The sequence below is a fragment of the Pelmatolapia mariae genome, linkage group LG1, assembly GCF_036321145.2.
Source record: "Pelmatolapia mariae isolate MD_Pm_ZW linkage group LG1, Pm_UMD_F_2, whole genome shotgun sequence".
Classification (NCBI taxonomy): Eukaryota; Metazoa; Chordata; class Actinopteri; order Cichliformes; family Cichlidae; genus Pelmatolapia; species Pelmatolapia mariae.
Window position 1 is genome coordinate 1,040,361 of NC_086227.1, and position 143,668 is coordinate 1,184,028.

At 44.2% G+C, this 143,668-nt stretch overlaps 5 protein-coding genes across 11 annotated transcripts; 2 read left to right on the plus strand and 3 right to left on the minus strand.

Moving 5' to 3' along the window:
• Positions 1-3,486: 3,486 nt before the first annotated feature.
• cdkn2aip (CDKN2A interacting protein) lies at positions 3,487-7,983 on the minus strand. The gene is made up of 4 exons (XM_063469637.1): positions 7,801-7,983; positions 7,162-7,411; positions 6,951-7,075; positions 3,487-5,671 (listed from the first exon to the last, which is right to left on the minus strand). Exons 2-4 carry the CDS (start codon positions 7,407-7,409, stop codon positions 5,082-5,084), a joined length of 963 nt encoding a protein of 320 aa, XP_063325707.1. The 5' UTR covers positions 7,410-7,411; positions 7,801-7,983; the 3' UTR covers positions 3,487-5,081.
• Positions 7,984-8,062: 79 nt separating this feature from the next.
• Positions 8,063-17,531, plus strand: tubgcp4 (tubulin gamma complex component 4). The gene is made up of 18 exons (XM_063469626.1): positions 8,063-8,259; positions 10,891-11,019; positions 11,114-11,236; positions 11,310-11,363; positions 11,443-11,499; positions 11,788-11,867; positions 12,896-13,097; positions 13,174-13,339; positions 13,431-13,555; positions 13,657-13,707; positions 13,791-13,896; positions 14,195-14,302; positions 15,231-15,375; positions 15,467-15,644; positions 15,984-16,118; positions 16,192-16,308; positions 16,392-16,531; positions 16,645-17,531. Exons 1-18 carry the CDS (start codon positions 8,182-8,184, stop codon positions 16,649-16,651), a joined length of 2,001 nt encoding a protein of 666 aa, XP_063325696.1. The 5' UTR covers positions 8,063-8,181; the 3' UTR covers positions 16,652-17,531.
• Positions 17,524-37,448, minus strand: tp53bp1 (tumor protein p53 binding protein, 1). Of its 3 annotated transcripts, none has more exons than XM_063469606.1 (28): positions 36,938-37,448; positions 36,242-36,320; positions 36,072-36,156; positions 35,924-35,991; positions 35,720-35,827; positions 34,310-34,364; positions 34,070-34,224; positions 32,947-33,073; positions 32,768-32,862; positions 32,498-32,685; positions 29,653-30,739; positions 29,329-29,445; positions 29,058-29,249; positions 28,916-28,982; positions 27,460-27,549; positions 26,319-26,577; positions 26,150-26,218; positions 25,908-26,060; positions 25,244-25,464; positions 24,779-24,949; positions 23,814-24,211; positions 23,465-23,656; positions 21,656-21,835; positions 20,754-20,942; positions 19,454-19,548; positions 19,047-19,243; positions 17,951-18,087; positions 17,524-17,857 (listed from the first exon to the last, which is right to left on the minus strand). In XM_063469606.1, exons 1-28 carry the CDS (start codon positions 37,115-37,117, stop codon positions 17,658-17,660), a joined length of 5,154 nt encoding a protein of 1,717 aa, XP_063325676.1. In that variant the 5' UTR covers positions 37,118-37,448; the 3' UTR covers positions 17,524-17,657. The 3 variants fall into 3 exon arrangements, with proteins under 3 accessions (XP_063325676.1, XP_063325667.1, XP_063325683.1); XM_063469597.1 differs by having other exon boundaries at positions 27,460-27,552; XM_063469613.1 differs by lacking the exon at positions 24,779-24,949 and having other exon boundaries at positions 27,460-27,552.
• An 8,715-nt stretch (positions 37,449-46,163) lies between these two features.
• Positions 46,164-106,405, plus strand: map1aa (microtubule-associated protein 1Aa). Of its 2 annotated transcripts, XM_063469649.1 has the most exons (7): positions 46,164-46,403; positions 47,111-47,212; positions 92,617-92,699; positions 94,203-94,343; positions 94,462-101,368; positions 101,456-101,682; positions 103,487-106,405. In XM_063469649.1, exons 1-7 carry the CDS (start codon positions 46,175-46,177, stop codon positions 103,640-103,642), a joined length of 7,845 nt encoding a protein of 2,614 aa, XP_063325719.1. In that variant the 5' UTR covers positions 46,164-46,174; the 3' UTR covers positions 103,643-106,405. The 2 variants fall into 2 exon arrangements, with proteins under 2 accessions (XP_063325719.1, XP_063325728.1); XM_063469658.1 differs by lacking the exons at positions 46,164-46,403; positions 47,111-47,212 and adding an exon at positions 65,614-65,636.
• Positions 106,406-110,541: 4,136 nt separating this feature from the next.
• Positions 110,542-138,243, minus strand: ppip5k1a (diphosphoinositol pentakisphosphate kinase 1a). Of its 4 annotated transcripts, XM_063469690.1 has the most exons (31): positions 138,100-138,243; positions 137,333-137,528; positions 137,004-137,094; positions 136,790-136,875; positions 135,720-135,874; positions 133,266-133,367; positions 132,758-132,919; positions 132,547-132,668; positions 132,364-132,465; positions 131,647-131,733; positions 131,493-131,568; positions 131,290-131,399; positions 130,311-130,396; positions 130,096-130,221; positions 129,343-129,464; positions 129,009-129,191; positions 127,828-127,969; positions 127,487-127,710; positions 126,861-126,988; positions 126,656-126,770; positions 126,445-126,552; positions 125,710-125,838; positions 125,482-125,622; positions 125,118-125,211; positions 123,275-123,400; positions 121,234-121,296; positions 117,550-117,609; positions 116,748-116,927; positions 115,272-115,409; positions 115,057-115,170; positions 110,542-114,014 (listed from the first exon to the last, which is right to left on the minus strand). In XM_063469690.1, the coding sequence occupies exons 1-31, from the start codon at positions 138,241-138,243 to the stop codon at positions 113,392-113,394; spliced, it is 4,335 nt and encodes a 1,444-aa protein (XP_063325760.1). In that variant the 3' UTR covers positions 110,542-113,391. The 4 variants fall into 4 exon arrangements, with proteins under 4 accessions (XP_063325760.1, XP_063325740.1, XP_063325747.1 ...); XM_063469670.1 differs by lacking the exons at positions 116,748-116,927; positions 117,550-117,609; XM_063469677.1 differs by lacking the exons at positions 116,748-116,927; positions 117,550-117,609; positions 121,234-121,296.
• Between the last annotated feature and the right edge of the window lie 5,425 nt (positions 138,244-143,668).

Consider the following 143,668-nt stretch of genomic DNA (forward strand, 5'->3'; position numbering starts at 1 on the left):
CTTATTAAGCCTTCTTCTGATTGGCAAACAGCACATGGGTGGAGTTTCTGTTCTCGCAGACAAGGGAAGCAATCTTAAAATGATCATATTAGAGACATACACGCTCTCTGACATCATACAGAGCCAAAATTAGAAAAAAAAAGTCTGAAACAGTGTTTTAGAGAGGCTGGAGGCTAAGGTTATGGATCACGGGGATTACCTTCACGTACACTGAGCTAATTATGGTAACTGATGATGTTTAATATGAGCATCCAACTTTGTGACAGTCATACATATATATGAGCCCCAAAATGTTGCTGGAAACATTCCTCTGAGAGTTTGGTCCATACTGACATGACAGCAATGCACAGCTGCTGAAAGATTTGTTAGCTGCACGTGTGTAATATGAATGTCCCATTGCACCACATCGCAAAGCTGCTCTGTGACCTGCTGGCTGTGGAGGCCGTTGGAGTGATCATGTTCAAGAAGCCAGTTTGAGATGATCTGAGTTTTGTGCGATGGTGTGTTATCCTGCTGGAAGCAGCCAGCCATGGTCAGCAGGTAGGCTGTGGTGTTTCAGCAGTGCTCAGTTGGTACTAACGGACCCTTTGATGTTGTGCATTCAGAGATGGTCCTCTGCACACCTTGGTTGTAACGAGTGGTTATTTGAGCTGTTGTTTCCATTATATCAGCTCAGGGTAAATGGTAAATAACTGTTTCTTATATAGTGCTGTTCTACTGGAGAACTCACAGCTCTTTACATACTCAGTTACATTCATTTAAGCCCTTTTTTTCTAAACCTTTCTGTCTAACATTCACAGTCTGATGGATGCATTGGAGAGTAACTCAGGGTTCAGTATCAACCTCCTGACTCGAGCCACACACAGCATTTTCATCCAGAGAACCTCCACTCAGGCATCGTATGCATGCTCAGTTTGAACTTCAGCAGGTCATCTTGAGCATGTCTATATCTCTAAATGTTCTTTTATTTTACTTCGACTTCCTTGGTAACTTCTCAACCTCAACTTCATGACTAGTTGCTATCAAATTGCTCCCCTCTCTCTCCCAACACACTCAAAAACTTACCTCACTCCACTCATGGATGCTGGCCACTGTGGAGAGCTGACAGACCACAATAACTCTGTCTTTACAATGAGAAGTCACACTATTTAACTCCAACAGCAACAACAGGGAAACATGTTGCTGTCAGAACAGCAGCAGTTATTCTCCGTTCCCAAAGAGCTTTAGTCAAAGAAGGTAATGCAACACTGTTTTTTAAGTTTTGCAGAGGTCTGCTTTGTTCCAGGCTCCTGCAGGACCCATCGCTGCAGCGTTCTCTCTGTGCAGCCCCGCCTGCTGCTGCTGCTCATTGTGGATGTGTGCTTTCTTTCTCCTGTATCCACCAGCATGTTCTCATTGTCAGGGAGTAAAATACTTTCTGTCAAAGCTGCTGTTGTCCCAAAAATACACAACTGAGAATGATGGAAAAACATATACAGAGTGCAAACAGAGTGATCTTTATCCTGAGCTCATTTCACTGTTCTCCACTGCTTTTAACCACAGAGGATGTACAAAGTCAACGGTGCTGAAGTGCTCCAGCCAGCGTACCACATTAACCCCTGACGTGTTCTACTAAGTTTGAGCGCTCTGTTGTTGCCGTCCCTTTGGGCACAGTCTACCTGAGTTGGAGCATCCGGCGTGAAAAATCTGCCAAAGCAAACATGCATAGCTGCCTGCTGCGGTGACCCTGTGTGAATAAATGAGCAGCTGAAAATAGCTTGCTGCGTGCATTGACTTGAATTGTTTGTTTTGGTTAAATGAAAATAGTTACTTGGAGTTATCCTTAAAGATATTCAGTAACAGTTTGTCCCGTGTTAATGTTTGTAGAAAAGGAAAACAGAGTTTTGGGCTTGTGGTGTCTGAGTTGCCAGCACTGCGACTGGGCTGGTGGTAGCTTCACTTCCTGGTTTGGCAGCACTTGCACCATGTTTTTGTATGCTGACAGAAATATATTTGAGGTTGTATCAGGTTGTACACTTTCAGTGCATTGCAGCTCAGTGGGTATTTTGCAGAGAATGCCAGAACTGGTATGTGCCACGCTCATGGAGTCTGTCTTAGTTTGGTCAGAAATATGCACACGAGAAGTCCACTGGAGGTCCTCTTGTATGGCTCTTACATTTATCCTCACTCCAAGGAGCAGATACCAGCTACTGCACAGCTGAGCCCCGTCTGTGGCCCTGTTCGGCTCTTTTTGTGTCCGATCCTTTCTCCGTTGCACTCTGGCAAGAGTGGGACCCGACACACAGCAAACCTCCATGTAACGCTGGAGGTGCTTGAATACATGTGAAACATGAACAGGTTGTAGAAGCAAAACTAGACAAGAATTAGTCAGTGAGGAGAGAGTGACGATCTGTGGCCACCACCTGAAAACGAGCCAGATTTTCTTTTAGAAAATAAAAGATGACGTGCTTTAACCTCCTAGGACCTGTCGTCCACATATGTGGACATCACATTTTGGGTTGTCTAGACCACAATACAAAATTGTGCTCTACAATGGCCTGATATCCACTAACGAGGACGTTATACCAACACTGTTCTATCGAAAATTAAAATAAATGTCCTCATATGTGGATCTCATTTTTCTCAGACACAAAAATCAGGTTAAAAAAAAAAAAATCTGGTAATTCTTTGTTTTTACATTCATCAGGTCCCAATCAGCCCAAATAGCAAAGAGAAATTAAAAATGCCATGAAAGAGTCTTAGGAGGTTAAATATTTTTAGCAAGTTTAATAACCCTTCCTCTTGGACACTATTCTTAAACTGACAGTGATGTAAACGTGTTTCGATGCATGAAATAGTTCAAACACTGCTGCCCTCTAGTGGAGAATCCTGGGACCGACTGTAAAATGAACCAAATTAAAGTTGTACAGAAGATTCATTGATGCACTTTGAATCCAGTAATGTGCATTTTTGTATTTGGTTTTTTATGTTTATACAGAAACAAATATTTAGTCCAATAAGGCGGAGCTTTTTGAATAGGCCATGCAAATGTGACGCGCCCATTTGCCACTGATCATTTTCCTGTTTCGACCATAAACCCGAGCGGATCGTGGCCTGTGTCCAGTGGAAAATAAATAAGAGCCCAGTCATGTGAATGCAGTCCACTCAGCTGTGTCGAAGAGGCCCGAAGCCTGCTTACATAAACAATAAGTTAATTTCAGCTGTGGGAGGAGGTCGAGCATGAATGTCACTCAAATCACTGACGGCTCCTCAGCCGCCATCGCGTTACGATCTCTAATGAGCCACTGAGTCAGGAAGTGCAGCTGTGGATGAACTTGAGCTAATTAACATTAACGAGAAGAAATACGTGACCCAAGTCAGCTCATGGAGTCCAGATTTCTGTTCAGAAATCCTCAAAGTGAAATGAGATCATTAGGTTTAAGAGAGCGTAACGATCGCCCCTCGAGCTCTGGTGCTCACACATAACACACTTAGCTTAGTTTCAATTTGGTTTATTTAAAAATTATATAGAAACAGGAGCACTGATGTAAACGTACATGGAACAGTATAGATACTCACACTTTAACGCAACCCTGTTCAATTTCAACCGAGACTGCAAGAAAGAAACAAACACGTTACGGCAGCACGTTACCCTCAAACACATCAGAAACACACACGTGTGTCCAAACGCACAGTCTTCATATTAACAACCAAATACTTCAAACTTTCTCTTTTTTAACATCAACTTATTAATAATAATATCAAAGAAAAGCAGTAGCGTTTACAGTCAAACAGGTACTGTAGTTGGCAGAGTCAGTTTCTGTCTGAATAATAATAATAATAATAAAAAAAAAAAAAAAAAAAAACAGGCTTCAGTTAAGTCTGTGTGGACATGTTTTTAAATCACTTTAGCCTGGGATGCCAGTTCCATGAAGAACTGGAAACCAGTAACCATGACTGTAACCAGGATTTCAGAAGTTTATCTGAACTAAGACATAATCAACGCAATGTTTCTCCAAGCTAAAAATTAAGAATAATGTGATCAATTCAATAAGGTGCAGCCCTGCTCTCCTAATATGATATCACATATACTGTTACAGTGGGCGACGCTCATATTAACAATAAAACCAGTGTTTAGAAAAACCAGGGAATGTGCAAGAAACACCGTGTGAGCCAAAAGCTGCCAGTTTTTCTCCTCTTGGCTCTGTATGACATCAGCGAGAGCAGGCGTGGCTCACAGCACACCGATCATTCTGCTGTTCATGACAGGCAGCCAATTAGAATACAGCTGACTGAGAGGGAAAGGAGCTGAATCAGCTGTTTCAGACAGGGGGAGGGGCTGAAAACAAGTAAGAATGATTGTGACTCATGTTACAGAATCTAAATACAGAGATGGGAATGAGCATGAGAGGCCCCCCTCTTTAAGTGCAGCTCACGACAGAATAACAATGTCATTGCAACCCTTCACGAGTACAATTAAAGGAAAAGACTGACATTTATCACTGAAACAAGAAAAAACTAAATGTGGACTGGTGCGCCACAGTCTGATGTTTTTTTAATATTCTCAGTAAGGAACATCATGTTTAGAAGAGAATCGTTACCCTGACAGGTTATTGAAGCTGTTATTGTTGAGACCGTGTGACTCACTTTGCTTTTAAGTTGTGAGTTGGAACCTAAAAAACAAAAACACAATCCCTACCAATCAAATAAAACCTCATGTATGTTACACTCATGAAATCAGCAGATAAAAAGCTGGGACACAGGAAGGGGGGACGAGCTACTGGCCAAACTGCTTAAACAGTCACAAACGGTGTAATATTGCAGTTTTGCTCATTGATGGCTGCTTTTAACCAGTGCCACAGGCTCCCACTCCACACACTTTGGTTCGCTGTTTGCGGTCTTTACAACTCAGATAAAGGCTGAAAATATCAGGTACCAGGTAAGATTATTTAGAAACGAAGGTATTGTGTGAAATGCACCATGACAGTTAATGCTCCAAGTTACCTAATATTCTCTGGGATTAGCTACGATGGTCAGCTGCATAGCAGTCTGGTCCCAACACAAGCGCGAACGCCTTCAGTAGCTCCGCCCAGTCAAAACTTCTACGATGAACCGTCTTCCAGCTGCTCGTCCTGAAAAGGGTAGCTGAGAGCAGGAGGAAAGCCCTGACTGCGGGGCTGTTCGTCCAACAGCATCAGATCATCCACGTCTTTCCCTTTGTACCTCCGCCGACAGATCTTTACAGTGACTTTCCGCCCCTGAAATACTTTAAGGGCTTCTTTGGAAGCCATGGCTCTGGCAGCGGCCTCGTCGCGCCCGTATCCTGTGCCCATGAAAACAGTCTGACAGCGAATTTCACACACGTGGCCTTCCTTCTGTGTGCGTCCTGCGGGGAGGCCCGTGATGTCCTTAAGTGGCACAAACACGCACGTCAGGGTTTGCTTGCACGACTCCACGCAGCTGCGAAGGATTTCAAAATGGTCCAAGTTGGGCCCAAAGCCCCCGGCCGACACTAGCTTCCACGCCACAGCCTTGTACAGGCGGTTGAAGAAGGGCTGGTGCTCTGCTGGAGCCTGTGGAGGTGGTCCCAGCTTCTGACTCGCAGGCCGCGCCGCCGTCCTGAGCGCAGGTCTGCTGTCGAGCTCATTAGGCCCGGCCTTGGCTCTTTTCACGCAGCTGTCATCCTCAAGCTCTGCAAAAGATGACATAGCAGGCAGGAAAACGTTCACTGCACAGGGATCTGCATTTAATGAGGAAACAGAGCCTCCGGTGTGGGTGTGGAGAAAACCCTGTGCGTAGGTCATCACACTGAAACCTCACAGCAACAGAACAGCAGTGAATGGATTTGTTGTAACAAGCTACAGAAAACTGTCAAATCTATTCTTAGATTGAAGTCACATCACTTGTAAAGGCCATCCAAGGTAACCTTAAGCTGTTATCATGGGGAATGAAACTAATGTAAATGTTGCTCTGTGTTCATATATGTCCGTGGTCACACGTCCGAGTGACAGGATCTCTTTTGCTTCTTAGCACGCTTGACGAGGTTTATGCATTATTAGCAAGCAGTGTTTGTTTTTTGCACTTAAACACCCTGCAGCCCGTTGGTGGCAGATCCTGCTCTGTGTGTGGCTTAGTCACAAACACACAACAGTCACAGTCCAGATTTAAAGTATTACAGCTTTACTGCTGTTTGCATTCACAGCCGCTATCATGGATTGTTGAGTCAGGCTTGGTCGGGCTGCTCCAACTTTCTGAGTTGGGAATCTGACCTGAGGCGATGTTCCAGTGGAAATTCAGAGCGGGAAGTCATTAATAGTATTTGAATCCAATGCAATCACAATGCACGATAAGCATTGTTAACAGGGCTTTTAAATAATATACACAACTACAGCCAAATCAACGTGGCTGTAGAATATTATCTTTGCGGGCTGTTTTTGATGACATCATCTGTACAGGTGTGTTAATGTCACCTGTCACCACTGGTTTTCTATGTATGTATCACCCTGAATATTCCACAGAAGGTAGAAGTATGAGACTGCAGGCCAAACACTCAGCTTTGCAATTATTTGCATTATATTTCAATTATAATTTGGGCTCCTAATGATTAGGTAATCTGCATAAAACAAATATTCTTCTGCATTCATTTGTTTTGTCTGGTGTTATACATCGAGTGTCCCCATTTCTCTACAGGGCCAAAACTCAGCTCGATCCCTGAGGATGGATGGAACCTGTGGCCAACAGGAAGTAAATATTATACCAAGGTTACAAAAGGCGACCTTTCAGAAGGATCATTAACAGCTGCCTTCTAAGTGCAACAAATGCATGATTGTGTCTTGCATTAATGAGTAGCCGAAATCAATTAATTATGATTTTCTGTCGTTACCAAGCAGCAGCAGAAAAACCTGGACCCCATTAAATAACAGGTAGTTTTAACCTGTGAAGATGAAATGTTAAACATGTGCACTGCTTACCAGCTGATGCGCTCCTCTTTCCTCTGGCCGTGAATTCATCTTTTGTTGTTTTGTGAACAGGAGGATCTTGGACTTTTATCCCTTCTCCCATCTCTTTGATCTTGTCCATTACAGCCTGTGGATAGCTGAGGGATTTAAAAGGTAACAATGAACTCTTATTTTAGCGGAGAGCATCCACAGCTTGTCATTCTGCTTCATCAGCGTGTCCTACCTACAGCCCAGGAAAACGTGATTAGCCCAGACCATGGACAAAGAGAGCAGCCTGTCCAGGCTGCTGCTGGAGACTCCTGGCTTCACTGTCGGGAAAGCCTCCATGTTCCTAAGGATGAACTCTCTCCGAGCGACCCACTGCTTGTTGCTTTCACAGTAGCTTCTGAATGTTTCCACCCATTGGGCCAGCTGCGGATTCTGGCCCAGGTACTCTGCAACCACGTCCTCTCCGCCACTCTCCCCCGCCATCCCTGCATTCAGACACGGTTTTACGGTTAGAAGAACAACAGAAAACTAGCAGCAGCTTATTTATTTGTTAGCGGTTAGCAGTGCTAGCGTGAATCACGCCACTTAAACTCAACAAGATGACGTAAAATGGCGGTGGCCCTACTAGTTTTAAACCTGCTGACTTGCCCGAGAGCAGCCTAACGTTTGTTGTGTCAACTAGTAAATATACCAGAGTGGACCCAACAAACCGACTCCACGAACTAACGTTAGGACAAACGGCTAGTGGAATAACATTAGCTACAGCAGAAGACACGCTAACAGCAAAAACACAGACATAAACGAGAGTAACGGGATTGCCGTTGCTTGCACAGGAAATATAAAGTTAGTATTTTATACAGTAACTACGACATACCAAGCGCTCTCCGTTGCGATGCGTTTCAGCTAGTTACATGACCGAATGATGACGCCAGACTCGCGACGATATCTTAGTGCACAGGAAAAAAAACTACAATTCCCATGAGCTGGCTTGTGTTTACGCATATCACAGAGCTCATTGAAGCACGCTTGGAGTTGCTAAAGGCTCTTGTCGATTTTAAAAACAAATAACATCGCAAGCCTGACTCTTCCACTACCGAGGAGTGCTGTCTCCTGCTCCGGCAGCACTCTTCCCGTGATGCTTTTCGCGCTCACGTAACAAATCTGCGACGGCTCCGGCGGCGGCGGTTTGTTTTGGTGGCTGAATGGGAATCTCTCCGCTACATTTTGAATTTTAGACACTTTAAGTTTAATTGACATGATTCACGAGCTCTTACTGGCGCTGAGCGGATACCCGGGGACGATTTTTACATGGAACAAACGAACGGGTTTACAGGTAACACGGAAACACTGCAGTTCTCTGATACGATAACTTCACTCAGATGTTAGCTAATATATAGCTAAATTATTAGCTTTGGTAGCACTATATTAAGGATATACATTTTTGCTAGGATAGTTTATTGAACGAGACAATTGGCAGGTTTAAATACTGCAAGATGAAACGTCACTCACCTGCCTCTTTATTAGGTACCCCTGTTCGTTTACGCAAGTATCAGCCAATCACATTACTGCAAATCGATGCATTTTGGCATGTAAACATATTCAAGAGGACCTGCTGAATGTCTGTGAAGGTTCTCAGTCATCCAGGTCATCGCAGTCTAAGGAGCTTGGAAAGAAAAGCGTCTGGACTTCTTTAAGTTGCTTGAAGACGTTTCACCTCTCTTCAGAAAAGCTTCTTCAGTTCTAAGGTCAAATGGTGGAGAGTCCTAGATTTAAGCCCTGTGGGAGTGTCCTCCAAGAGGGACAAAGGACCCCCTGGTGATCCTCTACCTAATCACGCGAGCCAAGGTCACAATCAGCCAGGGTTTCGGGTGAGCTCATTGCGAAACCTGGCCCCACCCTATCATGTGATTTCCTGAGGTCAGCTGGTCCAGGGTGTGAGTGGGCATTAACCCTGGAGAACCCATGGGGTCAAATTTGACCCCATGGGTTCTCCAGGGTTAAGGTGTCTGGGAAAGATCTCAAAACTGGATTATAGATGGCAGACAGTTGGTGTCGTAAGCCCCGCCCTCTGTTCAAAGATGGTCGCTCACAGTGGACATAGATGGCCTCTTTCACTCCTCTTTCAAACCATCTGTCTTCTCTGTCCAAAATATGAACATTGGCGGCCTCGAAAGAGTGACCTTTGACCTTTAGATGCAGATGAACAGCCGAGTCTTGTCCTGTGGAGGTGGCTCTTCTATGTTGTGCCATGCGTTTATGAAGTGGCTGTTTGGTCTCTCCAATGTAGAGGTCTGGCATCATACACTACATTATTAAATTTGTGTTTTGGAGTTTTGTCTTTGGGATGAACCAGTTTGTGTCTGAGTGTGTTGCTGGGTCTGAAGTAATCTGGGATGTTGTACTTGGAGAAAACTCTCCTGAGTTTCTCTGATGCACCGGCTACATAGGGGATGACAATGTTGTTGCGTCTGTCTTTCTTATCCTCCCTCGCTGGTGTCTGATCTTCTTTTCTCTGCATCTTTGCTGACTTGATAGAAGCCCAGTTAGGATAACCGCGTTTCGCCATTTTACAATGCTGTGATTGCAGCCATTCCCCAACTCTCTGTGAATGGTACTCATGGTTATTGATCAGTGGTTGTTGATCAATGGTCATGAGAATTTGCATAGTCATGATGAAGGAACTGACCTCCCAGCCCATTGTTCCTTCAGTGGGCTGGTTTCAGTCATTATGCAAATGTACTGTTTATAAGATTGAAACCTGCAGTCAGCTGAGACTGAAGACGTCACCTGGATGATGACCAAATGTTTCTCCCACAAAACGCTACGTCCAGATGAACAGAATCAACTTTTGGAGATTCATATATAGATCCATATTATCAGAGTACCTGGGGTCTGTGATAAGAAAAACCCAGGTAGTGAGTTGTGGCTGAAATATTCAGTGTATAATTCATTTATTAGACAAGTTTCAAAGATAATCATTAGGGGTAACACAGGGAGGCAACTGCTCCCAGTCACAGTGTTTAGCCAGGCTGCATGTGTGCCTGACTGTATTGGGAATGCATGCAAACATCATGCAAACTGCACACAGGTCTGATGTGACGGTGCCAGGCTGTGCAGCATTCTGCTGCCCTCATTACAAAAACACAGCATCCAGTAAATAATCGAATACTAGCAACTCTGTAGTGAACACTTTCAGCCACTTCAGGAAACGGGAACAACGCACCAGTTGCAGATTATGTCGTGATGTCATCTTCACTGCACATGTAAGACCTGTGCACATACAGTGTGCTGGGTCACAACTACTGAACGTTTTCACTGCAGACATGTGAAATGGTTAAAATAGTGCAAGTAATGATGTCATGGCTCAGTTCTGTTAAAAAGAAGTACGGTACATTGATTTTGCTTGTTTGTCATTGTTCATATGTAATGTTGGGGTAGTGCACACTTCTATGAAATATGGTCAGAGAATGTATAATGTATGTACAGGCAACCCGTGGGAACTACAAGCTCAGAACAGCAGGAATGATGGTAACAGTAAAACACACCATGAAAATGCATCACACGTCAGAACTAGCAAGAGACATACATAAAATGAAGTATCAGTGTTATATTTTATGTTAAATGTTTATATATTTATCAACACTTTATTTTTTAAGATTGCTTTGTTGTCTGTTACTATGACAACGCCCTGCAATAAATAAAGTTTCTCTGATTCTGATTCAACTTTATTTCGAGAGGCAGCGGCGTGTTGTCTGTCCAAACATATGTTACATATAAAGTCATTTAAAGGACAAAGGAGAAGCGATTTACTGATTTAGCCTCGTCTGGATGAAACTGTTGCGTTTTACAATATTAATAGTGACTAAAGTGCGGTCAGAAGAAAGGAGGTGCGTTGGTGTAATCCATCATTCTAACTTTTATGTATTTCTTACGCACAGATAACTTGTTTTTACATCACCTTCAGGTGTCCCAGGACCTGCCCTTCCTTCACCCCAGTGAGACCAGTGTCCTCAACAGACTCTGTAAACTGGGCTCAGACTATATACGCTTTACAGAGTTTATAGAACAACACACGGGACATGTTCATCCACAAGTGAGTCCTAAAACATTTATACGTGATGATTTTTTCTTTTTGACTGCGTCTTAGACACAGTCTCATTGTTCAGTAATACGTCCCTGCTGTGCAGGAGCATCACAGCAGCCAGCCCAGCCAGACCGGGCTTCATGGGATCTACCTGCGGGCTTTCTGCACGGGGCTGGACTCCATGCTGCAGCCCTACAGGCAGGCCCTGCTGGACCTCGAACAGGAGGTAAAGTCAGGAAAGAGCCAAGAACGGCACAGCGTGTGAGACGATGCTCATTTCACTCTCTTGTTTGTTTCAGTTCCTCGGAGATCCACATCTGACGATATCCCACGTTAACTACAAGCTTGATCAGGTAAAGACTTGCCTAAAAAACACATGAAGATTTTCTTCTTAACTAAAATCTAATGCTGACTTGGTTTGTGTTTGTTTAGTTCCAGTTGCTGTTTCCATCTGTGATGGTGGTGGTCGAGACGATAAAGTCACAGAAGGTAAAGCAGAGATACATCATTACTGAGTGAAGGAGAGACAGCAGCACTGCTCCAGCATCTGTTGTTCGCTGAAAGTCAAAGAAATGAATACTCTTCTCTCTCTGTTTAGTAATGTAGCTTAGCAGCATGTTTCCTATGGTACGGTCCATAATAGAATTGATAAACGTGTTGTTATCGTCATGAAAATGGACCTTCAGATGAGCGCTTGGTCACCATACAGTGAGATGCTCTGTAATGCATCAGGAGGGTCTGGCGTGTTGTAACTACCTCGTGTGTCTGCTGAATTAGATCCACGGCTGCCAGATCCTGGAGACGGTGTACAAGCACAGCTGTGGGGGGCTACCTCCGGTACGCATGGCCTTGGAAAAGTAAGTCTATGTTTATCACAGTTTTAGCGTTGTCGTAATAATACATACATTATCCTGCCACAGAGACTGTAAGTAACCCTGTGTGGGTGTTTCCTTCCTTCACTGATGTGGATTTGACACTTCATGTGCTAAACATAAACTCATTTATCCCAGCGAGCTCTTCAAATGCATTTATGCTCTTTCCTCGTGACCTCGACCCGTGTTTTGATTGCTTATTCATGTGAGAGTTTGTCACCGCTCCAAACTACAAAGGACAAAGCACGTGAACTTCATTAACCTGTGGACTGTTTTTAATGCCTAGTTTTCATTGTGGTGTTGATTGTGTTATGGTGCCACGCTTTGAAGGGTTTTCCACAGTGAGTTCAGTACTTCCTCTGATAATCGTTCGTTTTGAAGGTTCACTTCATGTGTGCAACAGCAGAGCTGATGTTAAAGACAGATTCAAGTTCCTGAAAGCTGAAGCAGAAGAGCTTTGGATCACCTTCATAAACACTTCACTGGTTACTTTGTGGTCTCAATCACCAGCTTCAGGTTTGTTTAGCAGGATTCTGTGAATCATGTCCTCACGTACACTAAACATGTTACACTTTAAGGCGTGGCTGCTGTCTGCACATTCCTCTTTTTCTCAGTCAAATTTAGTTTTATTTATATAGCACCAACGCCTCAGGTGCTTTATACTGTAAGGTAGAGATGCTACAACAATACAAACTCCAGCAATCATATGACCCCCTGTGAGCAAGCACTGTGGCGACAGTGGGAAAGAAAAACTCCCTTTTAACAGGAAGAAACCTGCAGCAGAACCAAAGACACACAGAGATGAACACTAACACACAGCGTGTGGATAGAACTGGACGTGGTGCAGTTGTCCATTGCTGCTGTTTCTAAAATAACTTTTTGTGGATGTGCTTCACATATATGGTGCATTGTCTTGCATGACAGCACGTGCCATAGAATCAGTAGGATGTTTATACTTTCTTATCATTGAACACTGATATCAGCTATCCTTTTGTGTTCTTTTGAATGTGCAGGATTTTGGCCGTGTGCCACGGTGTGATGTACAAGCAGCTGGCAGCTTGGATGCTGCACGGGCTGCTGCTGGACCAAAGCGAGGAGTTTTTTGTGAAGCAGGGTCCCAGTGCTGGAGGAGCTGCTGCCAACCAAGAGGAGGAAGAAGAAGACCTGGGACTCGGAGGCTTGAGCGGGAAGCAGCTCCGAGAATTACAGGACCTGGTGAGTGGCACGCACAGACGTGCGTCCAGCGCTGAACGCCGAGTGTCTTTTAATGTCGGTGTGTGCTGTTGTGCAGAGGCTCATCGAGGAGGAGAACATGCTGGCTCCATCTCTGCAGCAGTTCTCCCTGCGCACAGAGATGCTGCCTTCTTACATCCCCATCCGAGTGGCCGAGAAAATCCTCTTTGTGGGAGAATCTGTCCAGATGTTTGAAAACCACAACCACAGCCCATCCAGAGCTGGTACTGGGAGCTTCTGTTGTAACCTATTGGAGTGGGACCTCTTCTTTTTGTGTGTCTGGAACAACCCAACCTGTTTCCTTTGTATTTTCAGGCTCTATACTGAAACACCAGGAAGACATGTTTGCTGCTGAGCTGCATCGACTCAAACAGCAGACGCTTTTCAGCCTGGTGGATTTTGAGAATTTGATCGATCGCATAAGGAGCACAGTGGCAGAGGTGAGCTCATCAGGGACAGCATCATTTTTAGCATTAAAGAAGGAAAACCAGCGAGCTGCTTTTACAAAGTAAAGCCCTCATGCTGTCTTACTGATTTGCAGCACCTCTGGACACTAATGGTGGAAGAGGCAGATCTGCTTGAGCAGCTCAAGGTTTGTCCTCATCGCCCTTGGTTCTGCATCATAAATCAGCGTGAAATGAAGCGTGCTGATGTTTGTGTTTTCTTTGTTCCCAGATCATTAAGGACTTCTACCTCCTGGGTCGCGGAGAGCTCTACCAGGTTTTTATTGACCTGGCGCAGCACATGCTGAAGACTCCTCCGACGGCTGTCACCGAGCACGGTAAATATTCTCAAACAGCTTCCCCTCTCTGCTTATTTGTTCATAGGTAAGTTACACAGTTAAACACAGTATGCAGCTGTTTGTCATGATGTGTTCACGTGCATTCGTGCCGTGCTGCATGCCAAAAAAAAAAGAAAAATCTTAATAATAAAACAAAACATTTGCAAGAAACAGACACATGTAGAGACTTGAAATGTGTGCAGGTTCTGTGTCTCTGCTCATAAAGCAGCATTAAGGTAAAAGCACACTCAAGGTCAAAGCTCTTGCAGCTTCATATCATGTGATTTCTTTTGCACAGATGTAAACGTAGCCTTCCAGCAGGCAGCTCATAAGGTGCTGCTGGACGATGACAACCTCCTGCCTCTGCTGCACCTCACCGTGGACTACCAGGGCAAAGACGGCAAAGGTGGGCTCACTGAGTCACAGTGCAACCCCACTCCTGATGTCGTAAAACTCAGCCTGTGGCGGGTGGCGCCCTCTGCTGGCCTAAACTGTTTTTTCCACATGAAGCCTTCATGCTTTGTCATCAGGTTAAAGCCGTATGTCTACAGCTGCATCATCTGTCCAGTGTTTTATTACAGTTAATACAAAGAATTTATACTGTTACACAGCTACTGCTGTGTTTACTGATCAGATGTCAGATACCCTTTGGTGTACAGGACAACGTGGATATTTTGGCCTATTTTTGAAGTCATAGCAGAATAAACAGAAACATGGATCACAGAGTGAATGAAACACAGAAGTACAAAGTTCTCGTTTCACTGAAGGTTAGATATCCCAGCTGTTGGGGCTAAAACACTCCCACAAAGGGAAAACCAGCATCCTGCCCTGCAGATGCATTTCAGATACAACATTCTTATTGTTGTGATTGAGGCCAGTGTGAAGACGAAGTTTGGAGAACTTTGATTAAAATAGGTTCTTTTTAGATACCTACATTCAAACTGGAACTGTCAACATGTCATATTTATCATTAATCACAGTCATCCCTAAATGTAAGTTCATATAGGCTGAGAGAGAGAGAGCTGTTAGTCATCCCAGTATAAAAGCATGTAAAAGGAACAATTACAGTCATTTATTTTATTTTAAATATCAGTCAGTGTTAAGAGACTGTTAACAGGACTAATTTACATAAAAACAAGTCTGAAAGGTATGTATTTATTTATGAAGCACTTAAATCAAACGCTACATATCAGATGTGCGTTTCGCCACACCACAAACTGCAGACTTCAGGTTTTAAATCCTCCCCCACACACACTCTTACAGACAGTATTCAGCTGGTGTACTTATACCTGTTATCTCGAGCTGATGGTTGGTTACTGTGCCTGCTTTCTCAGATGCGTCACTCCCCAGAGAAGGAGCCACTCCTCCACAAGACACTTCCCCTCGCGAGGTTCCTCCCACAGGCTGGGCAGCCCTCGGTCTCACCTACAAGGTCCAGTGGCCGCTGCACATCCTCTTCACTCCTGCTGTGCTGGAGAAGTGCGTGTTTGCACCCCTTACTGCAGCTTTGATGTGTTTAGTCCCAGTGCATCCAGTCACCGTCCTCTCCTCCTCGTGTGTGTGTGGTCAGGTACAATGTTGTGTTCAGGTACCTGCTGAGCGTGCGGCGGGTGCAGTCACAGCTGCAGCACTGCTGGGCTCTGCAGATGCAGAGGAAACACCTGAAGTCCAGCCAGACGGACGCTGTGAAGTGGAGGCTACGCAACCACATGGCCTTCTTGATCGACAACTTGCAGTATTATTTGCAGGTAACAATGCAGCCGAGAATTTTAAACTACCAGCGCACAAGATTATCATTTAATGACCTTTGCACGAGGTTTTAGGTGCCATCAAAGACTTTCCAGCTCAGGGTCTGAGAGATTTAACCAGCTCTCCCATATCCTACTTAAAAATTGACTGGTGGCTAAATTAAATGATATTTCCAAGTCTGATGCAATCAGTCTCCAACTCAAGTAGAAATCTTTACCTCGTTCGATCATCAGTGTCTAATGACGGCTCGTCTGTGGACGCCGATGTTAAAAACCATCATAGGAATAATAATTCAAGGAAAAAAGAATCACGTGCTGTTTGAATGATTTAAACTGCAGGTGGATGTGCTGGAGTCTCAGTTCTCTCAGCTGCTTCAGCAGATCAACTCCACCAGAGACTTCGAGAGCATCCGACTGGCCCACGATCATTTCCTCAGTAACCTGCTGGCCCAGTCCTTCATCCTCCTGAAGCCGGTATGAGACACACAGCTGCTACATTTCACCCTCCTTACCTGAGGCCGCTCTGCTCACCTACTCTCACCTTCAGGTGTTTCACTGCCTCAACGAGATCCTCGAGCTGTGCCATAACTTCTGCTCTCTGGTCAGTCAGACTGTGGTTTCACTGGATGACAGGGGAACCGCTCAGCTCGATCTGCTAGTCAAGGTAGCGAATACACACCTTTTTTTCCCTCTGTTGGACACTGTAAAGAGATTTTTTTTTGTAATGCCAACTCTGTCAAATTTCAGGGCTTCAGACGCCAGTCATCCCTCCTGTTCAAAATTCTGTCGAGCGTTAGGAACCATCAGATAAACTCTGATCTGGCTCAGCTGTTGCTGCGACTGGACTACAACAAATACTACACCCAAGCTGGAGGCACACTGGGCAGGTAGGACCAGTGTGATCGTCATCTATAGCACATGTCCAGGTGCAGAAAATTCAACACAGACGGTCATCATGTACCACGGTCAATCTAAAATATATACTTCCTGCTTTTTTCAGTATTTAAGAAGAGCGCACAGGAAGTTATTTAACCTGCAGAAGAGACTCCCATCAGTGTTCTCCACCGGCTTCACCCAATCTTTGACTTTGAACAACCAAATTACAATGATCACTTTCACTGTAGTAATACTGAACTGAGCAGATAGTTTGGGTTTCTTTTACATGCAGAGATGATCAAACTGCTCTCAAGTTAACATGAGAAGCAAGAAAAACAAACGTCGCTGTTTTTGTAGAGCTCACTACATCAAAAAAGACATTTACATGTAAGAGAAAGTCTTGAGTGGATCTAGTTCAGTGTGGCCCAAACAACCAAAGGAAAAGTCAGTTTGTTCCCTTTGTCGTTGAGAACAGTCTTTGTTTGATAAAACTGTAGAATTGATGTAAAAGATGAGATTGTGACATCACCTGGTTTCTGGATTTGAAATCACCACATATCATATGTATCATATATCTGAGCGAGCAAGGTCATATTTGTGAAAGCAGTAGGTAGCCCTGAACAGACGGGTAAAAAACCAAGTGCACAGCTTTTTAAACCATCAGATCTCTGTAAATGCGTGTAGCCATGGCGACACTTTGCTATGCATCTATTCTAATTGACAGATTGGCAACTGCCAGTGTAGGATGCTAATCTTTATGTTTAGCTTGGCCTAAAGCACAGACATGGATTCAATGTGCAGCCTGTCATCAAACTACGCTGGATCTTTTTACAATATATTCAGTTTTGGTGCTGTGCTCGTTATACCATCATGGAGGCAGAGCTCACAGAAGCACTGCTGGATGTAATATGGGCGAATCCTCCCTTTGACTCTTGTATAAACTGTAAATATTAATGGCTTGTTGCGTGTACCATTTTGTGTGGAGAAAATAAACATCAATGCATTAAAATGAAACAAGGGTCACAATTTATTATCTCATAAAAACGGACAGGATCAAGTTATATACAGCAGAAGCATGCAACAGAACTAACGCTCAACATTTAGCTTGGTCAAAGGCATTTTGCACGTGGGGTCAGATTATGAGGACGAGGAGGACGAGGAATAGTCGTGGCAAAACTGAGGCTTGCAATCAAAAGCCAGGCGCTCCCCGCAGATGAGACTCTGGATGAGCCACTCCGGAGACACCAGCGGGATTTCCTGTGATGTTGCGCTTTTCTCGAGCAGCGGCGGACAGGCGTGGTCTGTCACCACGAGGTCATACTTGCCAGCAGGAATGTCTAAGGATGGAACGGGAAAGTGAACGGATTAAAGTTTCAGCACAGCAGCGAGACAGGGTGCATTGTTTGGACATCACTGTGTGGATCCTGTACCAGAGTTGTCTTTGTCTGCTTGGAACTGCCGGACGGAGGAGCCTCCACCCATGGTAATCAGCTGGGCCCAGACTTCCACCGGCTTCTCAAACACCAGAAGGGCCCGCAGGCCTTTGAAGGGACTGCAGCGAGGATGCCTGAGAGACAAACAGAAAAGATCAGAAAGAACAAAGGCTCTGTGACTTGTAAACAAGAACACTTTGGTTTATTCCACACGGAAATATCTTAAAGTACCATCATAACACAATGTCACAGCAGATGACATCACTTAAGGACTGACATCACTGAATCAGCTGGGATTCTTACACCTCTGACCTCGTGAGGACGAGGAACAGTCAGGAGAAACCAGGATTTTATCAGCACGTTTTTACACTGGTTTCCATTCTGAAGTAACATCCACCTGTTACATTGTAGCAGACGAGACTTTTCCCCACAGCAGGACAGGCTAATGTGCTGAAATCTGCCACTTTACTGCTCACAAGGAAAGACGTTTATTAGAAGAGCAGGGATCAGCCATGTGATCCGTTTCATTTATTATACAAACAGGTCAAATGACGAGGTGGGTGGAGCTTGATTTTGCCTTTGAGTGTCATTCCAATAAAGATGGTCGTTTGACTTCTACACTGGTGTTAATTTGGACCAAGTCTGAATGCAAACTGCACTGCTGGCTTCATCAGTAAACTTACTACATGCAGCATTTGGTGCCCACACTCGTGTTCTTTGGGATGGCTGTAGCTCAGGCGGTAGAGCATCATCTACTGATCGGAAGGTTGGTGGTTCAATTCCTGGCTTCCCCTAGTCTGAATGCCAAATATCCTTGGGCAAGATACTAGTACATGCATCGGAGTATGAATGTGTGTGTGAATGTTAGTTAGAAAGCACTTAGAAAATGTGTGTGAATGCACAAGTTGTGTAAAGTGCTCAGAAGAGTAGAAAAAGCACTATATAAGAATTTGGTTGTTTGTTGACTTTCATGTTCCCCCAATAAAAACAAATCTTTTGATGTGATGTGCAGGAGATGTGCTACATTTCATATGGAACCTTTATTTTTGCACCGTACCGATAAATAAATCCCAAACATAAAGCATCCTCTCACCACTCCACTATGGCATCGTCCAGCCCCACGCCGGCAGGCAGCAGGTAGTTCCTGTAGTTGAGCAGTTTGTTTTCTTTGCAGCAGTCTCTCACCCATATGTGCGACACACACGGCACGCCGCTGGCTAAACACAGCAGGTACTTCCTGGTACGGCAGTGCTGGTCTGCGATGAGCAGGCTCTGGTAAGCTGCCTTACACTGAAAAGGGAATCGAACACACACTCATTTACTGCACTGCTTCAGACTTTAGGTGATGTTTGTTACCACGGAGAAGACAAAGTGCACATGACCAGCCACTAATATTGCTTTGGTGAATACAGCCTGGAGCTGGACAGATTTATGGCACATATGTGTAACATAAACATATCTGTGCGATCACAGGCACATGCTAGGGTTTTCATTACTTACCTGTTCTTCATTGAAGTTTGGTAGGATGAAGCCTCCGCCCGCCTGCAGCTGGGTTTCTGTGTATGACTTGTTATACGGACCCGTCTGCACATAATCTGAAGAGAAAAGCATGAAAGGAGGCAGGAAGGGCTTCAATAATTGTAATTAGGGCTGGGTCCAGTGTGTAGTTAGCCAACTACACATACTCTCATGTTTCCAGTGGTGAATGTTCATGTTAAACAGTCAGTTTCACATAATGAGATGAGTCTGTGCAAAACGCTCAGGATGCTCTGAACACCCAGTTTCAGAGTGTTTTTCTCAGAGTGGATAATTATGTCCCCCTCATCTGTCTGTGAGGCAGCTAAGCAGAAGAAAGCTGCATAGAGCTGCAGCCAGAGGATGAACTGAGGAGCTGCACCGAGGTCACCAGAGCACGAGGATTACTTTCAGCTGTGAACCATGTAAACCACAATCAGCCCCCTTTAATATCCCCAGATGCACCTGGCTGCACATTATATGTCATTGTTAGTTCATTGTAGCTTATTCGTGGTTGTTTTGATGTTCCAATACTTTTTGGAAATACACAAAAACATTACTTTGGGTCCATGTTTGGTGTGTTAGCTACCATGAACATTTCTGCAAACCGTGGAGAAAGCAGTTTGTGCAGGTCATCACACTTTTTCTGATAATGTGGAGTCCTGTTCAGTTCAACAGTATTTATATTGCACCAAATGACGACAACAGGCGTCTCAATTTTCTTTATATTGTAAGATAAAGACCCCACAAAATTAGAGAGAAAACCCAAACTATCAGACACTTGGCGACAGTGGGAAGGAAGAACCCTCCACCTGCGGGTGAGGGGCACCAGCACCACATAGTGGGAAAGAGGTAATTATGGCCCAGAAATCAGCACCACAAAATGACGGGCTAAACTGGACCCAGTGGTGCTACTGGAAGAAGTTTTACTCGCTGTAGTTGAAACCGTGATTCTCCCACATTGGGAACGAGCCCAATAAGCAAGTTTATGCACCAAATGCTTCTCTAACATGTGGAAACATAGTGTTATTAAATGCATGACCACTGGGGGAAAAGCAGTAAGAGTGAGTGTTCATGTTCATCTGTCCAAGCACATGTATGTGATGATATCACTGCTTCATCAACGAGTGAGCAACACTGCTGCCTTCAACAGAAAACCCTGTCGACAGCTACGTTTGGGCTTCCAGACAAATCTTTATGCAACATTAGTGTTTCTGTGACATAACTGAAGGCTCAACTCTGGGCTTTGTCAAAATCAAATCTGGAGGTACTGAATCTGTCTCACCCTCCTCATCCTCGCTCGTGAACTTGTTGGTCAGGCGGTCGGTCTCAGACGAGGCGGTCAACATGAAAGCGAAGCCCATAAAGAGGGACGTGTTCTGGGGCAGCGGACCGTGAGAGTCTTCCACGTCCCCCGACTGACCCGGGACATCGGTGCCACTGCCCGAGGTATTGCACACACCGACCCGCTGAGCTGAGGACGCAAACACACGCAGGTTAAAGACAGGGAACAGTGCTACACTTTCTTTAAAGGACGAGTTCACCCAAAGCCACAATAAAACAGTTTCTCACTTATTCTAACCACGGAGATAGTTTCTGATGTATTGTTGTGACGTGTGGAGGAGTTCCTGCCCAGAGAATAAAGCAGCAGCATCGTTCCTGACAGCACGGGAAATAACACACCCACGGTGGGCTCAGAGAAACTGTTCCTGTGATTTGGCTGAACTGGTCTTCCCCACGTCAAACAGAACAGCTGTGCTCACATAATGCACCCGTGAAATCCACTTCCCTTCCCCTCCACCCGTGAACAACACCACGCTAAAACTGCGGGTAGGTTATTCATTACCGAGTCCGTCTCAGCAGCAGAGGACGCACACAGGCCGCAGACACAGGTCTTCATTATGCTCAGTACAAAAATGGCAAATTACTGATTTCACATGAACAACAACGTGAATCAAGTCTGCATCAGGATGAATAAAACAGTCTATAACACACAATCATTAAAAGTCATCTTAAAACTGTTAAAAATCAGCTGCTAATCATCAACAGTCCATTAAAACCAGTTTGCATCGTGTTTAAAATCACAACTTTAAAATTCAAAGCTAACTGCAATACCATAAATATATGACATTAACCCCAACAACACACACACACACAGCCATGGTCACGGCGAGTCGGTCTTCGTACCAGCTCTGGTCCCCGCCCCCCTGCGCCCTCTCTTGGCCGGCCCCTGGTTGTCCTCTGAGGCCATCAGCTTCCTCTTGCTGGAGGTTCCCGGGGAGCGAGGGCTGCTGGAGGAGCTGCGGTTGGGAGTGTTCTGACCTCCAGGGGTTCCTCTGCGTCTCCTCTTCCCCTCAACCAAGTTATCTGAGGACAATAATAAATATCAGCAAACTGAAGGGAACATACAACTGGGAGCAAGAGCTCGACACAGTAGTCCAGTATGTACACTGCATATATTAGGTTTAAACACTGGTCTCACTATAGGTCTCAGTGTATCTGAAGAGCTGGACGACGGCTGTCTGCTGATGATGCTTTGGGCACTAATATGAGCTGTAAGATGACACAGATAGTCTTTACTTCTCAGGGAGGAGTTTGGCGCAGGAACAGAGCTTCAGTATTAGACGACCACGCCTGCTTCCAGAGCAAATCTTTGTACGTCATCTGTCTCCTGAACAATTAACCCTGATCTCATCATAACTTACACAGCCAGCATGATCTTAATCATCATGTTTTGAATGGTGAACCCAAGCCTTAAATGACAGAGGGCGGAGCAAAGAGCAAACACTTTACACACGTGCCTGATCAGAGGATGGTGGCTTCGTTTGTTGGTGTGGGTTTTATTAAATACAGCTGCTGCAGAAAACAATCACTGTTAGGAAGGTTCAGCGTGCCAAGGAAACGCTGCTCTGGTCTCATTTTTCAGTGCAGCTGTATCAGCGGGCACGAATGAAAGGCGCCGTCAAGCACTCCTGATGGCGTTCTGTACGTTCTACCATTACATTAAAGCAGGGCTCTCAAAGGTGCCTTTAAGCTGAGTTCAGGATGATGTGTGAACACTCCAAACAGGCTTCCAGCCCCCTGAAGCAAACCAAACTCTTCCTAGTGTGCTAGACAAAGTGCTACATGCAGGACTTCTTCCCAGCTCTCTGAGCCTGCCGTTTACATACTACTGCATTTGCCTGCTGGGACAAACACACAGACTTCCTGTAGTTACTGCCTCTAAGCATTAAAATAAGTGAGGAGCCTCTAAGGCTGCAGTGCAGTGCATATCTGAGTAAAAAACTAAGAATGGGACCTCGTCCTTTTATAATGACCCTGTGCTGACCCGACTGTCATCACAGAGGAACGCACGGGCCAGAAGACAGAAGAAGATGCTAACACTGGTTCCACACCATACTGTGTACTGTAACAAACACACTACAACATGCATGTTATTGGGTCCTTCTGTCTCCATCATGGATAAGAATGATTGGCTTTGAAAAGCTCTAAAAACAGTGAGAGCCGTGATCAGAGGAACAGACGCATCACTCGAGAAGAGGATCAGAAGGAACCTGGTTAAACTCAGGCTGAACTTTCTACTGGTCTTCAAAGGAGTTTGCAAAGAAAAGCGTCTGGACTTCTTTAAGTTGCTTGAAGACGTTTCACCTCTCATCCGAGAAGCTTCTTCAGTTCTAAGGTCAAATGGCCGAGAGTCCCAGATTTGACCTTAGAACTGAAGAAGCTTCTCGGATGAGAGGTGAAACGTCTTCAAGCAACTTAAAGAAGTCCAGATGCTTTTCTTTGCAAACTCCTTTGACTACGATGACCTGGATGACTGAGAACCTTCACAGACATATTTCTACTGGTCTGTTTGAAAGAGTTCGCCCTGTTTAAGGAGGACTGTAGGTGAAAATAAAATCCGTCTTGTCGAGGTTTAAAACAGTTAAGCACAGTCATGGGCAGAGGCGGTACCACGGCCGTGTGGGTCCATCCTCAGCTCTGCGGCTGTCTTACCCAGACTGATGTCGGAGGCCTTGGCCAGGGGAGTGGTGGGCTCGTAGGGCCCGAGGCTGTGCTGCTCCCTCAGCTTGTTTCCCTGCTCCAGCGACAGGATGACCGATGTCCTGTTGTACCACTGCCTCCGACCCTCCTTCTCCACGCTGTAAAACAGCTCCTGGCCCTCTGTTTTATGGCCCTTAACGACACCTGCACAAACACAAGAACCATCGGTCCTGCATGTTTTAGTCTTTCATGCAACAACCACAGAAACAGTCAGAGCTGATGTCACTGTTAAATCTCCTCAGTCTAAACCAAACTCACCACAGCGATCTTACTAAACTACGCGCGGTTGTCACTTCCTCACCTATACTGAAGTACTCGTCTTCCAGCAGAGCAGTGACCTCCGTCTCCAGCGGGATGGGATCACACAGCAGGATATCCTTCCCAGCAACCTCACACTCGTAGCCATCGTCGAACCGCAAGCGGAATCTCCCCTCGCCGGCGTCTTTGATGATGCGACCAGAGTAGAAGTAACCATTGGATGACCACTTAGCCACCACCCGCAGGCCGATGAAGCTGCTCCCGGCTGAGCTCCCCGCCTCTGGTGAAGACCTGAGGGAGTCCGAGTGGCTGGGCAGCTCGGGGTCCGTGGGGCTGACGGGGAAGCGTGGGGGGAGCACGCGGCTGTACGGCTCATCTTCTGAGGACGACTGTGGCTGGCCCTGAGCCGTCAGTCTCTGCAGCGAGCCACCGCCTCCTCCCCTTTGAGAGAGAACAGTCTGGTGTAAAAGGCCTGTGTTGTCCCAATCCAAGCAGAGATGGAAGACATTCCACAGATGCACGGAATTTTAATGGAATCAGTGAATATCCTTTAGCTTTAAGAGTACGCACAGTGCCGCTTTGGACCTGCTATGTCAAAAAAATCCTTATTTGTTGAAACAAACCACGAGTATCTTTAGAGCAGCTTTTATCCAGCTTAGCAGACAAACGAGCTCTCTATCCCGTACCTCAGCTAAAGCTTACAGTCTAATCTGCTGCTGTCTGTGTGGTGTGGGAGCACTTCAAGAGCATAAGCTACAAACTCTGCAAAGGTGATAACACGCAGCACCCCATCTAGCCCCAGATTAACTACGCAGGGTAAATCTGCTCGAGGCAGGTTCACGGCGATGCAAACCGTGAACCTGAATAATGGTTGAATAAGGTTTGAGTGAGAAGAAAATGAGTAAGAAAAGGAAAAAGTGTTATTAAGGTCGTGCAGCTGGCGAGGGCTCAGAGTGTTTCCTGTCCATGGTTTCTGTAAGTGCAGAGCGAGCCTCAGGGAGGACTCACCTGGACAGGGAGGAGCGGGACGGGGGTCGGCCCCTTCTAGCCCTTCCTCTGGGGGTCAGCGGGACGAAGGCCCGGGACCCCAGCGTGCTGTAGCCTCTGTTCAGTGTGACCACTGACCCTGCCCTGTGACCCCTGTGACCCCTCTGTTGTTGCCCACCTCCCCTCCTTGGACTGCAGACACACAGAGGGGACGAATGGAGCCGGTCAGGTTGCACAGGCACAGATCTGGGGACACTTTTAAAAGTCACCTCACTGACAAGTGAGAGCTGTGCAGCGACCCCAGATCTACACCTGTGACAACACGGACCTGTCGCAGGCAGGGATCAGCGAATCACTGAGAAATCAGGGTGTTAGAGTCACAGCAGGTGAAGAAGTGACACAGCATGCAACTAGTGCAGAGAGAAAGAGCAGGAAGGTTGAGGAGAAACGGTAAGAACTTTGGGACTGTGGAGGATGAGGAGTTACCTCGTGGATTTGAACCCTCTGCTCGCTGGAATGATGAAGTCTGGTCTGGTGAGGCCCGTACTGCTGCTGGTTCCCCCGGAGCTGTGCTGCAGGCTGGACGCTTTGGACGAAAGCGAGCTGATGTCCCCCAGATCACCAGAGGTCACAGAACTGCTGCCTGTGCGGCACGGAGAGATGTCGCTGTCCAAGACCTGGCAGTCCACCACGGGCTCCTCGCTCTCCTGGACACGTCGGGCAGTGACACGAACACGTTAAACAGCCAAAATCTATAAATACATTTTCCTTTAAAAACAAAGAGGCCTGACAGTGAAAGAAGCATGGATGTCTGCACAGGACTGCACGGCAGTCAATGCTTTCCTTCTCGTTCTGGAGGCTGCAGCTCGTGCTCATGCACACTCAGACAGTTTCCCATGAATGTGACTCAATGTGATTTTTTAAGAAATGAATATTCAGCAGAAATTAAACGAACGCTGAGGGTGTTTGGACAAATGATGCAGATTTTAATCACTGTGATGTTTCTCGATAAAATCACATAACTGTGATTTGCACAGCAGTGCTGCTCTCTGAACTGTGCAGAGGAGGATTTACAGCCCTGACATGTTCTGACAGACAGCAAATACAAAAACACAGGCTCCAGAAATCAGACCCAAACAGAGACAGTTACCTCGGTGACTTTGCGATCCACCTCTTTGCCGTCCTCATAATACACGTCGGTAATGATCCGAGTGACGGTGGTCCGCACTTCCTGGATGGTGCGCACGTGTCTGCGGTGAGAGGGGACGGCGGTTCTTCTAAAGGACGGGGACTCGGGTTCACCCTTTCAATACAAAAGAAATTGAAGAATGACAAATGAACGATAGAAACACGTGGTTAATCTCTTCGTCCAAAGAGGCTCAGTGTGCGTACCCGGCCAGCTGGGGAGCGAAACCCCGCTGCATCGAAGCCGGTCTGCTGGGAGACTGTCCGCTGGCATGTCTGAGCACACAGGACAGACTGATTAATATCACAATAACATCAAATATGATGGAGACCACATTTTTATTCAACTCTGCATGACTGATCCTGAGTCGCATACCTTGCTGGGCGGTGTGGAGGTGATGGTGTTCTCAGAGGCCTGCTGGGAAACCACCTTCTGCCTGACTGTTGTGCTGCTCGGGGAGGTCGGCTCTTGAGCATCAGGCAGTCCTCTGCTGTCCTCAGGCGGCTCAGCGGGGGCGAGCGCATCCCGCAGGTCCTGCTGCGGCGCGCTCAATACATCCTGGCTGTTCGGTAGACTGTTGCATTTCGATACGGACGCCTGAGAGCTCCTCTGTGGTGAGGCGAACAGTTCCCCCCTGCAAAAGACGCTACATAACTATGGAGCATCTTACCAGTGATCAAATTACAGGTCAGGAATCCCAACGAGAACCTTTCTGCTTTTAAAGATTCATGTTTAGCTTTTCTAGTGTCCAGCAACAACCACAAAATATTTGCTGAAAACCTGTTTGTACCAAAGGCTCCAAAAGCAGTATCACACACCAAATCGTTACCTTTACTTTCCAAAGGTAAACACATGGCATGGACGCGTGTCTTTTCTTAACCAGTCGACTGATAACGAGTCAGAGCAGCCCTAATGTTTCCACAAAGGATCACAGCAGTGTGTCTGTTCCACTACGTTTGCAGAGAACGTTCAGCACAATGACCCAGCTTTGTCACACCTTCCCACTCTCCATGTCCTGAGAGAATACGCACCAAGTAGAAATAACCACCCAATCTCCTCTGGAAACATAAAGTAGGTCTCACTGTCACATGCACACGCAGGCTCACAGCACGAAGCCTATTTCTGTCCTAACACACACTAAATCAGGGGACACGGATTCAAATCCCAGGGTCAGACAGACGTGTGAAGGACTAGATGATTTATAAAGTGGGAACATCCAGATAGTGTAAGGATGACACAGGACAGCCAGTGTGGTGAATACTGTCATATGCATGTGCTAACATTAACACTGGGGAAATCATAGGCTCAAAATGCTAACAAAAGTGGGACAACACTGCTGTGAGCGTGTGGCAGGCTTTTCCCTGTGGACCTTCATGCCTGCAGTGCAAAGTCACAACATTTATCCAGACATATGAACCTGTAATGACATTCCTTATTGACAAGCACAGTGAAAGGCTTGAACAGTGTGAATCTTTATGCATTTATCTGCCTCTGTGAGACTATGATGTGAGCTTACCTGACCAGTGTAGTGTTTCCTCCAGGCTGGCTGTCCTCCTCCGCCTCCTGCTGTCGGTGCACCTGCCTGACCCGAGTGAACACCGACGGGCTGCTGGAACGTCAACGATGGAACAACAAACCTTTAAAGTTTTATCGTCACGCGCCGTAGCTCAAAGACAACAATTTCTTTAACATAGTAAGCAAACCCACATGCCTGATAACCAGTCACTGCACTGCACACTACATGCATGCTTACAGTCTAGCAAATGAGTATGTACAGTACATGCAGTAAGACACTTAAATCTACCTATGCATATATCATTACACCAGGGGTGTCGAACTCCAGGCTGGAGGGCCGGTGTCCAGCAGGTTTTAGATCTCACCCTGGGTCAACACACCTGAACCCGATGAGTTCAGCACCAGGCCTCTGGAGAACATCAAGACATGTTGAGGAGGTCATTTAGCCATTTAAATCAGCTGTGTTGGATCAAGGACACATCTACAACCTGCAGGGCACCGGCCCTCGAGGCCTGGAGTTCAACACCTGTGCCTTACACTGACAGACTTTAGCCAACCTTAAGAAAACCTCATTAATGTTACTTTTGCATCCCACCTTAAAGGTAAGTGAGCCAATGTTCAAGTGTCCCTTATAAAGTGTTGGATCTGCGCTTCAGCAGCCCCGCTAGTTCAGACACTCATCACTCATGAAGAAAGCAAGACAACGACGGAACCGGGTTTTACTTGCTAGCAAGGGAGGCTGATCGGAACCAGGCTGTTGGAGCTGAACGCTCCTCACCTGTTTCCTAGCCAACTTCAAATAAACAGCCTTCCTCGCAGCCTTTTATTCTGAGAATACAAGCACCACCCATTGTAAGAAAAAAACCCTATGGTCACAAAAGGTTAAAACACTGTGTGTGTGTGTGTGTGTGTGTGTGTGTGTCTTCCTGCCACACAATATATGCTTACAACTGTTAACCACATTTCCTGGTTATCGAAAGGTGATCTCCCCACACCCGTATACGGCTTAACTCTAATGGTTCACCATATGCAAGCATAGGCGAGCCCCTAAATGGCCGGGGGTGGACATCCCTCAGAAGATAAGGAAACCAGAATGTCACGTGGAACGTGCCTGCAGTTAAACAGCTAATTACCTCCCACAGCACCATAGATGTGTCGGGGCGGAGCAGAAGAATATCTAACCATGCAGTTTAAGGCACGGTTTCCAAATGTAAGTACAACAATGGCAACATTTAACAATTTGAATCCGACATAAAGTTTTGGTGCAAACTTTTAACAAAGTAATAAGTTAAAAATGTTATTTAGAGTTCAATCAATACAACGTGAGCGTCTCAAAACCTCAAACTACACTGGGAGATGACACAGAGACACAGCATGCACAAGTGGATTAGACTGAAATGAGAAGAAGACGACAAATGAAAGAATTTAATTAACGTGCTGAGAGAGCACCAGCTTACCTGGTTACAGCCTGGGAAACAGTCGTAACCTTGGTGACAGATCCATCCTCTTCTGGTGGCGTCGGCTCTGGGGAAAGAAATGCATCGCTGAGCGTGCGGCAGCGAGACACTTTTTCACAAACAGCGTAGACGGAGTTCTTACTCTGCAGGCTGAAACGCTCCGAGCTGCCCTCCTCAACAGGCGTCACCAGCTTCATCCTCAAGCTCAGCTTCCCGTCACCTTTGTCAGCTGTGTCACCGCCACTTCCACCCAAAACAATATCGCTGTTGGCCATCACCACGTCTGCAGAGACGTCACCCACTGCATCCGACTTTTCAGAAAAAGAGCTGATCTCTGGAGGAGGGAAACAATAATATTACTAAGACCGTGTTATGTTCTTTGGCTTTTGGTGAACCGGTGTGGTGACACTCACCGATGGGAGTGCTGTGTCTCAGCGTCTGCTTCAGCTGGTTGATCAGCGGCGGCGTGGTGCCGACAACAGGCCCAATCAAGTCTCCTTCTTTAGGAAGGGTGAAGTGGAATGAAATGTCTGTAGCAGAAACACAGGAGTGGAATCAGGTTAAAGACATCTTTTTGACTCAAACAAAGATAAAGTAATTCAGCCTTTAAAACAGGCGTCAGGGCCTTTCACTTCTTTCTAACAGAGACTACTCGGTTTTGGTTTTTTACTCTTTGGACATTATGTGGACACGACTCTCCGCTTACTCTGCAGAAAACACATCTTCATAACGCTCACCTCCCGAGCTGTCGCTCAAGCTCTTTTCTTTGAGGGCCTCTGGTTCACAGCCTGCCCTCTCAGTCTGGGACAGCCTATCGGGAGCCGAGTGCGCCTCTTTCTCCTGAGTCTGGGATTCATGGCCATTGGTAGAGACTGACACTTGGCCTGTGATTGGTTGAGAACTGTGAGTCTTTGATTGTGACACCACCTCTTTCTCACTGTCTGTTACACAGATGATGCTGTCCTCTGCCTTGTCCTCACTCTCCTCGTCCATGGGTTCGGGAGACAACAGCTGGCTCTGGGAGAGAACCAGACCCATTCCCGAGGTACCCTCGGCGTTCTCCACCTCCATCGCCACCTCCTGATCCTCCTCTTCCTCTTCACCTCGTTCACATTCATGCATTGTGTTTTTGTCTGCCTGGCTGTTGCACCCCACCTCAGGCTGCGGCGGCGACGACGATTCCACAGAGGGACTTTTTACAGCTCCTCCTGACACATCTGCATCCACAGCAGATGTTTGAGAGATCATAGACTGTGAAGGCAGGCTGCAGGGCGTAGCGTCTGAGGGAGTCTCCTGCACACAGCTTTTACCTGTCAGATCAGCAGAATCAAACTTTGGCTGCGAGCAAGACACCACGTCAGCACAGCCAGCATCTTTGCTGTCAGCCTTCACATCGTTTACATTCACATTTTGTACATTCAGAGAAACTGTTGCTTTCTGGGCCAGATCGGTCGCTTCAGTCTCAGCACATTCAACGTGGCGCTTCGGTGATTCAGCAGAGGACAACACTTTGGAGCCGGCGGCGGCTTGTGACTCCGACGGGACGGCTTTACTCTCCTTTCTCTGATCGTGACACGAAATCACAGAGTCGCTGGTGTCGACGCCAAGCGGCTCCTCCAGTTCCTCTATCTGAGTGGCTTGGCTGTCCTCCTCAACCCCCTCAGAGGTGAGCTGATGACAGCTGCTGTTCTCTGTGTTCACAGAGAGCTGCAAAGGCAAGGTGAAGGGAGCCGACTCAAGATGCTGAGACTCTGTCTCACAAGGCAACGACGCTGACTTTTCATGCGTCTGTGCATCCTGGCTCTGCGTCGGAACAAATACGTCCTAGAAACACAGAAAATCATCAGAGCTGCAGCTAAACGACACACTGCATTAAGTCTATTTAACTATTCATTTTCTACGCATGCACCAACGCATTCACCAAAGTTTCAAAGTTAGTCTGCATTACTGTGCAAAAGTTTTGAGTCACCCTTTATTTCTTTATATTTTACCAGGAAAACTGGGAAGACGTTTATCGACACGCATGCAAACGTAGCACATATGAGGGAAGAAGAGTTTTTGCTTTATTTTACCAACACAGCCTCAACTCTCTTAGGCATTCCTGCTAAGCAGTCTTCAGCACTACTTCTCCAGGTCTCTTTGGACATTGGCCGGCTTTTGTTCTGTTTTCTGTCAAAGTGATCCACACTGTGGTGAACTGTGGACTGGCAGTGTGCCTGGCTTCACTGTAATGCTGAAAAAACTGAAGCCACTGTCAGTCAGATGCTTTCCATGTTCATAATTCCACCTGGTTTGGCAAAATCCCTGAAACGCAGCCTCAAACCACGTCAGAGCCTCCACCCTGTTCTACAGGTGGCTGTGGACACTCACTGCACACCCTCGCTACACATTTACATTCATTTGAACCGGAAATTGTGCATTCGTCACTTTCCTGATTTTCAGCCCAGCTCTTGTGTAACTTGGCGTATCTCAGCCTTCCACTGAGACCGTTCCTGACGAGGCTTCACTGATCAGCAGATGGATCTAATACAGAGTCACATGTGTCTCTTAGGTCCTGCGTCAGGTATCTTAAAACATGACTTTCAGATGTTCATCTGCTGCCGATAGTCTCAGACCTGCTGGCTCTTTTGTCCAGTTTCCTCAGATTATTTTTGGTGCACATCACGCTGGGACATGAAGCTTTCAGCTAACGGCTCTCACCTCATTGGTGAGAAACAGACTGTTATCATTGGTATTCTTCATAGGCTCAACAAAAGAAAATGATGGGAACACATTATGTGTTTCTGTGACAGACTTCTAACAACCAAGTGCCAAAAGATACAGTAGACAACACTGGCTCACCCGTTAAGTTAGGAGCCTTTTATGCTTGAATTAATCATAGGTTAATGTTATGAACTAAAATGAATGAAGGGAAGAAAAAAAAACAGCAAATGTCCAAAGAAACCTTTGGACCTTTAGAACGTCTGGAAAACTGTCCAAAGCTACAAGAAGCTGTCGCTTGAAAGAACAAGATATACAAAACCCAGATGACTCAAGACTTTTGCACAGTTATAAACCAGAGATTCAGCCTTTAAACTGGATGTTGCATGATGTAACTGAGAGGACATACTGCTCATATGACTCCGAGCACAGAAGCAAACTCTACCTGCTGCTCAAACTGTTTACGAGGGGCAGCCAATCAGAAGAAAGCTGTTTACTACGTCGCCCTTCATTTCTGAGAGTGAAAGGAGGAGCGGCACAAAGACCCGCTGTAACAACAAGCAGCAGTCCTACACTGAAAGTAACGGTTCTCCTCCTCAGAGGAAGAACTACAGTCAACATGGTTTTCTTTATAAGGGCACAAACAAAGTTGGTGCTGAAATCAATGAATTCTTCAACCAGCTGGTCAGCTGACATACAGCCGACCACACAACATCATCTGCTGATCTTTGCATTTTTTATTGATTAGACAGGTCAAACAGTCTTTGTCACTGGGCCTAGCACCCTATCCTCTGACAATTTAATACATCACATATATAATCCATATTTTCTACTGGGGAACATTTTAAATAGGCTGCTGACAGTAAAGAGTGAAGGACATACATGAGAGAACTCGGGCTGGGACGGTACAGAGAGAGTTCGCTCTAAAGCAAAACCAGGGGAACTTTGGGATATGGGAGTAGACGCAGATGGTTGTGGCTTGGAGGCGGCCTCGGTTTCCATTGGCTCGTCCTTTTCTCCTGCTCCCCTGTCATCCGGAGGCAGTGACGTATCCATTTGTGAATCAGCACCTGACAATGCAAAGGGACGTTAGCTTTATCCACCAGCTGATTCCATGTCTGAACCCAAACTGAGATAATAAAGCAGATTTACCATTTTCATCCTCTAGTTCGGTTGGTGAGCTGGGAACTATTAAAGGGGTATGGCTAAAGTTGTCTGGGGTGGGGGCGACATAATCAACAGAGCTCCTAGAGGGGAGAGAAAAAAGGACATCAGCTCATTTTTTAGGGATTTATTGTGTGTGAATGATGCAAGAGCAGCATGCAGCTTACTGGGACAGACTCTCCTGCACCAGTGTTCCCTGTCCCGATAGATGCAGCAGCTGTAGGGTGTGGGCGGGTGTGGAGGTGGGGTGACTCTGCTGCTCCGGCTCAGACACTGTACTGTCCACTGCAGCACCTGAAAGCAGCGCAGAGACAAAGAAGCAGTTTGAGTAATTTCAGATCATTTTCTGTTTGTACGAGAGAAACAAACCAGGACTGTTACTTACAGTGAAGGGAGCACAAACTGGGCTCCACACCTCTACTTCAACAACTTCTCATACAGCGAGTCATTTTTTTCACACAGTTATTCTGATCTAAACACATACACGGGTCTACTAAGCCTCACCCTATGTTACGAGCACACCAGCGTACCTGTAAGGGCTTAGAGATCACTGAAGAGAACTAGAACAAAGGAGGCTTTGCCATTCAGGGGCATACTCACTGCGCCGACACGTTCCACGTGTTTGTGATTATTTGTGATTTAACAAAAAACAAACAAACAACCACGTCAGGTGAAACCTTGTCCACGGTGATTTCCCTGTCAACTCATTTTTACGCTACGTTCAACATCTGTTGGTTAGCTCGTCACTAACCTAACAGCAAAATGTAAGTAGGGCAAATCATTTCGGTAAATAACTGAGTTATTGTGTCTCTTCCTCACAGTGAGGAACTTTCAAACACCCGTCCCTCCAACAAGCCCTGGGTTACTATGTGTGAGGCAGTCAAAGAGCATACAGTCATGTTTGGGTGTGGATGATCAGTGGAAGGCGTGGCGTGAGATGAGAATGAACAAATAAGCAAAATAAGACAGGAACTAAGACCCTTTTTTATAGTTAATGATTAAAAAATATTAAATAAACTAAAAGACCTGCATTTTTAAATAATTTAAATTACAAGGCTGACACAGTACACCTCTGCCAAAATGTGTTTTTCAGTTATCCACAGCCCACCAAATAGGTCTGTCCAAATAGCGCTGACTGCCAGACGGCAACCTTCCAAAGAAAATGCCACAACTCACACTTAAGGCCAACATTTCTGATGTGACATTTTGTCAATGTGGTCTTAGACAATATGAAGGTGATGGGCTTAAAAAGACAACATGTGTAATCCTTCGAGTGCTACGTGAGTGTACCTGTCTTGTCAGCATCGAACAGATCGTCCTGTGAGGACAGGATCTCACAGTCCTGCTGGTCCTGCAGGTTCTGCGAGTGCAGCAGAACCTGGACACTCAGCTGCCTGCCTGACTGACCCAAAGACTCTGATGAGCTGCTGGAGCTCACCTCAGACCTGGAGAAGAAAAGAAATTTCAGTGCAAAACCAAAACACAAACATCTAATGAATGCAGACTTTGAAAGGTCACACGGAGCTGCACCTCAACGCTTTGTTGTCCTGACTTTCTGAAGTCCTGGAACTGATGCTCTGCTCTGCTGGGAATGAAGAGAACATTGATTATTTTGTTTAACTTCACGGAGTCACTGGGAATGCTCTGATCGGGACAAGTAAAAACGTAATTATACCCAGCACCCCTCATTCTGCATCCAGAGATCAGGAACACTTTTCTGTTGCAACCATAGACTGTATATAAAAGATGGCAGCACACAAGGCAACATCAATCACCATGTTTGTGAATCCTGTGTCCAAGGCTCAACATTAGCATTTTGATCTCTACTGTGTTGCTTATTTGAAAGCAGAAGTAGGGCTGTTTGCTTCGACCAATAACCATATCACAATACGTTTGTTCAATAACTGCAATTTCCACTATTTATGATTATTTAAAATAAAAATCAAAAAAGGGGTAACCATGGTGAGGAATGTAAGAGTCATCTGGACTTGATGCTGTTGACTGTAAAGCCCTTTTAGCAAGGGCAACCATCAGTTCCTGCTGGCCCAAAGTCTTCACCGTGGGATGCACGATGGTGGCAGGTGGGGTAAGGAGACGCACAGCAGGGGCCGAGAGAGCAATAAACAGCACACAGCTGATCAGCAGAGTGACGTGTCACTGAAACCAGACCAGTTGGGCCACTAATGATCTTTCTACAGGTGCAATCAGTGAAATCTTTCACAACTTTTTCAACACAAGTCTTGTTGACTAACGACTGTGTGTCATCGTAGATACTGCTGAACTAAATCATGTGTGCATTTATGTTTAAGACGTGTAAATCGAATGGTTGTGCTTGATTTACCACAACACAAAAACAAGCATTTAGTAACAAAAAGTGAAAAAAGGACCCATTATCTTGTTTCCACCGGAAGCCAAAATCATGACATTAAAATTTAAACAAAGGCCCAGCGAGATGGCGAGATCTAAAGTTGTAAGCTAGCACATAAGGTGGCCAGCTTTGTTAGCAAATCACCTGTCCATGTATGAATCACAGTGAAATAGATGCCTGCTAATGAGTGCTATGAAGTGCTAATAAAATAGTATTTCACTCAGAAACTAAAGCATAGACTCCTTGGAGACACAGCCATCATTATTTTGTCAGATAATTTCATTAAAAGTGCAAAAAAACAGCAAACAAACAACAACAGCACAAACACGGTCATGAACCTTAGTTATGCTGGTCGCATTAGCAGCCCAGCAGACAGATGTTAGCTGCAGCTGTTTGAAAGGCATAGCAGCTCTCCATGTTTTGCCTGTTAGCTCTAACAGAGGCACACCATGAACACGAGGTAAACCAGAGCGTCACTGCCCCGACGCAGAACGACAAGCAGCTGAATGCAATCCTTTATTAATGTGGATAATGACAGTGTAATACAGACACGTGGATAAAAGTCCTTATACCCAATTTGTTGCATTTGTCTCCGTCGTCTTCCTCCTGACTGTTCACGGCTTCACCACACAGATCCTGAGTCTGAGAAAGCTCAAGAAAACCAAACTGAGAAGCTTCCCCTGAAACACAACACAAACCGTAGCAGTTACTTCCAAGCACGACATCAAACAGACCGGCAGATGCTTTTGGAACTTAATGTGTTGCAAAATGCGTACCTTCAGACTGAATACAGTGTGTAGTAGAATCAGCACCAGAATCCATGTCAGCGTCCTCTGGTACACACCTGAAAAATAAAGTGAAACCTTTCATTGCCATCTGACCCTGACCATAATCCAACTGCAAAAGTGGACGAATCAAACACACTTTTTGTTGTTTGGAGGAGCGCAGATGTTTAAAACTTGACTGTCCTCCTGGAACACCGAACTGGGGTTGGCTGCAGCAAGACCGTCTAAGAAAGAAGCAAAAGCGCTGTTTTATCTTCATTCTGGATAAGAAACACTTAATTATCTCCCACTACACTGGAAAACACTTACCAGGCTCAGCCTGGCTGTTGCTCTCTGATTGGCTGCCGGTCTGAGAGCACCTGCTTCCTATTGGTGAAGATATTAATTCCTAGAAGAGAGAAGGTTGTAATGTAAATGACACAAGTTGTCTTTTTTATGCAGTTTCAACTTTTAACGTGCAACATTTGTTTTGGTTTTAAACTAACTCAAAGCTGTACAACAACTACTAACCGACAGTGGTTTACTGTTACAGACGCCTGAGTGTTGTATCTCAGTCACATGAACTGTGCTTCAGTGTTTCCCTGGAGGTTTAGTGCTTTAGAGCGTGGAGGAGAGATCGCCTGCCAGCAGGTCTGAACAGAAAGCCAGCACAGGCCTCTGTGTGACGACTTTACTCTTTACATCTGAGCTGCAGAGTCCTCTCGATAGCTCGAGATGTGAGTGTGAGTCAGTTTGCTTGTAACAGATTACCAGCCTCTGGCTCTGCCAGTATGTCCAAAGTGTAGCCTGCATTTTACCCAGTTTTTCAAAGTGAGCCTGATGGATGGATAGCTGAGGAAATGAACTGGACCGTCTGTGGTCGAGTTGAGTGCAACGTCCGTGAAAAAGCCACTCGTCTTACCATTTTACTCAAGTATAAATCTGTGCTTATTGTTCTTTATCTGCTCAAGTAATCAGTAACTGCATTACAGAGAGGAGAGCTACTGGATGAGATCTGCTCCTTACCAGTACCGGGCTGCGAGCGGTGGGCTGTAGACTGGACAGGCGACGGGCCAGCAGAGCTCGGTAGCTGCTCTCGGGGTCGTCTTCTAAAGCGACACTGTCCGGCTGGGAGTCCTCCACTATCAAACACGGGTTGTCTGGCTGAGGCAGGCTGGAGTCCAGTTCACTTCCACCGGGATCCATGGGGTCAGGACGAGGGCAGGAGACGGGCTGCTGTTAGCTAGCCGAGCAGTTGTGAAACAACAGAGGTGTCGCCATGTGAGTCCCTACAACCGGCTATCTGAGGTAGTCGCTGCTAGCTAAATAAAAGGCTAGCAGCTAACGCTCCGCCCAAAAACAAAAGGGTGCCGCTTCCAACGCAACAGCAAGTCTGCCCGAGAGGACCTTAACCATGCCCCCAGTGACACAGGGTACATTTACCTGTAAGCCAGCAAGGCCATTACGTTTTGGTTCGCGTGTGTATTTAGCAGCTTCTTTACATTTTCTTTGGAAGGACGAACATGGACACGCCCATATTTCGCTTCCTCGCGGTAAAACTTGCTAGAAGTAATTTCATTGGTTCAGCTGCGATAACGACGTCACACGACTGGTTCGATGGTAGCAGGGTGGCTATAATGGATAGCATGTGTGGTACACATTCACTGTATCATTGTATTTATGTTAATATAGCTATAATTACAGTTTCTATGTCTACCGTATGTATTGGATTTTAAGGACTCTACGTAACACTGTGGAGTTTCACAGCCTGTGGTGATAAATAGCATCAAAGACAGAAATATGGGACACCGGGTCCCGCACTGGGATCTCGGAGACCTTCATGGGTCCTTGTGGGGGTTTTCAGGAAGAGATATGGGTTCACTTTTTTTTACTGTAATTCCCCTCACGAGTTTGTGTGCACAGATTATACCTGACATCCTGAATACAGTATGGTCTGTGTTTTCTGTATTTTGGCAAACAAGGATTTTCAGAAAAGGGGAACCCTGAAACCAAACCTGGGGGCATGGTTCAATAGCCTACACGTGCATCTCGGGCACTGCAGGCCTGGGCAGTAATCGTAAAAGAAACGAGGCCCTGTGATCACATGATGATTCTGGGTGATTAAAACTGCAATGAAGCCCAGGTTTATTAGACACGCTTTGTAATGAGCTTTTAATCTTGTGCTGCGTGCTTGCAGGTTTGAAGATTAATATTAAGTGACTTTGTCATCTGACAGCTCCAGTTTCCATGGAGACACCACATTACCAGTAACACCGCAGTCTATGCTAATGTAGATCACAGTTTGGCAGAGGAAGTACAAAGGACCAATAATGCGCTGTAAGAGGCTCCTGTGAAGGTGGGGTGCACGGCAGACCTTTAAAACCAAACTAAATGATATCCACACCATGTTCAAGAGTCAAGAAGACCCTCCACTGCAGTCATCACAACCATGAAAGGCCAACAGTTAAACATTAGAAGGGTGCTTTGGATATCAGATGATCCTGTGAGTGATATTATAGCGATAGTGATGACAGCACGAGACTAACGAAGCAGGATGAGGTCACTTTAAGCCACTGCGCGCTCCAAGTTCATTCATTTTTACTCCAGCAGGCTGGAATCGTCTCTGCAGACTGGTTTTTGTTCTTATCTTTGTGCAGCCTGTTCGCGTTTGATCTCACCCTCTACTCGCATTGATCTATTCTGCTCAGCTTAAGCCGTGTGTGTGTGATGCCAGACAGAAGAGATGGGCCCTGGTCCTCTGATACAGGGAAACAGCAGCAGCATGGATACTGACCGGCATTTCAATATGGAGACATGTGGCTGGCAACAATGCAATAATGAAGCCCAGATTGTGCCAGATAGCTGGCGGTGCTTCTATTCGCGGTAACAAAAGATGAGGAGGTGTGATCTTCACCCCTAGCTGGATGGATGCTGTTGGGCATCAGCTTCCTGCAGCCAACCTTACGACTGACACCGCAAAGTTCAGCGTCACGTCGTCATTTCTGCAGGTCGGCCTGACACCCACATTAAGAAATGCGCAGGCACTGCCCAAAATGTCTAATGTGAGCCACCTCTGCTGGAGCCCGACAGACACACACGCACAGACACGCCGTGGACGCATATAACGCTTCGCCCTGTCAGCCCCATCACTATCTGCGCCCGCTTCTTTACCGCAGTGCTAAGAGAAACAAAAAAGAGCTTTACCTTTCGAGATCAATATGTCTGCTCCTGGGCTTCCCAGTTTCTCTCACCGTCCCGTTGCTTGCAATAATAACGCGTCCAGCATCGCTCAGTTCCTCCTTACCTCTGTTTTGCTGAGAGTCGGGGTGTGGGATATACACGCATGGCACGTAAAGATGCAAGGGCATTTTTTAATGTGGATATCAAGCTCGGCTTCGCTTGAGTCAAACGCGGCACCGATTAGACTAATTTAGAAAGATAAAAGTATTTTTTTACCCTCATAAACCAAAAATAAGCCCCGAATTTAATGTCTCTCAAATTTATGATCGACTTATTTCTAAAGTCATTTGTTCTCTCAGTGTTGTACTGAACATGTGACAGATACGGGTATTTTTTATGTTTCTCTGTGCATTCATACTGTACACCCACAAAGAGTGGCATTATGCGTCTAACAAACAAACAGACCCAAAGAATAACAATAATACTAATAATACAGATGAGTTTTTGTCAGGTTTGAGCTTTTGTGTGTAGACTGCAGTCACACACGTGACGACAAACATCTGATTTATTAAAGTAAACAGACACGGGGTGTGTGTGTGTGTGTTTGTGTGTGTGTGTGGGTGTGTGTATGTGTGTGTGTCTGTGTGTGTGGGTGTGTGTATGTGTGTGTGTCTGTGTGTGTCTGTGTGTGTGTTGGGGGTGTGTCTGTGTGTGTGTTGGGGGTGTGTGTGTGTGTGTGTGTGTCTGTGTGTGGGGGTGTGTCTGTGTGGGGGGGAGGTCTGTGTGTGGGGGTGTGTCTGTGTGTGTGTTGGGGGTGTGTGTGTGTGTGTTTGTGTGTGTGTGTGGGTGTGTGTATGTTGGGGGTGTGTGTCTGTGTGTGTGTGTGGGGGTGTGTCTGTGTGTGTGTTGGGGGTGTGTGTGTGTGTGGGGGGGTCTGTGTGTGGGGGTGTGTCTGTGTGTGTGTGTCTGTGTGTGTGTGGGGGGGGGTGTCTGTGTGTGTCTGTGTGTGGGGGTGTGTGTCTGTGTGTGTTGGGTGTGGGGGTGTGTGTGTGTGTGGGGTGTGTGTGTGTGTGTCTGTGTGTGTGTGGGGGGGTGTCTGTGTGTGGGGGTGTGTCTGTGTGTGTGTCTGTGTGTGTGTTGGGGGTGTGTGTGTGTGGGGGGGGGTGTCTGTGTGTGGGGCTGTGTGTCTGTGTGTGTGTGTGTGGGGTGTGTGTGTGTGTGTGTGTGTGGTTGTGTGTATGTGTGTGTGTCTGTGTGTGTGTGTGTGGGGTGTGTGTTTGTGGGTGTGTGTGTGTGGGGGGGGTGTCTGTGTGTGTGGGGTGTGTGTGTGTGTGTCTGTGTGTGTGTGGTTGTGTGTCTGTGTGTGTGGGGTGTGTGTGTGTGTTTGTTGGTGTGTGTGTGGGGGGGGTGTCTGTGTGTGTGGGGTGTGTGTGTGTGTGTGTGTGTGTTTGTGGGTGTGTGTGTGTGTGTGTGTGTGGTTGTGTGTATGTGTGTGTGTCTGTGTGTGTGTGTGTGGGGTGTGTGTTTGTGGGTGTGTGTGTGTGGGGGGGGTGTCTGTGTGTGTGGGGTGTGTGTGTGTGTGTCTGTGTGTGTGTGGTTGTGTGTCTGTGTGTGTGGGGTGTGTGTGTGTGTTTGTTGGTGTGTGTGTGGGGGGGGTGTCTGTGTGTGTGGGGTGTGTGTGTGTGTCTGTGTGTGTGTGTGTGTGTGTGTGTGTGTGTGTCTGTCTGTCTGTGTGTGTGTGTGTCTGTCTGTGTGTGTGTGTGTCTGTCTGTGTGTGTGTGTGTCTGTCTGTGTGTGTGCTGAACATATTAAATGGGAAACATGTAAATAATCCCTGGTAAGTGATGCTCCTAAGTCTGGGAATATGTTGGAAGTGACACAGAAAGAAAATCACTTCCTGTATGTTGAACAGATGAAGCTTGGTTTAGACGGGAAATCTACTTCCTAACCGGAAACTCCTCTTATCCCTACACGGCAGCCTTCCACATTACTCACTGATGCAAGTGTCTGTTTGAGAGATGGAAAAGTCTAAAGTAGGGCACAACAATCATCCGTTCATCATATGATTCTCAGCTTTCCTCGCTTAATATGATTCCCAAACAGATTTAGTCTCTCCTGCCCTCCTGTGTGTTTCCGGACTGTGACGAGTGTAATCAGTTTCACAAGCCTGTCTGAGCATCCTGTTGTCTGTGAACGTAACTTTCTCACATGTGTTAAATGTATTCCCTTTTTCATAAAGTGATTAGTCAAAGTTTGGAAGTCGACAGCTCCTCACAGCTCAGATACATCTCCTGCGGTTTTCTGCACATTCAACAGTGTGTGAGATGTTTCTGTGATTTGGGGGGTTAGGAATGAGGAACATCTGAGGTACATCACTGAGACAGGAAGCACAGGCTACATTACTGTTAAGATTAGTTAGCAAACTCACAACAACACTGCTTAAAAAAATGCCGTGTTACTTTCTTGATTTCAAAAACTGATGTTGGACCTTCTGTCTGCAATAAAGCAGAAGTGAGGAGGAGGGACACTGTGGAGGAAGCACAGGGACGGAGGAAATGTCTGAGCTGCACTGCCGCTGAGACATCTCCTCCATCCCTCCATCCTGAAGTCTGCAGCTGTGTTTTTGTCAGACCTACAAGTCCTCATACAGGCTGAGAGACGCTGTCTCTGTGCATGTTTAGGACATTTAGTTCATTATACTTCGGACAAAAATGCGTTATACTGTATATAATCATTCGATTTTCATATGTTCACTTTTCTATTCTTAGTTTTTTTGTATTTATCATTTTCTTCCTGCACTTACTGTTGCAGCTTAAATGGTTTTGTTATGTTAAACAATCTCTTGGTCTTGGTGCAGCTCTTCATTTCTGTCTGAAAGAAGTTATTTGAGCTCTTTGCATCCAGAAGATCTGAGCCAGAGGCTCCTGCGTTCAGCCAGAGCTAGATGCACTAGATTGCATAGGTTTGTGTACAGATTTGCCCACACAGACTGATTCTCAGGCTGTGTAACAACTGCAAACACAAAGATGTGGATGAAGCTGTAGTCGAATGCTGAGTGGTTGGAGCAGACTGGACAGTGTTCACTGGAAATAAGAGAAGGGCATGAAATAATCCAGTATGAAAAGCTCTCGGTTTCTCTTCAGCTCCTGACTTCGCTCTTCTCGGTGGCTGGCTGATGACCAACAACAGCACAAGCAAGAGCAGACCACAGAGTGGTTGTATCACATATTTTTGACACTGCCACCATCTGTTAACAGATCCTCTCTGCAGGTAGACAGGCAGCCTGTAGCTGCCCACACACCGCCACTAACATCACTGAGCCATTCATTTCCCCTTCACAGAGTAGAAAAGCACTCTGAATCAGAGGACTAACTAATGAAACTCAGAGATTAACTTTTACAAACACTAACCTCATTCAAACAATAAATGTATCACAGAAAATAAAGAAACACATAATTAAATTAAAATCAATTAAATTGTGTTCCATGTTATTTATACAGCTCCAAATCAGCACAACATTCACTTCGAGGCATTTCTTGCATTGTAAGGTGAAGCCCCCTGCTGTTGGTGTTCAGGGGAGAGAGACTCAGAGATTAATGAGAACTAATGATTAAACGCAGAGTGGTGTAAAAACACACAGCATCATCATCATGGGAAGCCCCCAGCAGCCTGGGCCTATTTCAGCATAACTAACACCTGATCCAGCCCTAACTCTACGCTTTATCATTATTAAGCCTAATCTTGAAAGTAGAGATGTTTCTGTCTCCTGAATCCAGACTGGAAGCTGAAGGCTCTGCATCCCATTCTACTTAACAGTGCTCCATTCATTAGTATTTTGTTTTTTCAGTGAAATGATTTTTGTTGTTGGTCTGCAAACAGGAAGTGTACAGGGGGGCAAAAAACTGCTCTTGTAGCTCTTTTTTCTCCCAGCAGAGGCCAGCAGATACGCTGGAGTGTTTGACCTGGACTGCTGACTCACTCCTGGTAACACACATCTTCCCTAAGAGTAATTTACTCTGTGAGGAGTCAAATTAAAGCCAACAATGAGCAATCACTGGAGCAGGAGAAGTAAGAGCCTCCAGTCACAGTCATGTGCTTCAATTTAAAAATAAAAAGCTTTATAAAGGATTAAGGGTCCAATAAAACCCACAATTATAAAAGCTTTTAAGAGACAAACAGATGAGAACATCTGTTACTCTGGATCTTCTGTCAGGAATGCAAAACTTACAAAGATGTGTATGTGTAGGAATAAAAGTCACAAGAGAAATCTGGCTGGTACTGACTGTTTGCATTGATTCAGTTTTGGTTTTATGGAGGTGGAGGTGGGAGGGTCAAGTTGCAAATCCATGCATTCACTGCAATATAAGAAAGACTGATTTTTTCAAACTATCAGAAGTGATGTCAGAAAACACCTTCAAATACCAAAAACATCAGCAATAAGAATAAAAAGGAAGGGAAAATAGAAGACAGTGGACTGAAGGATCTGTGCATTCGTGGGCAGCCTGGCTGTGATTTGTTAGACATTAGATGTTTTAATGTGAGCTGTGTGCATTCATCCCCTGTGTGTATGCCCACGTTACCTTTCATTAAAACTTGTTTGTGAAGCAAAGAGTTCTTCAATCACATTGTCTCACAGAAATGACAAAACAAATACAGGCTCTTGTACACTCGCAGGTGTTAAGACATAAAAACTGTTGAGTCTCCACTCCTGTCTGTAGGGCTGGATGTCTGCCCACAGTGTACTCATATCTGCAGTGAAGGGCACAAATCATTCATCCTGCAGCCTTTAGGTGTTTTCTGAAACAGGTTCACATCATTTTCACATCCATTCATGTGTCAATAGTTGTTGGTATATATGCAAACAGAAGGCAGCAGGAGGAAAGCTGGGGTGTCCAGTGGACTCATTCTGTGTCTTTATGTTGAAGCCTTCGATATATTTGTTGTGTTCTGTTGTGTTTGTACTTTTCTGCAGTCTTCTTGTTGCCATTGATGGTCTGTATCTTGGTGACTTCCTTTATTAGTTGTTTTCTAACAACTAATATTGTTAGTTATTAGCTATTTTCTGTCTCAGCTCAGTTGTTCCCACCCAATCACATCCTGTGTAGATCTAGTCTTGTTTTCATTGGATGTTGGGTTTTCCACCTGTTTGACCGCTTGCATTTATTCCCAATGTTCCACCTAAACTTCATAATTTTACATAAAAAAATGTTATTGACATTTAATAATTCTGTTATCCATCCATCCATCTATCAGGTACGCCCACGTGGAATTATCACATCAGTTAACCTGACATGGAGTGTGAAAGTAAGCTTACAAGAAAGAAACAAACAAAAACCTCCTTTTCTGATTTCTTAGTTTTTTGTATATTTGTCACCCTTACATGTTTCAGATCATCAAATACATTTTTCAATACAAAAAGCAGTTTTTAAATGATGGTTTCATTTATCCGGGGAAACAGGCATCTAAACCCGCAGGGGCCTGTATGTTAAAAAGCAACTGCCTCCTAAATTTAATACCTGGTTGTGACAACAACTTGGCAGTCTTTCACATTGCTATGGAGGAATTTTGGACTGCTCTTCTTCACAGAATTGTTTTAATTCAGCCATATTTGAGGGTTTTCCAGCAGACCTCAAAAACGTATTCACTAGCCTGGTTCTGCCAGAAGTCTCTTCCTGTTTTAAGACAGTTTTTCCTCCCCACAGTTGCCAAGAGTTTACTCTTAGTGGACAATATAATCATTTTCTGTAAACATAAAAGTTGAACTGACAACAGTGGAGTTCATATATATGATATTATAGAGGAATTGCAAAGACCCACACTATAGACAAAGTGATGCATGCTCAATCATCCAGATAAGGAAATCCCAAAAAGTTGATTCTGTTCATCTGGACGTTGTCACTGGGAGAAACGTTTCATCACTCACTTTACGTGAAAAGGGAAAGACCATCTCTGAATGGAGGAGGGGGCCTAAGGGTGCATCTGTCACCATCTGACAATGCTGTGATTGCAGCCATTCCCCAACTCTCTGTGAATGGGACTCATGACCATTGATCACCAAGCACTGATCAATGGTCATGACAATTTGCATATTAATGATGAAGAAACTGACCTCCCAGCCCATTGTTCCCTCAGTGGTGCTGGTTTCAGTCATGTGCAAATGTACTGTTTAGAAGATTGGAAAATGCAGTCAGCTGACACTGAAGAAGTCACCTGGATGATGACGAAACATTTCTCCCACTGAAAATGTCCTGATGAACAGAATCAACCTTTTGGTATTGATGAAAATCTCACTTTACTGCAATTTATTGCATCTCTTCAATGATTTGTTAACAAGTTGTAGAATAGGAGCAAATACACGCCTCAGCAATGCTAATAATTTTCTGGAGAGTTTCAGATTTGTTGTCATGTATAAGGACAAGTTGCAACTTTAGCACTGCTTCATCATTCAAATGAAGCCTAAAATAACAGTTTTTGTGTGGTGACTGTGAGCCTTTGTTGTCAGTGTTACTCTGTGCACAGATGAAGCATTGTTCTATTCACAATCTGAACAAAGACACGTCAGTTCAGTAATCAGAGGCACACTGCCTGGTACTCACAGTGACACAGATATAAATAGACGCTTTGTTTGCCACAAACTTTTTAGTCCCAGACAAAGGTGTCTGGGACTAAAAAGTTAATACAAAAACACTATGAGGGCTATTGTAAGTGGCATTGATTGGACTCAATACACACCAAAATCTTTGGTTTGAAAACAATTATTTTGTTTAATCAAACATCAACAGTTTTATGAATATTTTCACGCATTTGAAGATGATAAATCACTCTTTTCAGGAACTCTGTGGAAAAGCAACTGACAATTTGATACTGTAAAATCTTTTTTTAAGCTTCAGCTGCCTCATATAGGAAATATGATCAACATAAATTCTCATATCCCTCTCTTCTTTCTGTCCAATGGCATGATGCAACATCAAATAGCCACATCACCTGGGATCCAATCAAGTGTTTAGCTTCTTCTGAGCCACGCCCGTCACTCCTCCTACCCCATCCTGCACTGTCATGGTGCTCGCTCTGGATGCAGTTGTCATGGAGATGGAAAAGGGCTCAGCGTCCATTAGTGGCACTGTTACCATGGAAATCTCTATCTCAGCCGCTGCGTCTGTGGAGCAAACAGAACCAGAGGAGTCTGTTCAGCACCGCGGACAGCATCACCCTGGAGCTGCGTTCCAGCATAGAAACTATCGCATATTGATCGTGATTGGAGAGATTTCCTGCAGCCATCATCTCGAAGCTGCCAGGAGACAGATCACACAGGGTAAGGCAAACTCAAGTGGTCGGTGACAGCGGAGCGGGGCGATGAAACGGCTTGGTGTTTACATAGTATCTGTTCCCACTTAGTTTGGATATCTTTAATGAACTCATAAAAACAAGAAGTCAGATATTTATTGGTTAAAAATCCAGACGCAGTCCCGGAAAGAACTTCAATTTTTAATTAGCCGCATAAGAGTGCATTAACTTTTAATAATTCCCCTCAATCTAAAAGCACTGCAGTGCAAACTTAGGTAAAACTTCCATAACTACAAATCCAATTATTGCTAAAATATTATTTGTAACAAATGCACAGAATGGCACCTTTCACTTTTTTATTAATCCAGCTATTTTATTATTGAATAGTGCACATAAGCAGCATGTTAATGTTGTAGTTTTATCGTGTTCAAATGTTAATGCAGCAATAAATAAAATGTACCAAATATAATATTAAAGGGAAATGTGTGCAGTAATTAATTTTACTTATTCTTTCATTAATACTGCTACTTCTTCTTCTCCTCATAAGAACAATGAATAGCTTTGTTTGTTTGTTTTTAATTGTTTGTTTATGGCAGTTTTGGTCCTCCATAAATTTAGAAAAACAAACAAACAAGCAAAACTTTTCTCACTGTCAGAGAAATGTAGTAAATTGTTGTGAGGGCATACTGGACTCTTGATTCTGAGCATTATTCCTGCTGTGTGTTCCAAAAACAGGTTTACGCTCCTGGAGCGTTGATCTGGCTGTTTTTGACCTGGACAAAGAGCTGCAGCTGTTTGAAGCCAGGCACACTGCGCAGTTTTCCTCGCAGGTCAAAGGTCAGTGTGTTCATCGTTATCTTCAATAAAGTTGACAGCAAGAGGGATTTTTGGGATTTTAAAGGTGAAAGTGTGACACAGACAGAGTGTGGCATGCTTTCACCAGCACGTACCAAGTCTTTACTTGCTGCTGTTTGGGATGTGCCCGGGCTTCAGGTGAGCTTTGCACGGACTTTCTGAACAGTGTAATCGCAACAAGAACCTCACTCGCCTGTGCCTGTTGCGCAAAGAAATACTGGGATTTCAGGTAGAGCAGGTCATCTGCTAATTGGAAGGTTGGCGGTTCAATCCCTGCCTGCTCGAGTGTCCTCAGGCAAGATGCTGAAGCTCGGGTTTCTCCGATGTGCTCAACGGAGTGTGAATGTTAGATATAAGGGACCAACATGAGTGTGTGAGTAATGGGCGAAAACTCAGCGCTCGTGTAGAAAAACACTATAATAAGAACCAGTCTGTTTACAGTAAACAGTCAGTCCATCATTTTCCCCTTTACTATATCTCTAAAGTATGTGCAACTATATTTCTATACATAAAGGATATCAGCCAACATATTTAAAACCAAAACATTGTAAAAATGAGTTTTGTCTCCAGCTGAGCTCTAAGAGAGTTCATCAGGTTATCAGTTTGCACGCTTCTGTTGACTGGAACCCTGAGATCTGTCTCAGTGATACAAAACCATTAAAGCTAGTTTTTGCTGGGTGCTTATGATGAATGACTCACAGACTTTGGTTCTTTTGAATGATCTCTGTGTTGAATTAGCAGAGAAGAACCTGGCTGTTCGTGTGTTATCAGACAAAAGTGAGAACAGGACTCTTCAGACACCAAAATCATTTTTTTCTAAATAACAATGTTGTCAACCATGATATCATCTGCTCTTTTGGCCCATGAATAAACCCATATTGCACAGGGGTAAACTGCATTAAATTCAAGTTGACAGATTAAGATTTATAGACGACGTGTTCGTGAAATGAAATCTGTGGAACCTTGAAGTCTTTCCAGCTCCGCATCTTTTATGGCTACATTATAAACTCTACATAAAAACATAAGTTTGTGATGCAATGCTAAGAGCATGCTCTCATCTCTTTGATTTCTTCACTGATCCATTGGAATATATCCTAGGAGCTGATGACAACATAGCTCTTATTGATGATGGTCTCACGTGCAGACTGCACGTCACACTTGGAATCAATAAAGGCTGAATCCGAGAGGTTTTACCCCCTGCTGGGGTGATCGAAGATCAGGACGTGCCATAGGTGATGAATGTGACTCTTGCTAGGAAAGTCTCTGCTTTCTGATTCGCTGCTTTGCATTCACAAAGAAATGTATCCTACCCACACTCAGCTTTCACTCAAGCCTAGCAGGGTCAGATGAGCTGTTCGGAGGAGAAGGTGTGTTGGCTAAATAAATGGAACTCAGTGTTCAGCGTGGATTTTAAACATGGATCCTCCCACACAGTGTATTGGATGGTAGTCTTATGTGAAGAGTGGAAATATGTACATTTACTACAGCACATCCACATGGCTGAATTTTAGTCATATGGCCTGAGCTCTATGACACATTTCACTGGTAAATGGACATGTCTTCTGAATGCTGTGCCTCCCAGCAGGCTGCAGGTTACTTACTGCTTTTCTCTACTAACCCAGGTCTGCATGACTTCACATTATTTCACTGTGTCACTGTTATAAGTCACTCAAGATGCATAAATTCCCAACCAGCATTTTTCTGTGTTGGAAGGTTGGAACACACACCAACAGGAAGGAAGAGTGTGGCTGAGATACTTTTACAGATTTACAACCTTTCTTTGATTTCCTTCTTCTAAACCTGTTTTCCTCTCTGTTAGTCAACACACTGCTTTGTCTCATTGCTTGTTTTCATGTATTTTCTTGTACGGAAATATTTAACTGAAGTCTAGAAAGATCGCAGCAAGAGCTGCAGCGGAGCTTCATCTGCCATCCAGCCTGAGGAGGAGAATTTTTCTGCTGCTGGTGAGGAGCGGTAACCTTGCCACTCCTGGGAGCAGTCTTATTTCAGCTATATTAAATTATTAAATCTGTATCTACTAAAGTGCCATATTTTCTACACATGTTTGAGCTTTATTTCTGTTAGTTTAGCCTCAAAAGTCAACAATGTGAACTAGACTGCCATGTCACCTTCACTCATGCCTCCCACAGGAGGAATCTGAACGTGTTTGATGATGCCGTCACTTGTCATGCATCAACAACCAACATGTCAGTTAACCTCAAGCAGATAAAAGAGCTCAGCTCAGTTTAGTTGTCAGGCTGACCTCAAATTTAAGACATTCAAGGTTCTGACTTTGATGATCTTTTGATTATCCTCTTGTGCCACAGTGAGAAGCAGATTCTGGTTCATTTCCTGAGTATTTTCTGTAGAGCTGTCAAAACGTAGCACTACAAAGTCCTGCAGAACAAATCACATTCCCACCCCATCAGCTGCAAAGACAACACATAAAAATGGAGAAAAGCGTAAACTGTATACCTGCTAAACATTAGCATCAGAATCATGACCATGTTAGCATGCTAATATTAGCATCTAGCCAAAAGCAATATGTGTATGTGCTAGCTCTTCAAATATGACCGTAGGAGGAAACTGTTCATATCCTTTTACACAGGCAAAGTGAACAATAAGGACAACAGCAGCACTCACACGCAGTCAGAGGGCACGCTAGGATAAGAGCTAAACAGCTAATAAAGAGGAACGAAGAAGTAAAGACGCACTAATAGACACATTTTTTATGTCCCTACGTACAAACACACACACACACACACACACACACACACACACACACACACACACACAGGATTGTGTTTCAGTATTTGCTGAATTTGTCTACAGCCTGTAAAAGAATATGTGCCTGTCAGATGTTGCCCATAAGGTAACTGAATATGGTCTAAGAGCTTATCCATGCATTCAGTCCTTCAGAAAACTGCATTAAAGCACATTACAGAATCCACTCGCTTCCACTTTCAATTATTGTATCACAGGTGGTGCTCTGATCATTCCACTTCTGCTTGTGCGTTCTGTGGTTAATTCAACCTGAGGGTAGGCTTACCCTCTGTGCCCGATGAGCTGCAGCTCAGTGTCTCAGTGGAAGCAGGAAATTATGGGAACATGCTTCAGTTTAAGAGATGTCGGTCGTCTTGTGTTTTCTCAAGAACACAGAGAGATTTTTAAATCCAGAGTGTTTTGTTATTGGGCCAACGTGAGGACAACAAAATGAGTAAAAAGACCTTTATGTGCGCTAGAGAGACGTTTAGCCTGTATAGCAGCATTAACTGAACCACTGACAGCAGTAGCACAGCCTTCAAACAGCCTAACATATTAAGACACAGTCCTTGGTATTATGTAGTTTTGATATTTATCAGTAAATCCAAATAGATTTCTATATAATTTCAGTTAGAATACACAGGCTCTCGAGCCGACTGGAAACCTTTACAGATTTTACCTGGAATGGATTTGGCATTGACCGATATCCGGAGAAACACTCTCACCTGTGGGCATTATTAGAAGCAGCCTGTACGCTTACCTGCATAACTTAGCACCCAGATTCAAATTCACAAGCCAGGGACATGAAATAACCCCTCAGGTTAGGATTGTCTTAAATTATAATATATAGCTTCTGTTATTGAGGTTACTTTGATGGATTGGGAATTGATTTGTTGATACACACGTTACGCTCTAATGAGTATTTATAGCTGTGCGCTAATGTATGTGTTTTATTTATTTTTTTATATTTTTCAAAATTTGACATTTAAGTCAAGGTGCTTTTTTGATTTCTTCAGCTACACTGGGTACACTGACATCAACGGTTTACTTCAAAATAAGTCAGCCGAGGCAAATCTTTGCATCGAGAGGAGGGAGAAGGTACTCTGGATGTGGAGAGGAAACTGTGTTGCACTGTGAGATACTGTCTGGTTATAGTGGCCATTAAACAGATGCGTGTTGTTCCTTTTCCCATCGAGCTCTGAGAGCAAATGTGTTGTTTTATGTTTTTGTTTCTTCATCTTGCCAAACCTCTGGGAAAGCTCAGCTCACAGTTCAGCTGCTTGAGGATGAACTGGGCTCCTTGCTGGTATGCAAAGGTCACATTGGGAAATCGATCAGACCCAAGAAAAAGAAAAAACAAGAAAAAGTGTGTGTTTTCAAAAGGTCGAGGCTAGAAATCGAAGGTCTGTCGTTCCGAGCTGTCCTCCAGTGGCTTTTCCCCAAATTCCCTGATTGTGTCTCTGATTTGTATTTACCTTTCAGGAAAATCGCTCACACCACCCACAAGGTGTTTGCAGGATTGGCTTTCCAACCCGTCATACTCCAGCTCCTCCTCATCTGTGCCTTGAATACTAATGTGCAGCTGGTGGAGGAGGAGTGCACAGTCATCATGGCTGCTCACACACTGAAAACACAAAGGAAAATCTATAAGAGAAAGAGGCTGGACTGCTCTGATTAGTTTATATGAATGTTTTGAGGCATCATTTCAGATGTTCGTGTCTATTAAGAGATAAGATAAGATAAGATAAGACTTTATTGATCCCACGACGGGGAAATTTTTGCGTCACCTCAGCTCAGGTACAGATATCAGAAGGAAATACAAAAATACAAATAAGTACAATCAATGAAAAAAAGTAAGATAATACACTATATACAATGGTAGCACACACAGTATGTGATTATGGATATGGTTGGAAATATGGAAGACATAAAATATATCGCTTGATATAGCTATTGTACCACTACTATTCCTATTTATAGACATGTACACACACACATGTACACACTAAATATACATATGTATACATATACATACATATATACCTGCACATGTCCATACACATGGAAGGTCCATTATGCATGAAGTGGTGACCGTGGAGTTCACAGTGTCCAGTGGCTTATGACATCGTGATTGAGGAGTTATAGAGTCTAACTGCTGTTGGGATGAATGATCTGCCAAAGCGCTCCTTCCTGCAGCGAGGGTGTTTCAGTCTCTGACTGAAGGAGCTGCTCAGCCCACTCACAGACTCATGCAGTGGGTGATGTGGGTTGTTCATGATGGATGTCAGCTTTATTATTTATTATTTATTTATTATTATTTCTTGGATTCATATTTAGTCATATAGCAGCATGGCTTTATGGCATCATTAACCTGTTGTCTGCAGCTTTGTCCATCCATCCATTTTCTTAAGCACTCATCCAGTTCAGGGGGGAAGCCTGTACCAGCTGTCACAGGCCGAGAGGACCTGGACAGGTTCTCAGTCTTTTGCATAGCTAACACAGAGAGGCAGACAACCATGCTCACATTCACACTTACAACCTAAATGTCTCATCAATCAGTTTTTTGATGGATCACCAGAAACTTCATACAAGATGAGGCCTATGATTCTCTGACATCTTTGCCACTGTGTTGAAATTTGCCTGAAAAATCTTTGAAACCAGCATTTTTTCTAATATTGGTGTTCCTTCGTCCTGATGTTGCTGTCATTGGGAACCGCTACATCGATCACTACGGCCGTCTTCTTCTGCTTGTCTACCACCACTATGTCCAGTTGGTTAGCCACCACCATTTTGTCCGTCTGTATCTGGAAGTCCCACAGGATCTTAGCTCGGTCATTCTCCACCACCCTCGGGGACGTCTCCCATGTTGACGTCAGGACTTCCAGGCCATATTCGGCACAGATGTTTCTGTAACCATCAGAGTGGCAGACAGAAAGGATCCAAGAAAGGGTCTCCAGTATGAAGAGTTGGACAGCACCAGGCCCTGACATGGTTCACGCCTACTGGCTGAAGAACACAAGCGTCTGGCAGTAACAATAAACTGCAAATGCTAGTAGATAAGAGACACCCAGAGTGAAGGGACTGAGAGAGCAGAGAGCAGTAATATAAGCAATGACAGAACTGACAGCCCCAAGAAGGGACCGGTCCCCTCCAACTACCGGCTAATAACCTACCTCAGTTCCACATGAACGCTTCTGTCAGGCATCATAGCGGCTAAGATGACAGGCACATGGGTCAGTACATGAATGGGGCACAGAAAGGGATGGGCAAGAATACCAGAGGCGCAAAACACCAGCTACTGGCAGACCGAGCAGTCAGCTGAGACTGCAAGACTGGATTGATTACAAGAAGACCTATGACTCAATGCCCCACAGCTGGATCCTGGAATGCCCAGAACTGTACAACATCAACAGGACCCTGACAGTCTTCATCAGGTGCTCAGTGGGGATGTGGCGTACAACACTAGAGGCCAACTCCAAGCCCATAGCACAAGTCACCATCAGGTGAGGGATCTACCAAGGAGATGCTCTGTCCCCACTGCTGTTCTGCATAGGCCTGAACCCCCTCAGTGAGATCATTAACAAGACTGGCTACGGATACCGACTACGAAACGGAGCAGTTGTCAGCCACCTCCTGTATATGGATGACATCAAGCTGTATGCCAAGAGTGAACGAGACATCGATTCACTGATACACGAGCCCGTTCTCACTCCCGAGGCGTAACATCCCGACGTTTTGTCACGTCCTGCAGCGTTCCTGAGGAACGCGAAAGGTGACCTTCCACGTTGTTATGGTACGCGGCGGTTTCCAGCCCTGTACTGCAGCCCTAAACTTAACCTTATCACTAAGCCTAACCATAACCTTATGCCTAACCTTAACCATAACCTTATGCCTAACCATAACCTTATTCCTAACCTTAACCATAACCGTATCCCTACGCGTAAACCTAACCTTATCCCTAAACCTAACCATAACCTTATGCCTAAACCTAACCATAACCGTATACCTAAGCCTAAACCTAACCTTATCGCTAAACCTAACCATAACCTTATTCCTAACCTTAACCAGCACTTTAATGAGGTGAAATAGTGTTTTCTAAAGCGATTTTAAGGGAAAAAGCGAAGATGTGTAGATTGAGTCCAAACGGTTCTCATGTGTCCGCAGTTTTCCGATGTCGTGACGTAGGAACGCCTTGGGTGCCCGAAAGCGTAATATGTTGACGATTTGTCACCTAGCGTAAAATGTTACGATTTGGGAGTGAGAACGGGTTGGATACACACTACCAGGCTATACAGCAATGACATTGGGATGTCGTTCGGACTGGAGAAATGTAGTCGGATGGTAACAAAGAGAGGGAAGGTAGTCAGAACTGAGGGGATCGAACTACCAGAAGGCAACATTGCAGACAACATTCATTGGAAAACCGTGGGAAAGCTGCAACCACCACGTACCTGCAGAGGGTCAGGCAAGTCCTGAGGAGTCAGCTGAACGGGAAGAATACACCTACACTGGTGATCAGATTCCCCACTGGGATAATCGGCTGGAACAAATGAGGAGATCGAAGCCACTGACATCAACACGGAATCTCCTGACCATGCATGGAGGGTCTCACCCCACATCCAGCACCCCAAGACTGTACACTGAGCAAAACATCAGGCCGAGGAGAATTTCACCACTGATTTATCAGTGATGTCCGATAAATGGATGACTGGAATATATAGCTTATAATTTTAACAATGTATTCTATAAATTGGAACTATATATGCCAGATGTGGTGTGATGCTTGTTTGACTTTTATCAGAGCTCTACAAAACGTTACAGTACTCATGTACTTTACCAAACGTTTGGTGGCTAGGTGTGCAGTTCATGCCTTAAATGCATTCACTCTTTAGATTAAGAAATATAAGAGATCAGAGTTTGAAGAGGCACCATGGTGTTTTAAAATGAGTGAATTTAAATCAGTAGTGTGATCTGTAGTCTTAGCAGAGAGCAGTAATATAAGCAGCGACAGAACTGACAGCCATTATTGTCTCAGTGTGATAACACCTGGACCAATGTGTTTACAGACATCATTTAATTGTGATTTTAAAGGCTGTAGGTTGCAGCCGTTGCTCTAACACTGTGTAAATGTAACAGCTGTGTAACACCCCTCTGTAAACTATTAACAGTGAGAACTATTACAAACTATCTAATGTATGAAATGGCTGTTACTTAAACCATTATATCATCTAATAGTGTCAAAATAACATCAAATTGAATTTAAACATCCTGACAGAGTTAATTAACACTCCTCTTTACAGAAGAGCATTACCTAAAAATCGACACCTTCTTTTATTCTGAAGCTCATTAAAGATGCAGATTCCCAGTTGTCTCTGCAGTATTGACACACTGCTGAGGCTCTTCCATCATGATGTAATGGATATGACGCAGGTAATCAGAACATCCATCAGTGTGTATGCATTAGTGTCTCATTCCCCAGCGTCTGCCCTGCTCACACCGTGGTGATTACTGATTGACCCGTGAGGCACACGGACAGTCTGGCAACGTGAACGATCGCATTTCATCTCAAGAGAGGAGGAAGATGATGAAGGAAGTGCCAGTAATGGTGTCCATGAATGCAGCTGTCGCCCACATGGTGCAATTAATAAAGACTGGGTGAAGCTGTGCTTCTGACTGTTGGCGGTGACTCTCAGGGGAAATGCAGTAACATTTAGTGAACGTAATCTCTGGGCCTATACACACAAACATCAACACACACACTGTGTATCAGAGGTTTTACAACCATGAATCCATACTTATGCCATAAATCCATGATCCAAACATCACTGGGCAGTAATTCACATTTATGGCAAAGATGATCGCACCAGTGCAGCTTTCACAAATAATCAAATTCCGACCAAAGACAAGAAGTTACAAATTACAACCAAATTTCCCCTTGTGGGACAATTAAAGGATTATTCTATTCTATTCTATTCTATTCTATTCTATTCTACTCTATTCTAAGTAATAATGAATTAGATTAATTACTCTTTCAGTCAGCTGAATTCCATCAGTTTATCCCAAATACAATGTAAACATTTTTAACGTCTTAGTTAATAAAGCCTGTGTTACAGTAACTCCGCTAAGCACTGAGACATAAACAGAAACTTGACTTATTTTTTTCCATTGTTCTTTCTTTCACCTAAGGGTCACCTGTACCGTATTTGGGCAAAGACCACCACAAACCAAATGCACTTGTTATTATTTTTGATATTTTTGGTTGCCAATAGATGTGTTGAAAGCACTGCGCCTGAGTCTAAAGACTGGTGGAGCTCTGAGTGACCAGGGTGAGGCGGAGGTGGGGATGAAGTGCGATACATGACTGACGGTTTGAAAGGTAGAATGACCACCGTGCACTGAGATTTAAAGCTCGCAGAGTGGAGGCTGATTGGCTCAGAGATGGCTGAGTCTGACAGCATGGGAAAGTGGAAGTGATGTAAAGAACAGACAAGCACTCCAACACTCAGGAAAGCAGGCAGATGACAGAAACAAGTATTCGATCACCTTGAATCACCTGATTTAATACTTGGTGGAGTGCGAGTTAGCGGCCACATCTGTGACACATCTCAAACATCAAACACACAGGGATTGTCCTCTTTGCAGATTTTGTTTAAACCCTTAAGGTTTCTAAGTAATCACTTGGATGCACAAAGCTGAAGCTGTCTTTTGAGCTGCTGTGTGGGATTAGAGTCCAAACAGTGGCTGGGCTGCTTCTTTGTTGCCTTGGCCGTATGATTTGGGTTATTGTCCCACTGGAAGACCCACCCACAACGCATTTTCAATGCGTGAAGCGAGGTTCTCATCCCAGGTTTTTCTAACCTTCCTTCCTAAAATGAAAGGCAGTTGCTCTGTACCCTTGGTAGAACAGCATCTCCAAAGAGTAGGGATGGTGTTCTTGGATTTAAAACTCGAGTGGCATCTAACCACATTTCCCAAGCCTCATTGGACTCGCTCAGGTGGTCATTGGCAAACTTGGTCACATGGTCATTCCTGAGCCGCGGTGCTTTGTGGACACTGCAGGATTTCAAACCATGATGACATAATGTGTTACCAATGGTTTTCTTGGTGACTGTGCTCCCAGCTGCTTTGAGACCAGTAACAAACCTAATATTGAAATAACAGACTGCTTATTACTTTGTAAGTGGTTGAAATTAAATTCAGCAGTCCAAATACTTATTTGCTCATGATGGAGAAACCATCTGTATCCCAGAGAGAGAGAGTCTGCCTCCAATGCCCCTGAAACCATTTAAGATTTTTATGATCCAAACTGATAAAAACTGGGATACACACAGACTCTGAAGAGATTTTTTCAACTCACTAGATCTCCACAAACTCCTGCTAGAATAATGATGAGTAATGCCATCATGTTTATGTGCTGTTCATCAGAGAGTTCACAATCTAATCCAAATCCATGAAATGTAGATGTGGAAAATGAGGTCTCAACAGACGACTGGAAGCCTGTGCCGCAGCTCGTTGTAGAAGAACACCTGGGGACTTGTTGTAAACTGTGCAGTTTTTAGTTTTATTTTGTGTTTGCCTTTAAATATGAGAAATATAGATAGTTGTTGGCTCTGCTTTTGTTCCAGTGGTTAAACTTTTGTTTGTTTTGGTGCAGATTAATGTACAGATGAATATGTTAATGAATGAAGAGGAAAAATTGCAAAGGTAATTCGAAAATTCGCTACTTATATGATACATTTTGTTGCCATATTGACAAGCTGTATGTATTCTTTTCAACTTTTGGCAAACGGGTGACTCGAATCTGCTCTCTGATTGGTTTCTTTATAAAAGTGGGACAATATCAAAAGGCTCCCAGCAAAACAATGAATGTCCACACACCCACTGGTATGTGCCAGACTCTTGCTCCTGCGCAGAAAGCATGTGGAAGAAGCAGAGCAGGCAGTTTTATCTCTAACTCACTAACAGTGCTGATAATATGGTGTAGTTACAGGCCTTCTCAGCTGGTAATGCAGGTAATGCAGACCTGCATGAAGGAGATTTCTCACTTAATAAAAGCTTAACACGACTCAGAAAAACTCCCTGGAAGCTAAAACGTGTTCATGTGGGAATTTATAAAGCGTGAGACTCTTTGCACTGGCCTGTGAATGAACTCAGCGTCCATGTCAAACGTGCCACCCTGCTGTATTTCCACACAAACCCACACTCGGGGTCTGAGTGGGTGTTTACAGACTGTGATGGACAAAACAGCAGGTTGAAGCTGACAGGCACAGATGAGTGATGCTGCTGCGTACACACACACACACACACACACACACACACACACACAGCAATGCTGTTTTATTAACCAGCTTTTTTTCTCTTCTATAATCTTTAAACCGTTTGATTGTGATAACGATGCCGGACCAACAGCAGGGCTGGCTGCGAGCTTCTCTCCCCGCTGCACAAACACTCATCTGTTTCTGTCTGAGGAGGCCCGAATACACAACAAATCACAGACAGACGTGCTTTGAAAAGCAATGCGTGTAGGCTCCACCAGTGAGCAGGAAGCTGATTCTGTGATGTTTAAACTGCATCACTGTGAGTTTAACATTTTTATGACACAACCTAAAAATCTCTCTGCACGATAGACAGGGTTGATCGCAGTCTAGGAGAATGCAAGCAGATTAATAATTCAGCCACCGTTATTGATCTGTTCCTCTGCTTCTCTGAAGGCAGCACAGAGGGTCTCCTGGTCCCTGTCGACAGCACACACCCACATACTGACACACAAGCTTGGAGGATGTCAGTTAAGCTGTTTTTCCTTAAAAGCTTTTGCAAACAGCTTTATGTATTAGGAATATTAGAAATTAGCCGACTATGAAGCTTTGTCTTTCACTAAATGACGGCTGATGTGAGCTGCACGATGAAAGAAGAGAGTCTGTTGATATTCTGGTAATGTTGTTGGGGTGGAGGGTGAATATACTCTGGGCTACAAGTTAATAAGGTGCAAACACTCCATGTAGTGTACTGGAATCCAGTCCAGCCACCCCGCTGTGTGCAATCAGACTTTCAGAAGCTTTTAATGTTGCTTGTTTTGTGGAAAATCTTTTCTTTTATATGCAGCAGGGATACAGAGAAGGGCACTTAGAGAGTGCAGTTCTGGACCATGGCCAGTGCCCTGGCTCATCATTTTAACCAAACATATCTGGAACAGAACCAAAGTTTAATGGCTTCCTCCTTTCCTCGTGTTCCACCTCTCCTCCAGGTTTCATGGATTTCAGCGTCCTAGTTTTTGTGTAATTCTGCTGTCAGACAGGAGCACAGCACAGGAAATAATAAATCTGTCGAGCCTTCATCTTCTTAGTATTGGAATAATATTACTGTGGTCCTAATTTTTAATGTCAAGAGTGAATAATAACATTTAGTCTAGAAGATTTCTAAAAAAATCTAAGATAACAAAGCATCTCTGTACTTCAGTGGAGCACATTTTACCATGTAAAGACGTCTGAGAGACTTTCAAATCAAATCAAATCAAATCAAAATGTATTTATATAGCACATTTAAAAACAACAGTGTCGATCAAAGTGCTTCACAAATTAGGAAATAAATAAAATAAGACAAATTTACCAAACAGCAAGACAAGACAAGACAAACTTAGAAGCCAACCAAATGATAGTCAAACTAACTTACGTCAGAGCCAGAGTAAAAAGATGGGTCTTTAAGCGAGATTTAGAAGCCTGAATCGACTCAGAAGAGCGAATGGCAGTAGGGAGATTGTTCCACAGTTCAGGAGCTGCAATAGCAAAGGCACGATCACCTCTGTTTCAGCCTAGACTTAGGTTGCATTAAGAGCATCTGGTTCGAAGATCTTAGTGCTTTTTTAGGATTATACAAATGGAGAAGTTCTGTGAAATAGCTAGGCGCAATATTGTTTAAGATTTTATAAGTGAGTAAAAGAATTTTAAAATCAATGCGAAATTTCACAGGAAGCCAGTGTAAGTTAGCTAAAACTGGAGTCATATGATCATGCAGCTGATAAAAGGCGTGCAGCAGCGTTCTGTACTAATGCAAACGGTAGAGAGAGGAGTGAGGGAGGCCTAAATAAAGAGAGTTACAATAGTCCAGTCTAGAGGCAATGAATGCATGAATAAGCTTTTCAAGGTCCTTGGGGGAAAGAAAAGGTTTAGCTTTAGAAATCTGACATAGCTGATAGAAGCTGGATTTAACCACAGTAGATACTTGTTTCTCTAATTTGAAGGAGCTATCCAAGAGTACCCCAAGGTCTCTTACAATGTGGGAGAGGTAGCTAGCAAGGGGGCCAAGGGTATCGGTTAGTTGATTCAGGGGGATATGGCTGTCAAAGACAATAACTTCAGCTTTACTGTCATTCAAAGTAAGACAGTTTTGAGATAGCCAGGTTCTGACATCATGAAGACAGTTAAACAATGTGTGCAATGGATCTGCGACATTCAAACTCAAAGGAAAATAAATCTGAGTGTCAGGTTCAGGTAAAAATACTGGGTTCTGTGGTGTGCTCCTCAAGCTTCTCTTGAATGGTTTTGGGGTTGGGGGCGATCTGCGTTATCCTGCTCAGGAGGCCAGCACATGGGTGTGCTTGGACTGCAACAGTGTATAACTGGATGGTGACCCAACGTTTCAAATACTGAAATTTTCAGTTGTTAACCACACACGTAGGTTGTTTATTTACATTTTATTGAATTGTTTTTCTATTGATATACTAGAACAACATTACAGGTAGTTATATTTTGGATGATTAATCAGAATCAAGGAAGAAAAAACATGAAACAAAGCATGGTTCTGTTTGGTATTTAACACTATCAGCATGCTTCTTTGTTCTCCAGGACGCTCTAAAAATAATTTATTATGTAAAAGCTCAGCACAGCACATTTAAAGAAAGCCTTATGCTTGTTTTATTTTTATTCTTAGATCCCACTAGAGTAGCTTTGCATGTTTCACAATTCAAAATAATCCTTACCTTGTACCTCTCCTTATTACCTTCACTTGTATATGTGCCGACGTCGCTATTTGAAACTTTGGCTGTCTTTCCTGTGGGCATGCACCACTACAGCAGCATATATCTGACAGGAAAATCATGAACAGCGTAACCTGGTTTCCTTTAAAGGAAAATGAATTGAAAATGAAGTGAATGAAGTGTTTCGTCTTGTCCTGGGCTGTGACACTTCCACACGCTCATGCACACATGTTAGAAAGCTCAGGTTTAGTAACTGTGTCCTCACTCAGAATATTAAATAAACTATTTCACCCAGAATAGAGTTAAAAGCAGCTACGGCTGTAATACTCAACTATCTCAGAAACACATAGACCCCCACACACTGAAAACCCATGTAACCTTGGCCAGCTGCCCTGTGTGCGTGTGTGTGTGTGTGTGTGTGTGTGTGTGTGTGTGTGTGTGTCCTTCCATTTGTGAGAGAACTGAGATGATGTCAGAGGGAGGGAGAAGAGAGCTGGAATAGCTAAGACATTTCAGGGCAGAGGAAGGCGGCTCGTCTGGAGAGAAGGGCGCGGCAGGCCGGGTATCCGAGCCGTGCGGCTAACAGCTGTCTGACATTTAAAGGAGCCTGCCAGTCATCTGAGATGATGCTGCATCAGTGCTGTGCATCAGAGTGGCTGTGATGCACTTGAGTTGCTCTAACAGGCTTTTTGCACCGACATTAGAAAAACAAATGCGAGCTTAGGCAACACCCTCTTAGAAGAGCACTCAGAGTAAGCAGAGACCTACATAAACATATGAAGGCGTTGCTCTTTTGAAGGTGTGGCAATCAACATTTTAAACTTTATGAAATAATAAGTGGCTGTATACATTCACAGGGCACCATTATATATTGAAAATGTCGCAAATGAATTCATTAAGCCCACTCCTTAGTTACTGTTGCTATATCAATCAGAATTTCAGCTATAGCATTAAACACATTTATCTTAGAGAATGGATGCAGCTTTTTCAGTGTAACCTATAACACTATTATGAGCTCATCAACCTGGAAAGTACTGATCTGTTACTAACAGAGCATGAGCAAAGTTTGGGCAAGCAAAAAAGGTCAAGCTAAGACCCGCCCCCACCCCAAATCTTCCTTTGTTCAGTTCTTTGCTTTGGTTTGGCCCGGGAGGAAGAGCAGGTCGTCTGTTAAGCAAAAACACTTGATTGATTGTATGAATGAGTTACCCATGTTTGGGGCTCATATAGGTTAGACCATGTAGGTGCCATGGCAGTTCAGCCCTTAGAGGGTCCTTCTGTGGCCAACATATAATAGGCTTGCCCATAAAAACTCATAGTTACCCCACAGTCCCACAGTTCACCCACACCTACCCACTGTGGGTCCACGGGGGCACGTTCACTGGCAAATTATTAGGAAATGTGACTATTGTGGACGTAATTAAACTACAGATTTATTACATTGTCAGGAATACGACGCTTGAAGAAGGTGATTGATTCAAAATCTCAGTAACATGGAAATCTGCCAAATCAAGTCTGTGCTGCTGCTAATGTGGGAACCCTTGTGAATAAGGGAACATTTGAAAGTAGTATTTTTTCCATATTCCATATCAGTTGGTGGTGGTGATGTACCATGGTGCACATCTGGACTCCAGTACTGGCGTGAAATGGAGGGCATCTGGGCCCTGTAGAGTAGGGCGGCTGAGTGTGGGCATGCTGTGGGTATGCTGCAAGCCTACTGCCTGCTTACACTGTGAGATTTCACTGCTTTGTGTAGGCAGCCCACAGCCAACCCACAGTGCAGGCCCAGATGTCTGCTACATCAGCACTAGGGCCCACAGTGGGCCGCCTACTGTGGCTCTACACAACTTCCAAGCAGGCATATATTCTGGGTATTATCAATGGGCTGCTGCACAAGTTCCACAGAAAGCTCTTCTGTTTTTGTGGAAACTCTAAACTACTTTGTTCATGTGGCTTTATTTACGTTTGAGTTGCACTAAATCTTATGGCAGTACGTTCTCTGTGCTTCAAAGTGCTTCAAATACTTATTATAGCACCTGCAGGGTCGAGTACTTCTTTAGTCATAGCAGTCCAAAGACGATGAACAACAGTGTCATCCTGTTCAAGTGTCATCTAGTTTTTCCTCATCAGGTTTTTTATCAAAGAAAATCATTTTATGTTTGATCTAAAAAAAAAGAAGCTGCAGACATGTTTTTGTTTTGTTTTTTCGAAACAAATCATTAGTGAAATGTCTGGACTGTTCTAAGGGTCACCGAAGCACACCGCTGAATTAGCAGTGTTGGGGAGTAACAGAGTACATGCACCGCCGTTACGTATTTAAAATACAAAATATGAGTAACTGTATTCTATTACAGTTACCGTTTAAAAAGGTGGTATTCAGAATACAGTTACTTTGTTGAAATAAATGGATTACACGGCGGTCTTTTCCTGTTTCATATGTTAGGCTATGCTCTCTCTATTTTTGGTAATTCCATGCTGGTGGAAACCCAAACAAAACACGCATTAAGAGGTTCAAATGCCTGTGTCTCAATCACGCGTCTCATAATGACGTGAAGAAATGTTTTTTTTAAAATGATTTAATATGAAGGCAATAGGCAGAGTGTTACAGGCATCGCCCTAAAGCATGTAGCCTGATGGGCAGTGTAGTCCGTGCTGCAGGGAGAATGGACTGCCGTACCCGTTATGTGTCTGTGAGCGAGGGAGGGAGAAAAAGGAAAAGTACGAGTTGTCACCGAGCAGAAACGGGAGCTGGAAGCATGTAAATATAATAATAACCACTGCAGCCAAGAAGAGTGCCTGACGAGCCCAGTTGTAAGTAAGCTATTAAGACTCGACTGTACACCGTGTTCGTGTTTTCCTCCGAAACAATAAGTTCGGTTGGAGCAGCCTTTCAATGCCTCTCTCTGTCTCTCGCTAGCAAAGTTGACCCAGACAACAAAGTAAAGCTAGTTTTCAGCTACGAGCCCGACACGAACCCGACGTATTAGCCAGAGGTCCCTTTACTACGGTTCGGAGCCGCGGACCTGTTTTATATACGCGCCGAATAGTTTTCTATACGAGATCGCTGCAAAAAGTGCAGCCTTACCTAATGTCCACCTACTGTTACTCATTTATATTAAGATTTAAACATCTAGTTGGTATTGGTATGGAGAGTAACCTTCAGTAACAGTAATAAATCACACAGCAATTGTACATTCATGTAGTTGTAAAAAGCATGATAATATATTAAGTAATCCAAAGTATTCAGAATACGTTACTGTCATTGAGTAACGTAACGGAATACGTTACAAAATACATTTTGGGGCATGTAATCTGTAATCTGTAGTGGAATACATTTTAAAAGTAACCTTCCCAACACTGTGAAATAGCATCAGTCTTAGTAAAGTGTTGTGATTCATGGTTTACAGTGGCTCAAGCTGGCACAGCTCAGAGTCTATTTTAGTTTGTCTCTGTCCCACCCAGCAGCTGCTGTTTGAGTCACAGCTGTTTGAAAGATCCCCTTCCCAGAACAGACAATCCACTTGTTTTGCATTAAATGATAATGTTTATTGAGGACTATATTTATTCTACTAAACGATATATATAGATCGACCACCTCATCAAACTTGGCAGTTGGGAATGTAAAGCAGTGAAATTCAATGTTCTAAAAAGAGAAGCTGTCCCTGCGGGATGCTGGGGTCTGGGCCTTGTCTCAAGCTAAAATTGAGTGGTGACATATAATGACTCATTATTGCTGCTAATCTTAATATTATTGTTGTTGTTGTTCTGTCGAGTTGAAGCTTAGTGACATTTAGCAACCAAAGTAACATTTTCCATTCAGTTCAATTCAGATGTATTTTTGTCACATTAACAGTCGCCTGAGGGATTTTATAGAGTAAGGTAAAAACAGAGCAAGCACTTGGCAACGGTGGGAAGGAAAGACTTGCTTTTAACAGGAAGGGGTCTCTGTAGATGCTCAACACTAAACAACTACTACAACACAAACATGTTGCATTGTTTTACAGATTACACTTGGATGATGGGTCGTGTTGGTGACACGTTTGTATGTTTCTAGCACTTTAGTTGCAAAGGCACAATAACCTGAGCGCTCGGTGCCAGTGAAGAAGCCGGAGCAGAATTTATTATGAAGGTGTGGGAAGAACCCCACAGTGGGGATGCACAGGTATCACAGTTGCTATTTCTCCTAATCCATCCAGGCCAGCAGTATAATGACATTTACATTATGAATCCATGCTGGGTCACTCATCTTGATTCGCTTGTGTACGACGGGCTCCTGAACGCAGCAGCGCGGCGGTTAGCTCGGTGTAGGTGTTGAAGTGGAGCAGGCCGATGCTGCCTTCGTCCTCATCCGCAGCAGCAGCAGCATCAGCGCCCCTCCCTCTGCTCCAGCCACCCCGCTGAAGGACGGTAGGACTCTTCATCTCTTATTCTCGCGTCAGGCTCTCTCTCTCTCTCACATTCTGCTGACATATCCGTTTCTCGTTCGCGCTCGAGAGGCTTCGTAGTTGTCCGTCGTCCGCGGTGCTGTAGACGGAGAGGATGCTTTTGGAGAGCGGTGGTGTTTTTAGGCACGGCTGCTTGTTTGAGATCCGCAGACGGTCGGAGCCGCTGGACGAGACTCGTCTGCACTGGCAGTAACTACACGTGAGGCCGTGGACTGCAGCATATCATGTGAGTAAATACTAATACTGCACAGCATATGGCTGCTGCACAGCGTTTCTACAAGCTGAAACACTATCATACGCATATGGTGGTTTTTTATTGGAAATATAGAGGTCATGCATCCTGGATTACACCTCAGCTGAAGGTGACCAAACGACTTTAGATTTGTGTGCGTGTGTGTAAATCCTAAAACATCTGCTTACAAATACAGTTTCCCATCTGGGTTATTCATAGTTTTAAAGGAATTTTCATGTTTTCCTAGATTTTATTGGAGAACTTCAGAATTCTTTCAGAAAATATCAAATTCAAGAATAAAGACTTAAAAGTCCAGATTTAAACTCCTGCTCATTTTGCTGAACTAAAATTCACCAAAACAGCACCAAGGCCATGACCTCGGTGTCTTCACTGTAGCAGCATTCAGCATGGCATCACTTCATTTTCTTATCAGAGGACAGTGCCATTTGTTTTGATCCAGAGTACATTGTCAGTAATAAGAGTAAAAGATACAAATGTAGCCATTAGGGCTAATTATTGGACATCCCAGTAACTATGTATATGTTTTCAAGGGCCACAAAGGCAGATGTGTTTCCAGCCTCACGCCTGCTAGCAGCCTGTCTTACTCGTGTTTACATATTAACATCCAGTTTATGCTCATTTGTTAGTGAAGTGACTGCTTTCAATTCACTCGAGTAAATTTGGATGACCTGATTTTTAAGGTGAGGAGAAAAAAAAACGCCCAGCTCATCTTCTGACCTGAAGGCAGCAGCTGAGGCTGGCTGTGAGTCTCTCCTGTGGCCAGGCTGCAGCAGCTTTGTTAGCTCATGTGAAATCTGTGGATTAGACTTCACTCTCCAAATAACACCACGCCAAAATGATGCAACAGGCTAGACAAAAATGGTCTAAAATTAGAAAGGTACATGCAGACGCACGGACAGCTGTTTTAATCCAGAAACAGGGAAGGAGAAGAAGATTAATTCCAGCAGTTAAGCTGTTTTACTTACATAATGGAAATGCTCGGGAAAGATAAACATGTGTCTTTGGTGATACAGCTAATCCATGGATATCCACTCCTGCAGTTTATTAATAATTTAAATCATTTATCGCACAAATGTATCCCCTGTATTTAACCCCTTTAGGTTTCTTTACTGTTCGTCGTAGCAGGGCCAGTGGTAATAATTTAACTATTAATCATCCAGAAACTCAAGGTAACATATTCCATAGTGGATTCATATTCAACAGACAGCCACAGATGTGGTTTCCAGCCCTTCAAATGTACAATCTGTTTGTTTAATGTCACACTAACCTGAATATCTTTGGGCTAAACTAAATAATCATTTTCACTTCTGATTTGAAAATTCTTCCTTTTATTTTGATATTTATCCTAGAAAATGTAACAAAATATTGACATTTCCTAGAACACTTTTCCTGACTTTCCTAAACCCTGCAGACAAACTGGACAGAGCTACTGTGACATCACCCTTTGGATTGGTAGTTATCATGTTGAAGCCTAATTGTTAGTGCTTTGACAGTTGCCAGTGTTTTATCAGCTAATATCAGCAAGCTCCTCAGACCACCAGTGGGCTGATGTTATTGGCTGACCTATTTATTGGTCTATCGGTATACACATTAATGACAAACAATGGCTCAAAATTAAAAAGTAAAGAGGAGATAGGAGGTGTGAGTGTTGACGTTGCATAATTTGTCACCAGAACGACGCCACAAACACAAAATCTAGCTGATCTCAGCACAGCTGGACAAGTACACAAATCATTAAATAACTACAAATAACCGATGTTAGTTTATTTTCTGTGTCTGAAAGAAAGAAATAATCATTTGCTGATATATTTGAATACTGGATTTTTAAAAAGTCTTAAAAATCTTAAAATTCAGTCAGGCGCCCCCAACTATAGATGGGCTGGCTGTGGATTCATCACACAGATATCGTTGGTACTCCAAAAGGCACCAGCAGGGCAAACACGGAGACAGGTCTAATTTATTTACTGGAATTAGCACTGCAGATGGCCACGCCCCCAACATTAAAGGTTTACAAAGGAATTAAGGTGCATACAGTTTTTATACCAGGCTCTAAACGTGGTTACTTGTGCTGTAAGTCGGGGATTTGAACTTGGAAGTCTGTGGTGACCGGCTCGTTTTTCTGGATCAGTCTCAAGTGGCCGTTAGAGGATCTGCATGATATTTTCTGCTATTTAACTCACTGATTGTACAAACACATTGAAGTTATGAGAAATTGCAAACATCATTTGTGTCAACTAAACAAGTTTGTTGTATAGCTGAAAGCTACACTGCCCTGTTAAAACCCTGGCCTTTACTGCGCTCTGTGTCTTTGAAACGTCCTTGAGCTGCTTCTGTCCACACGCACACTGAGCACAGCAGCTTGGGTCACTGGGGACTCTGTAATAATGCCGCCGGATTCTTGTTTCATAATGTCCAAATCCAGCGGATCAGGTTTTATTCTTTGGGTTATTAGAGGTTTGCACAGACTCACCGTTCAACAAAGCATCCCTTCCCCAAGTAACCTCCACACTGCCCTGCACTGTGCTCTGTGAACTCCTGTAATGCCTTAGGGTGGGTGAGGCGTGCGTGCTGAGATCAGCAGGATGGGACGGGGTGCGGTCACACTAGATGTCCAGCAGTGGGGATAGCACCACACTGATAAAGCTTTGGCTCAGACTGACTGAGACTCAGCTTCTTTTACAAACAGATGTGTTACTACAGTTGTCAGTGTCATACATTAAAACAGCAGAGGTGCAAGGGTGCTGCTACTTCACATTCAAAGATCACAGGCAAAGGAATGGGCTAAAAATGAGAGCCCACATTCCACACCCACATACTAAAGACCACAATGCATTGCAGCCAGGGGCATACTAAACTCCTCAGGTAGCAAATTGTAATTACCTACCAACATTTTAGCATCAGCACAAGAGCCTGGTGCTGATTAGTCAAATAGTTCATTACCTGCATATACAGGAAAAAGTTAATAAGCTGCAAAACGTAGAGACGAGCGTCAGGGGTGATTGCAGCAAGACTGAGAGGGAAGGTTTGTAATAAGGGACTGAGACCAGCTATGATGATGTGCTGGAGTCACACAAAAAACAGATGAAGGACGGCAGTGCTGAAGACCAGGAATGAGGAATGATTACTTTTTGAGAGGGACGGGCCTCAGAGGAGAAAACCACGACTGACCAAAAGGACTCAAAGGCACGGCTCACATTTGGCAAAAAACATCTTGGTGATGTCCAAAATATTCTGTGACTAAAGCTGAACCTTTATTGGAGACACACGTGTAGACAGCAAAGACACTAAGACACGGAACATGGAGGGCAACTAAATACGTGACATCCTGCCCAGGGCTCGCAAAATCTCTAGCCCGACGTCCCGGGGTTATTGTGTCTTCCAGTCGGGCTACCAAAATCTATCTCAGCCCTGCCTGTCGGGCTTTCATAGGAAGGGAAAATATATGTCAATTGCTTTTGCTTTCTTTCACAAATTTAACTGGGAGTTTCCCCCTGACTCGACACACGCCTTTGCTGCTGGGACCAGTAATTTTAGGAAAGACCCCATCAGAACCCATGAGAAATGCAAGAAATGCATTATTGCTCAGTCTGCAGCATCTTTCCCAGAACAAACACCAATCGCAAAAAACATATTAAAAATAACCCAAGCACAACAAGAAGTCCTGAAAAATCTGTTTAGAACAGCGTGCTATGTTGCAAAGAGTGAAGTACCGCTGGCAAAATGTAGCAGTCTTTGCAAACATCACAAAGCAAACGGCCGAGATGTTGGCTCCACGTACCCGTGACGTCAGATTCAGGATGCGACACAGACTGATTCATGTTCTTCACAGTTCTTACAGGTTCATAGAAATTTCTGTTCAATTAGAACCAAATATTTGAGTTGATGATTGTAATTTTTATACAGTAATTTGTGTTTAACGATTTTTTGACTGATGTTTTGTTTCTTTTACAATATTGTACATTAAAAATAAGCTCATTTTTATTCAGGCTACTTAAATTTATTTTGTTTGCCAAAAACTAAAGAGTGGCCGAAGGGCTACCAGGGATTTCAAAATTTTGCGAGCCCTGCTGCCACAAGTACGCACTCCTCACTGTGGGTAGATTGATGCTTTCTTCTGCTCAGTGATATGGTTGTTGCGTGTAACTGGGTACAAGAAGAAAGTTTTAGTTTTTTACACAGATTACAAAGGGAGGGGGAAAAGTACAGCAGTGAGAATAGACATACTGTTTCTGGCAATCAAAAATAAAGCAGTGGTGTCAGTCGGTAACTGCACATGTGTACCTAACGTGGTGTACAGTAATCAGAGGAGCTATTTTTAACTGCTGTTGCTGTTGAACACAGTTTCTATAAGTGAGAAGAGTCTTTGTTGGCAGTGTAAATGAATTTCTGCTAACGAGCTCTGTCTCTCGGTTACCTGAGGCAAGATGTATTTTCAGCGGAGGTGAAATGTGATGATGTCAAGAAGAGACGACGTGCAGGTATAAGATCAGGTTTAACAGTTCCTGGCTTTTGTTTCTCCCAGGCTGGATACTGTAAACGCAAATGTGATTTGAAAGCAGCTTTGACAGAGAGCTCAGGTTGGTGCCTGATGAGCGAGCGCATCCTTCTAACAAAGCATGACAAAACACACATTTAATCAGCATCATGTTGTTTGGGCTCATACTGCTCTGTGTCAAAGCTTTCAAAGATCTTTTGTTTTAAGTTAATGAACAACATAATTAGCAAATTATGATTTTTGCAATCAAGGATAAGGCGGTGAGATAAATGAATTCAGCAGCAGCAACAGTGTTAACAGAGCATTCTCATCCCAGCACACCGACGACTGGTCACATAGCGTCGGTACGTGATGAGCTGCGATAAGAACGTGTTGGTATTAACGGTGTTAACAAAGCTATCATGTCCAAGGTTTGAAAATCAGTTCACTGACTTGGATTCAGAGCTCACAGCTGTTGCTAACCCCAGACTCTCAGACTATGTCTGTTTTTAAATTGTTCTCCCAAGTCTTGGCAGTCAGGGAACAATTACAGTTACTGTACACTAACACACATCAAAAAGGTATTCAGATTCTTTCCAGGTTTTGCCTTTCTCCAGAATGAAAGGTTAGTTTATCACCTCTGACCTCTGAGGGTTAATGAAAGTTTGAGACCGTTAACATGAAGGTCCATCTTTGCTTGCTTAGATAAGCTTAAAGTGTTTGCTCCTTTCCTTCAACATGCTCTGTGACACTGTTTGGTTGGACATAACTGCCCTCAGGAATATTTCCACTTCCAAGTACTCGTTCATACATTTTCGTGTCTGTACGGCGGGTCGAGTAGAGTCAGACTCAGACTCACTTTTTACATCTGGATGTCCCTTTTTGATCACTGTGCATTCTGCAAATTCATCATGGACCTTTGCACAGAGAGCAAACATCTGCCCAGCGTCAGGTGAGGAGATCTTGAGCACAGTTTCATGCTTGTCTGACTCACCAGAGTCTCGGGCCTGTGACTGTACTTCCCCAAAAATAAATATCGCTCTGAAGGGTTGCATTTTGACGCCCCAGAGGAGATCCGTGGTGGAGGCACATGTGCAAGGGGACTTTGGCTAAGAGGTCTAAATGTAGCACGTTAGCAGGTTTAGGATTTTAGCCTTTTTCCAAAACTCATGAATCTCACCTAATGCTGTATTCTGATGCTTTACAAATACTCTTGAATGGAGCAAAATATATTCTATCACACATCTACAGTTATAACCACATTAATATCGATAGAGTCGAAATTAAAAAGTAGCTTTTAATATCAGAAGGACTGCTGCAGTGCCACAGGCTCAGCAACAACTGCGCTTTGATTATTTCCCCCAAGACTTGCCTGGAAACTGCATCAGTGTTAATACAACTGACAGGAGAAGCAGCAGCTACAAATCAGCTACACTTCACACTTATGTCCCTCTGAGGAAATGAAGACTGGAGTGATTTCTTACATAACTCTTGGCCCCTACTGCTTGGAGTCATGATTCACTTAGAATTGAATTGTCTGTAGTCACAGCAGTGCACTCCTCTCTTAGTTTATGTGAGAGTACAGCATCTGTACAGTGTGATGGATGGTCGCACAGTCACTCGTGATCCCCCGAAAGAAGAAATATCACTTATGTTTTGCTTAGTTGGAGCGAGACTGTAAAACGCAGTTTGAGAGAAACATGAAGGGCCTCAAACTCTGAAGTGATCATTCTCATTCAAGCCAAACTACCCCAGTGCCAGCTGGAGGTCACAGCTTAGCACAAACAGCAAAAATGTCACCAAATATAATTAACAGTAATTAGTAAGCTGCATTAATACTTGACAAATGTCTTCAGTTAGCAAAGTATGTGAAAAACAGCCCATCGAGCACTCGCAGAAACAATTGTGCTGTATAAATGAGCACCTTTGTTTCTAACTGAGAGTCGAGCGCTGGCTGATGGTCGAGCATCTCACAACTATAGTTCCTGATGCTTTTCACTGCTAGCTCGCTGTAGGCATCTCAGAACGTGGTCGCAGGTTGTTGAGCTTCAGTATTACAGTTGGAACAGCAGATACTTTTATTTTGTAGAACAGTCTTTACTCTGTTTGAACCTTTGTCCAGTAAATCAGAAACAACTGTCACTCCTCAAAATTTGTACATTGCTCTTATATTTGGCGCTTCCAAGTCCAATACTGGGTTTTAGTACTGCGTTACAGATAAATGTAATGCCATTACAGTAATCCATTACATCCTCAGTAAAACAGTACTCTATGTTGGTCTGTTGCTTTCCTATGTTACACAGTAATACTTCCAGACTCTGTGAGCTTTCCTGTGTAAATATTCTGAGATGACACAGTGCTTTCATTGGAAGCAGTTTGTATGAGATAATAATTGCAACATGATGAAACCAGTAACTGAACTCATTATGTTCTTATTTAGTTCTCACTACTCTGACCAGTCATAACAAGGGCACCTTATTGCTTTTGTTACAGAGGGACAGCGTCATTTATCATGTTGCTACTGAAAATAATAAGATTGTATGGTAGCCTATAAACATAAGCTGCTGACAGCTGAAAACCTGCCAGATACTATAAGCAGCTTTTAATTGGTTTGTTTATAAGAGCTTCAGAGCAAAATTCAGAAAGCTGGACTTTAATGGAGAATTTAAAGTCTTACTGGAAGTCCAGCAGAACAAGGTTCTATGTGTCATCACGTCTGTGTGCTTTCTTTGCCACGGAAAAACTGAACTGCCACTGGCAATATTATCCTGTTTTATTTTTAACCACCGTGGTTAGGGTGTAGGATCATGCTATGTGGAGGCACACAGAGTGACATATATGCGACGTGCTCTACTTTTACAAGTAAACACACAGCCGAGATCACTTAGGTGGCATTTTATGAAAGTGTGGCCCTCGGCTTGGAGATGATTTGGCAGTAAATGTGCCGCTGCCTGCATGGACGATAGCAGATGCAAAGCACTTCCTATCATGGAGACGGGAGCGTGTAGGCTGGTGCTGCTTTGGATGTATACCTCAGTGCTGTGAGCACCCACTCACTATCGGACATCTCACTCAAATTTTCAAGTGTAGGGGGAAGCTTTACTTGTGCACTGTCTTGCAGAAACAACTTGCTACAGGATTGTGCAACATAGAGGTTGCACACTAATATAAAACGCTTCATAGTAGTTCTTAAATATGGATCGTTTTAGAAAGCAGGACGCTTCAAGATGTTTTGATGGATTATCAAAAAGAAAATTTCCCATGAAAAAGAAACAAGTTAAAAAAAAAATCAACATAAATGCTGTTTTCTAGAAATACCCACAAAAAACTTATTTGGAAAGGACATGAGAAAAAAATATCAAAGCCAAACCAAGCAAGTTGTTACCAAGCAGCAACCTCGGGGGGTAAAAAACACTCAATTACATTTATACAGCGCCAAATCACAGCAACAGTCGCCTCAAGGTGCTTTATATTGTAAGGTAGACCCTACAATAATACATACAGAGAAAAACCCCCTGTGAGCAATATGACCCCCTGTGAGCAAGCACTTTGGTGACAGTGGGAAGGAAAAACTCCCTTTTAACAGGAAGAAACCTCCAGCAGAACCAGGCTCAGGGAGGGGCGGGGCCATCTGCTGTGATTGGTTGGGGTGAGAGAAGGAAGTTCCTCTAGTGGTCATTTGAGGCAAACTCCAAAGAAACTCTACTCTTATTGACTTTCACGAAGTGACGTTTTCCCCGATCCATCTGTGTACCAGTATTTTACTCTGTAATACTGCAAAGGATTAACATTAGGGAGGTGTCTGACTGACAGGTGTCCTGAGTAGGAATGGGAATCAATAAGAATTTAGCTTTTCTGATTCCATTATCAATATCACTTTTCATTTCCATTCCATTTTGATTCTGTTATCAGTTCTCATTGGTTTTGCTTTGAAAGTCACTGCCATCTCTAAGCTGCATATCAAAGACATTACATTCATGCAAATTAATTGCATGGTGTGTGGCCAAATGTTTGTGCATGTTGGTGGTATTTCCAACCTTTCTTAAAATTAATGCATTACTTTACTTAATTACTCCCAGGAGAAAGTAATTCATTACACTACTCATTACATTACTTTCATGTTTCTTCATAAAATAACCTAAAATGCATTGTCGCATAATTACTGTTAACCAATATAAACACAAACACAAAAGCCTATCCCAATGAGGACACACATACAGTTGTTCTCTTAGTATTTAGTTATGAGCACAAAGCTAAGAACACAAAGGAACGATGAAAACCAGAACAAAGAGATGTTAAAAGAAATCACCATGGTGATTTTACTTCAGAAACATGTAGACAGGTAGAAATGGAACCTGACTGCTCATTCGTTTGTTACCTGTTGAAGTTCAGGGTCTGGCTGCTGGGCTGGGGTCGACATTCACTCTGGGTTCTTGGCTAGCTTAGCGTTAGCATGCTATCTGTGAAGGTGCTTGCAGAGAGCCACTGTTGTGTTAGCAGCATAATGCACTCCTTTCTCTCTTGTATGCAGTTTGTATTTTACCATCACGCTCTCGTGCTTTTGTGGAGTAAAAATAAAAGTAATGTCAAAATCTACGCTGCAGACTGCGCCACACAAACTGAAATCATTATCATGTGCAAGTGGAAGTGAAAAGAGGGACTGATAGGCTTTATTATTAGCTATTATTATTAGCATATTAGCAATTCCGAGGATAAAACTACTGGGAACCGGTTCTCAGTTCACATCCCTAGCATCCCTAGCTGTAGCTTGCTGTTAATTGGAGTCACTAAATTGGACCTCTCAGCCATGTTTGTGCTGTTGGTGTATTTTGGAGCATTTTTATTAGAATTATATGAAAAGTGGTATAGCCTGCTGTGTAGTACAGCCACCAGAGAGGCTTCTGCTTCAGAGGTATTGAATTCTATTAAATTTGTGTATTAAATAATAATGTTTTATTAGACTGTTATTATTAACACTTTTCAGCAAATAGAAAATTCTGTGCCTCGCATTCAGCTCATAGATGGAGCTTGCTAACTATGCTAACAAACACTGGCTAGTTAATGTTCCATACCACATCCAGATGTGCTCCTTTTTGGGTCCAAAAAACCCAACATGGCAGTGCCTTAAATTGTAATGTTGAGGCTTTAAAATGCTAACTTCAAAACCAAGCTGCAGAAGCAAAAAGAGGAATAATAACACCTCCTTTATAATATCACACACTGGGGAAACTGAACGGCTCAGAAGAAGGATGCAAGAAGCAAAGCAACATACAGGAGGTGTATGCACAGAGGTCTGATTAGCAAGTGAGGTACAATTGGAAACAATTATAGTGAGCTGACAATCAGGAAAGGATGGAAAACCATCAGACAGGAAATATAAACACCAGACGCATGGCTAAATTTACCTTTAAGATAAAAAGACTAAAGAAAGAAGCTTGAGAAGAAGAGGAAACAGTGAAACCTGTAACAGAACACAAGAACACAATAAGACTAAATATAAAATATAAAAAGGCCATCACAACACCATGGTGAGGTCCATTTGATATACAGTATTAAATTATTCTATACAGCCAACATCCTGAAGCTATATTGTTCTTCTCCATCCCATTAGAGGCCACAGTGAACAGTCATCATGCAGTTGTTATTAGAAACAGCCAGAGCCAACGAGGCTGATAGACTGTCACATTTCTACTGCAGCACCTACTCTGCTTCAGTTAATCTTTCTTTATTAGTGCATGCTGCTCAGCCAGATCAGAAGCATGAGCCACAGAGGCCCACACTACATTTGGGCTGCATTTGTTTCCATGATAACAGTGTGAGTGATGTGTGGGCACAGAAGTGGCCTTACAGGAGATTGTCCTCAGACACGTTATTAACTACAAATAAGGGTGAGGAGTGTGAAGCGGTTAATAGGCTTCTCAGACATGCAGAACATTTATATTAGTTGGCTGGAGTGGAAGTGTTTCGTCACACACAGAGGCAGCAGGGAAGAATGATGGGTAATGGCTACAGGATGTTTGTTTCACACACACATATAGAGAGAGGGAGAGAACAGGCGCACAGGCTTAAACACAGAGTCATATATCACAGATGGTTACTAGATTTTTAAAGGAATTTTTCGAGGCAGGTTACTGGTGTTGGTTGAGGATGGGGCTCTGAATGCTTTTCTAGTTTGTTGTTTGGACTAACCAAGATATCTGAAACTAGCATACAGTGGTGTTAAAAGGTGTTTGCCCCCTTCATGAGTTACTGTTTTTGTAACTGTTTCAGATCATCAAAGAAATTGAAATATTAGAGTAAGATAACACATGTAAAGCCATATAATGGCCCATCAAGGACTCATTTTAACCCTCGTCTCACATCTTCCCCGTGCTAACTTAGCCTGTTCTAAGGCTAACCAAAGATCTGTAGGTAGCCATGAGGTGATTATTGAAGGTCAGCAAGCTGTACTTTTGTCTCTGTTTTATCTTATGTCCAAAGCTATGCTGTAAATTTTTGTTTAATTTAAAAATACAGTAGAAACATTTTTATACATCAACTAGCTAGCAAGCTTACTGCTAACTTCTAACTCCATTTGACATCATAAACCTTTTTCATAAACTCCCGGACATTTGACTTTATTGTAAAACCTGGATTATACCCTTTTGCTGACACAGACAATGATAGCTGGAGATCCGACAGCCGAATCATTCCTGATATACATCTTTGAGACATCCGAGCAGATTCTAGTGGAGTCACGGACGTGGAAAGTATAAAACCCACTCGACACATGGCAGAACAGCCACACTGATAATTCTTTGGAGCTAAAATCTAGAATGTTGTTTATTCTGAATGGTACCTTGGTGCTTGTTTTCCTATTAGGAATGAGAACTCAGAATCAGATATGGCTAGTGATATCAAAATTAACAGAAGCATTAACATTATTTGCAGATAAGGAAAGGTTAAACTTAGAGCAGCTGGGGTGTGTTTTTCTGTTGAAAACGCTTTTAAAATGTTGAGTCATTCAAATTAAAACATGGCCAAAGTTAAAAAATAAGGATTTTTGTGCAAACAGAGCCCCCCCCCCCAGCTGTTACAATTGTTTTGTATATGAGGGACAGCCAATCAGATGAAAGCTTAAAAGCCTTAAAGCAGTAACTATAAAATCATTGGAAAGTTCTCGCACAGGCTGGTGTTCAAGAACTGTGACCCACTTTATCGTTCTTATTTGTCCTCAACGTTCAGATGATTATAATGTGATAATAGTTAGATAAACAGAAGAGATAACGATAGCTGGGGTTAATGTTAGGCTCGTCTGTACCATCAGTGGTCCTGATGTGTTTGCTGATGAACCCATTGTGACTGTTGTGACATATACAGAAACCTAAGTTTGAGCACAATTTCCCTTTGAGCTCCACATGTTAGAGATGTGAAATAGAAAAACACATAAGAAGCGAAGTGGCACTGTTAGCTCACATCAGAAAGGTCGTGGGTTTGAATCCGCCATCTGGCCAGGACGTATACGTTTGCTTGTTCTGTCCGGACACTATGGCTTCCTCCACAGAACAGACATATACTCACCTCTATCCCAGCTGGGATCATTTCCACCACCCCCCCCCCCCCCCCCCCCCCCCCCACAACCCTCAGTTAGATAATAGCACTTAATCCAGTCAGATTTATTTAGAAACCTCCTTGAGGGCACCGACCCACTGCAGGATTCTGTGCAGCACCCAGGTCGAGGGCAGAGTATAAGATGAGGGTCGATATTGGCCTGTCCCACCTTTACCTTGATGCATTGCAGCCATTACGCTGAAAGAAAAAAAGGAAATGCGTAACAAGTTTGCCTCGGCACAGTGTGGAGGTACACCAGGCTACAAATTCACTGCGAGGTTCCAACTGTTCCCCCAAATTTGGGATAAACAGGTGACAGACTTCTCAGCTGTGTAATTCAATCAGTTAGAGATGTTCAGCAGTCTCAGGAGCTGGGAAAGAAACGGATGACCTGGATGACTGAGAACATACACAGATGTTCAGCAGTGTTAATTAAATAAAAGACTGAAAAACAGTTTTTTGGACAGTTTCCTTCACAGCTGCATGCTGAATGTGAGCAAAGAAAGCTCTAAAAGGCTCACAGTTATTCAGCCAGGATTATTAAACTGTTCGAATGCCTGTGGTGAGTTCAATTAAAGACTTGAAATTCAGAAAGTGTTGCAGTTCAAATGTTTATAGATCTATTTTGGTAGATTTCATGTCAATAAAATACGTGCACAGTTGTGGATCTCTTGGAAATCAAAGAGCCTACATTCTCCCTTATTCATACTGAAAATGATATAAAACAAGAATAGAAATATGATCTTTGATTGTTCTTTCAGCACCAGTTGGTTCATTAAAATGCGATGCTCATGATGCCCCTGCTTTGGTGCTTTTACACTCTGCTTGCTTGATCAGCAGCTGAGCAAATGCAGATTGTTCACAGATTTGACATTATGTGAAAAGCTGGAGCACATGTGTTTACTGAGCAGACATGACACTAGCTGTTAGTTTGCTCCTGACTACGAGCCAGTGTCAGCTCCTTCACGTTTTCAAGGTTGAGGAGCATCTTTTGTGCTAAATATAGATTCTCGTGGCCGAACCGCCTACATGGTTATTATACTGCTGATGCTCTGTCACTGGCTTTTACCTCCTATACTGTGTAATGCTGCTTGCATGCTAGCGTGCAATGCGAGCCTCCCCTCCCTCTCACAGAATTGCTGCAATGCGTCTCCCTCAGCCAAGACTGGGTCAGTGTAACTCAGCAGCAGGAGCCAGTGAAGCGTACCCATAGCAACAGCCAGTAAGACTTGTGGCTGTGGATTTTTTTTTTTTTTGGCAATATTGTTGTGATTGTACATGAGAAAGATGTAGGATTGAACCCCCACCCCTCTGTCATCAGGGCTTTAGTTAGTGGCAGTGAAGAAAAAACCCAGTGTGGAAAACAGAGGGCGGGGCTGAGGGTGTTAAGGATTGTTGCTGCAAATGTTGAAAGCAGGACATTATATTATCACCAGCACTTTGCTCCATTCTGACACATTTCACTCAGTTTTGTCGCAGTGTTTGATGCAGATGTAGTGTTTTAAAGTGTTTCAGTTCGGTCGCCCCCCCAACTGGGGTCACCCCGACTGTAGTTCGGGGGGCGACCGTGGTTCAGGGGGTTGGGAAGCTCATCTTGTAACCGGAAGGTTGCCGGTTCGATCCCCAGCTCTCTCTGTCCTGGTCGTTGTGTCCTTGGGCAAGACACTTCACCCTACCGCCTACTGGTGATGACCAGAGGGGCCGATGGCGCGATATGGCAGCCTCGCTTCTGTCAGTCTGCCCCAGGGCAGCTGTGGCTACAACTGTAGCTCCACCAGTGTGTGAATGTGAGAGTGAGTGAATAGTGGAATTGTAAAGCGTTTTGAGGGTCTCGAAAAGCGCTATATAAATGCAATCCATTATTATTATTAGTATTATTATTTCATCTCTTCATCTTCAAACCTTTAGCCTGTTGATGGGACACAACAGATAAACAGTGCCCACCGATATCACCGAATGCCATTTTATTTGCAGATATTAGTAAAGAAGGTTGATATTGACTCTATATTCATCCAGTGCTTTGATGTATGAGCCTGTATGTTCCCAGCCAATTACATTTCCAGCAGCCTCAGCTGATATACATGTAGCTGTGTTAGAAAATGCTAACTTGCTAACACGATAGCATTTCCTAGCATGACAGCATGTTAGCATATCTGGGTTTTGGAACAAACTCTGAGAAAAGCCTTCTGCTACTCTCAGCTGTACACTGACTTCGTTTACAGAACTACAAACTGTTCTCTAACTTTCACTCTTTTTACTTGTTTTGTGTTTAAATATTCTTTTTGATACGTGTGTAAATGCTCTGATGTCGATAGTGAGATTTCAGAAGTAAAAATCCCACCCATATTCTCCATAGAGACTTTGATTATGAGCTACAGTATAATGATGTAACTGTCCAGCGTTTCTTTGGGCTTTGACTTTCTACAGTCATGTCCTTGGTTTAACAAAAAAAAATTTTATTAGCAGTTTCATGGAAAAGAACTAGTCTACTGACAAAAACTGAAACAGCAATATCTGTGATTGGTGGAGGCTGCTGTAACCACAGAAGTGTTTAAACCCATGACTGTGAGGTTACATGCTGAGCGTGAAGCTTCAGAAACCACAAGTCTACGTGGGCCGGGTCCTCAGAAGGTCGGGTAGGCTGGAAGTAAACGGCTGTGAAATGTGACGGTCTAGCCTTCTGATTAGCGTCACCGCTGTCTCGGTGGAGTTTAATAAATTCGGCCGTCTGCTCCTCGCTATCTAAAATATAGCAGGACACTGGTGCAAATTCTCGACCATGTCACACTTCTGTTTAATCAGTTTTTCACACGTTATTCAGCTGTGTGAAAACCACCCGGGGGATTAATAAAGTTTTATTTTATCTAATCTAATCTAATAACTTTAATCTCAGCCAAACCGATTTACTCACAAACAAATAAAACACTGAAAAAAGCTGAAAACAGCTGAAACAATAACATTTTTAGGTTATCTAAGTGACTTATTACGTTTAACCTGAGTAGTGAAAGTCCGCGGTGATCTGAAAATGATGTGCTGGGAGTTTGCCGTTCTCGAGCTCCCGGCTAGCTATCGAGCTGGTGGGTAACAGACGTTGGAGCACTTTTGCAAATATGTGATATCTTGATAAACTGAACAGATATTTGAAGTTTACACAGCTACATTCTCGCCTGAAAAGTTTATTTTGTGACCCAGAAAGAGTAATAAGAGTAATATTAAAACTGAGTAGCGGCCGCCATTGTTGGAAACTGGAAATCGGCTGGGCCGCGCTATGAATTCTGGGATATGGACAGCCTTCGTCGTGTCGCTGTGATGCAATTGGTCTACAAATGCGGCCTCAGGAGGATGCAGCCCCTGAATTTGGGCACCCCCTATAACTCGGCTCTTCTTTACACATCAAATCTGTTCATGGTGACGATTCACCTCATAGCTGGTTATCCTTGTTGGAGGATTGTCTGGAATGTCAGTGGAGAAAATGAATCTGAGCTCTGGAAGCAGAACGCTTAAAAAAGCTCTGATGTGACTTGTATAGTTTATGTAAAGCACTTTGAACCGCATTGTCATTGAAATGCTCTTAAATTCCTTGAAGATGGCGGCTTGAAGTAAGGTTGTACCAGAGAGTTCTAGCACGCCAGTTCGCTGATTTTACACTGATAACCCGCAATTAAAGCTACAACACGGATATTAACTATTTGTAAGTCTGGGATGAGCATCAGCACCTACCTTTTGAAACAGTCCGACAACATGCCGCGAAGGAAAGCTGTAGTGTCTGACACCGCGGAGGGCCCCAACCTACAGAGCGGAGAAGCTAATGAGGGGACTAGCATGGGAGCCGACGCGCAGTTGGATATTAGATCCGAACCAGCGGCCCGCGAGGTGATCCGGGAAGTAACTGTGAACCTCACTAAAGTTATTGAAGATAAACTTGGACCGGTCTCTCTGCTTTTACAAGCACAAGGAAAGCAGCTGGAGGACCACGAGACACGGATAAAGGAAGCGGAGGCCCGGATCTCAGTTTTAGAGGACGCCACCAACCCGGCGCTGGATAAGCTCCAGTCACTGGAGAAACGGGTAAAGGAGCTAGCGGAGCGCGCTGATGATTTGGAAAATAGAGGGAGGAGGAAAAATATTCGTATTATTGGTCTCCCGGAGGGCGCAGAAGGTAGCGACCCTATCAGTTTTTTTGAGTGCTGGCTGCCTGAGCTTCTCAATATCAAAACAAAAGCTGGTCGAGTTAAAGTGGAAAGAGTGCACCGCACAGCAGCGCAAGCCCCGTCCTCTGGACAGAGAGCACGTCCTGCACTGGTGAGACTGCACAACTATCAACACAAACAGCGGATTATGAATGCAGCATGGGCGATGAGCAGGGACAACCAGCCCTTGAAGCACAGGAACGCCACAGTGATGATTTTCCAGGATTACTCAGCTGCGGTTGTACGTAAACGGAAAAGTTTTGATGAGGTAAAGAAGCGCCTTAGGTCCATTGGAGCTATAGGCAGATTTACCCTGCTTTGCTGAAGGTGACCCACTGTGGATCCACTAAGATCTTCAGAGATGCGGCTGAGGTGGAAGCCTTCATCGAGTCGCTGGACTTAACCCCTGCGGCTGATGACGAGTGAGAGCTGGCCTCCATTCGTCGTCCCACTCGAGCGTGGATTTGTTTTATTCCACACCTCAAGTAGCTGAGGTTGACTGTTCCTATATATTTCTCAAAATTTTCTCTTCCTCTTTTTCGGACGTTACATAGTTAACACAGAGTCCCACTATCACTACCTTTCGCTATGAGGGCGACTAGAATCATCCTGCTGAACATTTGCGGTACGTTATGAGCGTTGCTATAACTCCTGGGGTGTTTTTTTCTCTCTTTTGGGCATTGAAGTATCTTCTGCTGTTAGGAAACCTCTACACTCGAGCTCCTCCACTGTAGGAGGGGGACAGTGGGTTCTTCTTATTTTTGTTTTGTTTTGGTAATGTTGAGCATTGTTTGTTTAGCTTGTTTTTATTTGTTTACCTCTTTTCTTTTGCCCCGGCTCTGTTTTTATGTTTACTTGCATTACTCTCATTATTTAGTTTTGGGAAGATGTTCAGAAAATGTCCAGACCCTATCTGAATAATAAAAGACTAGCATGTCAACAGTGAACATACGCACCCAGAATGTGAATGGTATCCATACGCCTGTTAAGCAAAGAAAGGTCTTGAATTATCTTAGGAGCGAGCAGGTCCACATTGCTTTATTACAGGAGACGCATTTGAATCCTATGGAACATGCTAAACTAACACAGGGGGGATTCGGGCAGGTCTTTTTTTCATCCTTTACATCAAGGAGCAGGGGTACAGCTATATCACTGGATCGCAAGATGGCGGATGTAGCAGGTGGTGGTGCAGACGTAGCTCCGACTTTCAAACGGTCATGATTAAAACCAGAGATATATAAAACAACTGATGGAAGGGTAATTGTAGAGGATGAACTACTTAATTTCCTTGCTGTAAAAATCAAAACTTTAAGTCAGGATGAAATTGTGTTGTTGGCCACGACCACATTTGAATCCGAGGGGATTGAAGCCACCAAGAAAGTTTTGTTTGAGCTCTGCCCCACTACCTCACAGCGGTGCGTTGGATATAAAGGACAGCATAAAGACGCCAACAATATTAAACTCTGTCTCAAAGTGCTGAATGAGTGTGGGGAGAATATCCCAAGATTTGTCTCTCATCACCTGAATGATTTGCCGCCTGTTACATACTCCAGCATGGATGTGTGTTGTCTGCTACGGCGAATGGACCAGCTGTGTGCTGAGGTGGCTGCTTTAAAACATGTAGTTAAACTACAGGCGGATGTCTGCGAGCAAGTTATGACCAATGCTGTGGAGGTCGACCAACGTGTGACTGTTCTTGAGTGTCGGTCTGAGGTGACGGCTGAGCCTGTTACTCTGAATGCTCAGGGGTCGGGGACCGCTTCCCACTTTCCCCTGGGGAAACACGCAGAGGAGCAGTGGGGGAGTCGAAGTAAAGGCGGCCCGCGCGGAAGGCAGGGAGCCGGAGCTTTGGCTGCTTCAAGGACTGGGACAAGCACAGTGTCAGCGTTTTGTCCGGAGATGTTGCTATGTGGTCAAGATCGGGCTCCGACGACAGCCTCAGGTCGTAATATGGAAACTACAGCAACAACGGAGGATCTCGTTGAGACAGTGATTTCTACATGCTCCCCACAATGGAGTAAAGTTGTGAAAAATGGCAAGCCTCGTCACAAGCTGGAGAAGGTTAATTCGGGTTCAGGAATGCATGCTGCTACCACTGGACGCAATAAGAGGCCTGGACCTGTATCGATTATCGGCACTGGAGCTGTGAGTACAATCAGAACTGTGAAAACTAAATTGGTGAGCATGTTTGCCACTAAATTTGCCCTGGATGTAGATGCAGAAACTCTTGCTCTGTATTTGAGAGAGAAACTCAGAAGAGATGTGACCTGTCAAAAAACTCCTAGTAAACGTAGCAGGTTCGGCTCTTTCAAGGTTACTGCTGAATGTAATGATGTGGGTGAAATGTACAATCCTGAACTCTGGCCTGAAGGGGCTCTGGTCCGGCGTTTTTATGAACCTCGTATGCCCGGTACGGTGGTGCCAAACTCAGTGGATCCAGCAGGGGAGATAACTGCGCCTTCTGGTACCAACGTATCTACATGAAGATGTCTATCAGGGTATTATCTTACAACTGTCGTGGTCTACGTTTGGGACAGAGTGCAGGGGACAAAGCTCGACGGATTGTTGTGGACAGTCTGCTTGCAGAATGTGACATTTTATGCTTGCAGGAGACATGGTTGTCCAAACAGGACCTGGGAAAACTTAACTGTCTAAATGCAAGTTTTTTGGGAGTGGGGGAATCAACAACTGATCTCAGCACAGCTATAGTCAGAGGTAGAATACCTGGAGGGGTTGCTGTGCTTTGGGACAAAAAAATAGACCCTGTGATAAAGCCCATTAGACTGAATGTAGACTGGTGTATTGGTATACAATATACACAGAATAATAGTAGTTTTATCATTCTTAATATTTATACTCCCTATGAATCTTGTCAAAATGAGCAAGAATACCTCAGTAGGCTGGCTTTTATTAATGCATTTATTCAAGACAACGATACTTACAGCATATATGTTTTGGGTGATTTTAATGCTGATCTCACAGACAGCAGTTCTCGGTTTGCTAACCACTTAACTCACTTTTGTGAAGTTAACAATCTTATCCTGTCTACCAAAGAGTTACTGCCTGCAGATAGCTATACATACATAAGTGAAGCCTGGCATAGTACATCATGGCTGGACCACTGTATCTGTACAGCTGATGGACATGCAGCTTTAGCAAACATGACTATTAGGTATGAGGTAACTGTGTCAGATCATATACCTTTTGGTTTTACTGTGAATGTGGAACAAATGCCAGCAACAACTGGAAATAATATTGCTTATATTGCTACCAGTGTAAAATTAGACTGGTCAGCATGTAGTGAAGATGATTTCTTAGCTTATCATAGTAATACCGATATACATCTGAACAACATTTCTTTGCCCAAAGAAGCTATTTTGTGCAAGGATGTCAACTGTAAGAATGCTGTGCATAAACATTTACTCTGCTCCATGTATGATGATATAGTGACTGCTCTGTATGGAAGTGGTACACTGCTTGATAAACAATATAAGCATAAGAAACCTAACATCAGACCTGGCTGGAAAGAACATGTATCCATGTACCATGATGAAGCTCGCATAGCTTATAAATGTTGGGCCATGGCTGGAAGACCTAAACAAGGCCCAGAATTTGAACAGAAAAAATGTGCGAATGCCAGATATAAGTACGCTGTTCGCTTTATAACTAAAAATGAGCAAATGCTGAGAGCAGATTCGTTGGCCAGGAAAATGCTGTGTAATAATATGACAGATTTTTGGAAAGAGGTGAAAGCTCTTAATAATTGTAAACCATCTCTACCATCAACTGTTGAAGGTGTTTCTGGGGCAGATAACATTGCTGTATTATGGAGACAGCATTACAGTGCGTTGTTTAACTGTATAAAAAGTGAACCATATGAGGACAATTTTGACATGAGTAATGACACAATAAGTGTAAGGACACATGAAGTATATGAAGCTATTCATAGGTTATCTGATAATAAATCCTCTGGTTTGGATCACATCACTGCAGAACATTTAAAACATGCTAGTTTAAGGCTCCTCTTCTAGAGCTCTGTTTCACTGGGTTTATGATTCATGGCATATTACCAGACTCAATGCTGTGTATTTTATTGGTACCAGTTATGAAAGACAAAGCTGCAAAAGTGAGCTGTTTGGATAATTACAGGCCGATTGCACGAGCCAGTATTTTATCTAAGGTGTTAGAAAGAATCTTGTTTGACAGACTTAGTGTGTTCATCTCTTCTCTGGATAATCAGTTTAGCTTCAAACCAAAGCACAGCACTGACATGTGCATATATGCACTCAAGGAAATAGTCAGTTTGTATAAGGCTAAAAATTCATCTGTCCTCATGTGTTTCATTGATGCCTCTAAGGCTTTTGATCGAGTGAACCACAGAAAACTTTTTGATAAATTGAAGAGACGGGGAGTTCCTCAATACATCGTGAGGATTCTCTCTTACTGGTACGCTCATCAGAGCATGCAGGTTAAATGGGGAAGTAGTATTTCTGCCCCCTTTGGTGTCAGCAATGGTGTCAGACAGGGTGGGATTTTGTCTCCAATTTTATTTAATCTATATGTTGATGATTTGTCCATACAGCTGAGAGCCTGTAACACTGGGTGTATATTAGGTGAAACATTGATAAATCATCTTATGTATGCAGATGACCTGGTTGTTTTTAGTCCAAGCAGTGCTGGGTTACAGGATCTTCTTAATGTCTGTACTGAATATGGTGTGCAATATGACATAGAGTACAATGCTGCTAAAAGTGCTGTTTTGATATGTAGAACCAAGCAGGATAAACAGCTAAATTTCCCTTTGTTTAAACTGGCCCAAAAAACTCTTGAAGTTCATAAAAAGGTGAAATACCTCGGTCACTTTATTACTGAGCAAATGAATGATGATGATGACATCTACAGACAACGATGTAAGCTCTATGTGCAGGCAAATACTATTGCACGCAAATTCAGCTTTTGTTCACTTCCAGTTAAAGTGGCTTTGTTTAAAGCTTATTGCACACCGCTTTATACTGCCCCCTTGTGGTCATCCTACAAACAATGTAGCATACAGAAGCTGCATGTTGCATATAATGATGCGATGAGAATCCTTTGCAGGATACCTAGAAGTGGTAGTGCCAGTCAGATGTTTGTAGCTGTGTAACAGTATAATTTTAGCACTCACAGATCCGACAGTGAGTGGTTCCCGTTACTCATCCAGTCTGAGAAAGCACTGGTTAAAGTGTTTGTGTATTTATTGATTTATTTTAAGTAATTGTGTTTTATGTATATTATGGTTTTATATTTTTACAAATGCTTTATATACTTATTTATATACATATATATATATATATTTAATGGTTTATACCTTGTGTTGGGGGGGTGTTGTGTGTGTGTTTCTGTCTTGTTTTTATGGACATGAAGTCTGCCAATAAAGATTGAATTGAATTGAATTGAATTAAATTAATTAGGAAAAATCTACCATTTACACCTCTTGATTGTATAAGGGCAGGGGTCAGCAACCCTGGGAACGCGTGCCACAGCTGGCACGCGAAGGGTTAACTGATGGCACAACCATAGCTGGACTGGCCATCGGGCATACCGGGCATTTGCCCAGTGGGCCGATGGTGATTTTTCGTTTTTATGGGCTGATGGTTTTTTTTTGTTTGTTTGTTTTTTGTTTTTGTAACTGTATAAACAATGAAAGGTGTTGGATTGGCCAGATGCTGGCCAATAGGATAAAAATAAATAACTCAGTTGTTTGGTGGTGGCTATGGCGGAGCTTCCACAGAGGCAGCAGGTGGATGAGGGAAGGGGAGGCAGGAGGAGCAGAGACCCGAGGCGGCCGCCGGTCCGAGTATCAGGTGAACTGAACTTCAGGTAAGAAGTTATGAGCTGCAGTCTATCTGGGTCAGATATAAACCAAGTTTAGGTGGAGTTTATTTTCGTTGTGCTGACTTTTTACAGTCAGTTACAATAACTCGTACTGCGTACTAGCTAGCATGACGGAGTTTCTATACAGCTGGGTGGGTGCTATGATGTTACTGATAGTGAACTTTATTTTATTCATAAGGTTAGTTAGTAGAGTTGCCAACCGTCCTGTAAAAAACGGAATTGTCCCTCATTCAGAGAAAATATTACGCTGAAAAGGAACACAGTTTGTCCTGAACTTCAGCTAGAATGGAAAAAGACACAAAGCTGGAGTTATTCTGCGTGTTTACGCTGCACAGCTGCCTCTTCTTCTCTCATTCTCTCCCCCTATAGGGGGGTAAAGTCCTGGCTCGGTCGTATCGCTCTTCTGAAAATGAACATTCTACCCAGGCTACTTTACCCAATACAGATGGTGCCGACCCTCTTCCCACACAAAACTATCCAAACTCTAAATGGCTGGTTTAGCTCCTTTGTTTGGGCAGGGAGGAAACCTCGTCTTAAAATATCCACGTTATGTCTTCCATCCTCAAAGGGGGGCCTTGATTTCCCAGATTCACAGTTCATCACCTCTCCCTCCCCTGGGCAGATCTGATCACAACCTGGTGCACCTTGTCCCTGTGTATGAGCCCTTAGTGCGCAGGGAGCCACCAGCCACCCGCACAGTGCAGAGATGGTCGCAGGAGAGCGAGGAGGCTCTTAAGGATTGTTTTGAGTCGACTGTGTGGGAGGTGATCTGTGACGACCACGGAGAGGACATCGACAGCCTTACTACATGCATTACGGACTATATTAATTTCTGTGTGGATAACACCGTACCTACCAGGACTGTACGGTGTTTCTCCAACAACAAACCTTGGATTACCCCGGAAATTAAAGCTGTCCTCAAGCAGAAGAGGAGGGCCTTCAAATCCAAAGACAAAGAGGAGTTGAAAAGGATGCAGAGAGAGTTGAGGGGACTGATAAGGAATGGGAAGGATAGCTACAGGCAGAAGATGGAGAACCAGCTTCAGCAAAATAACGTTGGTGAAGTCTGGAGAGGCCTCAGAACCATCTCGGGCCACAAACATCAGAACTCTCTGCCTGGGAGGGATGTGAGGTGGGCAAATGAACTGAATCATTTCTTCAACAGATTTGATTCAGCCATGAGGCAGTCTCCAACATCGGCTGCAGACTCACCCACCCCCACTGCTGCTGTTCCACCTCTGACACCTCAGACACTTCACACCTCCTCTATTCACCCTGCTCACTCCTCCCCACCCCCAACAACAGCATCCAATACACAATCAACACAAGGCTCCAGACTGTCTCTCTCAACCACCCAGGTTAGGAGGGAACTGAGGAGGATTAATGGCAAGAAGGCAGCGGGTCCAGATGGCATCAGCTCGAGGGTCGTCAGGTCCTGCGCGGACCAACTGTGTGGTGTGATGGAGCACCTCTTCAACCTGAGCCTGAGGCTGGGAAGAGTCCCACAGCTCTGGAAAACCTCCTGTGTTGTACCAGTGCCAAAGACTTCACGCCCCAAGGACCTCAACAGCTACAGGCCGGTGGCTCTGACATCCCACCTGATGAAGACCCTGGAGCGGTTGGTCCTGGCTCAGCTTCGGCGTCTGGTGAGCTCATCACTGGACCCACTTCAGTTTGCCTACCAGCCTGGCATTGGAGCGGATGATGCCGTCATTCACCTCCTACATCGCTCCCTCGCTCACCTGGAGACCGCTGGGAGCACTGTGAGAATCATGTTCTTTGATTTCTCCAGTGCCTTCAACACTATTCTTCCCTCGGTTCTGAAGGACAAGCTGGAGAACTCTGGAGTGGACCATCACCTCACTACCTGGATTTTGGACTACCTCACCGACCGACCACAGTATGTGAGGACTCAGGGCTGTGTGTCGGACAGGCTCGTCTGCAGTACGGGGGCCCCACAGGGAACGGTTCTGGCTCCGTTCCTCTTCACCATCTACACTGCAGACTTCTCCCACAACTCCACCCAGTGCTTCCTGCAGACGTTCTCTGATGACTCTGCTATAGTCGGCCTCATCACTGATGGGGACGACAAGGAGTACAGAGGACTGACTCAGGACTTTGTGGACTGGTGCCAGCTGAACTACCTCCAGATCAATGCCAGTAAAACCAAGGAGCTGGTGGTAGACTTCCGCAGGCACAAACATCCTCCACTGCAACCACTGAACATCCAAGGTATGGACATTGAGGCTGTGGACAGCTACAGGTACCTTGGTGTTCATCTGAACAACAAACTGGACTGGACTCATAACTCAGACGCCCTCTACAGGAAAGGGCAGAGCAGGCTGTACCTGCTGCGGAGACTCAGGTCGTTTGGAGTGGAGGGCCCACTCCTGAAGACCTTCTATGACTCTGTGGTGGCCTCAGCCATCTTTTATGGTGTGGTCTGCTGGGGTGGCAGCATCTCTGCTGGGGACAGGAAGAGACTGAACAGGCTGATCCGCAGGGCCAGCTCTGTTCTAGGATGCCCTCTGGACCCAGTGGAGGTTGTGAGTGACAGGAGAATGGTGGCTAAGCTGTCATCCCTGCTGGACAACATCTCCCACCCCATGCATGAGACTGTGACAGCACTGAGCAGCTCCTTCAGTGGGAGACTGCGGCACCCACGGTGTGGGACGGAGAGATTTCGCAGGTCTTTCCTCCCCACTGCTGTCAGACTGCACAACAAAGACTTTAACTGATCATACACACATCCACAAATGTGCAATAACACAAATGTGCAATAATCTTTCTGGCACCATTGTATTTTTCACTCTGTTGTATATAGCATTTGTATTCTATTTTTATCCTATTGTATATTTTATTCTATTTTATTCTACTGTATATAGTATTATATTTTTATTCTATTCTGTACAGTTGTGTACTGTATTTATTCTTATTTTATTTTATTCTAATTGTCCTTCATAACTTTTGCACTGTCCACTTCCTGCTGTGACAAAACAAATTTCCCACGTGTGGGACTAATAAAGGTCATCTTATCTTATCTTATCTTATCTTATATAAGGAAGTATCAGCTGAGCACCCATATGCGTATAGCTGCCGATTGGGTACAACAGCCTTCTCCTGTCTGGTTGGATATTGAGAGCTCTATGTCTAACTTCCCTTTGAAAAATTTGCTTTTTGTGGGAAAACTCAAGACCTTAAGGATGTTCTGTAGCAACCTACTTACATTATCTACAGTTAGAGCTTGGCGAATGGTTCAAAAACTAGAAGGAAGGTCTCACCTAACATCTCTTTTCACTCCCTTATCCGATTATCCTCTCTTTTTGCCTGGGACACCGACCCCGGCTTTCGGAACTGGGCTGCGAATGGTATTTCTACCTATTCTGACTGAATGGACGGGTCTAACCTTATGTCCTTTGACCAGCTAATCGATAAATACAACATTCATAGGACTTCTTTAGATATTTACAAGTGAGGGACCACATCCAAAGGGCTACAACAATACTTACTAATCAAACCGTCTCTAACTGTGAAAAGCAGATATTTAAGATAAGATAAGATAACCTTTATTAGTCCCACACGTGGGAAATTTGTTTTGTCACAGCAGGAAGTGGACAGTGCAAAAGTTATGAAGCAAAAATTAGAATAAAATAAAATAAGAATAAATACAGTACACAACTGTACAGAATAAAATAAAATACTATATACAGTAGAATAAAATAGAATAAAATATACAATAAGATAAAAATAGAATACATTCAGCCAAATCTTAGAACTTCTATAAAAATTTGTTATGGCCTGTTAACAGAATTTGGGGTCATGGACACAACTTATTTGGGAAAAGGAATTACATATAGAGATTAGTGACGAGGTATGGGACGAAGTCTGGGAGAATGCTAAATCTCTGAGCGTCTGTAATAAAGTAAAGGCAGAGCTCACATATCACCTTCTCAACGCCATAAATACAATTCAGACCTTTCTCCGCTGTGCCCTAAATGTAAAATAGAGGTGGGCAACCTCACGCACTGTCTATGGTCCTGCCGGAAAATACAACAATTTTGGTTTGTCATAAAGTGTGAACTGGATAAGATCTTCACCACTGACACTGAATGCATACACTGTGTATGCTACTTGGAGTGGCAAACAACAAAATCAGGGGGAAGTTTGGAAAGCAGCTCTACGCACTGTTAACATTCTGTGCAAGGAAATGTGTCCTTTTGAACTGGATCACGGACACGGCCCCATCTAAGACTCAGTGGCACCGGACGGTACTGGAATATGTGTCACTTGATTTCCTAACATGCAAGTTACATAGTAGGGACAAGAAGTTTCATAAAATATGGGACCCATTTATGGCGTATGCCGGTTTGGATATTTCTGCTATTTTCTCACAGGCCCTGGTATAATGCAAGCATGTCACTGCTATTTTACATATGTGTATTGTTAATTGTATCTCATAATCAAAGTGTCTGGATTTTCCATTTATTTATTTGTATTCTTGAGCCGGGTTGTTTGTTTTATTTTGTTTTGTCCTGTTATGTTGGTTTTGTTTTGTTTAATGATGGTGTCAGTATAAAGTTTAAAACTCAATAAATACATGGAAGGAAATGCTCTTAAATATTAACTTGCATTGCCATGCTTATCATCCAGAGTTACGGATGCTCTACAGTCCTAATATTTACTTGACAGAGGAACATGTGAGACTCTGGACTTGTACTGTACCAGAAATTCTAATCTGTTTGGCTTTAATCAGCTGATGGTTTGCTTCTTGTTCCTGCCTGGTCATCAGAAGACCTTTTAAGTTTTTATGTATCTGTTCCTGCAGGCCAGCGAATTCTCCAGTATCAGAGTGATGTCCTCCAGACAGTTGTGTTGGTGAACCCATCAGAGGAAACTGCTGTTTCAGAGGTGAGTCACATTCAGAGAGCATACAGGAAACGAGTGCGTGGCGATGATCAAGCTGTTTGGTTCCTATTTGGAAAAGTTTTTTCATTTAAGTCACACTGAGGAGTTCTGGGCCAAAGTGTTCAATGTGATCTGAACTCAGTTTGTCTTATGAAGACCGTAGCAATACCTGCTGTTCACCAGGGATCCCGGAGTTGGAGGTCCATGCCTGTCCCAGGCTTCTCTGATTAGCATCAGTACACTTTATCAGCTGAAGGCCCACAGTGTGAGTCACAGACAGTGTTTTCATATTCTATGTTATCTGTCTTTGACTGCAGATAACTTTCATACTATTTTTGTTTACACAGGTCGACCTCATAGCTTTAATTAGTCACTATAAACATTTAATTAGTCCTTGACGAGTAACCTGCATCTGTAGATCAATGTGAAACTACTGCCAAGTCTACATCTACAGGACTGAAACACCTGGTCCCTCAAGCTGCCCAAGAAACTCACCGTTTTGTGTGTTTATTCTCCTTTTAATCATTTTCCTTAAGGCTACAGCATCTCAGCTTTTCAGCTACTTATGACTAAATCGAGACTTTAAATGTGCCTAAAATGGGTCCTGTTTGTTGCAGAAATAGAAAATACTTTTTCAAACATTCTATTTTGGGTATTAAGTGACAGGCGCTCATTTTTAAACTGCTACATTTAGATTTGTAAAAAGGAGCAGGAGTTTTTGCAGCCTGACTGACCTTTTTTTCTTAAACTCATTTTGTTAGAGCAGCTATTTTGATTGGACATATTTAGCGTTCCATTCATCACACAGAGGACAAACTGCAGCTATTTTACTCATTTCCAGCTCCATGTAGGCTACTCTGTTCTACATTTAAGCAGCTTTGCATGATGACTTGTTAGCTCCATAGACAAAAAAGGAATAATATTGAATATATTTTATATCGATTATTCACAAAAAGAAAAATATCCATTTATTAAGAAAATAAAGAACATTTAATTATTTTGTAATCGTCCTGCCTGAATTGCTTAACAAACATCTGTAAAGCATCTTTCTTTCCTTTGCTTATCAGCAGCAGTTGGCCCTGGTAGTCCAGGAGCACAGCAGTCATCTGGCTATGCGTTACTTATGAAAGAAAAAGAAAACAAGGAGCCTTTTGTGCACAAGTAGATTGTGTTTCTGGTACAGGCTGGGCCGTGACGCACCCTTTCAGTTCATCCTAAAGGTGCTGTTTTAGGTCCTCTCCCTTTAAGGCTAGCTTTCCTTTTTTCCCCGTGTCTGATTGGCTGCTTTCCACAAACAGAAAGTTGGAATTCCAGGTGCACGTGGGATAAAATGATCCTATAAGTGTTTGGATGTCTGCAGCTTTGAATCAGTCCACCACATGTTTTTTCATCATCCTTATGTGCTGCCATTTGACTATTTTGTTTGTATTTCTGGTAGATTATTGATGATATGGTATTCTAAATATATCAGTTGTTGTTACAGTCGTATTACTATCCTCTGCCTAGACTCGCTCACTGATCACCGACTCTGCTGCTAATAAGTTGCTGATCCTGAGCGGCCAGAGCTCTGAGCAAGGCGGTGACACCCAACTGCAAAGTGGAGCCTTCACCTGGCAACATTTCTCCGACATCATCTCCAACCCTGAAGTAAGCTGCACGTGCTTTCACTCTAAATACTTTCTTTCAGTGCATGCGTGTACAGATCAACGTGGAACTATGAAAATGATTTTGGGTCATGTTTCCCTCTTCCTGTGTTTGATTGAAGGTGATTGAAGTCCTGTCCAGGGCCTCTTCTGAGCAACCGTCGAAGCTTACCGTTTCCTGTCAGGGAGAAGGGGGCTGGAGCTCCCTGGGCCAAAGCCAGGAGCAGCAGTCACTCCTAAATCTTCTCGAATACCGCCTGAACCCCGAACCCCACCTCCCCAACATGGACGGAGTCACAGAGTTTACAGAGTATGTTGCAGAGACAGTGGATGTGCCATCACCCTTTGACCTTCTGGAGCCCCCAACCTCCGGTGGGTTTCTGAAGCTGTCCAAACCCTGCTGCTACATCTTCCCTGGAGGCAGGGGAGACTCTGCTCTGTTTGCTGTCAATGGATTCAACATCCTGGTGGACGGTGGGTCTGAGCGGAAGTCCTGCTTCTGGAAGCTGGTTCGGCACCTGGACAGGATCGACTCTGTCCTGCTTACCCATATTGGCGCAGATAACCTCCCTGGCATCAACGGGCTGTTCCAGCGAAAGATTGCTGAGCAGGAGGAAGAGAGGAACCAAGACTCTGGCTCCAGCAGCAGCGGTGACTGGATGAAGAACCTTATTTCCCCCGAGCTCGGGATTGTGTTTTTCAATGTCCCGGAGAAGCTGCGGATGCCCGAGTCCACCCTTAAGGTAAAGCGAAGCATTGAGGAAGCATCTCTGACACTGCAGTACCTCAACAAGCTCGGCATCACACCAGAGCCTCTTCATAGGGTAGTAAGCAACACGATTGAACCTATCACACTGTTCCACAAGCTTGGTGTGGGAAAGTTAGACATGTATGTTCTAAACCCTGTAAAAGAAAGCAAAGAGATGCAGTTTCTAATGCAGAAATGGGCTGGAAACAGCAAGGCCAAGACAGGGATCATGATGCCGAACGGAAAAGAAGGAGAAATATCGGTCCCCTATTTAACGTCAGTCACAGCTCTCATCGTGTGGATTCCTCATCGTCCAACAGAAAAGATAGTCCGTGTGCTTTTCCCAGGAAATGCACCACAGAATAAAATATTTGAAGGCCTAGAGAAACTAAAGCACCTGGACTTTCTGCGATACCCAGTGGCTACCCAAAAAGACATATCATCCGGCGCACCACCTCCCATCATAAAACAGACCAAAATAAGATCAAGAACTGATAGCAAAGAGAGTCTGAAATCTTCGCCCAAACCACATTCGAAAACAACTAAGAAAGAAGCCAGTGGACCGGAGGAAGAGTCAAAGAGCGATACCGGCAAAGAAAATAAGGCTGAAAAGAAAGAAGAGAAGAAACCCAAAAGTGAAAGTCTAAAAGCCACCAAGCAACAGAAAAACAGTGAAGTAGCCCCTGGAGTTAACAAGATGGAAAAAAAGAAAATATCAAAGGAAAAAGCTGGCAAGCAAGAGAAAGCATCAAAGATGGATGAGAAAAAAGACAAAGAGAAAAAAGAAATGAAGAAAGAGAAACGCGAGGTAAAGAAAGACGAGAACATACGAAAGGAGGAGAAGAAAGAAAGCAAAGCCAAGGAGGACAAAAAGAAAGATCCAAGTAAACCTGAACTGAGAAAAATCACAAAACCAGACCTGAAACCATTAACCCCTGAGGTGAGGAAAACTTTGCACAAGGCCAAGACTCAGGCTAAACCTAAAAGTGACAAAAATAAAGCAGTGAAGGAGGAAGTGAATGAGAAAAAACCAGTTTCAAAGAATGTGCCCGCAGAGGTTGAGGCAGCAGCTCTGGCTGACAGATCCATTGTGTCCTCACCCGAAGACCTCACTGAGGACTTTGAGGCATTGAAACAAGAGGAGCTGTCCAAACACAAGACAGAACCGATCCAGAACGATGTCATGCCTGAGCTAACAGTGCACTCTGACGCTAAAGTTTCTTCCTTAGTTTTCCCTGAGGAAAAAGTCACAGCCTCAACCACTGAGACAAAGTCTGCTTCGCCCAAATCTCCAGTCAAACAGGAAGAACAGGTGTTGGCGGCTACTCAAAAGAAGAACGACGGCGATGATGGTTCCAATAAAAAGTACGAAGAGGAGAAAATGGAAAAATATGATAAATACTCCATAAAGGATGATGTAAAAGATAGATCGAAGAAGAGCGAGAGCTCAGAGGAAGAGGGCGATGTAATCGAGAAAGCCGAACTTGAAGGGACAGAAGACGATGAGGTCCTGAAGTATAAAACTGAGGAGGTGAAAAAGGAAAAAGCAAAGGAGTGGGACACCAAGCCATCGGAGCAAAAACCGTTACCAACTGCACAGGCAATAGCAGCCTCTGCCTCAGAGCAGTTCTCTTTTATCCAAGATGAAACCATACCCGGATACTCTGAGACTGAACAGACCATCTCTGATGAGGAGATCCACGAGGATACCGAGGACAGGATTCCACAGCTGCGCTATGATGTGGGCTCTTATGACATCTCTGTTCCCGACGTTCCCGGCACCTTTGATTCGATGCACGGTATAAAGGAGATGAAGAGCTCCGCTATATCTGATGTTGCCGATGTCAAACCCAAAGCCTTTGTGGGAGGTCCCGAACCTGAGCTTGCACCTTACCCCACCATCATTGCTGCTCCTCTTGCTGAAGAGGAGCACATCTCCTCAGCCACATCCATCACAGAATATGACAAACTGTCATCCTTTGCCACATCTGTAGCTGAAGACCAGTCCGTTGCCTCCGTGACAGCGCCCCAGACCGAGGAGGCTGGGCGGAACTCTCTCCTGCTGGATACCATCAACAGCATCCCCTCACGTGCAGAGGCTGCCCAAGGGAAGGACTATCTCCACTCAGCAGGAACCATCTCACCCACCTCCTCTCTAGAGGATGACAAGTGTTTTAAGTCTCCTTCCTCTGATGAGTACCAGCCCCACATCCCTGAGATCGAGGGTGAAGCAAATGTCCCATCAGTCCAGGATGAAGACGATGATGACGAGGACGAGGATGAGGACCAGACTCCAAACGTTGACATCCCTCTGGGTAAACTTCAAGAGGGCTACGAACATGCAGCCTCCATGATGCTCCAGGAGAAGGAGAAATCGCCCTCGTCCACTTTTTCTCCTCCTCCCTTCTCCACTACACAGTACTCACCCTCACAGTCTGTCAAAGAAAACCTCTTCATTGCAGAGGGATTTAAGACTGGTGTTGAAATAAAGCCTGTATCACCCCCTCCTCCATCATTCTCCCCAGGGCTAGAGTCCCACTCCAGGCAGGAGAGTGAGGAAAGATGCCTAAGTCCGGACGATAGCACCATGAAACTTGCATCACCCACACAGTCTGTGCCTACCAGCAGCGGCTACTCTCCAACGGAGGAGAAGCCCTTTAGGACAGAAGACAGAGACGAGGCAGTGACCAGCACGAAAGCTGACATCCAGAAAACAGAGAAATCAGTCACCATCTCAGACAATACCTCCTTCATTGGTGTGTCAGGTGACAAGACCATGTTTGAAGCATCTGAAGAATCTGATGAGGAGGATGATGACGATTATTATGCCAAAAAGGATCTACAGCCTACCGTCAAGGCAAAGCTTATGGAGGCCAAAGAGGGTTGCTTCTTGGATGATGACTTCAGTTTTGAGGCAAAATCTGCAGGAACTCAAAAGGAAGTTGTGAGCTCAGGCAAAACGAATGTGGCCTTTAGCACAGAGGAGAAACCCAAACCTCACGTGACGTATTCGAACAAAGATGAAAAAGATGACAACTTTCCAGTTAGGGTAGGGTCTCAGCCCGTTTTGAGTGATCGTGCTGAAGCTGACATTACAAAAGACAGCGCAGAAAAAGCAGACATCACTATTAAAGAGCCTGAAAAAAGTGTTCAGTTCAACCTGTACGAGTTTCCTGAGAAGGAGGCTAAAGTAAAGGCCTCGTATGTAAGACAAGACACTCCCTATGTGCACGGCAAAACGTTCTCTTATAGTGACATTTACGACAGCAAGACAAGCTCAATTGACTCTGACTCATTTCGTCAGGAGTCCTTAGAGGTCCTTAAGGTGGAGAAAGACGTAGCAAAGGACAGCGCAGATCTGCTAAAACATGAGCCGCCCTTCACAGTCAGGGATAAGATGTCAGAAAACGAGGGATTTGCTGTTTCTTATGGAAAAGAGTCCTCATCTTGGCTAGACTCCAAGAGCACTCCAGCTACAGCTCAATTCGAAAAAGAGGTGAAAGAAAAGGAGACATCTGAACACAGTGAAAGTAGTCGATTCCCTTCAGTGGCTGACAGACCTGAGGCATGGACCACTTCTTTGTCATCAGAGAAGGACGTCAGAGTCCCGACTGACAGCACAGAGGGCTCAGCGTCGGGCGTAGACAAGCTAGCTGCCTCGGCCTACAACGAGAAAGGTGCGTGCTTGGAGATTGATATGCGAAAGCTAACGGCGAGAGACGAGGAGGACTATGATGATGATATTGTTGATGACGATGAAGAAGAGGAAGATGACGAAGAGGAGGAGGAAGAGGACGAAGGTGCTGTTGATTCTGATATTGAGAAAGGTGCCAAAGAGAAATCTGAAAAGGAAGTGAAAAGTCCGGTCAGTGAAACGCTTGGCCGAGACAAGCCTGAGTTCATGGTTTCCATGGCTGGATATGGTAACAGCGGTCAGGGGAAGCCGGTTATTACAGGAAGCAGTTCGAGCTCCCTCACAATGGTCGAAGATAAAGCCAAGACCGACTCGTCATCGCTAAGTGGAAAACCACTGGATTTAGGAGCTGCAGGTTTCTCTAGCTACTCATCAGGATTTGAATACAGCAGCGGAAGTGACGAGAAGGAGTCGTTTGTGTCCAGTCAAAGCTCAGACAAAGCAAGAGAGAACTTCACCTTGAAATCAACAGACGGCAACTATTACCAGAACGACAGAGCTGATTCTGATTTTGAGAAACAAAAGACACCAGATCTTCTGAGTAAGAGATCGCTGGACACAAGCTTCCAGTACACCACAACCACCGCTGCCCCTGGGTTCTCCTCCTCTTCGGCCTACAGCTACTCCTCCTCCACCTCGGGGTCTCTGTCCACCAGCCGGCAGTTCGGAGAGGAGCTGGAGACACCTGCCTCAGCCGAGCCTCTCTTTGAGTACTCCTCCTTCAAAGATGAACACTCGCCCGTTACGGATTCTCCATTCTCCAGCTCCGCTGTCGCAAAAGATGACTATTTAGAAGTGACTGAGAAACAAATTACGGCTACGAGCGCAGCTGAGACTACCTCCGGTTTGGCCCGCTTCTCACCTCTCAGTCCTTTTGAAGAGGTTAAATCATTCCCCTCCCTCTCGTCCAGTACCCTTACTGATGACAAGAAGGAGCACACGACTTCATTAGGTGGACTAACAGATAAAGTCTCTCAGCCTGAGTGTTTCTCTAAGCCTGAGTGGTCTGAAGGGTCCCAGCTGGACACAGCTGTTGGATTTGGGGCCACAGCAGCGTCGCCATTCTCTCAACTTTCAGAGTTCTCCAAGGACAAGGAGGCAGCTAGTGCTGCTCTGTTTGGCGTCACGTCCTCGCCTCGGCCAGACATAGAAGGCAAACATTACTTTGAGGAGACCGAAAGCAGCGAAGAAGAGGACGAGGAAGCGTATATGCGTGAGATGACTCGGAGGTCTCCTTCTAGTGGCCTGGCTAGTAGCCTTTTATTTTCTGACAAGCCTGTTGCTCCACCCATCGCTGAAAAGCCAGGAGATGCGCTTCCAGATGTTCTTGGCTCCTACACTCCCTCAACGCTTCAGACCAGCAAGCCGGACACAGTGAACGGGCCCACGGAGGTCAGCACGAGTTCCATGCTCCCACCTGCAGCACCAGTAACTGGTGCAGCTTTAGGCTCAGCCAAGCTGGTGTCACACGAGGGAGCAGCAGGTTATGTAAGGAGCTCCTATGAGTGGGAAATGCCAAAATCCCAGATGGGAATGGTGCCAGGAGACTCTCCCCCTCATTACCGTCACGATGATGAGTTTGAAGAGGAGTGCGAGATGGAGCCAGAGCATCCTGCCCGCCCGCTCTCACTCTCCTCAACTGATCAGCCGTTCCGTTCACCGTTCTACGGGGAGGAGTGCAGCCGGGGGGGGCAGGATGACGAGGACGACGATGACGACAGCGATCGTGATGCACCCATAGGAGCCACCTCCTCTTATACGAGCCGCTCCTCTCCCGGATATTCGTCTTCTGAGTACAGGCAACGCAAAGAAGACCTGTCACCTTCCTTCATCAACCCCTGCATGCGGCAACTCTCCAGCGACGAGGACGATGAGGAGCAAGGCCGCAGAAGTGATCAGTCGCAGGAGGGTGACGAGCACGACCTCTCAGTCAAGAGAAGGGCTCACCAACACGCCCATCAACACCAATCCCACAGCAGGGACAGCAGCTCTCTGCACCAAACTGGCGGGATGTCAGCAGGATTAGGCTTGGCCACAGAGGACACTCCACCCACCTCGGTCAGCGAGTCTCTGGCCTCCCAGTCAGATTCGGACGCACCCCCGGGCAGTGAAGAATACCCTTCAGCTACTGGTGAAGGCAACATGGACTCAGATGAGGATGCTGACTACATGCCAGTTGATAAAGCTGCCCTAGGAGGAGGCAGCCACCACTTTACCTCCAGGAGGAGCCACGATCCTTCTCCTGCTCCCCTCATGGATCCTTCCCCACACCCCCCACGGCCAGACGTTTGCATGGTGGATCCCGACTCTTTAGACAACGGCTCCCTGAAGAAAGAGCCAAAAACTAAGAGCTTAAAGAAGACTGCAGGCAAAACCAAATCAGGATCACCAGCTAGGCGCAAGCGGTCTCCTATGCCTGTCAAACAGACGCAGTCTCCTCGTAGTGCTTCGCTGAAAAAGAAGGAGGCCGACAAGAGTTCGCGGATGTCTCGTCTTTCAGATGGACAGGGCTCCAAAGATGACGACCTGTCCAGGTCAAGCTACAACCCTGGCAAAGGGCTGACTAATGGTGTCAAAAGCAGTTCAGGTGAGCAAATGTCATTGAAAACATAACATCCAAACTCTTTACACAACACAAACGGGAACAATGGTTTGGCCTTCTTTACCCACACAGGTTCTCAGAAGTCAGGCTCTGTGGCTGCTCCCGGCCAACCCATTTATGTGGATCTGACTTACATTCCCAACCACTGCAGTGCCAAGAATGTGGACCAAGAGTTTTTCAAACGCATTCGTTCTGCATACTATGTGGTGAGCGGCAACGATGCAGCGAGCGGCGAACCGAGCCGAGGAGTCCTTGATGCACTGTTGGACGGCAAAGCTCAGTGGGGATCAAACCTACAGGTATTATTTACGTGTGTTTTAACCCATCGATTGAAGTCATCACTGATGACCCTGACTCTAACCTAGGGTTAGTTTTTAATACATTGTTCTCTATCAAGTTCTGGCAATTAGGGAACAAAGAATATAATCTTTCTAATTGACACACAGAAGAAACTATTCTTTTTTTCCTGATCTCCAACACGTAGAGCTAGGTTAAGGTTAATACTGGGGTTATCGACTTGATAAAAAAATATAAACACAATAATTTTCACTTTTAAATCTCAAAGGTTTGTGGTGGCATTTATTGACCACCTCAATCTCTTACTTGAGCTACGTACTGAGGTGTGCAGCTGGTGATGCTTTTGTTTTCCACTAAGCCCAAATTTCCTTAAGTTGGACATCAGCCAGTGTTCTTTTGTGCCAGAAACCTGTTTGATGTCTACAGAAGTTTAACAATCTCTGATTGCTGTCGGAGCCAAAGAGGTGACAGCAATCTGCGCTAGGCCGAAACTAGATAGGATCACTCTCCGTGATCCTGCTGTTCAGCGGTTGCATTCACTTCCTGTCGGGTAACATGAACGATCAGACATCAGAGTCATTTACCTCTTTGTCCTTCCAAACCAAAACGCTCAACTCCGGTGGCTTTGGCCATGTTTTACATGCGGTCTGTTAGGACAGCTGAATACTACTACAGCTGCTAGCTTCATAAATAGGTTAAAACAATTACATTTGCCAGCTCAAGTGACATCACTGAGCTATATGAGTGTAAACATATGTCATGAATTTGTACGATTGTGGTCAAAACTTGGCATGAACGTCATGGTAATTACAAGCTTTTATTGATTTGTTTGAACTGTTGTCTTTCCAGGTTTGAAGAATGGGGCAGCAGTACATCTTTAATAATCTCTAATACATTTAAAGAAGAATAATTGGGTTAGCTGAGGGTAAAAAGTACATATACACTCACACTAATATTTGGTTACTTCTCAGCAAGTTGCTTCCTGACTCGATGGTTTTGTTAGACACCAGCAAGCTCAGGGCATAATCCTGACTGAATATTTGAGCAGTTGTCTTGGCAGAATTGGTAGAGCTTATTTAGGCTACGTCGACACTAATCCGAATAAATTGGAAAACTGCGGTTTCGTCTAAAAACGCTCCGCGTCCACACTATCGTTTTCAATCGTGTTCATCCACACTGAAAACGCTACGTTGCTGTGCTGCGTATGCGTGAAAAGTACGATGATTGACCTGCGTCTTTTCCGTCTGACGTTAGTTTACTTTCCGGCTCTTTGAGACGTCGCGGCAAAATGTTGAGGAAAAGTGCTGAGTTTTATCTGGAACATGTACAAACTGATATTACTCTTTAATAGGGCTTGAGAGCAAACAAAACAACTGCTGTACGATGCCGTCCGCCATCACAGTGTGGACGGAACGCCAAAACGGAGAGAAAAAGATGCGTTTTCAAACCAAAACGTATTAGTGTGGACGTGGCCTTAAACAAGTTAGTTCAAATCCCATCAAAACATCCACCCAACTCCTGTTTGTTAAAGTCATTGCAGATGCGTGCTGCACAATCACTCCACACTTGAAAAAGAACAGCTCAAAGAAGCCCCAAATTACCAAGACATTATTAATGTCTACGATAAGTGTTTACGAACTTTTGACCGCAACTTCACATTATAGCAAGGACTGCTAAAACTAGACCGCACGCACCGCATCGAAGCAAAAACACAATCCTTCAAAGTGTACCAAGTTTAAAAATCTTCTAGGTACTCTCAGTTCTGTTGACTACACCTCCACACTTTCCTTTGTGTTTCCCTCTCAGGTGACGCTCATCCCCACCCACGACACTGAGGTGACCCGTGAATGGTACCAGCAGACGCACGAGAGGCAGCAGGAGCTCAACATCATGGTCCTGGCCTCCAGCAGCACCGTTGTCATGCAGGATGAGTCTTTCCCAGCTTGCAAGATCGAGTTTTAAGATCCAGCGTTTGTCTCCTCTCTCCTCTCCTACTGGCCTCCCCAGTGTACATCGGTTTTTATTTACTCTTCTCTATAGCCCGATATGCAAACATGTATCTGCCCCAGTTATTTGTATTTGAGTCCATTTGTGTGAAACAGATCTGGGTAACTGTCTCTGTTTTCTAGATTTGTATTTATTTCTAGGGTTGTTGTGGCTATCACCATTTGTATAACAGAGTCATTTTTTAAATTGTTCACTGCAATCTTAATACTTCGTCATGTGAAGGGAAGAGTTTTATTTTCTGTCCCTTAACCGGATTTTTTCCTTATTTTATATAATGCAGTGATTTTTGCTCCTTTGTATTGTCAAAACAATACTTAGAATAGGTTCTAATTGAAGCACAATTAAAGCCAACAACAAGCAAGTCAAACAAATCACGTTTATCGTATCGGAGAAGATCTACGATATTTTCAGCTGCTCCGTTATTCACGGGCGGGTCGCCACAGACGCTAGCTCCACATTTGTTCATTTGGCATTTTCATTTGCGTTTGATTCCCTTCCTTCCTGTTAGGCAGTGTGTAAATCACCACACAACAGAGTTTGTGATGAATTTCCTCTGCGTTTCCATTTCCGTCTCTTCGGGGCTCCCGCTGACGTAGAGAAACAGAAACCCAGAGGTCCACTCGGGCTTTTCAGTATATTTGCTGTAGCTATAGGGACGCTCATACTCAAAGATAATCTGTCTCGTAGTGACTTGTGCTCTTTCTAAAGTCCTTTCAAAGTGAAAACCACTTGTTTCAGTTTCTCAGTGACTGTTTTTCCTACAGTGAATTTGAGAAATCAGTTGTCTGCGTTTGTTTCTGTAGTCTTTGGTGTATTTCCAGTCAACATATCGTCACAGAGGCCACATAGAGAGCTGTAGGTGGAGGTCATGATGTAGTTTAAAAAGAATCATCTGATCTTTGGTATTTGCATATTTATATCTTTACATACAGAAAATAGCACTCATTAGAGTAGAGTAACCTCATACCTGTTGCTGTGTCGATACAAAGGTTGCGTTAAAGAATGTATTCCATTACAACGATAGGAACATGTGGTTGTGAGGAGAGATTGCGCGTTCGCCTGGTTGACGGTCGCCCACATGTGCCTTTCTGTCCTGCTGTACTGGAAGGGAAGAGAAAGTGATGGTAGAAATGTTAGGCACGCCTGTTGCGATACATCGCTGGCTCCTCTGATGTTTTCTTGTCAGTGCACAAAGAAAAAGGTCAGAGTTGTACATAGTGAGGGTAAAACGGCACCTTTCAAAGCACCCAATCAGTATTTCAGCTGCCACTCAAAGAAGCACAAAGGAGTGTGCTAGACTTCAACCGGACTTGTTTTATTAATTCGCCATCATAAATTGTGCAATTTCTTTATTTTTTGTTGAATTTAGCCACAATCAACTTGTTGCATTTGATTTTGTATTAAATTGTTTCCGGCCATAGCTTGGTGGTCATTTTTGGATAGCACTTCATTACCTTAATATTAGACGTAGATGTGATTTGGTCGAGTATTATCGATGATGATTTCTATATTTTGATACTTTTTGGGGCAATTTAATAGATTTTAACCAGGAACTAAACCAACAATCAAACAGATGTAAGGACCAACAGGCCTCACCAGGGTTGCTACTTTATGATCCGCAACGAAAACGCAGATTTTCCCCTCTATGTCTCCTCGGCTCCGCTAGCGACGCGTGTACGACAGACGCTGGCGTCAGCGGCTCATATTTGCTTTGAATGTGAAGATGCAGATTACCTTTACGTTCTCCGTGGAGGACTTCGATATCCGGGTTGCCTTGGTTTTTGCTGCGCATCGTACGATACACCCGAGTCACACTCGCCAGATCGGCCTCACCGTAGCCTGAAATACATCACATCAGCTGTGTGCAGGCTAAACTCAGCGGTGTCTTTCTTTGAATGACAGGACACAGTCTGACTGCCATTCTGTCAACAAACAACTTACAGAAGCGACAAAGATATGGAGTCGAGGGTTATATATAATTTTATATATAATTATATTTAGCCTACAGCTGGCTAGGGTAAACTTTCCTGTTAACTCTCTGCGCTGCCGGGTCATTCAGTGACGCTGACATTCCTGCGGTAAAGGAATATTGTAATCACGCACTACTCACATATAAGCAAACCACTCAGACTGCCAGACACGAGGGACTCGGTTCGCTCACGTCACTACATTTTTATCTATAGTGGATTTCCTGTTACTCACATTTCTCTCAGTCAAAGCTTCACACACACACACACACACACACACACACACACACACACACACACACAGCTAACTGCTCTATTTTCATGTGCAAAAAAACAAAAGTTAAAAAAGTCAGTATCTGTGGCATTCATACTTATCTGCAGTGGAACGACTCATAACTCATAAAGACTGTTGGTTTCCAGTGAGCCCTGCTTGTACGTGCATGTGTACCTACCTTCTGAGTTCTTCTGTATCGTAATAGCTGAAAACAAACCTGACTTAACATAGAGATGCTATTTTAAATGATGCTAGTTAAGAAGCTAAGCTGCCTGGTACTGAGGAGGCACTGTGCTGTAAAGAAAGCCTCGTGATCGTTTCCTCCCTCCTTTTCTGCTTCATGGTTTTACTTCCATCTCTTGTTTTAAGTGCAATATTCTCTTTATCTCTCTTTAAACGCGTAAACAGGTCAAATAGAAAAGTGATTTATTGTTGAAAGGGAAAAGTGTGGTGAAGATCAATAAAAATATCATTTACCGAAAGAAAATGTGTCGTCTTGTCATTTTGTGTCTGCTGGGTGTTTTTTCTTCATACACTCGCATGTGTTCGTACACCACTCTGCATCTAATCATGAGTAATTATTGATCACTGGCTCTCTTCCACAGTGGGTCTTTAGCCTCCCTGAGCCTGGATCTGCTGCAAGTTTCTTCCTGTTAGAAGAGAGTTTATCCTTCCCACTGTCACCAAAGGTCTTGCTCATAAGTGGTGATATGATTGTTGGGCTTTTCTTTGTCATTTGGCGCTATATAATTAAAACTGAATTGAAGACTTTTAGAAAACTTGACCTCTCACCTTGAGGTCACAGATTTGAACTCGTTCAAGAGTTTCAGGAGTTACATGGATGGAGTGAAACTCCAACCTCACTTCATTCTTCAGCCTCTTACCGCAGAGGGGTAAAAACACTATTAAGTATATTTTGGATTCTCTGAACTTTGGCAGTGTTGGTATTTAAAGGTTGAACGAGCCTGATGTTAAAACAAAAAACTACAATGTTGATAGAAACGTTACCACGGTTTGTCCTCTGGGGATCATGACAGTCCAGCTTGTTTATGGGGAGATGTTTTTCAATAATTGGGAGTCGTCCTCTATGAAGACATTAATGTATTGACAATTAGTTATCTTGGCACAATAAGAAATGTCAGAGGATCAGTAGAGTTCATCACCAGAGAACAAAGCTTTCAGACCAACTCTGGCTGCCCCCTCAGTAAAAATGGGTGGAAACCACCACATAACACCACTAATGTCAGACACAGCTTCTGAAACAACCACATCGTAATCAAACCATTAAAACCTTGGTTCATCCAGTGATGCCCCACAGAATACACCCTACGTGCTGTTAAAGGGTTTCTAAGACTCTCAGGTGCAAAGCAGTGAGAACCACGAACCATGGAAGCTGGTTACTGTAAAAGCTAAAAGAAATCCTAATATATTCTAATTAAATAGAGTCAGTTTGTTTAAGGCTTTACACTTTTATATGCCTTTATAAGTGATGAATGGTTAAGTTTATGAACCACTCATAGCCTTAGTGTGGATTTAGCTCCTGTGGATTCATCTTGACACTCTGAGGTCCAGACACTGGAACAATCTGGGCTTTGTTCTGCTTGATAAACCCTTTAAAAAAAAAAGGGAAAAAAAAGAGTTTAAGAGCCCCAAATTATGCTGGATTGGAGTGCCGAGGCCCTCCACTGGTGATATGAGCCATTTATCAACCAAAACAAAGCAAACAGATACGGCAGTGATTCCCAGACACTGTGGAGTCTGAAGATGGTACCATCCTAGGGGAAGGAGCAGCCTGGAAGCTGGAGGACAATCCTCGCTGTGAGAAGCTGATGAATGGATGCAGCAATGACATCACTCGCTGGGTCACAGGATCAGGCTGGAGAATAGAGGGAACAATAGATGTGGATGTTTCCCTTTGCTTCAGAGCTGGAAAGAACCACGTACTCCTCTGAAGCAGATTTGTGCCTTCAACAGCTGGTTACTCTAAGCCTGTTAACTGTAAACCGTCATGTATGACCTGTCAGAGGTCAGTGAATCCACAGACAGCATGATGTTCCCATTTGTTTTGGAAACTTCAGGATTTTGTCCAAATCTTTTTTTTGGAGGCAGAAGTTACCTTACAGATGAAAGTGTGGGGTTAGCATGCTAGTTAGCAAAGCTGCATTACTAAACTGCACAGGTGCAGCAGACACATATAGGCTAATTAATACTAAGTAACAGACAAATTATACTCACACAAAAGTCTGTAGCACACAGCAGGTCATAGTATTAGTCAGATAATCCAAAAACCCGAAAAAGGTCCAGTTTAACGACTTGAAGTAGTGGATGAAGCCCAGGAGACTCCAACTGGGACACCAGTAACTCTCATTAAAGCCTGGACTGCTCCTGTACTGGGCTGTAAGACTTTAACTACCATTTTAACATAGACTGACGTTTGGAGCCAACCTCAAGCAGCACAGAGTAAACTACAGTTTTGGCCACTTCAGCGCTGGCGTATTAAAACGTCTAGCTTTAACACTTTCTCCGTTAGACTTATATTTTGGACCCACTGATCACTCATAAATCACTAATGTTTCAGGCCTTGCATGGTGATGAATGTCAGAAGATAGGTTGACGTATATAAAAACAGCTGATACAGAAGCACTCCTTCAAGTTTACACTGGGTGATTTTTCTTTTTAATGCTTTGGTTTGACTGAACGGGGTGCCGAGCTAATAACTTCATCCAAATATAGTCACTTAGCTTTGGTCCTGGCTCTGCTAGAGGATAGATAGGCACAACAGTTACAGGCAGGCAGGCGGATACATGAGGAACTATATTCTAGGACTTCAGGAAAATCTAATGTTCAAAAAATATCGGGTCCTTTCCAGGACAGAGGTGCAACAACTTGACAACAACTGAACCAATGAGAGCAGAAAACATCTTTCTACAGTCAGTGAAGGTTCTCAGTCATCCAGGTCATCGTAGTCTAAGGAGCTTGGACTTTAAGTTGCTTGAAGCTTTTTCTCGGATGAGAGGTGAAACATCTTCAAGCAACTTAAAGAAGTTCATACGCTTTTCTATCCAAACTCATTGGGCTGAAAATACTCTCAACAGAAATCCAAAGGAAAAATCTAAAGACAATGGCAGCAACGCCACAATGACTTTAAATACACCTCACTTCATGGACTTTCTAACACATCACCTGAACATCGCAACCCTGGACACAGAACCTGGTGACTGAGATATCTTTGTATTCCTGAAAAGAGAAGAAGCTTTTGGGAACATTTAAGAGAGAAACGTGCTACTCTTTACCCGAGTGTGTTCATAAAACACCTGGAAATGGTGCAGATGAAATTTTTCCATTCATAAAATATCCCCATCGCCTACGTTCCTCTGCACTTCTTCTGTTCTCCAGCTCGTCACTCACAGCACTGACCTTCACGGTGACAACATACACTGTGAGAACGGTAACTCCAGGTGTCAGGACACATCTACCTTTGACACCAGGGGCGATTCTAGGATCAGAGCTTTGGGGGTGCTGAGCACCCAGAGAGCTGCCCAGCCAGGCAAGATAAACTTTACTCGTCACAATGAGACTTCTTCCCCGTCTCTGTCAGTCCCTGCATCCTTAAATGTCTCCAGTTGTCCCGAGTTCCCTCTGAGTGTCTCCTTGGTGCATTTAAACCCCTGTTCCTCCCTGTCCTCATCGTCTGTTGTCCTCGTCTCCGTCATCAGTCATCATAATTTTACCCTCTCTGTGCAAGTCTGCAAACTTCTTTATTAAATCATAAGATTCTTAAATTCATCAAGTCTCTCTGTGCCTGGGTCCTCGTCACAAAACATGACATCACTGTTTTGTACATTTTAACACAATTTAATCCCCACATTTGTGAAAGAAAAGCAAAACACTTTTTTGAAAAGTCTGTAACAAAACCATCAAATCTGATAAAGGTTATTTAAATGCTGCTAAAGAAGAATGGATTGGAATTTTTAAAAAAATACATATCCTAACCTTAATTACTGGGGGAAAATGATGAATGATGCTCATAGTGAGTAAGAAGTAAACTGAGTGCACTTTTTGGACAGAGATTCACTTTTAAAGTGTTTGTATAATACAACACAGATGCATAAAAATACACTCCAAAAATGGAGTCCTTGAAATGTACAAATGTACAAAATATTGATAAAAAATTATAAAAATGGAGGCAACTTTGCCTATAGTACAATGTATGAAAAGATCTTTACTGCAGATGCTACTATGACTCTGCAGATTTTTTTCTTTTATTTTAACCTGTGTGGCCTCCATTCAAGTTGGCAAATTTGTCTTTTGGTGGTCAAGTCTCTCAAGCAGTTTAACAGTTTCTGTTGTGCCTGTCACTATTCCCTGTCTGTTTCCTTACCTGGTTCTTCCTGACCTTGTCTCCTCATGTTCCCTCTTTCCTCCTCTCTCCCTCTTTGGACTGACAATCATACACAAATAGATTATATTCAATTAGATGAAAAAATTACATTAATATGAAAAAAAAATACTATTAAGATCACTAATAAAAAACTCCTCTCTCAGTGTACTTTTAACCAAAAGGCAAATAACCAAACCACATGTACATTTAATAAACGATATAAATATTGAAACACTGATCCAACATTATCCTTTATTAATGGATCATTTGCTCCTCTCATTCCATTTCAAACAGGACAGTGGTAACAACAGCAGGCTACAGACAATTTTAAGTTTTAGATTTTAAATAGGCTGTACAACTTTCAATGGGAGCAACAGGACGGTCAAATGTCGCTGATTTTACTACAGAGTAGGATTGTAGGGTAGCAAACATCGTTGGAAAACACGTTTTCAACACTGCAGGTTACCTGGTGTAATGTTTTTCAGCTAAAAAGAAACATGGTCTGACTTCTACCTAACGATATAAGAGTAACTGAAGGTTAAATGCAGCTAACATGTCCTGTTTTAAGCCAGGCACTCCACCTCCGCTCCGCTGCGTCTGACACCATCGCTCTGGCAGCAGGGCGCTAGAGCCAGAGCAGGGGAGAGGCGAGCTGGAACAAACCATTTTGGGAGGGGGGGGGCATCTATACTTTGTTGTTAAAATGTTACATCTTAACCAAGTACTGTATGCTTTTTATATTTTTAGTAGTGTGTCACACAAACAGCAAATATTGTCAGAAAAGTAAGAAATCTTTGGGGGTGCTTTGATTCATTTTGGGGGTGCTGAAGCACCCCCAAAATGAAATGGTTTGATTTTTTATGCACACTTCGGTCAGCTGAGCTGCTGTTGCTTTCAGTCCCAAAGTCACAGCTGAAACTTAGAGGAGACCGAGCGTTCTCTGTTGCAGCGCCGATGCTTTGGAATAACCTTCCTCTCCATATTAGACAGGTTACATCAGTGCCAGTTTTTAAGTCTTTATTAAAAACCTATTTTTATTCCCTGGCTTTTAACTCTGTGGGTAACTGACATTTTTTTTTTAAATTAATTTTATTGCTATGTCTGGTTTCTGCTATCTTATTACTATATGCATATTTGTATTGTACAGCACTTTGGTCTACCAGGTGTGTTTTTAAAGTGCTATATAAATAAATGATGATGATGATGATGAACAGAGCCAGCATCATAAAGAAAACAAAATTGTGTTTAGAGTGGATCAACCTGCAAGTCCTGACATCAACTTGAACACCTTGAATAACGGCTTGGCAGTAGATTGGATACGTAAGAAGATGCTTTCAATTTACGGTCGCTGGGGGGCTGGAGCCACCCCAGCTGTCTCAAGTCAATTTAAATTAACAGGCATTTACTAACACTAACACTATTACACCTTTTTACCAGAACCAGCATCAGACTTCTTTTGGAGTTTGAGCTGCAGCAGCTCCTCTGTTGGATCGGAGCATTCGGCCTTCGTTCCCTGTTTGCATCAATGATCCACACAACCACATTCTTTCAGCAACACGCCGACAGCTTCATGTTGCTTCAGTAGTTTATTGCTCTGGGAACCCATCAGCGACCATGGAGATTAAACTTCTGGGGGCACTGGCCCCAGTGCCAGGCTGGGACAGCTCGTTCCTGAGTGGTCGTTAGTTTGGAGATTTAATTCTCTTTTGCTCCCAACAGTTTGGCTACATGCAACTTCAGCTTCAATGCGACCGTGTGGAGTGAAATGGAAGCTGCAGAAACCAAAGATGACATCCTTATATCTGAGGGATAGAACCTGCACGCTATAAGTAAGTCAGAAGGACATATATGAACCCATCGTGCACAAAAAACATGAGCTCAAGAAGACAGCAGGGCCACACTGGTGTCACGTTTTTATTCTGCACACACAGACAGGTCAGAGTTTCCCAAACTCAGAGTCGTGGATTTCACCTGCAGTACTTTGTGATGTAACACGAAACCGGACTGATTGAACACGCAATTGCACGTCAGCATCCTCGACTACCTGAATCAAGCGCGTGCGCCCGGCTCCACGCACACGGCTGCTACATAACTGGTCGCCACATTAAAAAGCACACCGAATGTAAAATGCCCCTCCCGTTTGTTCAGTGATGACATAAAAGATTAGCTTTCGGATCCTTCCTGCATCACGTCGTGACTTTACAAAAACACAAATATACACAGTAGCTGTGGTACAATTCCATATCCGATGTGTGGGTATTAAAAATACAGACTTTTGTTTTTAGATGCCGTTTCAAAATAAATATTTCCTCTATCATTTCCTACTGATTATATTAACTTTGTAATGAGGCTTGAGGACTTTGGCAGTAAGCAGTGCACACACGGTTTGACCCGGAGACTTCCACTCAGCTTCAGCCTCTTTAAAAATCAAACATGCAGTGCCACGGACGCCCGGCACCAGAGGGACGCTGCAGATTGACGAAAAGCAGAAGATTTGCTGATTGTATTTTTCAGAGTCTGCGTTTGATCTTTTAGTTCCTGTACTGAGGAACAAACAGAAAGCTCGCTGCTCGCTAGCGATCATTAGCCACACCAACATGCCCTGAAAGCTGGTACTGTGAAAGTAGATATACATCCAGCACACGTAACACAATTTAAAGCTCCGTTAATCAGTAACTTTATGGTCACAATAAATCAAGAAAAAAAGAAAATCATCTTGGACAATTTTCTGCAGCTTTTCAGCCTCATTTAGCTCAAGCTTTTAGCCTAATAGCACATTTAAGACCCCGTGTCTACAATCATTCAAAGAAAGGCATTTATAACAGCGAACAAGTGACAGTAACAAAAAGCTTTTCTATTTAGCTTGACCTTCTCCCAAGCTGTCCCATCTTCACCCGTGGATGGACTGAACCAGAGGACCGAGCAGGCGATGAACAGCATGTACGGCACTGTCATCTGATTCTCCAACACAGAGCTGCCCGAGATCACTCATCAGAGTCACAAGAGAGAAAAGGGAAGGCCTGGATAGTTGTAGCTCAGTTCAATACTACGCTGTTCATATTAATGATGAATGCTGGAACCTCTACGGCTCGCCCGTGTTAGTGCATCCAGCCTCCAGGGGCGTCTCTTGATGCGGGAGGCTTTCTGGACTGTCCGTCCACAACTCCATGGACTCATGGGTGTCAAAGAATTCGTCAGGCCCCTCTGGGGACTGGGGTGTCTGGGAGCTGGAGCCTGCCTCGCTGCTGCTCTCTCTGAGCTCCAGCAGCACAGGCAGGGAGCCTGGGAGGCAGTAACCCTCCATCCGACCCAGAGAGAGTTCAGCTAAAGCCGAGCACGGAGGCCTGAGGCTGGGATCTGAGGGATCGGCAGCTAACGAAGGCCCCTCTTCCACTTCCAGCGGTGGCGCAGGGTTGTCGGGCTTCTGGTCGGTGACTGCACACGGCTCCAGATCATCTTCTGGCGAGTTATTTGGAGTCAAAGGGACTTCGGCGAGGTTTGGAACAGCAGAGTCGGTTGATTCGTGGGCTGGTGACGCAACCGCAGGTGCCAGCTGAGCAGAAAGGTTTTGAGATGAGTGGGTTTCCTCGCTGCTCTGAGGAGTGAGGGAGATCTTATCGCTGAAGCTGAACCTCGGGGAGGTGTCAGCCGTGGTGGGAGAGGAGGGCCCAGCGCTGGATACGGTACTGGATGGACCGCTGCTGTCTGCAGGGACAGAAAAGAAGGTCTGATCTGCAGAGGAAGACTGTGCACACTGGTTCTAGGGATCACCCTCATCAGCCTGGGTGACTGCTGTGGTTTGTATTTAGCAGTTTTCAGATTACAGTTGCTAAGGCTATGCTAACATCTCTGTCTCTCTTCCACAGCATGTCTTTATCCTGTCTTCCTTCTCTCGCCCCAACCAATCACAGCAGATGGCTCCGCCCCTCCCTGAGCCCGGAGGTTTCTTCCTGTTAAAAGGGAGTTTTTCCTTCCCACTGTCGCCAAAGTGCTTGCTCACAGGGGGTCATATGATTGTTGGGCTTTTCTCTGTATGTATTATTCTAGGGTCTACCTTACAGTAGAAAGCACCTTGAGGTGACTGTTGTTGTGATTTGGCACTGTGTAAATAAAATTAAACAGCAAAAGGGTGAGATTATGCTAATGGCTAAGTTAGCCAGTAGCCAAAACAACTGCAGGTAAACCACAATTGTCATAACAATCGTTTAATATATGTTTTTTGATGAAGCCATGAAAGTGGTAAAAAAACAAAGAAACAGTTAAATTATATGAAGACAAAGAAAATTAGACGCAACATGAACACTTAGGTTCATCGTGTAAAAGGGGCAGACTTAGAAAGATGCTCATTTTTATCTGTTGCTCCTGTCACACTCATTGCTGAATATATAAATATCATTACTACTGATACTACCAATTTCTATAGTTTTAAATAGTCTATTTCCTCCTTGCTGTTCACATGCATCACAAATGATTAAAGTTTTATTTGAATCCAAGTGTATCGCCCCTGAAAAACCCACATGGGTGGGTCTCTGGTCGGTTCACTGGGTTCTGCAGTCTTTATTTATCACAAAAATAGATAAATACAAATCACAGCAAAGACAGAGCCTAAACTGTGAGCTTAGTTTAAAACAGGCTGTAAGGGACAACTTGGCTTCCATAAATAATCCCCAAACATCTGGAAGTGACACAGCAGAGAAACCTAGAAATGTCAGATCCTGAGAGATGGAGGATGTGCTGCGATACTCACACCAAGGAGGCCTGTCAGAACGAGATCTGAGCGAGATGGAGGAAGAGAGGACCCTTTGAGGGATGTACGAGTCTACTGACGGCTGGCTGTGTGCGCCAAACATGGCTGACAGAGCTACAAAGAGACGGAGGGATCGCAGGTCAGGCTGAGCGCAGTCAGGTGTGGCTACGATGTCTATAAATACAAACAGGAGTGTGTCGGTTTGTGTGTCTTACCTCTGGTGGTCCTAGTGTGTGGATCCCCTGCGTTCTGGCACACGCTCGTGAGGAACTCGCTAACCTGTTTCAGAGACAGTGAGTTGTGCAGCGTCTCCAGAGGATAGATGGAGGGCACCATGGAGCATCCTTCAAAGCCTGCGGCAGAAGAGAGATAGGAAGCCCGCAGGCCCATCAGCCCTGAGTCTGCCCAGGGAGTCAGAAGAAGAGCAGGCAGAACCACTTCAGCTGACACCCAACACCGCTGCCCCCAACGTCACCCATCACTACACCTAAAAAAAAAGTGCTCTGAAATCCTGCTCCTGCTTCAGTACAGGCTCTAACCCCGTGTGGACTCCCGCCAGCCTCCGTGGTTCATTTCGACCCAGGCAAGTTGCAAAAAACCATGCTGGACGCCAAGACAACATGACACCATATCAAAAACAGAACGAGTCTACGTATCTCAGATGTCTCGCGGGATTTGCAAAAGCAAGCAGGTCGCAAAAAATACAGAACGTCAGCCCTTCTGCTCAGTCCTGTTACACAGCTGCGACAGCAGCGCGTTAGCAGTCAAAGCCGTCCAGACCGCAGCTCAGCCCCGACTCGTCATCCAAGGCGCTTCATCCGCTGTTAGTTCACAACCAAGCCGCATTTCACCAGAGCCGTTCACAATCACAAAGCATCAAACTGCAGCCTGCCTCGGCCCTCCACAGCCTCCACAGAGGGTGTTCGTACTGCGCTCAGCTGCACGGGCTGGGGGGAGGGGGTGGTGAGTGTACGCCACATGTACAGCAAACAAGCAGGAATCACATGCTGGTTAAGGTCAGGTGGAAGGGCGACTGGCATTCCCACGAACCCGAACAGAGAAGCTGACCCCAAACGCACACGTGTGGCGGTGGTCGTGTGTTGTGATGGCACATGGAAACCTGAACAGACAGTGCAGTACAAAGAGGGTGCTGCACAGGCCTGTGGGAAAGTCTAACAGTGTTGCTGCTTATTGGAGTAAATCTGGTGACTGACCAATGAGAGGACAGTGACCAGAGGCCCACGAGCTGACGCTGAGACTACACAGCTTACTGGGAGGAGGGCGGGCTGGCTTATGGCAATCGCAGTGCTAACTGTTATTAACATACACGAGAGATTATTTAGGGTTGTTAGGTGAAACCTTACTTTTGACTTGTAGTTACAGCTAAATTGGAAAAAATGTGATATTATTCTAAAGAAAAAGGCAATCAAATCAAAACCTGAGAGGCAGCAACCACCTCAGAGAGGAAGGACAGTAGCTGCAAAACAATGATGCCCCCCACAAAACCCCCGACAGCTCACACGACTCCAGCTTGCAATCTGCATAACCACAGAAACAGGCAAGCATGCAGAAACATCAAGAGGCAAAGCATGAGAGTCAACCACAGAACAAGCACAGTCCCAACTAAACCGCGAGCTGTGGCTGTAACAGAGCATGAGGCTGGGGTATGGAGGGCGGGGCCAGGGGCTGACCGTGGAGGTACTCTAGGGGATCGTGGCCGGAGATGAGCCAGTTTCGGAAGAGGCGGAGGTGGTAGGAGCACTGGTGGAGGTGGTGGGCCAGTGCCCGGTCCAGAGAGAGGTGGCGGCCCAGGCTGAGGTCGGTGGAGAAACGCCTCAACAACTGGGCCACGTGGTGCTCCTCCAGGGGCTCTAAAGAAGAAGAGGGAGAGCGAGAAAGGACAGAGCAGTGGTCGGAGAGGGGAGGGGGGTGGGAGCAGTACAAAAGACATGAAACAAGAGGTTTTAAGCAGGGAAGGGGGGAGAGAGAAGCACTGAAGTACGACACAGATGAGAGGAGAAATAAGAGCTCGGCGGGAGACGGGTGGAACAGAGGAAAGATGTGTGCATGAGGGGAAACTCTAAAATGACAAGCAGCAGCCAGCAGCGTCTCCTGGCTGCCACACAGCCAAAGGTCGGGAAAAAGAAAAAGCGGCAGATCCTCAAGCGTTTTAGTAAAGCTTAAAGCAAGAGAAAAAAGGAAAAACAAAGCAAAAACACACAAACACACATCATGTTGCTCCTTTGCGGCGTCTCAACGTTAAAACAGCTGTGGTAACAGGAACCATGAGAACCCGCGAAGGAGCAAGAGTGACGCAGGACGTTAACAGGAAGCGCAGAGCCCAAATCTGACACCACCTCTCCAAAGAAAGACGCCAGCAGCTGTTAAATGCTACGTCTACTGTCCACATCAGGGCCACCCGGCCACGCCGCTCGGTTACTCTGCAACACAAAAACGGCAACGCGGGGCGGGGGGAGTGCGGGGTGCTCGTACCTGCCGCAGTGCACCAGCGTGATGGGGCCACTGCAACGGTGGAGGTGTCATCTTGTGTTCCTGTGGTGAATGACATACTGTATGTGAACAACACCAGGAGAAACTCATTCAGGGTTTGTCAGTGTCTGCAAGGAAGTGGGCGATTTTAAACGTTTAAATAGATCCAGAGTCTTCGTGTGTGATGTTCACAGAAACCTGCCACCAAAGCAACAACTCCTTCAGCCATCGCACTACTTACACGAGCAAGACGAAAGAAACCGCTCAAACCCAGATGAGAAATCCATATAAATCCCAACTACAGGTCTATTAAACCCATTTAAAACCAGTTCCTTGGAGGACAGAAAAGCCAGCCGAGCACACCAGCATGTGGTCCAGAGCAACATAATGCTTGCTGCTAGGGTGACTACAGCTCCCCTGACTCAACACCCGTCACAAAGCAGTGGAAAAGAAAGTTTCAGGTTTTGTGAGCAATGATATCATCTGTGTGCTAATGAATTTAAAAAGGAAAACCCAACAGACAAAGGAGATGGGATGAGCCAAGCCTTAAGCCTTTCCCAGTTTGCCAGTAGGAGCTGATCCTGGTTTGATCGGCTGTGACTGGACGAGCAAACCAGGAGGAAAAGTCGCAGGTTTAAAATCACCGAGGCTGAGCTCAGAGGAAAGAAGGGACGGGTTAAACACTGATTATTGTTTGAACAATGAGCTCAGCTGACATCCTCTATGATAAGGACCACAGGTGTATATGTTACGTGTACGCATGCACACACACACACACACACCTATTGACTGGGAGGGGGGAAATAAAAAAAAAGGCAATAACTGAATTATTGGGGTAATGGTGATCAATCTGCAGGCTGTATGTGGGATGTTAAACAGGGTTCCCACCCTTTGCTCTTTACAATCTTCTGCTGCTTTCTAACTGAGGAAACTGAGAAGGTGGGAAGATCGTTTAGTGAACTGTGGCTTTTTCTTTTTAACAGCTGTCTGAGATTAATGCTAGAGAATACACTGTAATGTACCTCAGCACCGTGTTACACTGTTAACACAGATTTGACAGATGTTTACCAGTCAGAAGTTGCTTTCATGTTCTCTTTAGGAATGATCCTATAGAGGCGCTGAACTTTAACCAAAAGCTCCCTCTAATAACGCCTTCTTGATGTCTGATTGCACTGATGCTAGATTATAGAGTCTGGTGTATTCACAGCTAGCAAGTGCTCTTCCCTTATGCAGATACATTGGCTAGATGTCAGCAGACTGCAGTCAACTGAATTGTGTCTTCTTGGCCCCTTTAATTCAAGCTGAGTGTCTGTTTACTCTGAGACATGGAGTCCAAAATGAGAAGACGAGTCAGCAAAGCTCATTTCTGTCCAATGACAGCGACGCTGAGGCCTTTTGTTGAGAACATCCTGAGCTTGTCGCTGAGTAAGCAGTAAGGCTTTTTGCCAGTGTGTGAGGCTGTTAGCCTCTGTTAGCTGCTATTACAGGCATTACATCCTTTTCAAAGACAGTTTCACTAACATTGTTGGACTTTTACACTTAGTAAATAAACTCTGTAATCAAACTGTGTATCAAAGTGTGATGTTTAGGACACTAGCCCAACATTAGCTGGCACCATGTTAGCTTACTACCAGCTTTTGCAGCTTTCTCCCTCCCACATGTCCAATTTGCTGACTTTAAGTAGCAATATTGGCAATAACTAAGCTGGCATACTACGTATGTGGCCTTGTCCATATCTGCTACTGTGTTCAAGATGGCGAGGAAATGTGACAGCTTTGGCAAACTGGTGCCCACTCCTAAGTGTTTTGGATGAATGGATGAATTCCAAGTTAACGAGAATGCATTCATTTGTTGGAAGATGTATTCATAATATACAAACACATTTCCATTCAATAACCTTAAAACATAAATAAAAGACTATCTGTAATATGGTGTATTCCTCACTGCGAGGAAGAGACTGGGAATTGTTCTTTTATGTGTAAAGGCCATGAAACAGCAAGTGTGCTGCAAATAAGCAACAGGAAATTCTCTAAATATGCACAGTTCTGGGTTCATCCAGTTCTCAAGAGAAAGCAGCAGCAAGGAGAATTTAATGGTTTGATCCAGGAGTTGAAACTGCCTTCATGCATATTTCATGATGTCAGTGGGGCAGTTTATTTGGGACCACATCTGAGGAGGCAGAGAGATTGTTTCAGAGAGTCGATGGAGCCGGAGCAGCCTCTCACGGAAAATGGTATCATTTTACTATTCAGGTAAATTCAATGTTTTGAGCCACGCAACCGAAATGAAGAAGAAGAAGAAGGTGCACAACGATGTTGGAGGACTGAACAGCAGCATGTTTGCTTTAGTTGAAAATCGTAGGCTCTGCATGAGCAAATAAACAGTGGTGGTATTGTAAATGGAACGCACGCCGACTTCAGCTCGACTTCTACATCGTTCTTCCAACTTTGTAAAAAAAATAAAATGAAACATGAAAAATGAATAAATCCAAGAACTTAAACACTGAACTGGGTTAATTTAGTAAGATATTAAATGACAACAGGCCCAAAATAAAAGACGTGAGAAGTTTAAAACATGATTTGTGTTCTTACTGTTTTAACAGTATCACTGCTACACGCTGTCATCTAATTTAACAAACCTGTTCCACGTGAAGTTGAGCTGACAGACAGATGAAATGACATAATCCAGAGTTGGCAACACGTGTGACCAATCGAAATCTTCCTAACGAGTGCTACACTGAACATGACGACACAGAGAAAGAGCATGCGATCGAGATGAGGAATGAGGAAAAGAATCTTGGAGCTTTGTCAGATGGATCCTATTTCCTGACTCCGGCAGCTCCGGCACCTGAAGGTGACGCTGACGTGGATCTATCTCCTGTCGTCTGCTACAGACGGACCCTCACAGGGAGTCGTGAGACTTTGGCTGGTAAACATCTGACTGGTTCTTAATTAGCTGAACAGAAATTGCAATTGTGGCTTTTTGACCTACAGTAAAAGATTCTGCTTCATTTCTGAGCCTTCTTTGTCTGTTGCAAGTCCTCAAAACTTTTTGTAATCCAACAATAAATAAAACAGCCCTCTGATAAGGCAAGGTTGATGAAAAAATAAAAAAAATATCTGTGATTGTTGTCATTCAGACGTTTTTGTTTCACCTGGCCCAGCGATCTCAAACCTGTGAGTCTCCTGGTCAGGACCAAACTACATCAGCACTGCTGGGGACCTATATAAACTGATATGTGCTGTTAAAACAGAAGGCAAACTGTGCTGCACAGTCTACTCCCCTTCTCCTGGACATCCCTCCTCTACTTGGTAGTTTGAAAAGCAGAGCAGCAGCAATAACAATATGTTTTATTGTTGGTTTTTCCCACATGTGTGTGAGGTCTTTGTATGATTCTCTGACATTCCCTGTCTCTGTATTTACTTTACTATATTTTACAAAGTAGTGGGAACCCTGGTTAGAGAGAGAATGTCAGGTAGTGTTAGAAAAGTCCAAAGTGTATGGGTAAACAAAAATATAATTAAAATAATTAGAAATAAAAAGATAATGGAAACCTGGAATGTTGGAGGGCCATGTGGATAAACAACAAAAAAAAAATCCAAGTTAAAAAAAAAAATTATAAAAGTTTGAAGACATGCAAGACAAAGGTAGGTGAAGTGGAAAAATACTTGAAAGAAGCAGACGTACCATTAGTCGGATGCTTTGCAAACGACACAGAAAATCGTTTTACTGCCGGCATAGACAACAACTCTGAGGAAATAAAAAAAAATAAATAAATCACTAGTGTTACTATGAGCCACAGTAAAGTTTAGATTAGGTTTGATCATTTCTTGTTCTTGTCTAAGGCGGACGCAGTGCAGAAGAAGAGTCATCAACTACAAATGTGTGGTTTAGGAATCAGTCTGTGAAGCAGCCCTGACTGAAGGTGCTGTTCAAACAGGATGGTTAAAGATGGCTGAAGATGGCTGTGGGTCCAAACACTGGCACAGCATCTTCTAATAAAGTGAAATGACATGAGTTTAACTTAAAAACATGAGGATTCACGAGCCCGATACTCACGACTAAATGCTGCTTTCATTGCCTCCAAGTTTAACTGTGACAGGTGCAGTCTGACTGGGTTGTGTGCAACAATTTAAAAATGACCCACATTACGATGCTTCAGCATAGAAAATAAATATAAATACGACCCCGACTACTCTGACAGGCCAGCGTCAACTGGCTGAAAACAGAAGGGAACCCTGCAGTCTTGAATATGAGGTGGAACAAGATGGATGACAAAAGAGCAAACTGTGAGACAGCCAGGAGGGTGGATGCTTTATGAAACCGCACTGCCACCTGGTGGACAACATGACAACCCTCGACATACAGCACTGAGATTCTTACTTTGGAAGAGGGGCAGTTAGCTGCTCAGTGATGATGTTTCTGTTGCTTCAGCAGCTAAACAGAAACATAACGATAGACTAAGAAACTAAAAAACACGCTGGGATGTAAAAATGTGAAACAGGTCGTCTGCCGTGACCAGTCAGGAATTGGGAGAGTGATGGGGACGCGTATTACTTTATTCCATTTATATCGTGCTAAGGCGCTATATAAGTGCTACCTTACAGAACAAAGGACCAAGGTGCTTTATATTGCAAGGTAGAGAGCCAAAATAAAAAGGGTCCTGCAGGTTGGTCAGTACTGCTACCTGGTGGCTGGATGAAATCCTGGTACCAAACCTGGCTTCGGACCTTAGGCACTGTCCTGTGTCCCTACTGGAGCAGGACAAAGCCCTGCCTCACGTGACCAGAGTGGGCAGGCAGCTCTTAGCTGAAGAAGGCATCGATGCCACTGACTGGGATCTTATGCATCGGTGCATCCAAATCCACCAAGACTGTCCAGGAGCTCACTGACGCCCTGATCCAGGTAATACGAACATCTGTCAGCTCATTAGGAGCTGCCCAGATGTCAGTGGGAGTGTATACAGGGACACGAGGACAATACACACAATTTAACCACATTATGACACAATTTGGATCCGCCTGCGATTTCAAAGTTTAACTCAGATTTTTGGCGAGATTTTGAATCTATCGTCCACTAAAAGCTGGATTCCACAATGTAAAGAAGTTTTTTGAGCAGTGTAAATAACTACCTAGCTACTGATTAACTAAATTAGCTCTCATGTTGCAGTGATATTGGTTTTAACTGACATTATACAAAGCATTTTTGTTTTTAGAAACAGATGTGTGAGGCTCCACAAACTCAGAGTACATCTACTGCCATGCTTCTCTCAAGTGTATCCTGAACAACTCATTTTAAAGCAGCTGTGCTATTCTGGCTAAACCTTTCTGCATTTCCTGTTTGGCAAATATTAAATAGTTTTGGTTTGGCCTGAGGCACGAATCCTAAAAAGGAGCACATCAGGTTTACTCAAAGCAGTAAAGGAGGAAACAAAAGAGTCAGAGGATATGGTGACTAGAATGAATATGGAGTTAACAGAAACATGACTAAAATGTAAAAGAAATATTCTATACATGTATGGGCATGTCTGATATTTGTCCCAGTCCACTGATTATCTAACTACTGTAATGACTCCAGCTTAAACATGTTTCATGTTCACGTGTGCAGCTTTCAGGCGTCATCGCAGCTCAGACAGATATAATTTACACATTACGACACAGAGGAGGTGTGTGCTGATTTGCTGTTGTCCTGTGCAGGTTTGTGAAGGCGCGCAGTCTCAAACACGTACCGTCTTTGTAGGACAGACTGCTGGTGGAGAATTTTTTGCGGTGCGCGCGTGCGTAGTCCTGCAGGTTGGGGGCGCTAGAGGACCCACCCAGGACAGTGGTGCTGAAGAGCCCAGCGCACTGAGAGCCTGTGAGGGGGGCGGGCCGGGTTAGTCACTACTACATCACATGCTGTTACTCAAACAACTGACCAGAAAGAGACAGATTCAGAGACACAAAGAGGAAAAAGAAAGAGACAAGCAGAAACAAGGACTCATGGGAGACCGTGCACTCACGAGGGGCCGGAGAACTAAGCCACATTAAAGGCCCCTTTAATGTATTAAGTGCAACTTTGTAGCTAAGGCTAGAATTCTTCCTCCCCTTCACATATTTAATTCCTACAGAATGCTTTAAACATCCATAAGAACATCAAAGAGTACAGAAAGAGGAGTGTAAGCTGCGTCCACACTGGAAACAATTTGCTTTGAAGCTGACGGTTGGCTGGCTGCAGACACTAAGCCCCGATTGCCTAGGTAACCCTCTAATGCATGGGGTGTCAAACATAAGGCCCGGGGGCCAGAACTGGCTTGCGAAAGACTCCAATGTGAAGGAGGACAGAACGTTTAAACTTTTACCTGTATTTTCATACGTTTTACAGCTTGTCCTAATGATAAGCACCTCCCCCATGGCCATTCACACATTAAAGTAACCGTCTAAGAAATGTATGATTTTCACATGAAAAAACCCCAAAATGTCCATTTTATAACTTGAGGACAGGCTGCACAATGAGCTAACAGAACGTTTCTGTAATTTTACACATTTATTTCTTATAATTTAAGCCTGAAGCCGCATGTCTTTATCATGTAGAAAAACTGAGCTGATGAAACTGCACTTGTTTTTCTTACATTAAAATAACTCAGGGAATAAATGTTTTGTTTAAATGTAGTCAAGTTCTTTACGCAATGACAGAAATGTAGGAGGAGTCTGAAATCCGCGCTCGAATGCATTTACTACCAGATCTGTCAGTTGACAGTATCCTCACGTTAGCGGCCACTTCAATCGTTCGGCTGGAAGACAGAAAATTTTCTGTGGTCCTGCTCGATTCACGTTGCCAGCAGTTATTCTGTTGAAATCACTGAGTGTCTTTCACCTTCGGTGGCCTCTGGTCACCACAATGCTCCAAATTGCTTCCAGTGCAGACGCAGTGTAGAAGTTAACTGAGAAGGATTAACGGCAAACCTGGCATCATCCATGATGTTTTAGACTTTAGCTCAGACTGTGCCTGATGTCATTCACACATCAATGAAAGACAGAGTGACAGAGAGGAAACATTTCAGGTGGATTTTTCAACAGCTCAATCACAGTCGACCCCTGGAGTTGCTCAGAGGCAGAGAAAGCCCCGGAGGCTTCATGAGCCTGCATAAAGGTTCACTCTTTAACTCGGAATACAAGATTCACACAGACACTGGTGACCAATCACTTTCATCATATTTAGTTTGCATGAATGGAGCAGAAACAACCTCAAAATGACTTCCTTTCTGATTTCTTGAAATCATGTCAGCAGCAATTAGCAACAGTGTCAGACACGTGTATCCATGCAGAATTCATTTTATGTCAGGAAACTAGGCCGCCCTGTTACAGAGGGATGTTTGACCTCTGAATGCTGACGAAGTCACAAACCTGCAAAATGCTCAGCTCGAAAAAAGCTTGTGTGCATGTCTCAGAGCAATGAGCACCGCCCTCATTCTGTGTCACTACCATTAATAAAAATGTCTTCCCGAGATAAAAACTCTCGTAGCTGCAGCCAAGCCTCCCACTCAGTCGTGTCACACAGTTGCCGCGGCAACAGAGCATTACAATACCTACCTAATCCGCTTTGTTTCATCTCCGGGGACTGACGAGAGCAGAACGAGAAGAGGCGGTAACTGCCGACTTTGGAGGAGGATGTTTCCGACAGGACCTGGTGGAAAGAACACGCCACACATGTTTTACATCACGTATCAGCCACCGCTACTTTATTTAGTGAAATACAGCCGTAGATAAGACCAGAGGCTAAAACCACAGGAACCAAGTCTTCTGTGGATAAAACACAGGAAAACGTAAACGATGTAGAAGCTAACAGACAGAGTTCAGTTACACTGTTTATAGTGTCCACAGTGAAGAGCTGTTGAAACAATTTTAAAACTCCTATTCTGGGTCTGCTTCTTTCTGCATTCAGTGCCAGTCTCACCTCCATGGATCCGGTCTTATGGTTGCGAATAAGTGGGGACTTCCTCTGAATGGTGATTGGCTCAGACAGCGGCACAGCCCGGTCGGTTTCATCCCGCGACAGGTCCTCCAGGCTGCTGGGGTCGGGTTGTTTTTGCCCGTTCTGGATTGAGCAGACATACTGTATAAAACTGACGGCAAATGCTGCCACCTGCAGAAGAGCAACGAGGAAGACTCTTTGCAATCCCACCTGCCGTGCTACCTCTGCAGAGGCGGGCCTGAAGCCAAAGCCGGTGGGAGCGTTCTCCTCCTCTTCAACACCTTTCACCCCGGGGCTGAAGTGAAGCTCCACATGGAAGCGCTCCTCAGAGGAGATGTCCTGTAGCGAGATAAAATCGGTTATTAGAAATTTGTAATTGGTGAGCCTTTAATATAAAAAATTATCTATTTTTGGGGGGTGTCATGACTTTGGCTTACAATTGAAACCTGGGATCTCAAATTCAGTATAAACAGTATAAATACCATGGATCTCTGTGTAGGTCAGTACCTTCAACCACATTTATGGCAAAGGCTGCTGACCTGACGGTTTTACAGATGATCATCATCATGAAACACCCAAACCAAAAACACGACGCTGTCAAAGCAACCTGAGCTTCACCTCAAGCCGACTGCAGGGACACACCTTCAGCTGCTTATTGGTTTTAGACTGATCATAAAAATATTCTAACATTTTGAGATTTCTGATTTGCCCTGCACACCGCTCTGCCAGCTGCCAGGTATCAGCTGAAGCGTGGCTGGGGGGGTCTGACTAATCGCTGGTGTTCAAACAGGAGAAGATGAAGATGGCTGCACTCCTGAAACAGCTGTGTATCGAATTTATTCAAATAAAAAGAAGAAACGCTATAAAGCTAGCATGTCATAAATTGAACTATGTGACTGCACGTCTACCACAAACAGTCAGAACATCAGAAGCAAAGAAAAACACCTTATTGTTGTCCTCGTACAGCATGATGACAATCTGAGTCATGTAGTTGAGCTCGGAGACAGCACTGAGGTAATCCATGGCACGCTTCCACTGCTGGTCCTTCTCCTCCTGTTGCACACACACATGTATACAGACACACAGATCAAGTCAGCTTCAGCTTTGTGCCTCCTCTGAAAACATTCAAAGCTCAGCCAGATCGACATTTGCTTACATCAAGCAAGCCCCCGTAGCGGAAAATGCTGAGCAGGGAGTGGACGTGGCTCTCACTGGTGAAATACAGACGGGTCCTGACGTGGCGTCCAGGAGACATCACTCCTCGAGAGTACCTGCAAACGTACAACCGAGGTCAAGTTCAAAATATTCTCCGGTCGGTCGGAATGCTGTTTAAGTCACGTAACTCCTAATCTTAGACCCACAGAGGGTGCAGCTTGTTGACAGACTCGTCCTCGTGAGTCCTCTGCAGGTCCAGCTGGATCTTTCTGACCAGTGGGAGGCAGTAGGCGTATGCTATGTCCAGTTTCTCCACTCTGTTTATGCCATATTCCTGCAAAAAAACAACAGACAAATGAGCTTAAAATACTACACGACTTTAATATATACTCAGAGTATATCAGAGTAATTAAACTGTGTGATTTTCAGGTGCTTAAGTTTTACACTTTGTTACAGTGAAAATATCAGCTGTGCACAGACTAAACTTTCCCTTAGCTTCACTGGTTTTAGCAGCTATACAGCACATCACAGCACTACCATCATCAATCATATTTGACATATGTGGGCCTGTATATAGGTTTACAATAGCACTCAATATATACTGAGTGTTTTTAAACAAAGTCGACATCAGGTGTGGAGTCCACAGCTGTAAAGTGCAGCACAAAGGATTCTGCCGTCACATAAAACCTTTAGCCTCAGCAGCATGTCATCTTTTTCTTGCACCTGGAGGAGCTGCTTGTTTCATGTGTTTATTGGCACATCAGTCATATAAAGACTCATGCATGGATCTGTCACTCTGAACCATCCTTACTGTCCCCCCCCGCCCCCTCACCTGTGGGATGACTATGTCAGCCAGAGCTCGAGACAGTCTGAACAGTTCCAGGGTGTCCTCGAGGCCGAGGGTGGCGTTGTGGATGACGTCGTACTTGACGCAGTCGTAAATGTCGGGGATTTTACTGATGTCGTAGCGGCCGTTCTTCATGCGGAAGTCTCTCTCTAGCTTGGACCAGCGCTGCAACATCAGCTCCAGCGTCTCGCTGTGGTACAGCTGCAGGTCTGGTGAGCAACAGATGTTTTCAGCTTTTCACTGCACCTTTCAGGGACTGAGCTCCAAAAGCAAAATGTTGGGGTTTTTATTTAAGCTTCAGAAAACGTGCTGAGGCCTGAGCTCACCTGCAGACTTGGGGTCTTCCATCCTTTTGCGGATCTGGGAGGTGAGGCTCTGAATGAGGGCGTAAACCTGGTCACATGTGGCCACTGGGTTCTTAACGATCTTCATTGAATTCACCAAAGAGGCGCTACAGGTTGGTGCTAGCTGTAAGAGCCACATGGAGAAAAGCAAAAGCTTTTATTAAAAAGCTGCTCACTCAACCGAACGACTACTTTCACTTTACAAAAGGCTTAAAAGAGCCAAACTTCCAACCACACAAAAAGAAGTGACATGAAAAATGAACGATTAATACTGAAATATTTAGTTCAAGGAACATGATGCATGTGGTGACACACAGGGAGGTACACCCTGTATCACTGCCACAGACACTGAGGAAACAGAAATGTTGTTTAACCAGTAAACAGTAAAAATATGTTGTACTGACTGATTATCACTGTTAGTTTGATCAATACGTATGAATTCATTGGTATTAGTGACACAAATACTTGTACTGGACTCACACACACATGCTGTGTGACATTCCTGCTAATGTACAAACGTCCTTAATCACCTAAACTCAGCGAATCGCTTAAAAAAAGATTATCTTAAAAAACATCCTGAAACCTTTGTTCTCACACTGGTTGCTGCACGTCTTTGGCCAAATGCAGTGTGGCTTTGTGACATTTACAGATATGCTGACGTGCTGTACGGGCTCGCAGTTATGGAAATCTGACTCGGACAATTCACATCATCACCACTGCACCGTTCCTCCCGGCCTGCATGCACATTCATCACGCTGTAGTCTCTGCTGTGCTGTCAGGCTGCTGAATAAAGGTCGATGTGCTGCTTTGTGGTGCAGGCACACCTCTGCAGAGCTCTTTGCATATGATTTGTTCCTAGTTAACATCACCTGCCCTAAATCCAGACATTTCCAGACAGCAGCTGATGATCCGCTTGTAGAACCAAGCTCTTCACCTCCTGTTTGTCCCAGACGTCAGACTCTTGTTTCTCCCATCATCACTGCAGCGCAGGGACTCGCACATGCAGCCACACCATCAGGCCGTGGCTTACAGAATACTAGACTTGCTTTCACTTTGCCATTAAGATTCGGATTATTTGTGCAGCCCTACTACCTCACATGCTCTCCAATATAACCACACAAACTGCTCTGGCATGTCAGCGATAAACACAGCTGGTCAGTCACCCTGTCGTAGTCCTCGTCGGTGAAGTCTCTGTCCTTCTGCAGGATTTCATGGAGCCGAGCTTTGACACGGTGCTGGCAGCTGCTCAGCGAGTCGCTGTCGTTGTCCAGCAACCCGTTCATGTTGGCACTCTTCACCATCTGAACCAGGATGGGAGTCAGCTCGCCCTCCAGGGCCAGCAAACCCTGCCCACACAGACACATTTCACTAGTTACTGCACGTCCAGTATTTGGAGGGTGTGTGCCGTGACTTGTACCAAAGCTCAAAGGCCTCAGCCTTCCTATTTCAGTTATTACACTTCTGTGCTGACTCTTAGAACAGCAGGATGCTGCGTACCTTTGCAAAAGCAGCAGCTGTCATCTGCACCCTGCCTTCATCAGACGCATATATCTTCAGGTCGTGTCTGTAGGTGCTGTGTAGGCGCAGTAACCCGCAGCCTGGAAATCCAGCATAGTCTCCTACAAAACACAGTATGCACGCACGCAGGCACGCATGCACGCACGCACGCACGCACGCACGCACGCACGCACGCACACACACGCACACACGCACACACGCACGCACGCACACACACACGCACGCACACACACACGCAGGCACACACACACGCACGCACACACACGCGCGCACACACACACAGACAGTCACTTTTAAGCTCGTCTGCACAGAGAATGAAGATGATGCTGAACACACTGCATAAAAAACTGAAGTTTTAGTAGCGTGCCAACAAATATTTACACATATGACCCAAGCATGTAAAAAAACCTTTATGTAACATGTATTGAAGGGTCCTGCTGACACCTCAGCTAAAATAAAGACATTTATGGGTGTTTCTATTTCACATCCTTCCTCACAGCTCTGAGCTTCTGTGCATCAGCAGCCTGCTGTGTGGGGCTGATGCTGCTTTGTGGCTTGTTTTAAATCATTTCTCTGTTTAAGACCTTTCATAACATGTAACTGGTGAGTTACCAACACGGACCTGAGATTTCAGCATGTTCATTTTTCCATCACCAGCTTATTGCTCAAAGTTACAATGCCAGCAGCACTGCGTGTGGTAAACACCATGTTTCAGAGGAAACTGCGTCTCACCTTGTCCTCCAGGGTACATACAGCGGAAGGCTCTCCCCAGTTCTTCAGCCTGCACTCTGCCAGCGGGGGTCAGCTCCCCCCCCCACTTCAGCACCAGCAGCAGCGATGGCCCTTCCTTACGAGTGTCTGGAAATAAGCACAGAGGCGGGCAGTCAGCACTCAGCTTTAGCTTGTTCCTTTGGGAAGAAGCCATTAAACAGTCTTTGTCTTCCTACCTTCCTCTTCACTCGAGGTCTTGGGCTGCCCATGGGGCAGGTAAGTAAGCTGCACTTTTCTGTTGATCCCCGAGAAGTGACCGTACCTTTGTTACGGGAAAAAAGCCAAAGATACTTATAGTTAGCAATGCATGACATCTCACTTCTGATAAGGAAAGAGGGGCTTGCTTTTATGACGACCAGCAAAATACGGCCTTGGCTGTGACTGTAAATATTTTCAGCAGTGTTATAACAGAAAGACTGACTTTGAAAACTTATGAAAATGTAGAAAAGAAGTGAACTGGTAACTTCTGAGAAACCCCTCTGTCATAAACACGGAGAAAGATCTACACCTTCAACAAAACAAGAAACTTTATAAAAATCTTTGGGAACGATCCCCATCCTTCAGAAAGATTCGTTTTTAAGTTCACTCATTATTGTTCAGAGGATGTCAGACTGGTTTTATATGGAGGTCCAGACTGAAACGCTCCTTCCTGTCAGCATAAAGAAGTTTATTTAATCCCAGAGACATCTGAATATAAGAAAAAGAAGTGTACTTATACCTCAGTGTGTCTCAGTGTTTCCACGTGATAAAGAAATGCTGCTGGAGCCACTGACACAAATGTGTCGACACGACTGTTTCAGTTTAAACTGTAACAAACACATGTGTCAAATTACAGGAAAGAAACCAGTTCATTGACCAGACTGCCCAGTCATTATAAAACTGAACTTGTAGAAAATGTAAAAACTGAAATTTGTAATATCAAATCTTGGGTTCTGTTTTTACTAACTGTGCTGTAGTGTGAATGTTAGCAGAAAAAGTCGTAAAAAGTCAAAAATTTGAAGGCCTCCTTCACATTTTCTAAAGTGACCTGGTGGGGCAGCAGGCCCCGGGCCTTATGTTTGACACCCCTGCTTTAGTCAAACAGTTTGCCGAGCTGAGCCAGAAACAGATTAAATGAATATGAGATCAGGATTCAGTAAAATGCTTCTCACTTACATCTCCAGAACCGTCTTCAGCTGCTCCAGTTTGGACTTCTTCTCTTCTATCTCACAGTCGTTCTGCTGCCCGATCTCTGCTAACAGCTGCCGGGTGATGTCCAGCACCTCCTGTCGGGGTCACACACACATGTTCACACACACTTTGTCCTCACAGAGGCCGCAATGACAAATGAAACCTTGGCTATTGTTTTCTTCTTTTACCTGCAGTTGTTTTGGTTTTTTGAGCTTTAATTTCCCAGTTTTGTATCCTCCATATTTCTCAAACAGATCAAAGAACCTGGAAGCATCCGAGACGTTAATCAAAAATCTTTAACCTGCAGGAAACAGGAGCATACTAACAGAGAGGCAGGCCTACATTGGGTTGCGAACTTCCATCTTCATTTTCTGTTTGGGCGTTCTGTCTCCGTGTCGGATAACGGCGATGACACAGCGAAGTTCCATCCTGCAGAGCGTGAGTAGAGATTTGAGTTTCATCAGTATAAATCTGTGTACATGACGCGTTTCTTCAATAAAGCTGTGCTTGTAGTGACTGCAGCTAATTAAGGCAGCACCTTTGCTACGCAGCTGAGCTTCGGGGAGTGTGATGGGCTCAATGAGGACGAACTGTGTGAAAATGTGCTGAATGCAGCGCACGCTTAAACCAACACTGCTGATTTTAGAAATCTGTTTGGCTTTAGTTTGTGTGCTGCTGCATGCTCTGCTCAGGGGCATGCTTACTGTCATCTACTGTAGCTAACACACAGTTATTATGTTAAACTGAAGAAGCAACTCTGCTTTTTAAAAATGACAGAATTTCTTATTTTTTTGCATTTATCAAACTACTTTTACTATATTAGGCAAAAATGGAATAAAATGTAGTTTATTTATTTATTTTATTTTATTTTATTTTAAACGATTGAATTGATTAAGTGGGAGAAAAAAGTGACCCACACCTTTGTGGCTGTATGTGAAAAAATAATTGGCCCTAAATCTAATGACTGGTTTTGGCAGCCTTGGCAGCGCGAGCTGCAATCAGGCGTCTGTGATAACTATGCAAGTCTAGTCCTCTGTGTCTGCTCCTGTTATGACTCACATGGTCCCTGAAGTGGTGGGAACAATGGGGATGTCTTCAGCCTCAGTAGGGATAGACCAAGGAATCTGAAACTGCGGAGCCAGTTCACGCATCACAATATTCCTGCAGAGAAACGCAGACTCCATCACCAAATCAGAACGAGACAGTGAACACCAGAAAAGAGAAAAGAACTAAAGGTGGTACCCGAGGATCTTGGCGCAGTCATCGTAGTACTTCATCGAGTTCTTCACAAAACTGAAACCGTTGACATCGCACACGTAGGAGTGTCCATTGGCCCGCAGAAGGTCGAAGCCGCACACTGTTTGCTGCAGCGACAGCAGATGAGGACTTGGTTCATACTCCACGACAAGAAACCAGAAAACTGTAACACACCTGACGTATCAACTGCACATACCTTGAATGCCAGGCAGACCTTACGAGCCACCAGTTTTTCCATGGCTGACAGCATGACGGGGTAACGAACCTCCTTGCCCTCGCTGTCTCTCTCCACCTTCCCGTCCAAAGCAGGAGACTTTCGGGCCTCGGCATGAGCGTAGTCCGGTCCCACCGTGTACACCTGACGTGAAATGAAAACACCCACAAAAACCTGAGAGATGACCCAACCGGGTAGTCCCCTCGTCGTGTGACTTGATAAAGTTTTACACTGGAGGCCTTTATTGACACAACGCCTAAAGACGATCTGTGCCTCCAGCTGCCCGACAGCCACGATAGAGAGAAATCCTTGAGGTCCTCTAAATCATATGAGCGGTTTTACTGAACACACCAGCACAGTTCAGGTTAATGTGGATTAACGTGACAGTTGATGAAATCCTTTGGAGACTTCTACAGGTGCTTTATTAGCATTAACAAAGTGTTCTTTGCACATATTTTATCTACCATGTACTCTGTGACAAATACTCTACCTTAACATCTGTGCCATCTGTTGGCATGAACTCTTCATAGATGTAAGAGCCCGTCTTCCTCACGCTGCTCTCTGGCGAGTAGACGCTGCTCCGGCTCCCAATCTACAAAACCCAGAGAGTCGTTGAGCGGCTGCTCTCTGTTTATGAGCTTCACCTCTGCATGGTTTCCATAAAACCCATCAAACTCTAAATTAAAGGCCACACTGTGTTTGACAATGCTGCCGTGGATCAAAGACAATGCAATTACTGATGAGCAGCAGTAGTCCCATATCCAGGGTTCATACGCATTTTTCAGGGTCAAATTCAAGCACTTTTTAAGCACTTTCAAGGTCCATTTTCAAGCACATTTACCCCCCCCCCAAAAAAAAGAATGCATGTTTCACTTAGCATCACCCCAGTAAGGCCATGTCAAAATTAAATCATTTTACGTCGACTTAAATGTCCTTTGTTCCAATGTTGTTAAAACTGAAAAATGCACCACAGACAAAAACTGAAAAATGGTGCAATATGCACTCGCTAGTGTACAAACTCAAACACATTTCTCTTAAAAATTACAATTTGAAAATGTGAACAAATCTTCATCTCCACTTGATAAAAAACAACAACCCCACAAAACTGCACCAAGCACCACAATAATACACAGCAAGGCCAAATTAAGAAGTCTTCTCATCAGATATTGAGGCTTCTTTCCTGTGTGACACAAAAAAATAGGAGACAGATGTTTGTTTTTTTAACTAGTTAAGCACCCACGCCCCCAAAAATGGGGGCAAAAGGGAGGAGATCATGTTCAATCTGTTATAACACGAGGTCAGAAAGTGCTGACATGAGTAGTGTCACAGAAACATCTGAATCTCAGATAAAATCTCATATAAACCATGTCTACAAACACCAAACAAAGAAAAGACACCAAACAGTTAAAGGAGCAGTAACATCACCATGAATCTGCCGACAGGCTGTGTGGGGAGGGGTGGGGGTCACACACTGAGACTGACCTGCAGAGACGCTCGGCAGCCCAGGCGGAGAAATTTTGCTTTTAGACTTTGCGACTCATCTTATTTCTCTGTCTGATATGAAAACTATTCGGTCAGATCGTTATTTGTGGTGAATGAAATACGGTTTCAAGCACTTTTAAGCACCACATCTGAAATTCAAGCACTTTTCAAACCTTGAAAAGACAATATTACAATTCAAGGATTTCAAGCACCCGTATGAACCCTGTATAGCAGGGGTGTCGAACTCCAGGCCTCGAGGGCCGGTGTCCTGCAGGTTTTAGATCTCACCCTGGGTCAGCACACCTGAATCAAATGATGAGTTCAGTACCAGGCCTCTGGAGAACTTCAACACATGTTGAGGAGGTCATTTAGCCATTTGAATCAGCTGTGTTGGATCAAGGACACATCTAAAAACTGCAGGACACCGACCCTTGAGGCCTGGAGTTGGGGACCCCTGCTATATATCATTAAGAGAAGAGCCTTAGCCTTTCAGCTAGAGGTGCTTCACTCCCACCATGAGCTCCCCTAAGACATCGCTCACTGGCCCTGTCCACCTCCTTGAGGATTGAAAATCTTAGGGAAACATCCCCATCCCTTCTGCTTCTTCTGGATGGGTGTCAAACATACTCAGGCGTAGCTGACCTCACCTCCTGCAAGCAGGAAATGGCAGAAGCCGTTTGCGAGTGTCGAAGCCGATCCCCGCCTTTCTCACGCCCCGCTGAGCCTGGCTGTGAATGGAACCAGCCCAGGCTGCTACGTGCACATAAATAACTGTGCAGTGATGGTGGTGGTTCTGGCTCAGACTCAGGCAAAGGTTTATCTGCCAACAGGACACCGACCCTGAACACATGGTAAATGGCCTGCATTTGTATAGCGCTTTACTCAGTCCCTAAGGACCCCAAAGCGCTTTACACTATATTCAGTCATTCACCCATTCACACACACATTCACACCCTGGCAATGGCAAGCTACATTGTAGCCACAGCCGCCCTGGGGCGCACTGACAGAGGCGAGGCTGCCGGACACTGGCGCCACCGGGCCCTCTGACCACCACCAGTGAACATCTACGAAGGTGCACCAGCGCTCCACATCCAACCTGATGGAGTCTGAGAAGTTCTGCAAAGAAGAATGGGAGAAACTGCCCGAAAATGCGCTAAGCTTGTAACAGCAGACTAAAAGAGACCTGAGGCTGTACTTGAACAGGCTGTGAATATTTGTCATTACAGGTTATTGTTTCTAACATTTTGAGGTGAAAAACAAATTGAATACTTTGCTGCTGCACTGTACACTGCACAATACATCAGCCAATAAAATGCACTCTGTTTCGTGTTCTCTGATTGGTCCATTTCTGACACTGTGTTTTTTTGAATTCTTCTGGCAACAACAAAACGTTTTTGTTCTTTCTTTCCATAGTTTAACCACATTGCATGAAACGCTTATTTATAAAGAAAAAATCAGAGACCTTTCTGAAGAGTCGCTGGCTTCCACCACCAGCCGATGTGGGGTAATAGATGTAGACGTTGTGGTCCTCGGCACACACGGGCTTCTCAACAAAAGGCTTCTGGAAGATTTCTCCGTTCACCTCCACATGATCCTCTCCTTCTACGAGGTTGCACTCTGAGACAGACACACACAGATCAAATGCATCTGTTTAGCACGCAGCCTCTTTTCATCACCACCCAATATTACACACATGACGTTCCACCTTGCCGTGTTTACTCTAGCGCCCTGTGAAGCAGCTCTACCCTTTCGACCACGTGATACTCATCGCTCATTTAAAAAACAGTCATTAGTGTCAAGGATAAGGACACTTAAGACATCTGACCGTTCATCAATCAGGAGAGTTTGTGTCACTGTGTTTAAACGGGAATTGGATGATAGAGCCAACATACCACAGCACTTAAGTATGGGACACTTGTGACTGCTTCAAATTTGATACTATATTTATCCTTCAGCTGAAAAAACACAAGTACAGCCTTACATAACAGACCCAAGGATGCTGCATGGACAATGGGAGCTTTGGGCTGTTTTTCTGAGCTTTTTAAAGTTTTAGAATTAATGGTGGCAAGGTAACATTTTTATAACGTGTGAAACGCTGTTATTGGCAACAGACTGTAACTTTGTAACAACAAGTGAGACCTGCCCCGACTCCCTTGGTGAACTCCCACAGCCTGTGGAGTTACTTTTTAGGAGCATATGATGCTTAAGCTTGCTTCTAAAAGCCTTTCCTTAATACTTGCCCAGAAAGAACAACAACAAAACAAATAGCCATATGACCTTAACTCATTCGTTTATGTTTTACTTCTAGACAAATATGTCTGGAAGTAAACAAGTAGAGGTCAAGAAACTATATACAGTAGATATGCAGCATCTAAAACTCTAACAAATAGGGGGAATAAGGTCCAGCAGAGACCTGACGGGACCTGAAAGAGGCCCTTTAACTGAAACATGTACTCTTTACCGAGGCATCGTCACAAATGTTCTCAGTGCATATATGTTATATATGTTACTTGTTATCAGCAGGAGACTGACCATCTGGTTTATCGGGGTCACGGTTCAGCACAGCATAGCGTGGTAGATCAATCCCTTCCTCCTGCAGGATGCGATACACCTCTCTCCTGTCAAAATCAAATGAAGAAACAAAAAGAGGAACAAGCACTGACTATTTATTTTCACATATCCTGATTCTCTTCACGTGTATTTAGTTCAAATGATGGAAGTAGATAGTTTCAGTAAAAGAGCGCACCTGTCCTGTATGTAATACTGCATATTCAGGTCATTGATGAGCAGAGGATTTCTTAGTTTGGCATAGCTCACGGCCTTATCCAGCGGAAATCCTGTTTTACACAAACATGCAGAGAAACCTGAAACAGACTCTTAAACCATAATCTTCACTATAAGACAGCCACTCAGCTCAGTGTGCGAATGCTTGGGAACTTTATAAGATGATAAACACAGCAGAATGTGTGCTACGTCACACAAACATCATCAATATGTGACGAAGCAGGGAAGCAACAAGCACAACGAGCCTGTTGTGTTTTTGCATGTGTGTTTCGGTTGGGGAGGGCACTGTACCCTTGGAGTGGAAGGAGATGAGGCAGTCACAAAGAGGCCATTTGTCCACGGGCTCGTTGAGGATGACATCCTCTGGGAAGATGACCACAGTGATGTACTCGAACCTGCAAAGCCTCTCCAAGATCTGGGTCATCGGCTTGGACTTTGACTTCTTCATCATGCAACAGATCCCCACGACAATCTGTCTCTCTGGGGGCTGAACGAGGAAGAGGAGAGCACGCCGGTTAAACTTTCGGCTCTACATACATTAACTGAAATCAACGCCAAATCTATTCTCTGAAAGTGCATCTGTAAGAAGACTCTAAATTATTATTTTTTTTAATATCACCAACTCTGTGACCTTCATCAAGGTCTAAAATTAAAACTATGATGACTTTACTTTCTATCCTCTGTCAGCATCTGTGCACCTCACTAATCCATGCATAGCTAAATGTATTTAATCGAAGCTAAATACGAATTATGGTGGTTTTTAGAAACTTCTCATTTCTTTAGATGTATGCATCTGCTAAAAAAAATTAGCTAATTATACTAAACTGTAAAACTTAACATAAAGGAGAGCTCTATTTTATATTTGCATCAAGTATCACTACGTCCAAAGTCATGCTAAGTCCTAATGAATCAATGACTTGATTATTTCGGAGTAATCGACTGGTCAAAAGCCATGGATATACTGGTCACTACGGCTGCCATGGTTACAACATGATAGCTTAGAGCTTCCTGCTGCTGACTAATCAATGACAATCAGCTGTGACGGGAGAGTCACCCACCGAGTCTGTGTCTTCACCGTCCTCATACAGCTCCATATCTGTCCTTATGCTATCTTCCAGGACCTCGCTCTCATCGTCCTCGCAGCCCACGAAGAATCTGGGAGCGCCACACCGGCTCTCACCCGGGCTGTTGGGCTCTGACATCACAGTCCCCCACGGCAGCCCTCAGCATCCCGCCACGCCATCGTACACCAACACGCCGCCGGAGCGGGCCGCCGATGGGAGGGCGCGAGGCCTGGGGAGAGGGATGGGACTGCTCTGCCGGGGCGACGCAGCAGAGCGGGTGGACGAAGGCGGGCAAGGCAGAGCGGCAAGGCGAGACTGAACAAAGGGCACTCCAGCATAAAAGGTTTTGTAGGAAATTATGGTCCAGGCCGGTCCTCCGTGGTGACGACTTCACTCGAGCATTTCATTCTTCATTCAGCAAACTCACGTGTTAAACAGCTCGCTCGTATTTCACAAGAGTCTCCGGCAACGAGCTACGGCTCCACTTGTGTAACGACGGTCCCGTCGTCCATTTGTACGCAAACTTGACAGTCCTGCAACGAATGAGAGCACAACATGAAAGCTACACTTATGAGACTGAGCTTCACAGTGCAGAGCAATGCTCATCTGCACTGCCTGTAGTAGGTTTGTTACCAGGTTACAAATATTAGCTGTTATAAATGTCACACTATGTTTAGCTCATGATTTCATTTCACTTTCGTGGTGGTCAGCATGTCCTGGAAGCTTTGTTCTAATAAGCCAGTTTGCTGAGTGTGCAAAAACATATAGAAACTCTTTTTTTTTTTACCAACACTGAAACAAAAAGGATTAATAAATGAATCCAGACATGTTAAACTTACTAAATCCTTTGTTCATTCCCCCACAGCCCCAATATGCAAACAGTGGTTTGATTTAAATGTCATAATTTTAGTCTTTCAGCTCCATAACAACTTTGTGTTTATTAGAAAAATTAACATCATGCCTAACGCTCCAAATCTCACCCAATATTAAGCAGAATTAGCCTCGTCATTGCTGGATTACACATTAAAGTGACGCTGGAGCCTGGTGCTGGCCGTCAGCTCTGTTCTGCCCAACATAAGCCGGTCACGGGCACGGGAACGTCAGCAGACCACAGACCACAACTCCTCATTACTCCCTGGCGCACTAGATGACACAGCTGAACAACAAACCACTTCAGCAGCAGGCACAGTCACTCAGGCAAAAGCTGCAAAGGCTCCCAATGAGAGTACGAACCAGTACTCGATTACACAAATGCCTGAGGATTTCAAAAAGGCCAAGCTCTCTCTGCAGAGTGTGGTTGTTTATTTTAAGCCTCCAGTGACCTGAAAACTAACTGCTCTTACGTAACGGCTTTCATTAATTAACGCGACAGCAGAACGCCGCTGAGATTTTGTTGTTGTTCAGTCGTTTTAGGGACAGCTCGTTTGCAGCTCGGACTCCCCTGGAGTTGTTCTGCATGCTCACAATAATCCATACTGATCTTCACTGGAACATAATGTAATGGTAATAATGCCCTTCAGTTTGCCACCATCTTTAACACGCTGTTTAATCTGCCTGCACCATCCTTTTAAAACAGCTTTTTCTTTTTTAAATTGGAAAGTTTAAAACAGCAGGGTGAACCTTATATGGGCATCTGTAGCCCAGATGACCATATAAGGAATATCAGCTCTTACTGACATCACATAGAACCCATTCAAGAAAAAAGGAGCATTTGAAACTGAGTGTTCAGAGCATTTCTTATATTGAAAAATATACTGGGTACTGGTTTTAAATATATATGTGTGGACATGTGGTAAAAAACAAAATCACAATTTTCTGGGTGTCCTTGTAATGTTTTATAATAATAATAATAATAATAATAATAATAATAATAATAAACTGAGCTGTGTACTGTTACAAAAATAAAGCTAATTGAGAAATTAGGGACAATCTTTGAACATTTCACACATGAAATATTAAGATAATAATCCACACACAGATACACACAGATACACATTTCAAAGATAGCTTTGCATGACTGCAGCACCTGTCGAGCCTGTTTTGATGAATACTGCATTTCTGCTGAAATTCACTCTCACGCTTTCATTATTTAAATGAAACTGTTTTCATACCAAAGTGGATCAGTGTGTGAGAGCCTGAGCATTAGTCTGCTCCTTTCACCTGCTTACTCCAGCTACCAGCAGGGCTGCAGTTCCAACTGAGGACACCAAGGTCATCAAGTCCTTCGTTTTTTTTCATAAGACTATTGAGGTGATTTAGTCTTTGTTAAACTGTGGAATTTAAACTAAGAGCTGCTGTGAGCTGAACCCTGTTGCCCCTCATTTTACACAGGTTTTTAAATATGACAGAGCTTTAGTTTTCATTACTGATTTATTTGACAATTTTCCTTAACTAGTCCATTTCTACGGCCTGAAACAGGACTGTCTATAACGGTCCTGTATAACAAGAACACTCCAAATCATTCCCAGTGATATGTAAAGACCCCGAATATTAAAAAAACATGTAGGAAAGCTTTAAGCCTAGGAATATGTTTCGTTTTTAAATCGACAAAGATAAAAAAAAAATACTGTTGTTGCTGTTTGTTTTGGGGGCAATGAACTGAAGTCATTAATAGATTATTCAGAGCAATTCTAATACTGATGCAAGTACTTTACAGATAATGCTGCACCACCAACTCCGACTGGGAGGAGGAAGCTGGCTCAAATTCAACAAAGCAACCGACAAAAGAATTCAATTCAGCATTATTATGTTTCTTCATAGTTGCCATTTTCCTAATTTTGGGGGTTTCCCAAACTTAGAGACTCCCCAATCTGTTTAGATAAAACTCTTTTCATATCAGTGAGTTTCCAGCTTCCTTTTAATGTTTAATGGGGAGCCAAGACACTCGACAGTGGAGGTTCACACCACTTAAACGACACTGTAAGCCTAAGACTGAGTGTAGATACTTTTTACTGCCAAATGCTGATGTTGCTGATAGCAACACAGCTGAAGAGAATATAAACCTTCCTTTCTTCTCTATAAAGGGAGCAAATCTTCTCTTGACTTGGTTTTATTTTTTTTTGAGCGGGCGTGATAAATTGAAAAATTTCCTCACAAATCTTCACCCCCTGCGGTCAGCAGATGGTTATGTATGGAAGCTTTGAGATAAACTGCTGCTTAGCAACACTGACTGTATTACCAATACGTTAGCCTATAAAAAAAGAATAAATCAATATGTCTTAAACAGGTGACACTTGAAGTACAGCAAACAATACTGATGTTCAATTTCTGAAAAGAAGAAAAAAAAGAGCAAAATATTTCTTGGTCCCTTCTAGTGAAATATGAGAATTTGATGCTTTTCTTTGTAATAACTGATAATAAACACAATGTCGTTCGTGCCGGTTTGTTGTCAGAGAAAACTAGACCTTTGTCAGGTCATGTTTTCAGTTTATAGACAAGCTATTAGATGATTTATCCACCATCAGCTGCTGCTCTGACCTAAACAAATGAATTTCAGTATCACATTAGACATATTTAATGAGACAAGTACATTTAGTCGGGTATTGTACTAAAGTACACCTTAGATACACTTGCAGTTCTACTCTACTGTATTTTGTGAGTATATGTTGTACTTTGTGCTCCACTCACATAATTTTCAAGTTATTATTTTGCTGACCTGTGATCCACGATTATACTGGCAAATAGCTCGTTCTGCATTTACTTTACACTGTACTTGTATTAATGCAGTTCTGCTTAACGCTGTAATTTTCCACTGCAGTGTTGCTACTTTGTTCCTCAATGATTTAAATACCAGTTTTGCACAATAGTGGAGAAAGTATGTATACAAAACTATTTCCTGCGCCCCTTTTCATGTAATATCATCGTTACAAGTAATATGTTTGAATATAGTTTTCTTGTTTGTGGGCTCCACCAAACCGGTTCTTGGTTCCGTGTGTCAGTAAAAACCACCTGCTTGCCCCTGCTTCACTGACACAGCTAAACACAGGGATACTAACTACGTGAAGAGATTGCATTATTAGCACGGAGAAAGACGTTTTAGTGGCTCGGGTTCGAGTTGGAAGAAGGCCTGATGGGTTTAATACATGAATATAACACCCAAGGCGGGAGAGAGCCAACTGACGGATAGCTCACATGAACGACCCCTGACATGTAGGGGTCCGACTTTAAATACCTTTGTATGCTAAAAGGACTTGTTCTCCCGAAATGTAGGCTACATAAACGTGACTCATTATTAATATCCACATTTAAACCCCAAACCGCTAAAGCTGGTTGAATACAAAAGCCTCACTCGGTGAAGAAATTATCGTTAGGTGCCGTTCATTTTCTCATTATTCATTTTGACATTTAGCTAATGTTAGCATTCAGCTAGCTGGCTCGCCAATGTAAACAAGTCTCCCAAAGGCCATTCTGTCTGCATCTGAAGCACATTCCAACCAGCCCGGCAACTATCAGTGGTAACGCCTAACACTAGCTACATGCCAATCACGTTTCCGTTCTCAGGGCTTTAGGACAAAAGTGTGAACTCACGGTGTTACTGGAAGATTTACCACTGCCATCGGCTCTCTTCCGTCCCTTGACAGTTTGCATGCGAAACCAATCTTTTTATTTTTCTCAGGTTGACATGGGCCGATGAGCGTGTGAATCAGCCAATCAGAAAGGCGAACTTCCTGGGAGGCGTAACGTAAAAAAAAATCACGTGAGCCAATGAGGGACACTCAGCCAAAAGAAAAAAAAAAGGATCGTTAGCGACCTCTAGCGATGATGCCAATAAATCATATTAAACCCCATGAATAAGAAGGGGATGTCGCTCAGGTTGATATGTGTGTGAAGGCAGACCAGCAAATAAGTTTTTTCACCTTAATGAACTCTTTTTATGTTTTTTTCCAGAGCTTAAGAGGAGGAGACAAATGTTTTTTTAGAATTTCAAAACAGTTAGTTAGTCTGTCTGATAAGATTGAAATATTATGTGATATTTACTATAGTATTTAATTTTTGAAGCAGTGGTTATTTTTACTGGACCAGCGAGGATTCTGGGTAAAACTCCATGGATGAGGACTTAGAAGGACTCTGGCCAAAATAACATCTCTGATGGACACAGTCTCCCACCCCATGCATGTAAATGTTGCTGAACTGCAGAGCTCCTTCAGTGCCAGACTGCTGCATCCTCGATGCATGAAGGAGCGTTTCCGCAGGTCCTTCCTCCCTGCAGCTGTCAGACTGTACAATCAAAACTGCTCCCAACAAACAGATGTTTAGATCAGCGCTGTAACTTGGCACTATTTTATCAACTGATTCACACTATAACCAGGGTTTGCCTCTTATCTGTATTTAATTTTATTTAATTTAATAACGGTACAGTACTCTGTTTATAGTAACCATTGTCCTTGATGTAAATATGTAAAAATTGTGTATGTTTCTGTTCTGTGTCTTGTTTGTTTGTATATGTGTCTTTCTTGCTGCTGTTACACCCAAATTTCCCCTTGTGGGACAATTAAAGGATTATTCTATTCTATTCTATTCTATTCTATTCTATTCTATTCTATAAAGGTCAGCCTCTTTCTCT

Coding starts and splice junctions, on each gene's coding strand:
- cdkn2aip (XM_063469637.1), bottom strand. CDS start 7,409: ATGGCGGGGGAGAGTGGCGGAGAGGACGTGGTTGCAGAGTACCTGGGC. Junction 7,076..7,161: donor CACGTTTTCCTGGGCTGTAG/GTAGGACACGCT, acceptor TAAATCCCTCAG/CTATCCACAGGCTGTAATGG. Junction 5,672..6,950: donor AAAGAGGAGCGCATCAGCTG/GTAAGCAGTGCA, acceptor CATCTTTTGCAG/AGCTTGAGGATGACAGCTGC.
- tubgcp4 (XM_063469626.1), top strand. CDS start 8,182: ATGATTCACGAGCTCTTACTGGCGCTGAGCGGATACCCGGGGACGATT. Junction 13,708..13,790: donor ATCTGCTTGAGCAGCTCAAG/GTTTGTCCTCAT, acceptor CTTTGTTCCCAG/ATCATTAAGGACTTCTACCT. Junction 16,309..16,391: donor AGCTCGATCTGCTAGTCAAG/GTAGCGAATACA, acceptor GTCAAATTTCAG/GGCTTCAGACGCCAGTCATC.
- tp53bp1 (XM_063469597.1), bottom strand. CDS start 37,117: ATGGATCCCGGTGGAAGTGAACTGGACTCCAGCCTGCCTCAGCCAGAC. Junction 29,250..29,328: donor GAGACACAGCACTCCCATCG/GTGAGTGTCACC, acceptor TCCCTCCTCCAG/AGATCAGCTCTTTTTCTGAA. Junction 26,061..26,149: donor TTCGCTCCCCAGCTGGCCGG/GTACGCACACTG, acceptor TTGTATTGAAAG/GGTGAACCCGAGTCCCCGTC.
- map1aa (XM_063469649.1), top strand. CDS start 46,175: ATGGAGATGGAAAAGGGCTCAGCGTCCATTAGTGGCACTGTTACCATG. Junction 94,344..94,461: donor ACATCATCTCCAACCCTGAA/GTAAGCTGCACG, acceptor GTTTGATTGAAG/GTGATTGAAGTCCTGTCCAG. Junction 101,369..101,455: donor TGGTGTCAAAAGCAGTTCAG/GTGAGCAAATGT, acceptor TTACCCACACAG/GTTCTCAGAAGTCAGGCTCT.
- ppip5k1a (XM_063469690.1), bottom strand. CDS start 138,243: ATGTCAGAGCCCAACAGCCCGGGTGAGAGCCGGTGTGGCGCTCCCAGA. Junction 131,734..132,363: donor CCCACCACTTCAGGGACCAT/GTGAGTCATAAC, acceptor CACGCTCTGCAG/GATGGAACTTCGCTGTGTCA. Junction 130,397..131,289: donor CTGAAGACGGTTCTGGAGAT/GTAAGTGAGAAG, acceptor CCCGTAACAAAG/GTACGGTCACTTCTCGGGGA.